We start from the raw sequence: 127,444 nt of genomic DNA on the forward strand, positions 1-127,444 counted from the left end.
TGTGCTGCTTTAGTGTGTGGGTCTGGGTTCACATCAGGGATGCTGAGCTCTGTGCACAGAGCAGGGAGACAAAACAATTCCTGCTCCAGCTGGGCACCAAGCACAAATGATCCAAATCTCAGGCTGGGAAGACTGAGAAGAAGGATGAGACTGCATGGGCTAAAGCTGGAATGGAACAATTAGCTCCAATGTGCAAGTAGACCAGAACTTATAAAAGTGACAGACCCCGTGACCTGCTGTCCATTTTTTGTGACCATTTTGGTTCATGTTGAGTATGGCCCTGGCTGGGCTCTTGTGCTGCCCAAGGTGGCTTCATTGAGGAGATCCTTTTAATAAATCCCTACTTTATTAAGCTCTGTCCAGCCTCTGCTCTAGGTCAGCCTTCCCCAGGCATCACAGACATTTTTTTGTTGTCACCTACTGCTCTGACTGACTTCCCAGTGCAGGGGTTGATCTCCAGGGAAAATCTCGCCTGAATAGCTCAGACTGTAAAAATTTGGTCAACAAGATTCAGCTGAGGTGAAAACATGGTCCACAAACTCAAACAACAGTTTTGTCTGATTGGGTAGGGTTTATTAGTCATAAATATCAAATATCAAAGCTGTGCTAGCTCATAACTGAAAAATCTTCTTGTGATTTATGGTAGATATCTATCCACCAGCTTATCTTTGGAAATGGCTCCTGTGGGAAACACTAAATTACTCTTGTGAAATAAAAAGTGTTAGAAAGTGAGTGCATCCAGAAAAAAAAAAGTTATCTAGCTGTTAAAGGAAATTTACAGCTTGCATTCCTTATTATAAGATTTTGGAAAAACTGAGATGCTGCTATGCACAACAGAGAAAGAAAAAAATTAAGGTATCTCCTATTCCAATACTATTAAGCAGAAATTAGTGAAGCTGATCTCATTCAAATTGGATCCACCTTGAAAAAAATCGTTAAAAAATCTGGATTAAGAATCAATATAATTGAACTTTTGGCCAACTTTGAGTTTTTCCAATTCAGTGTAATGCCCTGAATTCCCAGAATTAGAAAATTAGAAAATTCTAGTAATTTACTAGAATTACCTTCATTTTCCCTTCATGGCCACAAGACACCACTGCAAGCCATGCACTTAAATGGTATGAAAGGACTTGTAATTAAGGACATTTAGCCTTAATTCTCAAGCTGCAAGATATTAAAGTGTTTGTCTTTTTGCAAACAGCCAATTTTAATTTCATGTTATGTCTCTGAACTTCCTGAAAATCCTCCCAGTCACACAATAGCTGGCAGCTCATCCTGAGTGACACCAAGTGCTCTAAGCAGAGCTGTCACGAGTATTTTTGTGCTCCTCCAAAGGCATCTCAGCACTCAGGCACCACCTCCCCACCTCTTCTTCACTCTGTGGCATCCCAACTTGTGTCCCAGTAGCCTTAAAACACAGAAGAGGGGGTAGAAAAATCCTGAGCCTGCTCCCTTTAGTCTGTACAAGGATCACTGCAATGTTCTCCTGCTGAGGAGCAGCTTCTCCACAGAGGGAGATGGTGAGGAGAGGGAAATGCAGCTCCTGGGTGCATGAGGATGTTTTGGGGTGGGGTGGGAGCTGGTCAGACATGTCAGGAGGGGTGAAGCCTCCCACATTCCTGGCCCTTTCAATTCTGACATATGTAAAAGGATCCCTGCATATCATTATCACCACTAATAATGAAGTTTTGGGACTATTTTCAGGCTAAGAATGATTTGTTGCTCAGACAAACATCAGTCTCAGAGGCCCTGAGATTTCAGAGGAGCAAGCATTCGGCCATAGCTCAGAGCAGTCACAAGTTCTTTGTTGCAAGGCAATCTAGAACTTTCTAACCCAATGGACAGCTGCCACAGGGTTTATTTTGCTTTTCTGACCCATCACCTTTACTCACTTCTGCTGCACTGAGGATGCTTTTGTCCAATGGGCTTCTGTCTCACAGGCACACATCTGCTTCTGTTCTAACTTCTGAACTCTCAGCTCGTTCCATACAGCCCCACCCCTGCATTATAAACCTTCACCATCTCATCAGTGCAGTTTCTCACTCACTTCAGGCTTATTCTCACTTACAACTATAGAAATAAGAGTTTATTAATTTTCTGCCTAATTCTGTGTATTGTATTTTAACATCAATCCAAGGCTGCAGATCAAACCCTTCAGTGTCTGTGGGAGTTTCTGGTTTTCCATTCCCACAGCTGCACAGCAGGCTAAGGGAATTCCCTGTTGAGCTCCCTGAGAGCCCTTGCTGGACACCTGCAGGGCTGGATGTTCAGAACACTCATCCCTGCCTTCCATGGGCTGAGCACCCTGACACCAAGGGGATTGGCAGAATTGGAGTTTAATGTGTGAGCAAGTGTGTAATTGTGTGTAATTTCTGGACCACGTCCAGCGCTTTGCATTCTCAGGAGGGACATGATCAATCACAGTTCAATCCATGGACAGAAGTCAGGACAGGGAGTGCCTTGCTCAGCCTCTCCTAACCAGCAATATATTTCAATTAAACATGCTTTTAAGTACTCCCTGAAGTGGGGGCTGACAGCAGCAAATCACAAGGTTTCACTACAACATCTTCCTGTTTCCACACTGAAAATATTCCATGAACAAGTGAAGGAGTTGTGATCATGACCCCAGACAGAGAAATGCTTCAGTGGGCAAACCTGAGATTTTCAGATCACACTGAGGCAAAAATCAGATCAGGCACTTCATTTATCAAGAAAATACACTTCTAATTAGTTCAGTGGATGATCTTAAGTGGTGTATCAGGATCTGATTGCCTTTGACCCAGGGTTTCCACTTCACCAGCATCACAGGTGTAACCCCCCCATTGTATATTTCCAAGCACAGATTGTTTCTTTTTTTGTAAAATAACCTGCTGGTACACATTTCTTCCTCTGCTGTATTTATCATTAGGCAATTAAAGATACTTGTTCCAAACCTCTTTTCTCCAAGGAACTTTTTCATAAGAAAAATGAAGATAAGTCATACAAGTTTCTAAAATTCATTTCCAACTCCAGGCATTTCATACTGAAATACAGAACTTTGCTCATGTAAGTTAATAAATGCTGTCAATGTGTGAGGAAATTGGCCTTAAATTAAAAATCCTGAAGTAATAGCAGGCAGAAGTTCATAATCCCACGCCCTCAGGTTAGAGAGGAGGATGGTGGAACAGGCAGAAGTTGATTAAAATTCTGTTGTATCATCTCTGGGGGATAGGGGGTAAGCAAACCCCAGTTTTAAACTGTTGTTTGCCCTCTGCATATGCAGATCCTGCTTGGGCACACAAAAAGCTCAGAATTCTTCTGCAATTTGTGTTCTTCAGCATCCCAGCTGGGTGGGCACACGTTCAGTAAAATATTTTAGTGTTAGTGGTGAACTGCACATGTAAATAACGGATTTCCAGTGTGCATTATGTGTGTAGAGATCAAGGTCACAGTCTTCCACATGGCATTCTTGTTTGTTTACTGAAGGGGAAATAAAATAATTGGATAGCCATGTGAAATGACACACTCTACAGAGTTGTAAGTTTCTAAAATATCAACAAAATATCACAGAAAAAGAGCTTACAGCTTTGAAATAAAAAGGGTTTGAAGACCAGACAGTGGAAGAGAGGCTTATGAAAGCAAGCCAGTGAATTATCTAGTTGATACTGTAAAATTTAATTTACAGGTAGCACTGAAATATTAATGTACCTTCACTGAAAATGTCTTCTTTTAGGTTGAAATGTTTCGTGAAAATGGAAGCTGTGCATATCATTTCCCTCACAAATGAGAACCAAAACCTTTAAAAGGCAATAAATTCTGTGATGTGCCTTGAAAGGCTGACATTTAATTGTTTGTACATGAAATGGAAATGCATAGCTCAGGGTTTGGCTACATTTCTATGTTTGCTGCTTGATAACAGCAAATGTAATTTACTATAAAAAATAATGCATGAGAATTGAAAAATGTGTAAATGTCAAGGAAGCTTACAGAATGCAAGGAAAATATTTAAGATCTTGTTAATAAAAGTGTAAGCTTTTCATTTGATCAGTCAATGAAGGTAAAATTAGCAAGTCTAGGCTTGCAACCCTGAAGTGTCTGCTTGATGTGCTTTAAATGGAGATGGTTAATGTCTCATAGAACTGACTGACAGAGCCTCAGACACAAATTTGTCATATTTTGGTTATTCAAGGCATCCGCTGAATTTAATTAAACGTAATCAAATTCACATCTGTAAAGCACTCAGTAAAAATAAATCATCCAAATGAGATTCAACGTGGTGAAATTCAAAATGTGAAGTAGGCAGTGAATAAATGAAGTGGAGAACAACAAGGATGGCTCATGGTAGATTACAAAGCAAGTATGACTCAATAGATGATTAATTTCAAAATTGTCAATTCTCATTTTAGAACACGTTAACGTGGATGCCATAAGTTGCATTTTATCAAAGAAGAGAGAATACACCAGATGAGACCACCTGGAAACTTGAGCAGATGAAATTATGTCTCAGTTCTGATCTTTGTGGGAAAGATAACGATCATGAATTACAGGAGAGGTTGAAAGAACTTTGGTTTATTTGAGATGAGAGAGAAATGGGAGAAATGAGGGTTCTTTGGGACCTCAGAGATGCTGAGCCAAGCAGCACCAGTGGAGTGGCACCAACAATTCCCAAGTATTTTCATTCCCTGGTCACCTGAAATGTCCCTCACATTGACTGGACTGTGACATCTGCCAGCATTATTTTAAACAATACACTGTAGTGAAAGGTTATGGAATGGAAATGACTGAGGAAAATAAATCCTCATCTCTAAACTGCCTGAAGTACCAACAATATTGTCATTGCTGCTGCAGGAACCACCTTCCAGAATGCTCCTTGGAGGTGGTGCTTTGTCAGGAGAAAGCATTTCCCAGGCAGATTTAAGAGCACCTGCTGCTGCAGACAGGTCCAGCAAAGCCCTGCCCTGCCATGTGGGCTCTGTAGCAGCACACGTGGCTGTTTGACCTCTATGAAAATCAATAGTTTCTAACAGCTATAGAGGCTTATTGAACAGAGCTGCCCTTTGATGCTGCTCAAAGGCGTGGGGAGTTATCAATATTTCCCTGTCAAAAATGCTCTCAGTACACAGTGAGCTATCTGGGCTAGTGTGGGTATGAGGAGTATATTAAGTTTTTCTCCCTCCCCTAACAATTTTAAATTTTAAAGTTTTTGTCTTGCTCTATTTGTTGCCAATGTGAATCCTTGCCCTTTGAACTGCACAGCTTTTTAATTCAAGGTATGACACGCCATCTCTCAGCAATGAATTTTCCATTTGTGCTTCTACAACTCAAACTGTTCAAAGGCATTGAACTCTCTCTAGGAGCTGGACTGGCCAAAAGAGCTGGGTAGCCCTGGTGAGGTGACTCAGGTCCTCTAGAGGGGATCTAGAACCACAAGTTCTGAGTGATGCTGGGTTTTTAGGTCACTCCTAGTAGAGGAATTTGACTCCCTTGAGACCAAGCAATGGCACTTTGGCAAACAGGCCTCAAGTTTACATTTGCAGCCTTTAAAATTTATAAGAGGAGGACAACATACACATTTTCACAAGTAGGGCTTTTTTTTCTTTAGTTCTGTTGCAATTGCCCAGCAGTAATTTGTGGGTTTGGGGTGGGTTAATGTAATTTTTAACATTCACCCTTTCCCCCTCCCTCTTTCCCCAGACTCGTTGAATTATCCTCCGTGGTCCACATCAACTCCCACTGGGGGATCATCTCCAAGTGCTTGGCTTACAGCAAAGCTGTTTCAGACCCTTTTGTGTACTCTTTGCTGCGGCACCAGTACAAGAAGACGTGGAAGGACATCCTAAACAAGATCCTCAAGAGGAGCTCCATCAACTCCTCGGCGCTGGCGGGCGAGCCGCACGGCCGGAACCTCGCGCAGCTCAACGAATGAGGAGCCCGCCACGGCCCCTGCCAGGGGATATTTGGGAAACCACAGCAGCTGGCCCACCCCTAGTAGCTCCCCTCAGCTGCCCAGGTTTTGGGAGGCAGCTGTGGGCAGGGTGAAGCCCAGAGCGTGTCCCTCCAGCGGCCCGTGGCTGCTCTGGGCCTCCTCCCCGCGACTAGAAGAGCGCTATTGATCCGTGGTCCTGCAGGCTCCACAAATACAAATCTCCCATTGATTTCCATCAGCTGCTGCATTTATAGATAAAAAAAAAATCCAGTCCTCAGCAGAGGGATTCATGAAGGTAATGGGAGCAAAGTGCTGCTGGTGTAAGGTTGTTCTGAAAAGCTGCACAGGGATGTTTGTGCTGTGTTTGTTGCTGGCTGCAGGTGAAGCTCCTTCTGATGTAGCTGCCAATGTGGCTTTACAAAAACCACCCCACCCTAGTGGCTTGTTTGTAGAAACAAAGGTTGTTTGAAGAAAATAGAGAAGATTGTTTGTAAAAAAATATCTTAATGGAAATAGCTTAAAAAAAAAAAAAATCTAAATATTCATCCCGCGCCCAATGCAGTTCAGCCTTTTCTGACATATAATTTAGGAAGAATCCCATAGAATTGAAGGAAGAGAAAAACCACTTTTGGAATGTGCTGGATTCAGTCATGTCTTCTCTAAATTTTAAAAATTTATTTTACATAGAATCTCACTAATATTCTCACCATTAAATTTCAGGAGAATACAAATGGTAGACAGGGTGGAAAGGTCAGGATGCCTCCTGCCTCCCTTCCATATATCTGAGCTCTGAGTAGCTGGATTTTGCCCAAAGCTGCAGATCTGGGCCCTGTGCCCAGGAGGAAAATAACAAATATCTTTTTCTGAGGAGTTATTAATCATGGGGCTTTTTCCTACTTAAAGGAAAGATGAGCCTAAGTCTGAGTTTCAAGTATAATTTCCAAAGCAAGTGGAGCACAAATAATAGGCCTCCCTCTCCACCATGAAAGTGGAGCCAATAATCTGAATCCACTCCTGAATGTGCAAATCTCTGGAGGTGTCAGTACAAATCTTTATAGCTCTGGATTGCAGTTCTGCATAGGAACATTATTAACATTTACCATGCACTCAGATGCCTGCCCAGATTTTAAAATAGGCTTGGTTAATTAGGCTTCCTGGATGCAATGGCAGCTTCAATAACAGCTGGGCAACTGGCTGTTCTGCCATCCATCCCTGCTCATATCCCAACTGTCAATGCCATTCTGAGGAAATAAGGCCTCAAGTTGTAAAAAATGTGGGATGACTTTTTAGTTGCCACCTTCTCTCATGCAAGAGAAGAGCTTGGTGTGTTGCAAAAAATGTTCCCTCTTGAATTTTCTGGCCTCTGATTCAAAGCCCAGACAGGGGACTCAATGAGAGCTTCACCCCAGAGTCAGTGAATGTCATACCTCAGTTATTATCTGAAGATTATCAGCTACCATGTAAATAATTTTAAAAAATCAGCTTAATCCTTAATTTCAGTTATAAAAATACCATAATTACAATAAAATCCACGCATAATTATAGCCACAGAATTTAGGAAGCTTTTAAAACACTGCATTCAAATGAGCCCTTAGCCAGATTAAATAGTCTACCTCATCTTAATCATTTTGCTTCTTAGGCTTAACATAATTTTCTCAGGTGCAATAGATAAAAACACCCAGTTCAATACTTATTTCTTAAGAAATTCAAGACATATTGATGATTAGATTGTATTGGAATACAGGATGTTAGCAAGTTGAATAGTATTGAGTTTAAAAAGATAAAAAAGCTCTATATTGAGCATGTTTGACTTAAATTGCACCAGGAAAGGCCACAGCTGCTGTAAACTTACACATGGAGCTGATGCCAAAGCCAATGGGAGGTTTGTAGGTCAATAAGGGCAGTTCCAGAAACATTTAAACCTGCAAATTCAAAGAAAGTAAGCTAATTTCCCCGGAGAAAAAAAAAAGCATAATCCATTTAGGACGTCTAGTAAAAGATGGAGAATACAGCACTGGACTTGTCTCATTATGCTTGTGTATCTCAGTCAGTCACTGGCTGATTTATATCCCACCATGAGCAATAAATCTCTCCCCTTGTATGTGTTTAAAAATTTGTCTCTCTTTCCTGGTGCCTTTCTCCCCTAATTAATCTTATAACAGAGAATAGATATGATTTCCCCTTCCTTGCATCATCTCTCTGTCATGTTTTGACCATCTGAAGCAAGCAGGAGTTGTAAATGCTGGTGCTTGACAAACTGCCTCAGTACACGAAATAAAAACACCACCCCAGCATTTCCTGATGACATTTTATAGGATACTCAAAATATGATGCTGTGGCTTGTTCAGTGCTAGATTTTCAGCTGAATTATCATAGGCAACTGGCAAAATTTGTCTAAAATGTGTGTCTCAGTGATGAATGTAGATATGAGTAACTATCTGTCTGCTGAGTATTATATGTACTGCACAACACTCTGGCTGGAGTGGGTTAAAATCCCGCTGGTAAATGTAATGCACAGTATTTATTATCTCTGCTCACCAAGCAGAGCTGTTCTCTTGTCTAACACACATGTGTGCAAGTAGAGGGAGGGGGGTGGGGGGAATTTCCATTTGTTACTTCAATATTTTTGAAAAAGTTTTGTCAAGTTTGGCTGCAGCCTGTGCCCAAAATGTGGAGCTGCATGTGCAAAACCTGGGCAGCTGCTTAGGCAATGTGCAGATTTCTGTTTGTTGTATCTGTGACCCATCTGCAATATCTACTCCTCACACGCATGTTCAATTAGCATTTCCTTCAGAGCTTGTGAATTTGGCAGGCAGAGCACTGGCAGATGATTAAGAGAATGTAGTCCACCACCACCACGTTGTTTTGTGGATTCTGAGCTTTTCCCTTTGTTCATTTGAACGGTTTTTACACCATTTCAGGGCCCTCACTGTGAGCTGTCATCCCGGTTTCTGTTGTGTTTGTGAGCCAGTTTGAATGAGAAGATTAATTGCAATTGGCAAAAATTATGAGAAACTGATAAGGATTGTTGAGCAATTATTAAGTACCAGGCCCTCTCTTGACATAAATCAAAATAATGGTGGTTTCACCTGAGGATGGGGTCCATTAGGCGACTTTATCCAGGGTTTATAGATTTATTCTCTATGTTTAGAGCCCTTTTAAAATTGTATTTACAAGTGGAAGGGTGTGAGCAGGATTTAGGGAGTTCCTCTGATGTGCAAGTGCTCACTTCCAAAGTCAGGCAGCCACATAACCAATTAAGTCCTACCCCTGTTCTTACGCTTTGAGTGGATGACCCTAAAAACCTCTTTTCAGTAGCCCCAAATCAGACTTTTTAGAACTTTCCTTATTTCTGAAAAAAACCAAACCTACAAACCTAGAGATTAAAAATGCTTCAGACAAATCCTTGTGGAGCCTGATGGCTGCTGCAGCTGTAGCCACACAAATCACAGCAGCCCAGACCAGCTGAGGTTGGAAGGAACCTCATAAAGCCTCCAAAAGCCCCCAGAATCCACATCCCTGCCTCTGGCAGTGATTTACCCTCTCAGTTTTGCCAAAGCACCTAGAAAATTATCTTGGTCTGCTTCAGGTCAACAGTAAAATCTTCTGGCTAGGATATTTTTTTTTAAAAATAACTCTGAGAAGACATTTTAGACTAAACTTCAAAACTCAGAACATATTTAGGAGGCTCCAAAAGTGAAGTAGGAATGGATGTGAGTGGGAGGCTGGGAAGTACAAACTGGCTTTGCTGCAGTGGTTTGGGATTCCTTGGCTGCACTGAGCTTTTCCCAGTGCCCTGTTTCTACCCTGAGAGCTCTCCAAGCCTCTCAGACATTCACTCATCCCAAAGAAAAAGGTGAAATCCTGTCAAAGGAGTAACCTTTTGGGTTTGGGAGGACTCTCATGGTATTCAGATGGTTATTATGGAAACTACTCACACAATTTGAACAACCAGAGAATATAATTCTTAGAGTCTAGGAGGTTTAGGTCACTAAAATGTGAATTTTTCTGGATCTACATGCCCAAGGTTTCATAGCTCCCTCACCTGTCTTAATCCTAAATGAAGAAGGCTCTGAATATCTTGCCCTGTACGTTTTTATGTGCACAGTGAATATCTCTGGAATAACCCTTTGGAAATTGCTTTTCTCTGCTGTTAGATCTGTCTTCTACCCACACAGTGTTCTCCTGATTAAACAAAGCTTAAAAGCAAAGACAGGGAGTTCACACCTCTGTCAGCTCATTGTTACTGGACTCTAAAAGTCACTGAGCAGCACGGAAAGCTCAGCTGGATCCTGACCCCAGAGCTGCTGGGTGTTTGCTTTGCTGGATTGTGAGGGCTGAGCTTGTGTGTCTGCAGAATCAGGGATTATGTCTTTGTAACCTGCCCAGACCCGAATAAGTGAGAACAATGTCATTGTAGCCTTAAATCTATTTATTTTTAATTTGCTTCTTATGCTTTCAGCATTCAATATAGTGAAAATTTTCGATGGGTGAAGGTTTTCTTTTAGGAAAACCATCCTGCTCCAAAAGGCACCTGTCCCTGTGGGGAGGGTATAAAAGTTTACACAGAGAAAAGAGCTGCTGCAGTCTTTGTAAAATGTCAGCTTCTTACCTGTACTCCTGGTGTGTTTGGTGTAAATATGTATTTAGGATTGTGGGTTTTAAAGAAAATACTGCTGGTTTATGAGCTGAAGTAGTTGCTGTAGTTTACCCTATATGTCTATATTTCTAAGGAGGAGGATTAGCCCCACAGGCTGTAAGTGCCCTTCAGAAACGTGTGTGCCAAGAAGCAGAAGCATCAGGGGTGTGACAGCAGGGGTGGCAATTGAGGAGTAAAATAACTTTTTTGTTGTTGTTGTTGAAGAAATGCTATTTCACATGGTTTCAATATACCCAAGGGCACAAGTCCATATGGCTGATTATTTACACACAAAGTCATGTCAGGGAAGGGGTTTCCATCTGGAATTATTACTGAGTCAGAGAAGGGTTTGGGGTTGGAAGGGAGCTTAAATCCCATCCATTCCAACCCTACTATGGCAGGGACACCTCCCACTGTCCCAGGTGCTCCCAGCCCCAGTGTCCAGCCTGGCCTTGGGCACTGCCAGGGATCCAGGGGCAGCCACAGCTGCTCTGGGCACCCTGTGCCAGGGCCTGCCCACCCTCACAGGGAACAATTCCTGATTCCCAAAATCCCATCTAAATCTCTGGCAGTTTGAATCCATTTCCCTTTGTCCTGTCACCCCCTGCTCTGGTCCAAAGTTCCTCTCCATCTTTCTCTTTTCTAGTCACTGTAGGTCTACAATCAGAGCTTTAAAACAAATGTTTTTTTAAAGGTCATGCAAAGCAAAAAAAAAAAAAAATCAAAAGTCCCCATTCCCTTGGGATTTGGGTCCAATGCCAGAGCATCCCAGTGAGATTTCAGTGGGAGTGCAGCAGGTCCATGGTGCAGAATTGGCTGCAGCCTTCCTGCCCATCCCACTGTCCTGCTCCTTATTGCACTCTGAGCTCTTGAACAACAACTTCAAAAAGCCCTGTCAGATACCAAAGTGTTTTAATTTACCTCCTGACCACCAAACCCTTGTGCACAGACAGGTAAATTCTCCTCCTGTTTTGCTAATGGGATCAACGACCAACAGAGGGGGGAAAAATACAAAGGAAGGAATCTCATTAACTGAGTGACTTTTGTGAGGAAAATGTCAGTGAAATGCTCGGTGCCCTCAGGGTCACACAGCAAACATGTGATAAGGCTGGGGACAAGTTCTCTGTGCTTTGTGCCCAGCCTCATTTAAAAAATAGTAAAATAAAGCTACCTGCATCAGCCAGACTAAAGAATGGGTCTTTTTATATCAGAAACCATAGGGCTTCCCGGACAAGACATTTGAAAACTATTATCACATATTGCCTTGGAAAATAGAAATAGGTAACTAAGAGGTGCCTTGATTACTTTTATTTACACACAGGGCATTTTTCTAATCCTTAGAAGTTTTTTTCACAGCGTTTTTAGTTTTGAAGATTATTTTAGGATTAAAATTTCCATGTATTTGGCAGTCACTAATCGTTCCCTTCTGAATTCTTGCAGGAATGTAACTTATTACCAATCCTTCCAGATACAGTTGGATATAAACTTTAGTCCCTAGATTAGACTATTAGAAGATTATTTGATTTTTTAAAAAGTTTTTAGGAGCTGGTTTTACAACTCCTTGCTGCAAGGACAGTAGGGTTGCTTGGGTGAGTAAGGACCATTCATATCATGAGAGGTATAAAAAGTTCAGTCTGTGTATTTAAAGTATTTATTTTGTTTTGCAAATATTGAAAATAGATGGTTTCCTATTTCTAAAAGCACCTAGAGCCAGTCTGAAGGAAGATAGTTATGAAATAACATTAATAGCTGCTGTAGATAGGGCATGTTTGATTATATTATTATAAATAAACCACTATAATTTATTGCATTTAACTTTTTTTTTTTTTGTATAACAATGGGATGTAATTCAGGGGCTATTTATTTAGGGAGAAAACGGGAATATAAATGAAATCTTTCTAAGTTGCATGGATAAAGGGATGCACATACCTTTTTGTAATGACAACACACTTAAGAGTGCCATGAGTTAACATGGATTTTAGGGTCCCAGGTAAGCTAAACTCTGAGAGTCTCCTAAGAGATATTCCAGAGAAACAAATCCATTAATGGAAAAGGCAAACACATAAAATCCTCTGTGTCTACAGTTTAAAGGAATACAATAAAATAATTATCATTCCTGAGTTCAAATTTTGAGTAATGGGGCCTGTGCTGTCTGTTCTGTTTACAATGGCTTGTGCTTTGTGGGTACATATCAAATGTTGTAATATATTTTTATTACATAGAGTTAATGGTTAATACAAAGTGACATATATACATAAATACATACTAAATCTGTATATTGTGATTTTGTTAACTTTACTGTTAATGAAATGTGATTATGACAAATGACTTGGCATGAGCTATTTTTTCATATAAAATTAATGTTTTAAAAAGCCTGTTTCACTTCATTGTTGCAAAAGTCAAGCCTGTGGTGTCATTGCAATGCTGGGACAGGTCAGTCCTGGTCAGTCTCTCCCATTTTTTTGGAAAACAGCTACAAAGTCCATTGCAATTGAATATTACTTCATTCCAATATGATCAGCACTAGGTATTATTGGAGAATAATGTTTATATCTAATCTTGGATATATGTTTAGCCTTGGTAGATGTGATTCTGCTGAAGTTGAGTTCTTCCATGACATCTTGGGCAGGTTTCAGGGTTGGTGTGAATTCAAGGTTGAGTGGCTTCCTTCTCCTGCTCCCTGAACATCCTTCCTCATTCAGAATTCCCACAGAAAGGCCTGAAGACTTCCTCAGCACCACCTCAGTGGTTTGCACTCTACACAGGGCAAAATTCTGGTCCTCAGAGAGCAGAGTCTTTCATTTTCCATTTAAAGTCCAAATTCTTGGTCCCCAAATTTTTTTTTTTCTGATTTACAGGGATTCATCATTAATACTTTAATAATTAATAATGAATTTTATTAACATAGAATCACAGAATGGTTTGGATTGGGGTGTACCTTAAAGGTTATCTCATTCCACACCACCTTCCACTCCCTGGAATCAGCAACATTTCCAAGCTTCTCCCTGTGATCTCCAGACAGAGATTTGAGTTGAAGATTAAATTCCACTCCAGTGCACAGATTCGGCCTCTTAAGGGCTCCTTTGCTTCCCACCCAGGTGTTAAATCTCCACTGTAGAAAAGCAGAAGAGATCCCAGAAGAGCTGAAAATTCACAGACATCAAATAATTTCTGATTTAACCAACACGATTATTTTGTGCTGTGTCTTTTATTCCCACTTCCCCCCCATTATTTTAAATCACTATTTTCCCCACCTTTCCCTGTGCATGCCCCACCTCCCTGCCAGGCACAAATTAACAGGAATCTCCAGATTAACACCCTGGTCCCACAAAGGCTGGCAGGGCTGGGTGAGGTAAATCATTTATTCACATCCAGCCTGCAGCCACTTTTAATTTGTACTGAGAGCAAGGCACAAATCAGGCTCCAAATGCAAAGATTTCACTTCTTTGAAAGGAGAAGCTGGCTCTGCAAACCTCAGCACAACAATGGTGTTCTCACACAGGGAAAAGGCATTTCCCAGGATCACAGCTCCATCCTGGGCTTCAGGCTCCAGCAAACAGGCAGAGGAAAGCTGCTGACACCATGGGAGAGACTCTGGGATGCTGTTCCTTCTCTGAATCTGTGGGAGGTTTTATTTTGCTCTGGTCTCCATTACAACCTTTTTTTCCCCATCCCTTAGGAAGGACCTAAATATTGTCTTTCACAGCACAAAGGAATATTAATTCCTGGAAAATTTCACCTGGAGATGTAGCAGAGACAGAATAATTACCCTGGAAAATGCAAGGAAGTGCAGTTTCAAAGGACTTACCATCCACATCATTATATAACTTTTTTTTTTCCTTTACCAGCATCGTGCTAGAAACAGGTTAAAAGCCTCATGGCAACTTCTGCTGGCTTGGCTCTGGGAGGAGAGCAGCTGCAATGCCAGCAAGACAGTGGGCACATTCCAGCACCTCCAACAATGCCAATATTTATTTGAATCTTTTGTACTTAATAGCACATGCAGAGTGTAGAAGAAGAGCCCAGCCAGAGCTGCAGGAGTCCCAACACAAAATAAAGACCTCAGGTGTGTCCCTGAGCCATTCTGGTCCCTGACACTGGAGCAAATCTCAGCACAGCACCAGGGACACAAGAGGCCTCTGAAGGGAAAATGTTGGGAGCCATTCAGTGGCCTCTGGGACATCTGGTGACAAGCAGCTGACCTAAACTGGTATTACATCTCTTTGTGGGGTTGCACAGACTGTTTTCCTGTGTTGAGCTGGAATATGCAGTGCAAACTTCACAGAAATATCAATTTTGAACAGAGGGATGGAGCACCCTTGGTATGGGAGAGCTGGAGATGCTCACCTGGAGAGGAGCAGCTCCAGGGAGAGCTCAGAGCCCTGCCAGGGCCTGAAGGGGCTCCAGGAGAGCAGGAGAGGGACTGGGGACAAGGATGGAGGGACAGGACACAGGGAATGGCTCCCAGTGCCAGAGGGCAGACATGGATGGGATACTGGATGGGAATTGTTACCTGGGAAGGTGACACTGTCCTTGTCCTGTCACCAGCTGCCTGCAATGTCCCCCTGTATGCAATGTCCCCCTCCCTCCCTTTTATAACCCCCTTTAAGATACAGAATAACCCAGAGACAAATAGCAAAGCTGGCAGGACTCTGAGGGTCAGAACTGATCCATGCTGAGCTTTTTTTCTGAACTTGGGCAGGGTTGCACTTTCCTCCATTAATATCTACAAAGACCTACTCTTTCTCGAGCTTGCGAATTCTTGTTTTATCACTACGAGAAAAACCCCTGAGGTTTAGAGTTTTTAAAAAAATCATCATTTGTTAGTTTGTACAAGGCTGCTTTTTCCTTCCGTTTTTTCTGATCCAAAGATTGCTTTCAGTGCTTTGTCATCTGTCCTCATTTAATCCATTTCAAAATTTATCCTTGCAGCATGAAACGTTGCTGTTGATCCCATTAAATGTCTTCTAATAATTGCAGGGTTTAAGAAAGCTAAGGACAAAAACTGACTGAAATTAAGCTTGAAATGAATAAGAACATGAAAAAAAACTGAGTAGGAGTATGGTAATTACATGCTTATGACTGTGACATTAGGCAAAAGAAAATAGAGCAGCAGATGGTATCTGAATCTAAAGAAAAATGTAAATGATGATGAACTTACACCATTCCCTAAATAATGGTGTGTTTAGCAGCAGGTAGATGTTCCATGTAAAGAAGTGCTGCCTGATAATTCAAGGACATAGATCCAATCCAGGAGGGACATACCAGCATCCTTTATTAGATGAGAAATCACTTTCTCAGTTTCTGTGTACTGCAGGGCCTGTACCTCACTGTCCTGGCCATTGTGCTTGTCAATACACTCACATTAGTGCTGATATTTGTCACTGGTAATCAAATAAAACATCATCTTCTCCTGGGTAGCTTTAACACAGAAATTGCAGCCTGGGTGGGTTTGTTACAGATATTTTTTCTCATAATTTGTCCCTTCTTTGCAATGCAAAAGAAAGAAGAGGAAAGGAATATATATATCTATGCATTTTTTCATATTTATATACTTCTATATTTGTAGCACCTATAAATATGTATGGCCTTTACATACATATTCCTCCAAAGGAATACTACAAAGGCAATAAAATCTATTATCTGTTAAAAATTGATCAATTAATTTTATGGATGATATTAGTATTTTGTAATTATAATCTCCACTTCTTCCACGTCAAGAGGACTGAAAGAATGTTTCTGCCTAGCAGCAAACAATGAATATACATGGGCAGTGAGATCATCTCAGAAGAACTTGGAGTTACTTTGGATTGTTTTCTCCTCTATTTTTTGGCCAGAGTTCACAGACTCCTTCCAGGGACTGAGGCATGTTCTTGTTATGGTGAAAATGGGCAGAGTAGATGGACTTGATTAGGTCACATAGATATTAGTGATGCCTCAGGTTTAGCTTTACTATGTTTGACATTCTGTGCTGCTTTAGTGTGTGGGTCTGGGTTTCACATCAGGGGATGGTGAGCTCTGTGCACAGAGCAGGGACACAAAACAATTCCTGCTCCAGCTGGGCACCAAGGACAAATGACCCAAATCTCAGCCCAGGAGCACAAACCCCGTGGGCTGGAGAGAGAAAAACAAGCAGGGTGGGACTGCAGGGCTAAAGCTGGAATGGGACAATGAACTGCAAGGTGCAAATGGAGCAGAGCTGATCCCAGGGACAGAGCCCGTGCCCGGCCGTGCATTTTGGGGCCATTTTGGTTCATCTTGGGTGCAGCCGTGGCTGGGCGCTGGTGCTGCCCAAGGTGGATCCATGGAGGAAATCCTTTTAATAAATCCCTGCTTTATTCTTTAGCTCTGTCCGGCCTCTGCTCTAGGGCAGCCTTCACAAGGCATCACTACATGTGCCTTTCTAATTTTACTTTTTCTTCCTCTATAACCCAAATTCCATGAGTGCTACAAAACCTCCATCAGTTTTAGGAGGGAGGCAAATATCCAGTGTGGCCCCATGTAAGCTCCATTACACCATCCCAGGCTGTTTTACAGTGTATTTCCTCTTTTCCCTGTCCACCCCAGTTCCCACCAGCTCTTCAGTCAGATGGGCTGACAAGTTACAGCTCGTTATTCCCTATATTTTGCTCCTTTTAATGGATGCAGGTGCACACACTGCTGCACTGCTTTCCTCAGGAGCCCACAGCTCTTCATCATCCTATTAAAGTGATTCCATACTTGCCATCATTTTCATATTAAGATGATCAGCTTTGACTGCACACACAGAGATGTTCAAATTATTTGTCGTGAACAGCTGATCAGATTTAGGTCTTTTTGCTCACAAATTACTGTTTGAAGGGTTAGAGAGCTGCTGAGTCACTGAAGCTATCCAAGATGTTTCAGGTGTTTTGGGCTAGAGGGGCACCACTGTTGCTTACAGAGAGCTGATGTGACAAATGGTGGCTGAAGCATTGTGGGGAGCACTTTGGCTCTGCCTGATCTTCAGGAGGTTATCAGAGCTCTAATCATCATCAATTCAGGTGTGCACAGAGCAGCAGTGCAACACAAACACCCTCAGTGCTAACCAGTGGCTCTGTCAACAGAGCACTGAGGTATTAAGCAATTAAAAAATATATTATTGTCACTTCTGTGGCCTCAGGATCAGTGCAGGGCCTGTCCCCTGTGCTGGGGTTGCTGAGGGACCTCAAATTCTTGTCCAGTTTTGGGTCCTTCACTGCAAGGAGGACATGGAGGGGCCGGAGGGTGTCCAGGGCAGGGAATGGAGATGGGGAAGGGTCTGGAGGCTCTGAGGGAGCTGGGAAGGGGCTGGAGAATCCCTGAGGAGCTGGGAAGGGGCTGGAGAATCTCTGAGGGAGCTGGGAAGGGACTGGAGAATCCCTGAGGGAACTGGGAAGGAGCTGGAGAATCCCTGAGGGAGCTGGGAAGGAGCTGGAGAATCCCTGAGGAGCTGGGCAGGGCCTGCAGAATCCCTGAGGGAGCTGGAAAGGAGCTGCAGAATCCCTGAGGAGCTGGGAAGGGGCTGCAGAATCCCTGAGGAGCTGGGCAGGGCTCACCTGGAGCAAAGGAGGCTCAGGGGCCCTTGTGGCTCTGCACAGCTCCTGCCAGGAGGGCACAGCCGGGGGGGATTTGGGATCTTATCCCAGGGAACAGGGACAGGAGCAGAGGGAACGGCCTCAGGCTGGGCCAGGGCAGGCCCAGGGTCGATTTTGGACAAATTTCTTCATGGAAAGGTTTGTCCAGCCCTGGCACAGCTGCCCAGGGGAGTGGTGGAGCCCCCATCCCTGGAGGGATTTAAAGCTCTGTAGATGTGGAGGACACAGCCTTGGCATGGTTGGACTCAGAGACCTCAGAGGGATTTTCCAGCCTGAACAATTCTATTACATGAAAGGCTCTATAAATTTAAGAATATACCTCAAATTACATTTGTATTAGTGGTTTTTGTTTCCAGCAGCACCCACAATGTGCTGGACCTTTTATGAACATCCAGGAGAGGATGGGTCATGAACTTTGATGTAGAAATTCCCCTACTTTCCCAGTGGGAATTCGATAAAGAGAGACTCTTGGCAAGCTCTGGGATGCTGATAAGGAAGTCTATCAAATGCAGTGCCAAAAGGGCTGGGCAGTTTTATCTTGATATCAGCAGCCTTTGTATGGTTTCAGCAGAAGAGAATCTGTTGTTTCCTCTCTAAAGTCTCTCTACAACCTGGCATAAACTGTGGCCAAATTATCAAATATTTCCAAGGAAACATTTTCAGATACACAAGTCACGGGAGATTCTGGGGTTTCATCAGCAGGGTGGGGCTTCTGTTTTGTTTGTTTTCTTTTCCCCTCTTTTCTTTTTTTGCATGGTGGGAGGGATGCTATAACCACTATTTTACATCCTGAGCTCTCAGGCTCGCTGAAATTGGAGGAGATGCAATCAGGGAAGCAGATAAACACTGGGGACTCCTACACCCTGCTCTGGCTGTTGCTATATTTAGGCTGCACTTGCACAGTTTGGGGTTTCTAATGTGGAACAATTGGAGCTCTGCAGTGCTGATGCCCCCTGAGGGCTGCCTGCCCTCCCATTTCTTGTGTGCCCACACAAACATACACCCCACTGCTGCTGGGGGTCACAGACATTCATTTCTACTTCATTTTTACCACCCTGATTTGCTCCTTCCTCCCCCTCCAGAGTTTATATTTTTCTTTCTAGTAACAGGCATTCATGTTGTTTAAAATTGGAAATGGGTGATTTCAACATCTTCAACATTTCAATCAACAGCTGATTGTCAAATCACAAACTCATTGAAGGAATGCTGCTCTGACCATCCCATTTCCTACCCTGGGCTTTTATCAGCTTTGGTGTGAAAAAAAATAGCCTCAGCTTTCTGATTTCAGAGTAATTTTCTGATTGATGATAAACTCGTTATCAGCATTTGCTGAAATATAATTTGCCACCATCTGCTTCTGAACTCTCTGGCTTGGGCTGGCAATCCTGAAATGCCACCACTTATCCTTTGTTGTTCACCTCAGTGGCTGCTCAAGGAACATGGACTATTTGAAAATTCAGGAAAAATAAAATTAATTCAGGAAAAATATGGGACTAGAATATTTCAACTGGAATCTTCTTTTCCACCTTTCAGTCTTCTCTCTGTAATAGAAGTTCTGTTTCTCCCACCCCACTCTCACACTTTTTCTGGTCTCATTTCCCAAAAATCTACCAAGCTTCCTGCAGAAGACAGGGAAGAGTTCTAGGGAAGCTCTATTGATTTATATTTATATTAAATCAATCATGCAGCAGTCAAGGTCTTAATAATACATCTGAAGACTGTGATAATCTGAAAAATACCCTCTGGAGACTCTGCTTTAAGAATGATACATTACTCCTGAAGCTGAGATGGAAATCAGCAATTAATTCCTATGGACATTTTCATTAGTGAGAAACAGATTTTAAAATGCTGGCTTTTCTCCAAACCAGGTATGTTCTGCACACAGTGCTGAGGGTGCATTGACTGAGGGTGGACAGGACCTTCGGTACCCAAATTTAGAGTCATCAAACTGGTCCTTGATGACCTTTTTAGGGCAAAAGTCACACAAAATGTGCAAGTAAAAGCAGATAAATACCTCTGAGGAAGGACTCTCAAATTTCTAACAGTCAAGGAATTTGTTTTAGTATTTTTAAAGGACCATACAGCAGCCACCAGGCACCAGGAGCAAAGCCCTTTAGAATGAAACTGAATAAGGAGATTTAACAGCTTATGTCCCTCTGGTGGAGCTGTTGGTTGATTGCCTTGGTCCTTCAGTGCAATCATTGGGGTTGGATGTTCCCAGAAATCATTATGTTCATCACAGTAGCTCCAGCTGCCCTTCATTAGCCAAATACAGAAAAATAAGGCAGATACAGGGTGGATCATAGAAACAGAATCAGTTTTTTCCTCCAGTTCCCATTCCTCTCCCAAGTATTCTGTAAATTCACCTGTTCTGCTTGTGAGGACAGCCTTGGAGCCAGGAGATGATCCCTGAGCTGAGCCAAACCCAAATTAATGATTCTGTTCACATGAGGGTTCCAGGGCTCACAAAACTGTAATGAATAGCAATGTGATTTTACCACTTTATACACTGGAAAACCTGGAACCAGATCCAGATCTCTGTGGTAAGAAGCAGATCTCAGATTTAAACCCTCCCTGGTCTGGTTAAGTGAGATTATGCTGCCATTGCTCCTTATTAACCCAGATATTGAATTTCTGTCACATCTAAACCACAAAAAGTAATTCCATTTCTCATCTTTTTACTTGCTGACAGTAAGGCTGGATGAATATTTAATCTACAAATGACAGTTTACTCTGAATGCTCTTTTTTGTTGTTTTTGGGACAGCAAAGTTAATAAGAATGACTGGGCTGCTGACATAAGTGATGTATTGAATTTTATAAAGCAGCTGCTGCAAATTAGGAGAGAAAGTTAATGACTAGAATAATTAAAATATCAGGTGGTTGAGATTACTCAGTGTAATAATAGGTGAGAATTGTTACTATTTTCTCTAAACACCAGCAGTATTTCAGAATACACAGTGCAATGTTCTTTTGTGGTGTTTTGGTGGAAAAAATCACTTTCAAAAGTGCTGCTGTGATGTGAAAATCCAAACGTTCTTTGCTGACACTCCAATCATGCTCCAGGGACCTTCCCTGGGAGAGGAAAGTGCTTGAAAGGGGTCTGGTCTGAAGCTCAATTTAGTAAAGAGCACAAAACTGTGGGATATTGGTTAATCCAGCCTGTGGAAATCACCAAACACCAGCGAGGGGAAGGTGGATTTAACACCCCCAAGAGTGACACCCAGCAGGTGAACAGAGGCACTCAAACTCCTGAAAAGGCAGATAAAGTATTAAAAACATGCACATGTAAAGCACCTTTGTGTTCACTGCCTGGAGTTTTTTTACAAGCTGTCAAAAATCCAATTATTGTCATTTTTTACTGATGAAAGCACTCATTTACCTATTAAGTTGAAAGGTTCCACCAAAAATTGTTGAGTCTGGAATTTGTGAAATATATGATAGTATCCTTTATGTGCCTAATGAGAAAAACTCATTATGAGTTTTTCTCATCAAACTCATGAGATGATAATTAAACTCAAGCATGAGAGCAATGTTTAAAATTTTAATGGAAGCTGTAATCTCCATCAAAGTCAAATTGCGTCTCTTGTCAAGAGGACAGAGAAGCCACAAAAGTGATCAACAAATTGTTCTGCAAATCTCAGTGTGGCCTTGGTGGATTTGTAAACCTCACCTAGCTATAAAGTGACCATGGATGCTGCAAAATGTTGATTTTACCAATGGAAGATGGCAGAGAATGGTTATTTAGTGACAAGATTGTATTCACTGTTATGGCTTCACTGAATGCAAATTTTTCTGCTAAAAAATCTTACAACCTTACAGTGAAATACAAAAATGTCACCTGAAGTTTAATGACCTTCAAAAAGCAATTAAAGACCAGTAAACACTTCAGATTAAGTGTATAGATGTGATTTAAACTTGGAATATTAAGGAAATATCAGAAGAAAACACTAAAACTTCTAGAAGTTAATCACCTGAAGCCAAGAGGATTCAAAACTGTTTATTAAGGACTGGAAAGAGCCAAAAAATCCTGTTTCTATGACAAAAGTATCCATGAAATCAAAGGTAAAAATCACTGATTCTTTCTCCAGATGTGCAGCTGCTGCAGTAGGAGAGGAAAAAGGCTTTGAAAAGTTGTGTCCTTGGGGAGGGTGAAGCAGCAGAATTTCCCTGGGCTCTGGCTGGAGGGCTGGAAGCTGTGCACAGAGCTGGCTGTCCTGCAGAAGGAGGTGATGCCATCACAATCCACACAAATTATGTCTGCTTTTACACTTCCCCCTCAGGCTTAGGGCTGCTGCCTAAATTCACCCAGAGCCTGGTGACAAAATAAAAGTTAAAAAAAGCTCCAAACCTGGGCTTTTTCAGACCCACGGCAAAGGTGTGTCATGGCAGTTTTTAAAGGTTAATTAGTGGAAGGCATTGGTGTGGATCCATTTGTGTTCTGTTTCAAGTTTGTCTCTGTTTTGGTGTTTCTCAGAAAGGTCAAGCACCTGCCACAGTGTGACAAAAGAGACAAGGAAATCTGGCTGGGTCTCTGTCAGTCACTGCTGAAATCCACACTTTGGGGACATGTCCCAAATTCAGTGAAAATAATGAGCTGAAGTTAGAGGAAAAAACCCACTATGATACATGGATAAGAGAAGGGAAAGTGGATGGTGACAGAAGCTGAAAATATGTGACAGCTTAAAATATCCAATGAAAAAATGTATTTCCTAACTAGCACAGACAATGATTTCATTCATTTTCATTTTCATCAGTGTTTTACCCACACAAAGCTCAACCTCCTGGTAAAAGCCATACTCAGATATTCCTAAAACTCTTCTGCTGCCAGTAAATTAAATTTGGATCAGAGATTACCAAATGGCACCATGTTTCTACCAACATGTGTAAGCAGATATTGTTTCTGTAGATTCCCAACCTGACTCACCCATCCCTGGAAGTGTCCAAGGCCAGGTTGGACAGGACTTGGAGCAACCTGGGATTGTGGAAGGTGTCCCTGCCATGGCAGGGGTGGAATGAGATGGATTCCGAGATCCTCCCAACCCAACCAATCTGGGATTTGCAGAGAGACTGCAAATGAGACCTTCTGATAGCTTCTTTGAGAGGTTACTGCACTTGTGGTTATCAGGCTGCATGAGAAAAACCCAGATGATAATGAAACCAATAAAAATGAGCAGCTGGATAACCTGACAGGGATAGTTAAGGAGAAGCCAGGCAGCTCCCACTGTGTTTTATGATTGTCAGGGCTCTGCATGGGAGCAGATGAATGATGGTTGGCATTATCAAGCAGAATGGAGCATCTCCTGTTTTAACCTTTCATTTGTTTAACCTTTACTGTGTGGGTGAGGTTGTGCAGCTGAATTTCTTACTACTTGAAAAGGATTGTATTTTTCTCTTTTATATCAGGGATGATCAAGATTTAGCAAAGTTCTCACACAAGAGAACTGCTATAAACTGTTCAAATGGATCTGTAATTACAATAGGGCTGAATCCACCCTCAAGTTTTATTTCTTGGCATCTCTGCAGGGCTGTCTGTTTTCCTCTAAGACTAAAAGGAAAAGAGATTTAAAGCACAGACTCTAGAAAAAAATTACCTGTTCTAAAGAGGTAGAAAAGGAGGCTAAATAGAAAACATTGGTATCCAGATTTACTGGCTTGTGGTTTGGATGTGTCTGAAGGCAAAATAATGGTGCTGTGTATTTCGAAGGAAAGGAACATTTTAACTCCCAAGTGCATAACTACAGCAGTAAATAGGGCACACATCAGTTTGCCATCATTATATCCAGGGCAGGTATAAACAGCATGAGACATTCACACATCTGATATTCCTGGTAAAACTCCTTGGAGCCTGAGTGTTTTCCAGTGCTGGACAATCAGAAAATAATTGCACAGACAAGTCCACGTGACAGCTATTAGGCCATTTATTTAGGAATGCCTGGACTAAAATGGAGTAAGGTCACCTGCATTAGTCCCAGTTCTGCTGTGCCCAAACTCGTGTAAGCACTAGTGACAGCCAGGAAAGAGCACCAAAGCCACTGTCCCCAGCACCTGAGGCCTTCCTCAATCAGAGTCCATCCAGTCTCAGCCAACAGATGTCCAAGGACTCCCCATCAAATCCATTTCTTGTTGTCAAATGAAAAATAATTCCTCACAGGAAGAACCTCAGTTCTGAGAACAAAGCGCAGGAACCTCAAGGTTTGTAAAGTTAAACTCTCACACCATTATCTCAAGGTAGAAAGACCTCACCAGGACTAAAGCAGTGGTTTCCCCCTTCAATCCCATTTAAATTTGGCTATTTTGTTCCACTTCTGCCAGTGCATTCCAACCACCCACAAAGTTGCCTTTGGGGGCTCCAGAGAGAATCCACCCAAAAAACTCAGTTCATAACCCAAAAAAACTTGTGTGCTCTTAATCTATCGTGATGGTCATAAAATCTACATATGCCAGTGAACACAACAAATTTAGCTGCAAACAAATTGTCTGCTGTCATTACTCCTTATTCCAAAATTATTTCACTTTGTTACCTGCACAAAGACATCATTAATCCCTTCCCACCTCTTAAGAAAAAAAAATCCCTTCTTGACAAACTGCAATTATATTTGCTATGCAGAAATACATGGCATACAGGATGCTGTAAGGGTGCAAAGAGGGTGAAATTAGTAAAATATAATTCCACAGGATGGAATGATTGGATGAGTTGTTTACTTCTGTTACTTAATTGAAATGATACTGACTTGGAGGCGTTCCATAATATCAGTCACAGGGAATTAAAAGTGCACTCTTCTGTTTCATTGGAGCCTTTGCTGTTAGTTAATGGTATCTGCAGAACCAGGAAGGGCTGAAATTGCCTAAGAAATTTAGGAATATGATTATTTACTACGCAAGGACTCTAGATTATGTTTTTCATTCTGCAGTCTTTTGCCTTTTATGTGTTTCCTTCATTCCTTGACAATAAAAAAATAACTAATGCAGATGGCACATGGCATTTTTACAGTAACTTTTCTGCTCTGCTTTATTTTTTCCTCAGTTTCAATGATATTTTGCTGAACATCTTTTCCAAGAATCCTATCAAACTGGCAAAAACCGTAAATAGCAATCAAAATGTTTAAACCAGAATTGTATTTGGAAGAGTATGCTGCAGTCTGCTACCAAGCATGTTCAGAGATGTTTATTTAGCCACAGACTGGCTAAAATCATGCAGCTGACTCTGGTTTTTTAGGTATAATTTAGGTCATAACATTGAAGCTAATGGAGCAAAGTCGTATTTTCATCAGCTGGTACCTTCTTTCACAGGGAAAGTGTCAGAATCAACATCAGTTGATTCTTTCCTAGATGTGCTCTGCATCTTTCCTGAACCTCAGTCCTGTCCTGCTGTACAATTTTACTACTCAAAAGCCAACACTAAAGCACAACTCTTGCTCCCAAAGAGGCACGAGGCCAGAAAAGCAGCAGCAAGAGGAGCAGAGGAGCCCAGAACCCCTTGTATGTCACAGAAGGCAGTGGCAGGAGATGTGCAGGAGCACAAAAGGCACCTCAAGTCAGGCCAAAAATCAAGAAAAAAGATGGTAGAGAGGATGCACCCCTCAGTGACTAAGCCTCTCCTCTCATACATGACATAAGTGGCTGTATCCTCAGGAAAAGCTTTGTTCAGGTCCTTCTCCCACATCAGGGAAGAACTGCCACACCACAGTTGTCCTGATCCCAAAACCTTTTTGTCAGGTTTAGTTCATGGAGTAAAACTGCAGCCTTGAAAAGCCAGAGGAGAAAACATCTGGAATTTAACTCTGGCAGCACAAAGCATCCTTAAATCTAAACAACCCAAGCAGGAAAGCAAAGGTGGGTTACTCGCTGCAGGCTTTTTTCCTGAAATGTAGTGCTTATCAAAGGGGGAACTTTCAGAGAAAGAGAGAAATTCTGACACAAGTTTCAATCACATTAAACAGAAGTTGTCGCCTCTCAGCTTTTCCTCCCATATGAGAATAAAACATAAAGAGTGTCAAAACTTTTTTGAGTTGCAAAAATATATCAATTTCATACTTTACATACTTTTTTCATTTTTTTCATTCAGAACACTTCTCGTTTGTAAGTATCTCTTTTTTGCTGCTGTTGTTTTTATCCTTTCTCTTCAATTTTAAAAGAAAACAGATTGACAAAGGATTAAACAACTCAACAAGCAAAACATTTCATTCCAGCTCAACTCAAATCACCTTCCTCCATTCTCCCTGTCCCTCCCCTCACCCGGGGGCTCCTTTTGGTTCGACTTCATTCTGATTTTTTTCCCACCAAAAAATGAGAACCCCCCCCCCCCCCCCCCCCCCGAGCATCCATCCAGCTCCACAAACAGCAAGGCCTCACGGTGCAGAGAAAAAGGCATGAAGAGATGGGCTACGTAACTCTCACTACGACTACAGCCAGGCTGGGAGAAGCAGAGCTGGCGCCGCGCTCTACCGCCGCTGCCACCGCCGCGCCCGCTGCCGCAGCCGGCGCGCCGCCAGGCTCAGGGGCTGCTTCCCAAACTTCCTCATGATCTCCTTGATCCTCGCCAGGTTGGTCTTGGAGATGGTGAAGTCGCACTGGGTGGCGCCCATGTCGTAGCCCACCTCGCAGGTCTTGGTGGCGGCGGTGTAGCCCTCGGCCTTGACGCCCACCACGTACTCGCCCGGGTTGAGGAGACGCCAGTAATCCCCGTCAGCTCCTGGTGGGGGCAAAAAATAATGGTTTTCAGGGTTTTGATCCTTTCTCCTTGAGGATAGGGGTGTTTATAAAGTCACAGAATTGCTGAGGTTGGGAAACATCTCTAAGACCATCAAGTCCAACCATCAACCATCACCATCATGTTGACCACTTAACCATGCCCTCACGTGCCATGACCACAGATTTTTTGAATGCTTCCAAAGATGGGGATTCCACCACATCCCTGGGTAGCCTGCTCCAGTTCTTTAAAACCCTTCCCACAAAGAAATTTATCCTAATATCACATCTAAACCTTTCCTGGAGCAACCTGATTCCATTAGATGAGGACACAGAATCACATGGGATAAGCTGATTTGGAAGGGACCCACAAGGACCATCGGGTCCTTTCCCCTTTCTCCTTGAGGAGAGTGGTGTTTATAAAGTCACAGAATTGCTGAGGTTGGGAAACATCTCTAAGACCATCAAGTACAGCCATCAACCATCACCATCATGTTGACCACTCAACCACGTCCTCATGTGCCATGACCACAGAATTTTAGAACACTTGCAAAGATGGAGACTCCACCACATCCCTAGGCAGCCTGCTCCAGTTCTTTAAAACCCTTCCCATGAAGATATTTGCATCCAAACCTTTCCTGGAGTGTCACAGACATATTTTCTGAAAAATCCCTTTGCTAGGACTTTTCTCCTGAGAAGCTGAGAAGCCTCAGAGGAAAAGAAAAACAATAATTATCTGGTACTGTGGAATGCAACAGTTGCATCTTTGATTGGTCTTATGTAGTTGTTTTTAATTAATGGCCAATCACAGTCCAGTTGTCTTGGACTCTCTGGTCAGTCACAAGATTTTGTTATCATTCCTTTCTATTCCTTGCCAGCCTTCTGATGAAATCCTTTCTTCTATTCTTTTAGTACAGTTTTAATATATGATTTTCTTTTAATATAATATATATCATAAAATAATAAATCGGCCTTCTGAAACATGGAGTCAAGATTCTCATCTCTTCTCTCGTCCTGGGACCCCTGTGAACACCACCACACTGGGGCAACCTCAGTCCATTAAATGAGGACACAGAATCACATGGGATAAGCTGATTTGGAGTGGACCCACAAGGATCATGAAGTCCAACTCCCAGCCCTCACCATCCCCAGGAGGAGTCCTTGGCCATGGGTAAGATGACACCACAGGTAGAACCCTCCATCCTCACACCAGGAGGGTGTCCAAGGGGCTGCTCCCACCACAAATACCCCTCCTCATCCTGCCAACCCTATAGAAAAACACATCTCAATCATATTTTCCAAATGGTGCAAAAAGGCTCCAAATCAGCTGTAGGTTTTTGGCAGCTGGAAAGGCCTGAGGCAAAATCTGGTGATTCCCAAGGGGTAGGAAAGACCTTTCCCAAACCAATCCTAACTGAGGGATCCAGAGGAGTCCCAGTGAAATATCCACATCACACATCCCTGATCAGACTGCCAGGACACTGATTTTGGTGCTATTTGTTAGGAAGAGTGTGTGAATACATAATATCAACTCACTTTGAGGAGTTAGGAAATATTCCCTTCTATTAAGCCATACATTGGGGTTTATTACACTAATTTTCCTACAAAGTAAATTCACCAGGACGTTTAACTACCTGGTTAAATGCACAAACCAAGCTCCTGCAATCAACTAACCTACTCAGAAAAATGTATTTAGCACCTCATTGAATCAGGAGATTTTGGTTTCTTCTTTTTCCCCATGAATGATCTCAGATATATCCATTTTATGCACCCATATGTGCATCAGGATTGTTTTAGGCTTCTTTTAGATATGATTTTAACCATCGAATATTCTTAGCTGTGAACTGAAAAAGGGGAATAACTATTACCTAAAATTAGTTTTTCACTCTGTCCTGGAGGAACTCCCTGTGAAGGAAAGTACATATTCAAATATGCAATTCCCTGTAAAAATAGAAATGGAACATCTCTGCATGAGGAGGGGCTGGGGTTTTTTAGCACTGATGAGACCTGACAGCCTTACTAACACCAGCCTGGGCTCACTGGCAGTGCAGAGCGTAGCAAAAACTGAAGATGATTTGAATAAAAATATTTTATTTTGGGGAAGGATCAGGCTGGTCAGCCTCTGTTTAAAGAAACAGTGATTTAATTTAGGATTATATAAAATAAAAAATGTGTTTGCAAACAGCAAGTGTTAACAAATGGCAATATTGACTATACCCTGATAGTGCAGCCTCTGGGTGTGCCAGAATTGTCTCTGATCAGGTCCATCCTTACATCCCATTATGATCAGGGGGGTTTTAAGTCAATATGACCACATTTGGGGTGATAATAAGGCCCACATTTTCTGTTCCTCATGACTCAGGGATTTTTAGGAAAGGCTCTAAGAGAAGCTCTTTATTCAGCTCTCCCTCACCACTGGGACTGTTGGAAGCTGAACAAAAGGCCAAACCACAAATCTGCCCAAATTCCTCCTATTTATCCCCAAGGGCTCATTTTCAGCTGTAAATGCCCTGGCAGTACCACGGGGCAGGCAGAGGGCTCTGCATCCCCTGTGGGATATCACATCCCTGCTCCCAGCCTGGCTTCAGCCCCAGGACTGCAAAGCTGACCCACATTTCCCTGACACATTTAACAGTCAGTTCATCACAACCCCACACAGGGCCAGGAATAAACCTACACATTCACACCCCACTGGGAATTCACTGCAAAGCTGGGTATTAAACCTGCAGCAGGATGCACATTCCCTGTTTCCACTTAGACAGGAGTATTTCTGTCAGCTGTCAGTGCCCAGAATTTAATACCAGGCTAAAAGGTTGGGGTTTTCTGAAAATCAGATTAAAACCAGTAAAAAAAAAAATCAGAACAGATGGCAAAAAGAAACACAATTAAAAACACAGATAAATTTAGTAAATAATAGGTTTGCTGAAATAATAGGTTCCAGTGGGAGCAGGCTGGAGGCAGACTGCATCCATACCCACCTACTGGGGCTGGAAAGGGATTGCCATGTCTGCTTTGATAAAATAACAATGCATTACAGAACAAAGACAGCATTGCTATGAATTCAATATGCCAGACTACTCCATAAATTCCACAATTAAGAGAAATGTCCTTTGAGCCTGATAGGACAGACCTTAGTTACAATTAAGCAATTGTGAAAGTGCAAAAGCAGTTTTTACATTTAAATGTGCCAAACTGCACAGATTTAAATATATTATAAAAATCTTTCTAATGATTTTTTACCAACAAAAGACTCTCCAGGAAACCTGGCCATAGTGCTGCATACTCAAAGCACTATATACAACTTAAACTCAACTTTTCTGTATGGACCAGGCATCCAGGTCCATGGATGCTGGATGAGGCTGGAGAATGGTAATACCAGAATTATGCTTAGCTTGGATTAATTAAATAAATATTTTATAGGTAAATATATTAATTATATTAAACATTACTAGATTCTACTTCAAAATCCTTGGGTTTTGGTACATAAAATGAAAATACGTATATGAAATCACTGCAAACTTACCAAAATATTCATAAAAATTTCTCTGGACACTGTGTGAAATTAAATTAATTACAACTTAGTTCAGAAACCACACAGAAGCATCTGTCTTTGAACTCTGGCTGTGACGAGTGTTTCACCAGGAAGAAACTGCACATTTCTCCATTAATATTTACTTTGTCATTTCCCAAATTACAGGAGGCAACCCCCAAAACTGTCTTGACACCATGGAGGGGGAAAAGGTGCATTTGTCCACCCAACTGAACTCTTTCTGCAGAGGTTTTCTCACAGAATCCAGCCCAAATCTGACTGTAACAATGTGGAATCACTCAGACTTAATCAATAGTTACATCTGCATTGAGGGAAAATGGAATAATTCCCCACAAAGCTCTTGCTCCTGGAATCAATGCCTTCAATTAGCCCATTAATGGTGTTAGCTGAATGTCAGCATCCCTCTCCTTCCATCAGGGATATTGTATCCAGGAGAAAGCCAAACCAATCTGCTTTTATTTCAGTCTACAGGAAGAAGCAAAGGAATTTTCTCAAACCTTTAAATGTTATTACAAGGCTTTTACAGGCAACTTCTGTCTGGCTCCACAGGGCAGCTGACCACGGTAATGCAGCAGTGAAACAGCAGAGCTCTGCTCACTTGAAACAAAACTTTTGTGAATAGAGATCCTGGCCATAATTCTTCCCCTGCTTGGCCTATTTTTACATCAAGGCAACTCAGAGGTTTAAATGGGCACATTTTTCATTTTAAAAGGTATAAATGAAGGGAGACTGCTGACAATTTGCCTTCTTTCTCTGGAGTTATACATGTCATTTTAGCTTCTTGGCTCCAGCACAAATCCTCTAGTTTCAGGGACTGATGAGACATGTATTGTTGTATGGATAATATGAAACAAGATAGAACTTTTATGTTCCCAATTCCACAGTGACTCCAGAGTGTGAGCTTAAATGTCTCATTAAAAAGAAAAATTAAAGGGAATTAAATAAGTATTTTTATTTTTACTAACAATTGCAGATGGCCTTGAGCCATAGAGGCTCAGCAATAAGTCAAGATGTAAATAGCTGCAAGATTCCCTGAGTGTTACAAGGTGGATTTTGAGATCTTGCACATTTATTGCACTTTATTTTTATTTTTTTTCATGACAATCCAGAGTATAGGGAGCTGGAGATTAATCACATATTGCATTAACTCAGAGCAGTACATTAATTTTGTTAACAGAGTAACACAACCCACACTTTATGGCAGACTTTCAGCACTGCCAAGGCTTCCAAGACAGGAAAAACCAGCTGATTACTTTAATTCCCACTGTCATTTCCCAGTGGTCCCATTTTGAAATATTTAAGGTAGAATCATTATTGCCTAATTAAGTATCTGTCATTCAATGCTTTCTTTCACAATCCAGACACAGTAGCACTGAAATTAATCATAAACTAAGTTAGATATTCCATGATTCATTATTGGCTCAGATCACCTCTTGTGGCAAACATGAAAGATTTGGAAGTCACAAAGCTCTATGATATTCCAAGGCCTGAAATCAGTTTATCTGCCTCACTCTGTGCTTCAGTGGCAAAGCACATGGAAGTGGTAGCAAATGAAGAGCACAGAACTCCAGTAAAGAGATAAAAACCTATAAAATTAGCATTCAAAAACATGTGGATATGGTACTTAGGAACATGGTTCAGTGGGTTTGTTTTTAACTACAAATCTGTTCTTTTGCACTGATATTTTGTATTTTTGGTTTTTTTTACCTGTGCGAATGTCATGGTTAACACCTTCCACTGAAATAACAGCATTTGGGATTCCCTTCCCATGCACATCTTTCACAATGCCTTTGATGCCCCGATGGACCTGGGAAGAGAATAAAAAAAACAAGTAAATATTGCACAGCAAAGAACAGTAGTATTCCTAGGAACTTACAATGAATCTTTAATTCCACAAGTGAATTACATTTCTTTATTCCTACTTTATGGCTCACAACATCGTGGAACATCATTATTAACCCTGTAGCAGCCCTGCAGGCATTAACTTGAGAATCGGTTTGTGAATTTTGTTGGGATACCTGAGGCACCAAATTCAAGATAAAAAGAACAGATGAAGCAGCAGACACAATATTGGGGTCTTTTTCCAGCTGCCCTTTCTAGCAAGCTCAGCACCCACATCACATTTTCAGAAGCTTCATTACTTTATTCCCTGAAGTCAAACCAGCCTGGCTGAAGTTCTATGTCTATAAAAATACCAATTACCACATAATTAGTCATGCAAGAAAAATAGTAGGTGTTGGAACCCTAGTTGCTCAGAATTTTAGACATTCTGTACTATCAGGCACTGACCCCCAAAAAACCACTACACTTATCCTAAAACCATAAAAAAACTTCCAAAATGAAATAATAAAACTAAAATTATAAGTGTGTAGTTTAAATAAAAGTGTATAATATCACATAATAGAAAACCTAAAGTTTAAAAATATAATAATATATTAGTTTTAAAACAGAAAATAATCTTTCTTCTTTACCTTCTTATTCGCCTTCTTCTTAATAAATTTAAGTAGTATTATATAATCAAATAAAAAAGTCCACATTGCAAAACACAAGGAATTAATTAAGTTAAAAATCAAAATAATTTAAGTATAATTTCCTAATTAGACAATTTATCCTTAAAAAACCTTGTAAAAACACAACTCCATTTTTTAGGTGATTAATAAAGTACTGTAAAACTCACAACTTATAAAACTAATATAAATAAGTATAAAAATACATCAATATCATAATATATAATATAATAAATATATAATATATAACATGTAATATGTAATATATAATATAATATAATATAATATAATATAATATAATATAATATAATATAATATAATATAATATAATATAATATAATATATATTACATATTATATATTACATATTATATATTATATATTATATATTATATATTATATATTATATATTATATATTATATATTATATATTATATATTATATATTATATATTATGTATTATGTATTATGTATTATATATTATATATATAACATAGTTTAAGGAATATAACATAATATAACATAGCATATAATTATAATAATATTCTATATTATTAATGTATTATTGATAAATATAGAAATAGAAAAACTAATACAAATAAAAACTAATAAACATCTAAATCCAAACCAAAAATTCCAGGTGAATACCTGTTCCATAAAAACAATCAGGGACTCGCGGTTGTTTTCCCACTCCTCTGGCAGCTCGCTCTCGTGGGGATATTTGTCACAGCCAACATAGATGGAGAGCTCAAAGCAGTTTGTGTGCAGGTAGCTGAAGTCATTGATGCCTGCCAATATTGGGGGAAAGGGGAACAACTTCATGGCCTTTTTAATCTATTGATCAGATTGTTTTTACGCAAATTAATGTAACTTCTGTAAACGCAAGTTGGGAATTCATCTAGATGGCTTACCCTGCAGATTTGGAAGGGAAAAAAGATTTTAGAAATGCCAAATGTTCTGTAACAAAGTACCAGAGTGCTTGAGGCCAGGTTGGACAGGTGGCCTGGGTTGCAAGATGTGGCTGGGGGTGCGTATTCCATTGCAACCTGTCAGAGGTGGGGCAGTTATCTCTGTTCATTGGGCAGTTTTCTTTATCTCTCCCGCAGCCAATCTTCCTTCAGGAGATCTCTGCTGTTAATGGGCCATTAATTATTAATTACCTTCTGTCCATGGCCAGTGAGTGTCCCTGCATGGCTGATCCAATCCCAGCATCCCATGGGGAGATGCTCCGCCCAGGGGAGGAGCCAAGCATTCCTGCCTGGATCCAATCTGAGCTTTGGGACACCCCAGCAGCCTTTGCCCCCTGCATTGCCAGAGGAGCAGCTTTCTGCTGCCCTGCATGGCCAGAGGGAGCCCAGGCCCATCTGCAGCAGCCCTGGAGCTGCAGAGGAAAACTCCCCCCTTGTGCAGGATCCCTGCTGCAGCAGAGCCACAGCTGGCACTGCAGGAGGGCTGAGCCCCCCTGGGATGGAGCTGGGACACCACCCTGACACACAGGGGGACAGGGCATGTTCTGATTCTGTCAATGGTTTTTTGTATTTGTGCATTTTTTATTCTATTTTTATTTTCTTCCTTAATAAAATACTCTTTATTAAGGAAGAGTTAAGGGAGGGGGTTTGCATTTTCCATTTCAGGGGAGGCTCCTGCCTTCTTTAGAAGACACCTGTCTTTTCAAAGCAAGACAACAGGCCTTGGAGCAATCTGGGATAGTGAAATTTGCTCCAAGCAAGGGTGGAACTCGATGGGCTTTAAGGTCCCCTCCAACCCAAACCCTTCTGGGATTCTATTGATGGGGAAGATGGGAGCACAACCAGGAGAAAGGTCTCTATAAGAAAAAATTGTTCTTTTTGAAGAAAGCCCTAAGCATTCCTAATCCTGGACATCACCCACAAAGCAGCTCTCCCTTATGAGTGCCCTGGGTGGAAATGGAATCTGTCTGTGTTGGGTGGCAGGAAGGTGCAGCTGTTCACCCAATTCACAGAATTCCCATTTGATAGAACCCTGAATGCCAGGACACAGAGCTATGTGCTCACAGGGGCTGTTATGTAAAAGTGATTTATCAGAGCAGTTGGTGAAAGAGTTCCTCAGTCTGTTTTCCTCCCTGAGTAATCTAACAGATAGAAAAGCCAGAAGAATCAAGGCAGTAATAATTATTTTATGTTACATATGGTGTCTGTAGTTTGTAAGAAGTGAAAGGGTCTCTTTTCTCCCTATCATGGTGCTGCAGAAAACTGGGATTGCACTTTTGCTCTGCAATAGGGATTCCCATCAGAAATATCTCCTAACCAAGCCCCAGGAACCCCAGTGCCTCCAGTCTCTGAGGAGCTGCAGTTTAATTCTGCATTACAGAGCCCACTGTCACCTTTGCAAAGGGCTGGAGCACTAAGGAGAGCTGTCTTTACATACACAGCTCAAATATTTCCATTCTCCAGGTTTCTCTCCTCTTTCTCACCATTATTTTCCCTCCTTATTAGTTCTCCACTCTCACACAGATAACGAGATACAGAACATGAAATTTCTTGTTCCATCTGCACTTCTAATAAGAAAATATTTTAAAATATGTTTTTTAATGATCATTAATTGTTGTGTTTTAAATACAAAGATTAGCAGGAGTTGCATTCACCGGGTGCTTCTGAGCAAGAAGAGTTAAACCAAAATCCCTGTTCCTGTCCAATTAGCAGTAGTCAAGTATTTAATGAGCCCTCAGTGCCTTCTGGAAGCAGAGCAGGAGGATTATATAATACAGATGTTAAACTTTTCACTTTTGTTGATGGGGAAAACCTAAACATCAGCCAGTGGCATATGCTACTCTACATAAATGTGCTTCCCCTCCACTTGAGAAACAGCCACAATTATTTTCCCCTCACATACTGTACAACATTCTGATTAATCTGCTGTGAAATGTTTTGCCATACACACTAATTGCTCAGTTTTAATATGTGTATTTAAGAAAATGGCTTTGTGTTGCCAAGAGCGACTCTTTCCTAGTGCCTGAACATGCAAATCCAGCCTCAAAAACACAGGAAATAAAATTAAATCAATCCCTTTTTTGCCTTTGTGCAGTTTATCCAGTGCAGAAAGTTTATATGTAAAATTGCTGGAGAACTTGCATTCACTGCAGTCAAAATAATGTGCAGGAAAAATCATGGCTGGGTTTTAAAGGCATGAGGAGGTGCTGGGTATCTGTGGTGCACATGCTTCTCTAGGGACTGAAATGAAATCTAATATTTCTAAATGAAATAAATACTGAAAATATTATTTAATATTTATATAAATATTAGATATTTTCTAAATTAAATTTATCTAATGCCATGGCATGAGCAATGAGAGTTTCTGTGCAGGACCACTGCAAGGAAGCAGATGGAAGAGGAGAGAGGCAGTTTCAAGGTGTGGTACAATGAGGAGATGTCACTCACACAAAAGGATGGGTGGGAGAGCTTCTGCAAGCACTTTTTTAGAGGTCTTACCATAATGTAACAGAGAAGGACATAAATCATAATTAAAATATCATCAAGAAATAAAGCAAATCAGATGAAACAAATCCAAAATATAATTGGTCCTAAAAAATCAGGGTAATATTCAGCATCTATATTGTCCATCTTTACTTAATGGAACTCAGTGTGACAGCTGTTAGTGACAAGGCCAATGCCATCTTTTCTGGATTGATTCATAATGATGTTTCCTATTGCACTTAGGAAAATTAAATTCATAAATTGGATAATGAAGTGGTCAAGTTAGTTCTCAGAGAATGCTTTAGAATCTGTAGAAATGTACGGGATTGTACTTTCAGACCTAAGAGTTCAAGGTTTTCCCCAAACTCATCCAACATTTTTTAACCTCCTGAAAAAATATTTGAAAAGCTAATTCTCAACTGTAGCCTTTAAAGGCTGGCCAACACTAACTATGCATGGGCCAACATAAAAGCCATAAAAGCCACGTCCAAAATCCCAAAAATGTTCATGCAGTGGACCTGCAAGTTCCAAACATGAGCCAGGTTCAGCTAAACCTGGGTTTCAGAGACACTGGCCTGCATCTGTTTGCCATTAGTGCTGCTCCTGTTGTCAGCCCACTGGTGGCAGATGCCTGTGTCATTTCCTAATTTCAGGGAATATGCTGCTTGACTGATGCACTTAGAAAAACATGAGGATTTTGAGCAAAGGCAAACGTGCATAATGCTGTTAAAAATGGGTTTCTAATTGGGCTTTCCTGGAAATCAAGGTTTTGGCCACACCACAGGCCATGGCTTCCCCTGTGTGCTCCTTAACAGGGTGACAGGCTTGGGTGTGTGGAGATTGATCCAGGCTGTGATTTATCCTGGCAGCAGGAATGCCTGTGCAGCCCATGCAAAATTTAAGTGTAAGGACATCCAAGTGTTTTAGAAATAGGAGAGTAGCAGGCAAACAGTAGCTTTTTATGGCATTTCATTGCAACTGCCAGTGCATGTGAGTGAGGGCTGATCTGAGGCTGAGTTCAGTCAGCAGGAGGCTGTAATCAGGACTTCCTTATCTGGAATCTCTCCCTGCAGCCCCTGCTTCAGCTCTGACACTGGCTGTAGTGCTTTGCAGCGGTTTTCCTCTTGTCACCTTGTGTGGGGGTTTGGACTGGGTTGGTTTCTTCCTTACAAACAGTCTTGAGTGCACAGAGTTCTTAAAGCTAATGCTTTGAACGTGCATTTGTGGAAAACTTGGCTGCAAAAGTAGCAGTCACCAGGTATTAACGACAGCAATGACATCTGGAAATATTCCTCCTAGAACACACATTTTTGTGTGCTGCAACCCACACCAGGCAGTGCAGGCTTTACCCTAATTAGCAAGGGAACACTAATTGGAGCTTTGCCACTCACTTCCAGCCACGGTGTGCCACGAGGCTCCGTTGACAGTGCCGTCCTCCTTCTGGAAGTCCTCGGTGTGGCAGGCCCTCCTCCTGGCGTCCGTCATCAGGCGGTGTGTGGAGGCGTAGGAGTAGGCCAGCCAGCGGAACACGTGGTCGTCAGGGGTGGGTGTGTAGTCCTGGGTTTTCCACATGGACCTCACCATGTCGTAGGGATAGGCCACCACCAGCTCTCCCCCCTGCAGGTTGCCACCCAGCACAAAAGGGATTTTTTCCATCCAGGCGATGATCGCCCGCGTCTCCACTGCCACCTGGGAGAAAAAGCGACAGCAGATCTGGTTCAGCGTGGAAATCTGATTGTACTGCTTCAAAGGAGAGCAGGATCAGGAGTTGCTGAGAGTGAGAAGCCAGCAGAAGGGATGTGGGAAAGGAGAAGGCCTTCTTTAAATTATGGTACTTGTCAGCCATTTTGGGAGGTCACAGATATGCCTTAAGAGCTAACAGAACCTTCACATCAGTAATTTATGGAACAGGAACATCTATGCAGAGTGAGGCCCAGAGCAGGAACTGACAGAGGTGTCAGATGGTGACATTGCTCCCCCTCTTTGTTTACAAAAGAAAGGATTTTAAACATAGAAATAATGGCCATAAATTAAAACACAGGAAGTTTCAACTCAAACTTTTCCATGAGGGTGGCAGAGCACCCCAGCAGGTGCACAGGGAGGTCATGGAGTCTCCCTCTCTGGACACATCCCAAACCCACCTGGATGTGTTCCTGTGTCACCCACTCCAGGTGACCCTGCCTTGGATTGATCTCCAGAGGCCCCTTTAAACTGTTGCTATTTCATGATTGTGTGATTCTAAAGTACTAAAAACTGCCACAGTGAAGCTGCTATTAAAAGCTGACATTATAATTCAAAGGTCAGGCCAAAATAAGTTAAATTTCTGGCACTACAATCCAATAAATGACGTTAACATAAGCCCACAGCAAGGTTTTGCATGTATCTGATCTGTTGCTGTGTTTTTCAAGATAAGAACATATTTCAAGTAAGAGCAAGTAAGAAAATCCCAGGACAAATCTGTGAGTGAGTTTTCAAAGAGCTCATCTATGCCACAAAACCTGGGAGAAGCCTGATCCACATGGCTGAGCTCATGCTGTGCTTCTCTTTGTCTACCTTGCTGCCTAAAAGTTGGGTTTGGAGTCCTCCAGGCTCTTGCAATAGCTGATGGAAAAGAAAATCCTCTAGGAAACAGTTTCCTCCTTGAGACCTGTCTCTGAATCCTGGGGGAAATGGTGCTTTTGTGGTGCATTTTTATTTCCACTGACATAAAGGGAATCATTGACTTAGATCAGGTGTGGAACTTCACTCCCAGGTTATTCATCTCTTGAGAATGTAAATCTCACTCTCTCAGGACGTCCCAGCTTTTGTGTCCCCTCTCCTGGCCTTACTCACAGTGGCATTTTCGGACAGGTACCAGTCAGGGATCGGGATGTGATGGTTTGGAACTTTTCTTTTACTTTTCTTCTGATCTTCTGACTCCCAGAGCAGAGAGTTTAGGTCAGGGAAGTTATTGTTGATGTCAATGCCATCCTGAGTCCATCGTCCTAGAGACCAGCCCCCCAATTCTGAACCCTTGGATTTAAAAAAAAATAAAAATAAAGAAAAAAATAATTAATGTTCATTTAGATTACAGACACCTATGAGCCCCTGAAGAATGTTTGGGAATGTCCCAGAGATAATTCTATATAGAGAAATGGAAGATTAATTATTTAATTAACTGAATTAACTCATTGGCACTTTAAAATTTTTTGTATGAAATCTTGAATGAGGTGAAGGAAAACCCATGAAAATTTACTTGAGGTTAGCCAAAATATATCTCTCAATGGAGACAGCAGACATTCCCTCCCATGACTATGATTTTGACTTTCCTATTCCAGTCTTCTGCAGACTGCTCTGGAAGATTTTCCAACGCATTTGACCAGCCTCTACAATTTTTCCTGGTGTCTGTCTTCATCCAGACTGAATTATTATGATGCCCAACACATCATGCTCTCCTTAAAGGCACACTATAAAATTTCAGCTGGAGAGGAATGCAAATTTTCACATGCTGAGCTTGGTTTCTAGTGAGAAACAGATTGCACAAATTTTCCATTTTCCATAATGGAGTTCCCATGGCTCTGTACATCTCAGGATGGTTTCCCCTGGCAGTGTTTGTGATCCTTCTTTCATGTACATTTTCCTGTTAGCCAACATCACATCAAACACTGTTTCTTTCAGCTTTTCCCCAAGACAGTTTGTGTTTACTTTGATGTGCCCATCTTTTCATTTTTAAATTTCGATCGCTCGCAAAATGTGATCTTTGAAGAAAATAAAGACAGGAGGAGCATTTTTGATCCATCTACTGGAAAGAAAAGAATTCCTTGATGTGCTCATCATCCCCATTACCGCTTTATAGGCCTTGTCATATCCATCAGGGTTCACTGAGGGCAGCAGGTGGATCCTGGTGTCCTGGATGAGGTGCACAATGCGTGGGTTCCCAGCCAGGTATTCCTGGCACATGAACTGCATGAGCAGAAGGATCAGCTCTCGGCCAAGCACTTCATTCCCATGAGCTCCTGCAATGTAGTGGAATTCTGGCTCTCCTGTGGAAAAAAAAAACACGGAGCAGAGTTGTAGTCAGAGCAGCAAATCAAATCTCTATCAAACAGCTTCAATGTCAATCAGCAACATTTCACTTAAGGAGTGTGGAGAAATGTCTCAGCTGCACAGATGAGAGGTGAAAATGTCAGTTTGGAGAAATAAATTGCTTTCTGTTGCTATTTTAGAACTGGCTTGTGTATTAGCAATATCTAAAGCCACTGAGTAAAAGCTCTAAAACCCATATTTGATTAAACATATCTTTAATTATACTCACAACTTCAGCATGTTAGAGGTGTATTTTAACAGTTTTAAAGGTCTAAAAGTCACATGAAAAATACTGAAAAATAGTTTGCTAGAAGAGAATTTTCCTAATAACCAATCTAAGGATATTATTCATGGATACAGCAAAGCACAAAATTCTTTTATTCCAACAGCTCTCCCAGGCACTGGCACAGTGAGAACAACCAAAGATCGAATGAGTTTCTTCTATGCTGAAGAATTATATCATGGTAGGAAACTGAACCCCAAACCTCATGAGTGAAAAATTATTTGGAGATTTGACCTGTCCCTGCAATGCATTAAGGTAAATTTCTATCCAAAGCTACATCAATGCCATAACTAAAATCCATCCTCCAGTATTAAAGTTCACTTTTATTTTACTACTGTGAAGAACGATCATTAAAGAATTTGATCCCACATTCAAAATGTCCTCTATTTGTGCTCGCCCTCCTCTTCCCAATTTAGAAATACAGCACTGAGGTTCAACCCACATACATTTGAAATCTTTGCTGCCATGAATATAATTCCATCAGTGATAATTAGTGCAGATATGGAGGAAGAGGAGGGGGAAAAAGGCCAAATTCCAACACCCCTTCAACAGATTTAGTGAAGATTAAAATCCTAACCAACTTCGTGTTCTCCTGGGTTGTCAGAAATCTCCACTGCATACAGCTTCAGTCCTTGGTGGCTTTTTCCAATATTGTAAATTCTTGTGATATTTGGGCACATTTTATTCACAGTTTTCATCAGCTGCCAACAAAAAAAAGAGGAAAAAAAGAACATATTAAGACAATGCAGCATCACAACAGATCCATGATGAATTAGTTCATTCTAAATTGAATGTGGCACAAACTCTTAATTTTCTTCTCTGATTACTTCTTAGTTGTAAAAACTTTATGCTTAGTTCATGAATTTATAGCTCTGCTATCTCATTTTTAAAACATTATGCCATAGAGAGTAATTAAAATAATGGAGAGTGAATAAAATAACCACACCCTGTGAGGTACTATAGATAAAGGACTTGAGGTGACCCAGGGTGTCAGTGCACAGAAATGCATTTATTTTGCAGGTTGCCACATTTCAACAGAAATATGAATTTTTCCACTCTGCCAGCAAGCAGAGATCCTGCATTAAAAGCAGTTCTATTTTAGCTAAAGGCTAAAACCCTGCTGTATAAATAATGTTACTGACTCAGACCTGTGTTTATAAATTTCTCTCCTCACACCTTCTTCAAACTGAAGCAAACTGAGCTGGTTGATGGCTCCCTGCATCCATGCAGCTCCATCCATGAGAAATGGGGAATGTGAGCCTGTTGTCTCAGAGCTCCTCTGAAACCCCTGACTCTGAAACTCCCATGTGCAGGAGCTTTCCTGACGTGCCTGGCACTCCAGTGCTCACAGGATACCAGGAACATCAATTTAGAGACGTGGTTGAAAGTATGGAAATGCTCATTAATAGTGAGAAAAATGCCCAGAACCAAGTTCAAAGTCTGTTACATTCAGTGGAAATATTTGTGTTGGCCTCAGCAAACTCCCCATCATGTCTTTAATTGCAAACATGTGATTATTTTCTGAGTCAAAGAACTTTTCCTGCATTAGACCTTTGTAGTGACATTTGCTGTGACTCTTTTGGTAATGTAATGCAGTGGAGTTAATGGAAATACAATGCTGAAAATCAACATATTTCATATTTGATCTTCTCATTCTTATTTCCTACAAATGGCAAAATATTTCAACTATGATCTGGGTTTGTTGTCTCAAAGATAAGGTTGTACTCAAATACCCACATCAAACATGTAACAGCTTCCTGTACCACATGAATAAATACAAATACATATATAGAAATTAAAAAATAAGGAATATTTTGGGCTGTGAAACAATCCTGCACACAAAACACAGTGAGGGTTCCCATTGACTGGAAGAAGAAGACTGAATGCTCTTTTACAAGGAGAAAACTGGAGCTGCAAATTTCATCTTCCTAAGCAGAGAGTTCTACTAAAATTACCTGACACTGAGAAAATCCCTCCCTCTCACAAATACTCGACTTATTGCAATGTAATGTGATGCTTCCAGAACATGGCCCAGGGAACAGCATCTCCTCCTCCCTCAGTGTTGATAATAAATCAAAAACCAGCATTTTTCTAGGATGCTTTGTGGTGAAGTAGCCATGAAAAGTGACAATAATGCAATTTTTGGGGGTTGGGCATGTTTTTGATTGCTGTTGTTTGTTTGTTTTTAATAATAAGTTGATTCTGGCAGTTATTATTCCATTTTGCACTGAGGTTTTGAGAATAGTTTTGGGTATATAAGACTTGCTGCAATGCAACCCATAACATTCTGCCCATCAGCAATGAAAATCCAATGAGCTCTAAAAAAATTAACTATTTTGACACAGAAATTGGGAGGGCACACAGTTCACAATTCTCAACCACAGTCACAGATTTTCCATTTGTAAGAAGAGTGCAAAAACACTCTGGTTTAAAGCTGTGGTTTTTTTCCCCCAAGATATTTCTAACCTGACCAACCTGTCTTTCTGCAATGACAACATAAATGCATTTTATTTTATTGTTCTTGACAGTAATTATGCCAATTGAGTTCCTACTCGTCTACTCTTTGTGCTAAGAAATATAGGCCATGAAATCTCTACCAAAATAAACGTGTGACTCAGTACACAATTGCTCAATAAAACCCAGTGGTGATTCATGCAGTATAAATACACTGAAAACCCAGCACACAGCAAGTGATTCACACACATCAAGTCCAAACATATTATCTTTATATTTGAAGGGAAAGTGGGCAGAAATATTTCTTCAGGACAGCCCACACTTGTGTCTGTGGTGATAATGAAGCAAGATTAAGAACAATAACAAAGCCAAGAACTTGTTTGAAGCTAAAGGAACAAGAATAACAACGCTGGTAAGTTTAAAATTATACTAGCGGAGGTTTTTTTTCTGGTGTTTCTGGTGAATTTTTGCTGATTTTCACAACTGTGAATATGGAATGGGACTCTAGAGTTTATTCTGATTATTCAAACCCACAGAAATAGATGAGAAAACTGATGGCTAAATCAGAGTCAAATCTAGAAGGAGGAACCACCGTGTCATTCACCACTCAAATACATATGGAAGAAAAAGAGGGGCATATTATATGAAAATACTTCCTCTGTCACATAGTGTCACCTCTTTCAGGTTCATTTATGTACAAATTAAGACTTTGGGACTTTATTGGACTGCTTCTTTTAATAGATTTAAGCAGAGAAAATATTTTAAAACCATATTGCAGACAGAGTTTAAAATGAAAATAATAGTTTAATTTTTGTGGAATTCAGATTCCACATGGCTGAAAAGCCTTCACCCATCCACCCTCCATCACACACCATCCTTCTTTGCCTACCTGCCTCATCTCCTTGTAGTTGTGATGCTTAAAGTCCAGATTATCAGTGGTTGTCATTTCATTTCTTCTGTGGTAATAATTGTTTGGGTCTGAGAAAGAAAAAAAGGAGTTTTCTCATGCTTAGGAATTTCAAATATAGAGATGCTTTGGCACAATGCATGTAAGAAACATAGAAATCTGAATTCCACTGTCCTGTGTGTATCTAAAACAGGTTTTCAAAAGCAAAACTCAGAGAAACAACTAATCTGAAATATTTCTAATCACTGCACAAATCAATTCATAGAGATCCAAACAAAAGCAAGGTGGCACCAGCTTTCCAGACAGCTCCTCTGCACAAAAACCTGAATTTCAACAGAAAAGCAGAAGGGCAGCCTTAGGCTGCAGAGGAGGGAAAAAGTCATTGGGAAATGATGAGTCAGATGCAAGATAAAAGAGTGGAAGAAAAATCAAATTAGAGGAAAAAGCCACAGTAAATGCTTTGTGTCCACTTGATTAATTTACTATTGCGAGGAATTTTTGTTTTCCTGATGAGTATTTTCCAAGTTCATGCACTGACTGCAAAACATGGAAAGGAATAATTTGGCACATTAAGCATTCCTAATTATCTTCCAAAGGAGTTCCTGTGGAAGTCAGAGGTGTTTGTTACTAAAAATTTACATATTCACTTGTTTATGGATATTTTTTATAGTTTGTTCATTTTGGAGTATCAAAGGAGGATGTGTGGTTAGAAAAGAATCTTCTGTTTCCTTGACATTCCAGGCCCTTCACCTGGAAAAAAAAACCCAAAAAGAAACAGGACAAGACTGTTATGGCTGAGCTTTGAAGTTCCTGATAAATGTGCTCCTAGCCTAATCTATTATGATTTATTTTCAGAGACAAACAAGTCTATTTGGAAAACATCAGACACATTCCTTAACTTGCCACATCTGGGATGTCTGGAATTCTGAGTAATCATTTGTCAAGCCAGTGGCTGTCAGGCTTCTATGAAAAATTGTTTCCCTTCACACAAAATCATCTTCATTGGTTTAAAATTATTGAGGGAGAAGCAAAATATGAAAAAGTTTAAATGTCATCCTTATTGCAACACAAAAAGACATTGTCTCTAGAGAAAAAAATGGTTTTAAACCATTATATTCCCATAATGTCACCTGTCAGCTGTGACTTTTTTTGTGGGGGGAAAAAAAAGAACAATTCTGAGTAGGAAAAATATGTAGTTATCCCACAGCAACAAATCCTTACTGAAATTATGGAAAACTCACAACAGTGTGAAATACTTTAAAACATTTTTAAGTTTCATATTTCCTGCATCAAAACCACTAAATATTCTCATAAAATTCTGAAGTTTTGGGGTTTTTTTGCTCCATTTAAGTTATTTATGAAATGAAACATGCAAGTCCCATTAAGCTTCACAGTAACATGACCCATCCTTGTCTCCACTTCCATTTCCTAATCTACAGCAGAGATGCTGAAAGGTCAGTTGAAGGCTGCTCTACAAATATGACAGAAAAATGTCCCCAGAAAAATATTGTCTCATCAAAACCCATGTTAATTTGTAGAAATCACTCATTGATATACTGATGAAAAATGGAAATCATAAAGAAAACCACCACTTCTTCTAAAAGGAGACAATGTGTTCAATGCCCCACAGAACGTCTTCATAATTGAAAAAATACCTCCACATTGTAAAAATATAAAAATAAATGTCATAAAACTGCCAGGATGTTGAAAGTTTTCTGTATCCCCATGAGCCAAAATATACAGCAACCGATTTTTTTCCCTGATACTTTAATCCCATGCCTTTCAAAGCCTGGCTCTTTTTCCATACATCAAACACTAATATCATGGGAATGACTGTGAATGCTGTAGAGTTGGTGGAAACTTAAAAAAACTGCAGTGAAAATGATGGTATCTCTGGCCCTTCCTCAACAACAGAGCTCAATTTGACAGTTCCCTGGGGAATTAACACTCATATTTTGCCAGGCTCTGCTGCAGCCTGCTTGGATAGCTGGAGTTCTGCTGCAGCAGGAATACAGATTAGAACATTAAAAGCTAAAAGGTAGAAAGACAAACAAGGCTTGCACACAGCTGGATGGGTCCACTTTGGTAAAAATTATTTTTTGAATAAAACTGAGAATAAAAGACTGAAAAGCTCAAACTACAGAAGATTTATAAGAGAAATATACTGATTTATTCACAGAAATTCTGCAGAAAGTCTCTCTTTCTTCCATGGAGAAAAGATCCTGCAAAACTGTGGCACTCACGTTTATACAGAGGGGTATATTAGCTTTTTTCTACCACTAATTTGCTTATGCATCAAAAGTAGAGGTAATGAAGTTTGCTGGGAGAGGCACCTTGTGCTCTTCATCTTTCTACTCTTGTAAAGATGGACAAGTGACTAAAGCTGTTAAATCACAGATTCACAGGAGCACAGATTGGTATGGGTTGGAAGGAACCTTAAATCCCACCCAGTGCCACCCCAGCCATGGGCAGGGACACCTCCCACTGTCCCAGGGTGCTCCAAGGCCAATGTCCAGCCTGGCCTTGGGCACTGCCAGGGATCCAGGGGCAGCCACAGCTGCTCTGGGCACCTGTGCCAGGGCCTGCCCACCCTCACAGGGAATAATTCCTTCCCAAAATCCCATCTAAACCTGCCCTCTGGCTGTGGGAAGCCATTCCCATTGTCCTGTCACTCCAGGCCATTGTCCAAAGTCTCTCTCTCCATCTTTTTTGTAGTTTCCCTCAGGGATTGGAAGGCCACAATTACATCACCCCAAGGCCTTCCCCTCTCCAGGATGAACAAACCCAATTCTCTCAGCTTTTCCTCACAGCAGAGCTGCTCCATCCCTCTGATCACCTCCGAGGTCTCCAACAGCTCCACGTCTTTCTGATGCCTCAGGTTTAGCTTTTCTATTTCTCAGATTCTGTGCTGCTTTAGTGTGTGGGTCTGGGTTCACATCAGGGGATGCTGAGCTCTGTGCACAGAGCAGGGAGACAAAACAATTCCTGCTCCAGCTGGGCACCAAGGACAAATGACCCAAATCTCATCCCAGGAGCACAAACACCGTGGGCTGGAGAGAGAAAAACAAGCAGGGTGGGACTGCCTGGGCTAAAGCTGGAATGGGACAATGAACTGCAAGGTGCAAATGGAGCAGAAATGATCATAGGGACAGAGCCCGTGCCCGGCCGTGCATTTTGGGGCAATTTTGGTTCATCTTGGGTGCAGCCCTGGCTGGGCTCTTGTGCTGCCCACGGTGGATCCACTGAGGCATTTTAATAAATCCCTGCTTTATTCTGTAACCCTGTCCAGCCTCTGTTCTAGGGCAGCCTTCACAAGGCATCACTACCTGTGCTGGGGATCCCAAAACTCCAAGTGGGTTCATGCCCAACAACTTTACAGCATGAGGGCTCTGAAAACTGCCCAGAAAAAGTACCAAAAGTACCAGAAAGGACCAGTTGCTTGGCAGTTGATGAAAAAAAGGGGCATTTTCACTTATTACAGCTCTACAGCACCTCAGCCAGCGAGGCCCTGATGCTTCCAGTGGGTTTCAGCTTCTCAGAAGTGCTGTTCCAAATGAAGGCAATCCAAAGGTTTCAGAGAAGTTTTTAATAAAAAGAATATTCTGGTTTAAATCCCTTAGACTGCCTTAAAAACCCCAATGTGCTGTTTCACAAATGACTGCGGGTTTTTTTTTAATTTCCATGTAATTTAAGTGAATTTGACTTGTCTTCACTAAATTGAACATCTCACAGACAGCACATGTGTAATCTTGAAATAAATCCGCTGGCAGCCACATCAGGTGATTCTAAGTTTTTTTCCACATGATCTATTTCATGGCAGCCTCATGAGCATTGCTCATGAGCATTAACATCACACATGAAATCAGCAATGAAATAATATTTTTCAACTATAAACTGATTCTTTTCTCCTTTTATTCTCAAAAGTAGATGCTGGATTTAGAGCTGCTGTTGACACGGACATTTATAATGAAAGATACTTGTAAAAAGCCACATTTTTATCAAAAAATGATCAGAACTTTAGACTTGACCAGGTAGCCTGGCACTAAGAGAGAAGCAGTAAAAATAAGACTGAAGCCACTGCAAAACACAGTGCTCCATTACAGAGCTGGTAAAGTTCTTTTTTTATCTTGGCTTCAAAGTAATGGCATGATCATGGTACCAGTGATAGTTTTCTATATAAGAACTATTAAAAATTAAATTCCATCACAAATTTATTCCGTTAAAATAATTGTCTCTTGCCTTGAATACTCTACAATATAAATAAATGCATGAAGAACTCAACTGATTTTCTCTCTCCAATCTCTGGGTGCTTTTGATCACATATAATTTTGTTTTGACCTTCCTTAGATTTGAGGAATAGAAGGCAAGGAAAGCACATCCATCCCTCTGAGGCAATTGCAAAAGATTGTGTGTGTCAGCTTCCCTCTATGTAAATACCAGCATTTTTGGAAAGTGGAGAGGGAATTAAATGTTTTTGGGTTTTGTCCTCTTTTGCCCTCTTTTTTGAGACATGGCAGCACTGATTGTTGTTACAGGTAAGATTTTCTGGCATCTTTCCTCCATGGAAATGTCTTTCTCTTGGTGAAACAGCAAATCCCTTCTGTTGCCCAAAGATAGCATTGACATAGTTGGACAACACAGCTTTTTTTTCCTTTCTTTTTTTTAAAGCTACTGTAACAATCTACAAAAAGTTATTTGTCCACACTAGCCTAAGATACAACAAAAGTGTATGCTATGGATAAGCATTTCACTGATAAAAATTACAATTATCTTATATAATACTGCTTAGATAAGTATGTTCCAGTTGTCCAAATTGTTTTTTATCATGATTTATCCAATTTTCAGCGCATCTAGCACACTCAGCAGCTTTTAAGGACAGACCCTACCCACAGGAATGGGTTCTAGCTGTCTTTAACCATTTCCATCTCATTCAGACAGTGCTGACCTCGAATATCAATCTTATTCAGGTTTTTTCTTTTCCTTTTATCTTTTCTCTTTATTCCTTTATTACCCTCACTTCTGAGCCTGCTTGATGGAAAGCTAATACAGAACACAGACTGAATGCAAATGGTTTAATATATTCAGGGATTAATGAAGGCATAAACCCTAAAATCACAAATCTAGAAGACATGGAAAGAAATTTAGAGTTAGGAAAATGGGTTTCTTTCCTTCCATCATCCTTTAGTTGTTGGGCTATTTCCCTATGCCCTGAGCTTTGGACAGGCTAGAGGTGTGTCAACTAACAGAGCTCCACCTCCTGATTTTGGTGAATTTAGGAAAATTGGTCATTTTGATGGGAAAAAAACCTGTCAGAAAAGAAGAGCCCTTGATTTCCAGTCCCACAGTCAATACAGAGTGTCAGAGCAGCACCGCCAAATTTACTGCTCCCACTGCCAAACCACCCAGACGTTTAACTTGGAATGAGCAAAATGGCACCAATAAAAGGTGAGGAATCCACTTAGAGGGAGCTGCAAAAACATGTCCCATCCCAGAGGAAGAAAACGTGCTTGGAAAGGCCTCTGGAACCTGGGGAACAGCTTTGTCCCGGGCACCTCGCGTGCGACGCGCAAAATGAGCACGGAGAAAGAAATGCCAGCTCTTTCTGAGCTAAAAAGATGGGTCAGCACTTATCAAAACCTATTAGTTCTTCAGTCCAATTACATTTTGAATGAACACACCCCATTCCCATTGTGTTTCTCAATGAATGATTCTGGTATTTTCTTTCAGGAATATACTGAATCAGCCACTGCGGGCAATTAACTCAATAAATGACTACCAGGGGGATGCTCTGATGCTGTTTCCGTGTGAATCCAAGATCTGTGAAAAGCTGGAAGAGCACTCAGCAGGACAGTGCTGAAAGTGGGGATGTGTTCCCAGCTTCACCCACTGACACAGACCCGTGAAGCTAAAGGGTAACAAATGCCAGCACTGCCGAGCAGAATCTGGCCCTGGATGGGTGTAAAGCCAGTAAGAATCCAGGGTGAAAAACTGCTGCACTCAATAAAAATCACCTTTCCAAATACTGACATTTTTGCTTTTTTTCCTGTTTAGATGCAGTTTTAGGAAAGAGAAAGGGATCACGAGAATTTACATACAAATTGCCCTAGGAAACAGTCAGATCACCCATGCAATCTTGTTTTTTTAATAAAGGCACTTACAGGTACTATGGCTTGCATATCAAAAGTTATCCTGATACTCTCTGTGGGCTTGGGCAGATATTTCTATTTCTTTCTGCATAACCCCACTCACTAAAGATAAATATTATACCAAAAGCAAAGCTGTCCAAAGGAAATGCACTTTTTGAGTCTAGTCACATGCAGCCATGCCAACATGAACCAGCAAAGGCTCTCACCTGGCAAGGGGCAGCCCAGGATCTCCAGCCTCATGCAGATGCTGCCCTCCTGGAACCAGGAGCGCGGGTTGATGCGGATGTAACGCGCCACCAGCGGCACCGGCAGCATGTTCAGCACTGGGATCTCCTTCTCGCTGTTCCCTTCAAAAATCTGGGGGAAAGAAAGGGCAACATCAGTGCTTCAGACTGACTCAGAGTGCTTTTGGTAAGAGAAATGTAAATGTAAAATGTAAAATCACCTTTCAGCTCCAGGCTGATGGTGGCTCGGGCCAGATCTGCTTTTTGAGGATGGCAATCCCCCCATTCCCCCATGGCAATTCTTATTTTGTACCTTGGGATTTGCTCTTGAAATCAATGAGAGATGCTGCCACTGACTAATCTGTGGCCAGCCCCTGCTTTCCCACCTCTGCTCTTCCCCATAAAACATGTTTTGTTCTACTCACCACATCTCCAGACTCGTTCCTCACAGCAGTCCATGCATGGCTGTCATTGCTCACCAACACTCGGTAAGAGGTCACCCAGTTACTCCTTGAAAAAGAGAATAAATAAGTTACTTTTCAGAACTTAGAATGGCTGCACATTATTTAATATAATCAAACTTATAAGGCTGCTAGCAGTGGAAATCCCATTTGGCAAAGTCATGCCAATCTGGATTCAACACACTTTTCAAAAAGCCTGGCACAAAGAGGCAAAATCCTGGTGAGATAATATTCTGGGATTCCAGGGGGTGAGAGACTTGCTGCTCTCCTCTCCTTTTATATGCAGAGTTTGGGATAAATGGCTTATCTAGGATAGATTTATGCAGTGTTCAAAGATCATCTTTTCAGCTGCAGAGCATTTATTAGTTCTGCTGTTATTATCAGAGAGGATGGGAAAAAAGTAATAAATCCTCAAGGATGAAACATCTGTGAATTTCAACCAGCAAAATTTCCATTTCTTTCAATAGAAGAATAACTGGTGCCTGCAGTTATTCTTGTATTTATTAGCAAGAGACAGGGACAGAGAGACAATTGATCACAGGACTACTGCACTCCTACAATATCCTGATCAATCCCCAATAGGCTGATTTTTCTAATGTCATCTGATTTACAGCAAAATCCCCTTTCATCTAAAAAAGTCAAATACTTCAGTTATGTCTCATCTGGATCCAGCTAAAGAAGAGTATGAGCAAATGTAAAATGCTGCTTCCTATATTCTGGATTAAAGCTGTGGAGTTTCACACTGCTCAGGCATTACCTGTGGACAGGTAACAATGTGTGTACAGGGCTGGAGAAGGCTGGAGAAGGCAATGCCCAACTCTCCTCCCACATTTGTTACTCAGAAAGGGCAGCAGTGATTTGTTTTTTCCCCTAACACCTGGTTTCAGTAGGCAGGGACTTGGAGGAGACTTGTGGCTTGGAGGAACATTTGTACCATGAAGTCAGTCCAGGATGATTAAATTCCATATTTATGTGCAACCAGCAGGGCTCTGAGCTGCTCTTCTTCAGCACAGCTAAGCTACAGTCCCATGGCTGGGAGTGAAACCAGGGCTAGGAAAGCTCTTGGCACTGCAGAGAAGAAAAGGGCACTTGGGCAGGTATTAGAGAAGCAGCAGAGCATAAAAATTGAAGATCAGGAGTGCCTGGAAGGACAGAAACACCTAAGGACTTCCTCTTGTACTGCTCCTGTACAAATACAATTCTGATTTGTTTTGTTTTTTCTTTTAAAATCAGCTAATAATGGCAAACTACCTATGAACACACACTCCACATTGAACCCACTGTGCCTGTGTTTAGGGACAAACCAGCCTTTTTGTGCTCACTAAAGAGTCAGGCTTCTAATGAAGACCAAAAAGGGACAAGGATGGAACAAGGGAAAAACCATCAGCTCCAGTTCACCAAACCTTGTACAAAACAGACAACTGAGGTTTTTTACACATCTGAAAACAAAGATGAGGTAAATATTTAGTAGGATTTGGAAAATCACGTCTGGAAATTCTATACTAATGCCCACAAAAGTAAAAAAATGAGATTTTGACAAAAACCCAACAAAATAACAACTGAACAAACCCAGCTCTGTTTTAGACACTAAACCAGTCCTTTGCAACTCTTTCACCAGCCTCCTTCAGTGAATAGACTTTGCCATTCATGTTAGATTAAATGGAAAAATCTTGACTATTGCCAAGCAGGCAACTTTTTGTTATGGCAATGAAAAGAAGGGTACATCTATCACTTGTAATGCACACAACTTTAGTATTTGGTAAACAACTGTAACAAGTTAGCAGCACTCTGAAAATCCTAATTGCCTGCCTTTCAGTGGAAGGGCTCCTGGGGTAGGAGATTTACTGCAGAGCTGAGAAGTGCCGTGCTGGCGTCTCTAAAATTTGGCTGTAAAATGATAAATGACACACAACAAAATAAACAGTGACTTCAGCATGCTGGATAAGTTTCTCCTGACTCTTGCAAAGAACTTTCTTCCCTCAGCTTCTCTGTATTCTCAAGTTGAAGAAAGGCTGATTTACTTCTGTCAAATAAAGGAGTTGACAAGAGGGAAGGAGAGGGAGTTGTGACAAGGACATAGAGTGCCAGGACAGGGGTGATGAAAAAAAGTAGGTTTGGATCAGATATTGGGAAAAAATTCTTGGTTGTGATGGTGCTGAGGCCCTGGCACAGGGTGCCCAGATCCCTGGCAGTGACCAAGGCCAGGTTGGACAGGGCTTGGAGCAGCCTGGGACAGTGGAAGGTGTCCCTGCCCATGGCAGGGGTGGAATGGGATGAGCTTTAAGGTCCCTTCCAGCCCAAAGCATTCTATAAAATGGCCAACAGCAAAACTCTAAAAAGAGGAAAATAGCTTTTTCTGAATTACTAGGAAAATACAAGCTTGAGAGCAAAACTCCTGGGTTTGAAGGAGGGTGCTGGTGGCACTGTAAATATTCAGTGCACATACAATTATATTGAGCTTTTTGCTGTTTTTTTTCTTAATTTTTATTTTTATTTTTATTTTATTTCCTTGCTCATTTTGTTGGGAGTTTGCATGAGCTTTGCATAATTGTTTCTTTTACTATTCTTGGTCATCTCTCAAAATCAGGCTAAAGGACCAAGAGAGGCAACGGCACAACCCAAATTACATCATTGCTCCTGAAGTATTACAGAACTTTTTTCACTTCAACTGCACAGATCAGATAAGGAAGGCAAACACAACACATCCATATTCATTGCTCAACATTTGCAGAAGCAATTCAAACAGAGTACTAAAGTCACATGAAACCATGACAAACATGGACAGACTTTTGTAAGAAAATCATGGCACATACAGGGTTTTAAAAGAACAAGCTTGATTTACTGGCATGAGAAAATGCTGCTGTCACAGTAACATTTCTAAGCTGGGACTTTCATTTAACATATTTTGATTTTCTCACTCCCTACCACTACAAAAGTTCAAACCTCTCCCAAAGGAAAACACATACAAGTAGTCCTGCACATTTTCCATCTTGAGTGGCAACAAGCAGCGTGCTGTGGAGGGACAGAATGCAATTAAAACCCTAATGGACTGCATCCAGTCTTGGACACTGGCAGGATAGAAGGACCTCAGAGGGTCATGGAGGAGGTAAATCAGTGCAATGTAAGAAGGTACACACCATATACTATTCATTGTGTTTGCCTGTGAGGAAAAAGCTGAATAAAAACATCACAGGGATCAGATCCTTCTCTCACTTAAAGCCTCCAGGGGCTTAAATCCTTCCCACTTTTCCCCCAATGCCACCATAAAAACAGTTTCTGACAATGTTAAGGAGGCTCCTGTAAATTCAGACTGCCCTGGGAAATGGCACCTTCTCCCTAAAAGCCACATCCCCACGCTGGGGCAGGGGAGCTGTGTGTGGGTTCTTGGGTCAGAGGATCTGGAAAAAAAACCAGCAAAGCCCTAACTGACTGAGTGTCATCAAACCCCAGACGCTTCCACAGCTCCAGACAGACAAGAACTCACTAAATCCTCCCAAGAGCTGCAGCTTTCCCTCCCGTGTGTGGCACAGGAGGGCTGCTGACCCCAGGGAGCAGCTGGATGTGGAACAGCATTTCCTGGGATCCAGGAGTTCCAGAAACACCTGGTTTATTCATGCAGGCACAGAAATTTAAAGCTTTTTTTGTGGCAATCCATCAGAGGAACATGGCAGCTAAAGCCAAGCCTTGTGCTAGGAGAAATATTGGGGAATTTTGTGTGTGTGATCACCTGGTGACACCAAGATCCATCTCCTCAGGTTTGGGATTTGCAGACAGGGATTTCTGTCACATCCAATCTCCTTGGAGCCCATCAGCACTGGACAATAAAGCTGTCTAAGGAAGGCTGAAATAAAGCTGTAATGTTTTCCAAGACTCAGGATGTCCCTGCTGTTGTTTCACAGAAGCTTTTCTGGTTTCACTCTATAAAATCTCTCAGGACCTACCACAACACTCCTAAGAGAAAAATACAGATATTTGCTGGGGTTATAGAGCTGAGGAGACTGAATTCCAGGGAAGTCCTAGGCTAGCATTCTCAAAAGAGAGCATTAATTATGGAGCTCTTTCTTGGCACAGAAGCCATTGTGTGACAATCCAGGAGTGTTTGAGGTTACCCCCAGCCCATCACCCTCTGCCACAAAGTGACACTTCTGCCTCACAAATTTCCTCCATGCTGGAAAAAGATCCAAGGTACAGATTTGACAGGGAGCCTTTGGATTCAGGTGCATCCCTTTTAAATAATCCCTTTTAAAATTTATGGCAGCCTTATCTCTTCAGACGCAGCCAATCTGAAAAATCTGAGTATCCACTGACAATATTAATCAATTCTTTTCAGAGACAGTAAATGCAAAAATCAAAATATTATTCAAATTAACTTAATAGAGGGTGGATTTTTGAATTATTACTAATTATTTGATTTTTATCTGTAATGCACTGGCCTTAGACAAAGCTTATTTGAACACCTTCAGTTTCAAATTCAGTCTTTTGTGATGCATGGAAATGTCCTGCTTTTCCAATTTTATCCAAAAAGAAAAGCTGAGGGAATAAATAACTTGCCCAGGGACAGAGACAGTAAACCTGAATCAAAGCAGAGAATTAAAAGCAGATCTCCTACAGCTTTGGCAGGTTCCAGTCCCAATAATCAGCTTTTCCTTATCTACCCACAGCATCAGCTACTGAGCAAAAAGATCATGGGCAGCACCAGAACAGCAAAACACCTTCCAGCTGAGCCTGCCCTGATACAATTTCCTGACTTTTCTCTCTGTGTGTTGGACAAAGGCTGAATCCCAGCTCAGGAGAATGGGAAGCAGAGGAAGGATGCCAGGTTTTTCCTGCCCAGGCTCCAGCAGGCAGAGGATCAGCTGGGAATTGGGATTGTTTGGGTTTTTTCCCTTTGAGAAGCTCCTGCTGCATGCCATGTTTAAATGCCAAGCTTCTTAGTCATGGAAAGCTGACCTGCAACAAGTGAAATAAATCTAAAATAAATATTGATCCTCATCTCTGAGGGTGCTTTTCCACATCAAGGAAAGCCCAGGGGATTTGAGGTGCTGGTGAGCAGAAGCTCAAGCCCAGAGTGGCAGAGATGGGCCACAAAGAAGACTGAAGGGATGGAGCATCTTCCTGTCTGGAAAGGAGAGAACTGGGGGTGTTGAGCCTGCAGAAGGCTCTGGATTGGACCTTAGAGCAACTTCCAGGGCCTGAAGGGGCTCCAGGAGAGCTGGATAGGGACTGGGGACAAGGGATGGAGGGACAGGACACAGGGAATGGCTCCCACTGCCAGAAGGCAGGGATGGATGGGAGATTGGGAACTGGGAATTGTTCCTGTGAGAATGGATTGCCCAGAGCAGCTGTGGCTGCTCCTGGATCCCTGGAAGTGTCCAAGACCAGGCTTGGGATCATGGAAGGTGTCCTATGGCAGGGGGATTGGAGCAGGATGACTTTTGATATCCATCCTAACCCAAAATATTCCATGATTCTCTGACATTCGTGGAATTAGACCAGCAAACACCAGCAGAGCTCCCATGAACAACAGACCTGGCTCCAACTGAGCATTTTATTCTTCTGCTGTCAGGCCAACCTGATTTATCTGCAATAGAACCCCTAAAATTAATATAAAATAGACCCATTCAGGCAAATAAATGTGTACCCAGCAATAATAAATAAAGTGTAACACCAAAATACTTGATATAGCAAAATCTCTGTACCAAAAAAATGCTGGACAAGCTTTATACTAAATGATACTCATGCAACAGAATCAGCATGCTGGCAATTAAATGGGTTTCTACTTGAAAAATTAATTTGTACTCTCATGCAATTAAATGTAAAACCATTAATATTAGTATTCTATAATAATAATTATGCTGATAAAATTTTAAATCACCCACTGCCAAACAGCTTCCAAATCAGCCAAGTCAGAAAATGCCCAGGCAAACCACAGGTAGCCCAGCAAGTTTTGCAAACTAATTAAAATAAATATGATTTAGGAGATGGAGATTGACTAGCCAGCAAGGGTATTTTTTTAATAATTGAAATCTTTGAATGTTTAATTTTTAAAATTGCTTCTAGCTGACTGAAATGAATGTACTGCTGTGAAATCCATCTCTTTGGAGGCCCAACGAAGAAAAGCTCAGACCCAGAATTTCACTTGCTTGAAATGAATTCAGCACAGATTTTTCAAAGCTTTACTCAATAAACAGGAGTTGGGGTTGCCAATACCTTTCCAACCCAACATTTGCAACTTACAGCTGGGTTTTTACAAGAATTTTATTAATTCTATAAAATCTGGTGCCACTGTGGATGTTTCTTTTTTTGCTGTGGTACATTCAGCCAGAAATGCCTGAAGGTGCCAGGCTCAGAGACATCCTCTGCCCCAAACATTTTGGTCTTAAACCATTTTGGGCCACTCTACAATGAGACCTGCATGAGTTTGAAATTCTTTCAGAATTCTCTGTATCTGCTGAACACAACCAAGCTGTGATGCCTTTTCTTCTGAACCTCTTTTTGTGGCATTCTTAATTTTCCATTCTTTTTTTGTGCATACCTCACCTTTGTAAATCATTCATGTATTTTGAGGAGAGCTATCCAGACTTTCCAGGCAATTCCTTACTTCATGAATGTTAAAATACAGGAAAATGAAAAGCCCTGAGAGTCACCAGCAGACAAACACTGCCATTTGTGCCCACAGCTGAGAGAATATTTACAGCAATGCTGGAGGCTCTCAAGCCCACAGAGAGGTGGCCAAGTGCCACCCAGTGCATGTGGAAGGGACATTGGTTTGGGAAGGGCACAAGTGGAGGGACAAGGAGCTTGATGAACATGACCCCCACCCAACCATTCTTGTTGTACCAAGTCATCGTTCACGTGCCAAAGACACAAACCCAGGCTGTGATGAGTAAGGGTGAGCAATCAGCTGCAGCAGATGCCCAAATTCACTGGAAGTCTCCTTCCCCAAAAGGATTCGCCTCATTTGATTTCAAGTCCCTTCCACAGAGGTTGCAAAGCTTTCCTTCCTCTTCTGAGCATCCCCACTGTGCAGGGCAGGTTCTGTCCCCTCCTCAGCCCCCTCTGGGAGTGCAGAGTGACCACAGCCCCGGGGTGGCACTGTCCTGTTCCCTGCAGTGAGTGACAAAGACTGGGCACAGGATCCCCGTGACAAATCAGAGCCACAACAGAACAGCATCAGCTCTGACATTTCTGTCAGACAGACTTGGGAAAGCATCAATCTGTGCCTGGGTGTGCTGTCAGCACCCCACCCACACAGGATCACCCCAGCTGGTCACAGAGGCAGCTCCCCAGAGGTGGGGAGGGCTCATCAGTGACAAAATCCTGGGCAGGGGGCAAGAACTGAGCTGGAAAATCAACAGGGCACAGGGAGTGAAATTAAACAAATAGATGGACAGCCCTGGAGGTGCAGCTGTCAAAGGCTGGCTCATGAAAACCCATGAGAGGGATTCACCAAGCCACACCCAGAGAAAATCAAACTTATTAGGTAAACCCATCATAATCATTAGTGTAAGATGGAACTGCTGACGCTATTATCTCAAGGGAGCTTTTCCTGCCATGAGTTCGGGTTGTTTTATAACTCCCATCAATACACTTGATATGATTTATATGGATTTGGAACAATTCACCCCATGAGGCTGACTTTGGGAAAGCTGTAATCATCTCTGCAGTCCTGTCACCCAGTCAGGACAAATAACAGTTTGCACTGATTTAATGCACCAGAATTACCCAAGTCTGCACACAGCAGCTGCTTGTTTTGTTACATGATCCGGATAAAACATGGAGACAAATCCCCTGGACTTGTTGAAGTTTCACCAGGGTGTGTTTTCACAGCCTCTGCGAGGGGACAGGAGGAGCTGCTCTGAAAGGCAGAGCCAGCTTTGTCTGTTGTGCTTGTGAGCTGGGCAGGGTTTGGGGTTTATCCTTCTCTGCTCTCGCAAGCAGAATTGCACTGCAGAATTCTGGCCCTTCATGTGTACAGTGCAAAATTCTGTTTTAGATTGTAGTAGCAGCTCAAAGGGGTTTATTCTTCTCTGCTCTCACAAGCAGAGAAGCACAGCACTGCACTGCTGAATTCTGGCCCTTCATGCGTAAAATGCAAAATTCTCTTCTCTTAGCTTGTAGTAGCAGCTCAAAATACCTGTGAATATCCACACCACTTTCCTGAATGCCACCCCAGTGCCACTGGAAGGATTATCACTGCTCTTCTGGTATTGTTGGAATGCTAAGATGCTCATGTGATCACCTCTTCAGGAAGCCAGTGTTACTACTGAGACCATGACCTTAGCACCAGGAACAGCTGAAAAGACCCTGGCAGTGTTGGACTTGATGATGTAGAGGCATTTTCCAACCTTAATGACTCTGTGACTCTGATTATTACTGCCTTGCAAGCAAGGAAATGACCCCCTTGCCACAGACACTGCCTAAACACCAAATCTGAGCTTCTGAGAATCTGCCAGTGAGTGCAGCAATGAGTTGGAATGTGGGGCAGCACATTCATTTTGTGACTGAAGAGCAGAATGCTGTAGCACCGAAATTAGAAGCAAGCAGGCAAATTGCACTGACCTAAATTTATCCTCAGCTGCATCTCTGGAAGGCACCCAGCTTGTTACAGACCTTCAGTTCCCTCAGGGCACTTGGTCAAAAGGGACGCTGGGGCACCATGAAGAGCTGCACTGCACACAGGGAAGGCTGAGGTCGAGGGTGCACCACCAAAAATACTGCAAAATCATTCTCCTGTTCAATCACAAGGATCTTGTCTGTAGCAAAAGCATGATCAGAAACAAAATCCAATCTGCTGGGTATTTATTGTTTGCTATTCCTACAGAGCAGCACAGGGAAAGCGAAGGAGTGCCACAGTAGGGAGTGTGCCATGGTGTCTACACCAGCTTCTGGCTAAAATGTTTCTTCAGCACTAATGAAAATAGGGGACCAGCTTAAAAAGGTGTCAGTTTAGAACCATGCAATACATCAAAGTCATTCCTTCCAGCCAGCAGCACCACTGATTTGGTGTCTCCTCAAACCTTTAAAGAGCTATTGCAATTTTGGGAGACAAAGGAAATAACCTCTACCCAAATCAGACTTGAAAAATTAAGATGTTCCCCCAAAATTTTTTTTCCTAAAGACAAATACTTTGCATAAAAGTAAAAAATCTCCAATATTTTTATGAAGCTGAAAGGTCTTAAAGAGAGCATGCTTGAAAGTAAGTCTATTTTGATTTTTCTCTAAAAATTTCATAATTTTGCTGCAGAACTCCAACTTTCTGCACAGATCATTTCATCCATGCTTTTCCTTATTGTTGTCATTTTGTCATTCCATGGCGTGGGGTGATAGTTCACAATTCACCATGACTGAAAGGTTAATTTTTAGAACACACATCTCACTCACTGCAACATTACATCCTCTCCTGAAAACCACAACATCCTCTGCATTCACACAGCCTGAAGCTTTATATTACTGTCAGCACACACTGACTCTATTTTGACATGTGGGTTTTCTCTTGATACAAAAGATGATGCTGAATTAACCGAAGAGAGTTTGGTTTGTGGGAAACAAGTTTACTCTGTTTTTCAAATTCCTGCCAAGCTGCTAAGAGTGATTAATAGTTTCTTTCCCTCTGTCAAGAGAGTGCATATTTTAAATTACAACATCATTGCTTTAAATCCCTGGCACAATTCCACAGTGATGCTTGCAGTGTCCCACTCTACAGCCTTGAACAGTTCTTTAATGATATTTGGTTCCTAAAACTGGCAGATGTAGTGGCAGCAATATGAAGAATTACATATATTATTATTTCATTTATTAATATATATATTTTTATTATTATTCATTATTATTGCTTAAGAATTACTTATTATTAAGAATTACATATTATTATTACATATATTATTTCTCCCCCAAAGCAACAGATATCCTGCTCACTTTCAAGGCATTGGATTTTATCCCTATTAGCCAGCATTTGTGGCAATCCTGATTTTTGGATATCTTCAGTGTAAAAATCAAAAAAGAAGTCCTGGTTCTCGCAGCTGGGCTCAATTTTTTTCTGTGGAATTCATAATCTGCAGATATTCTGGATGATCTAAGCAGATTTGCCCATTTATGGTGGCAAAAGAACACTTTTCCATGATTTCAGGTTTCCCAGGAATGACTGAGGTGCCTGAACAGCAGCAGCCCTCAAGCTCACGTGCTTCCTTTGACTGGTAAAAGGAAGGACTCCTCAAATCCAGGATTTTTTGTTCAAAGCCTGTTTTTGCTTGTTTCAGGCTTTAAAAAGAGAGGAGAAAAATCTGATTCACAGAATCCACAGCCGAGCAAAAAATTCAACTCAGAAGTGCTTTTCCTCAAAAAGGAAATGATGAAACAACCCAAGTATTCACTATAAACCAATCTGAGTTTTCTTCTCTCCCATCAGGTCATCTGTGTTTCCCAGAGCTGCTTCTGCAAGGCCCTCCTGTCTCGAGCCTGGCATGGCCAAGGGGAGCCACAACCCCCAGAGAACACAGGGAACAGCAGGAGAGGAAGGGCTGAGCAGCAGCAGCTCCTGCCAGTGCACAGGCCATGGGAACCCCAAGCATTTTGGTGTTTTTTGCATTGTGTGCAGTGCAACCTTCAGTTCATCATTGCCCAGAAAGCCCAAAAAAGCCCCCACTGAGCAAAGCTGCATGTGAGCAGCCTTAAGCTACCCTTAAACTTCTATTTTATGCCATATTTAATGACTTTGCCTTCAATATATATAAAAAACCATATATATTATTATTATTAATTTCTTATATATTTATTTATATATGTAATGATTTTGCCTTTTATATATTTTATATTATGTAGAATATTATATAGTCGATTATATATATAATTCGAAAGAAAGAAATTATAATATAGAAATATATAGAATATATTTTAGAATATATTTGTATATATATTTTATATATTTAAATATATATATTTATATATTTATAATATAATTCTTTCTATATTTATATATATAGAAATATAGAAAGAAATTATAATATATATCATATATATCATATATATCATATATATCATATATATAATATATAATATATAATACACATGTAATATATAATATATAATATATAATATATGATATATAATATATAATATATAATATATAATATATTATATATAATATATTATATATTATATATATTATATATTATATATTATATATTATATATTATATATTATATATTATATATTATATATTATATATTATATATTATATATTATATATTATATATTATATATTATATATTATATATTATATATTATATATTATAGTTTCTTTCTGGGGGACAGAAATTTATATATATATAAATATATATTATCGTGTCTGATCAGAGTGGTCACCAGACTCCAGGTGCCAGAGCTGTCCCAAAGGAGGAAAAGGATGAGTCCAGCACCAGAAAAAGAGCTCTGGCTGCAGCATCACACACAGGAGAGCACAGGCCACACTGCTGGGAGCTCAAGTGTTGCAGCTTTGCAGTGAAGGGCAAAGGTGTTTGAGGGAGGATCCTGCAGGGTGTCCTTGCCTGCCCTCCCCTGGCATTTTAAATGTCCCCATCAGGTCAGCAGCAGGAAACTGCAGGGACCAGGACAGGTACACATCTGATCTAGGCACAACTTCCAGTGAAGTACAGTTTTTTCATTTTGTTAAACTCTTTTTCAATACAGAGATTGGTTTAGTGGTTCCTTATCCCAGTGTCATGGAATCACAGAATGCTTTAGGTTGGAAGGGACCTTAAAGATCATCCTGTTCCATCCCTGCCATGGGCAGGGACACCTTCCACTGTCCCACTCCAAGCCCCAGCGTCCACCCTGGCCTTGGATCTCCAGGGATGCAGCCCCAGCTCTCTGGGCACCCTGTGCCAGGGCCTGCCACCCTCACAGGAAAGAATTTCTTCCTAGTATCTGATATAAGCCTGCCCTCCTTCAGTGCCTTGATTTTTTATTTTTAAAATATAAAGCTGGGAAAGTCTCCAAGGCTTTGGACTAAATAAAAATCTTCTATCAGCTCCCCTGCTTGGCAGGTTTTCACTTCTAATACAACACAGATCAGAGAGGTGTTTTCTTGGCTCTCATACCTACAATAAGATTATCCCTCAGCATATGTTTCCATCACTCATGAAAGCACTCTTTTCTTGTCACACGGCCTCATAGAGCTGGGAAGGCGCCTCAGGTGACAGAAGGGCATCTTTTGGTACAAACTTTCCCATCACAAACAATCCCTTTTGGTACCATCCCTGTCAGCAGCTGAGGGTCAGGGAAGGAAGCTGATGAGTCTCCTTTGATTTCTGAGCAAAACAGGCACAAAGGAACCTGCCCATCCCAAAATAAGTCCCACTCCTCTCTTTCTGTCCCTTTCTGGGACTGTTTCTCCCCACTGCCCTGCTCCTTCCATGGGGCACAGCTCAGTTCTCCAGGAGGTGTTTTCAGGAGACATTAACCTGCCCATCTCTGCTCCTGGCAGGCAGAAATGTGACTGTTTCTCCTCAAATCTCAGCAGTAACCCAGGAGGAGCCTGGTCCTGCTCTCCCAACACCAATCCTGCTCTTCCTGCAGACCCTCAGGGCTCTGCACACCAATTTTTTATGGGAAAGAGTCAAACACAAAATTTGACCCGTGGCAGGGGAACTGAAACTCAACAATCTTGAAGGTCCATTCCAACCTTCTGTAATCTGGTGTTCCTATGGTTTAAAAAACCCCCAAAACCCCAAGATGACTGTGAATACCAGCCATAAATAGAGTGTCAAGATCTGCTGTAAACTCCTAACAGAGCTGAACTAAAAAGAGAAGCATGACAGGGTGAAGCAGTGCAGCTCTGGCGTTAAGAGGAACAGCAATGTCAAGAGGATGAGTAAAGAAAAGAGTAAGGCTTTGCTTCATAATTACCTACCTAGCACAGAACAATGTGGAATAAATATAGAAACCTTATTGCCAAATAAGCACCTACTCCCACAAGCACATTAAAAGAAATTAAACAAAAAAAAAATCCCCACAAAAAATTCAGCTGTTGAAAGGAAAATATGATTTTTCTAAGATACGAGTGACATTTTTTCTGGTTTACCCTCAATTATGTGTCACATTCATTTTCTAAGGAGAGTTCTGACTGAATGGATCTCTCAGAGTGACTGTGCATCTCTTGCACACTTGTGCAAAAGGTCCAGCAGCACAAGTGCCATTATCTGCTCACACAAAGCTGTGAGACTTGGTGACAAATTAAAAGGCCAAACAAACACACGAAGAGCAGGAAAAAACCCCAAATCCTCACCTCCAGCTCCTGTATCCCTCTCATACATTCCACAACAGTCACAGAGGAGTAAATGCAGACAAATCCTGGCAAAACACTTATTTCTCTGTGCCATGAGAATTCTCTAGCACAAGCAGTGGCCAGAAAGCTCAAAAATAGTATATTTTTCATATACACTATATATATATATGCATAATTATATGCATATATGTAATTAAGTAATATTTTAAAATTAATTCTAAATATATATAAATTTATAAATAATATGTTCACATATATAATACCTATGTAAATATACATAGTACTATAAAGTTTGTTTTATCTGCTCTCAAAAATCGCGTTGTTTAGGAATTACAGCAATTACTTGGTGATCACATAGGGATTAAGACATCTCATAGAAGCATGGTTATTTAAAACTAAATTAAAAAGGTCCCTAAAACTACAACCTAAGCTAATCCAGTTAAATATTGGGAAAGAATGAGGAAGTTTAACACAAGCAAATATGACAAGGTGAGTGTAAAGGCCCAGATGTAGACCATTACTAGAGAAGTTTGCTACCCTTAAACTTTTATTTTATGCCATATGTAATGACTTTGCCTTATATATAGATGCAAATATAAATATATATATATGTATTTTTATATATAATGACTTTGCCTTTTTATATATAAAAATAAGTATTTTATATATATTATATTATATTATATTATACTATATTGTATTATATTAGTAATTATATATATTTATATATATATATATATATATATATATATATATATATATATATATATATGACTTTTTCTTATATATAATGACTTTTTCTTATATATAATGACTGCTGCCCCATTCAATGACTTGATGTCTCACAGCATTTCCAATCTGTTTTTTTTGGGGGTTTTCCTAAAGAACCAAAGCACATCAGGACATGAATTCCTTGTTCTGAGAGCTCAGAGTGCCATGGAGAAAAGTCAGGGTGTACTTACGACCAGAGGGAGTTTCTTCCCTGGGTGATGACTCCAGTGAATTTTGTCAGCCTTCGAGCATCGACTTCAATCCACTGGTAGGGGTCATTTCTTCCTGCACACCAAGCACCATCATAAAAATCATTTTCGTTAACACCTGCCTGAAAAGAAGGCAAAGCTGACCATAAATCAGAGCTAAGAAATTGCAGGTTTTTCATGGGAGAAAGAAAGGAACACATCATTCATCCCCCTCACTTTAAGACCCTTGAGGCCCTCACCAAAATATTTCCTTACTCAAGGCAGGGCAGGAAATTCTGGGAAGTCCCTTTGAAAACTCAGAATGTTTACACATAAATTTCAGTCAGAAAAGATAAACAAAGCTTCAGTCTGTTCTTGTGGCCTGATAGAGCCACAGATCCAGAGCAACAGCCTTTATCCAGAACAAATTATTCACATGGTCTGCAGAGTTTGGAAAGTCCTAAAAAGCCAGCTCTAGCCCATGTAAATAATGGTGATTAGAAAATCAGTGATTAGAAAATCTTGTTTTCCCTGGAAGCAGCAAAGCAGAGTGCAGGGCATGAGGAAACAGCAGCACCACACCAGAACCAGATTTATTAATTTTCATAGCCAGGGTGGCAAAGGTTAAAAATTCAGGAATGTCTGGCTGCTCCCCAACTGGAGCACCAACCTGTATCCCAGTTTCTGCTGGAAACCCACCACAAACAGCTTTCCCAGCATTTCAAACAAATAGTTGAAGGTATTTTGGGTAAGCTGTTTTCCAAATAAATCTGAACTAGAATTTAATGAAACATAGCATCTGAAGCTTTCAGAGATTTATTTTCCTTCTAAAGCCCAGGAAATGTTTGGCACCAAGCTGGATGCTGGCATAAAGAGCAGAGAAGCTTTGCCATGTGGTCCTCTGAGGCTACTTGTATTTTTGTGGTATTTCATCTGTGGTTTATGTGGATTTATCATTGCCATCCATGTAATTCCAGGAATGGAGATCATTAAATAGTTCCCAAATCAAAATGAAGAGGTTTACAGACTTTTCTACCCAAAAGGGTGGCTCTAACTCAGAGAGGATGCAGTGGTTAATCCCTTTCCCCAGTGTGGCATCTGGAAGACGTGCTCCAAAACACAAGACACTGATTCAATTCCTAAAACACCTCATTTTCTCATTTTCAGGACTGAAATAAGGCAACTTAAAAATCACTTGTTTTCCTACATCTACCAAAATTAAATTAAGCCCCCTATTTTATGCATTAGCTCTGATATTTTAAGGCGAAGTTTGTATAAAAGTCAAATAAGACAACACAGAGAAAAAAGCCTGTTAACAATGGGAGATAAATTCTTCAGGGAGAGCAGAACAACGGGAAAACATGAGAACACAAACATGGTCACTGACCTGAGTTATAACCCTTGGCAAGAAAAGGTTTCAATGCATTTTAAAGTAAGATGGAATTTGAAGTAGCCTGAGGCTTTAAAACCTTGCCAGGGAGTGTTAAGATCTGCAGAGCACCTTGAACCAGCATCCTGCTAATCCCTTCACACTGGAAATTCCAGCAGCTCCTGCAGAACAAGTGCCCCTGTCTCCCAATCCCTGCTCCTTTTTAAGCTGAGGATATTTCCCTTGGTGTGATGCTCATCAGGGAATAAACCTCTCCTCCATATTGCAATGAGAAGTGGAAAGTAGAGGAAAAATATGGGAAAAGTGCTTATTAAAATGAAAAACCCTCCCACCTAAATTACATTTATGAGTATCCATGGTTTCAACTGGGTTTAAATAAATTTCAGCTGAAATTGCTTATAAAATACGAGGAGTTTCAGTTATCCACAGCTTAAAATACTCTGGCCTTAAATAGGGGCAAAGATCCCATTAAAATAAAGTAAAAAGAAGAAGAAGAAGAGGAAAAAGAGGAGGAAGAAGATGAAACCCCATGCTGCTACTTCTTCCTGCTCTCTTATTTTCTGATAGCAGCTTCTCTAAAGCTAAAAACAAAAAAGGTTTTTACTGGGTAAAAAGAAGGAGGTGTCTGTGTCTAATCACCACAAAATACTATGTGAAAAACAGGAGTTTAATCAATGAGAAGTTATTTTTAGAAATGTATCTGAAGGGAAAAAATTGAAGAAATTTATGCTACAATTTCTCAAGCTTCAAGTCTATATTTTTTTCTGAAGGTGCTTTCTCTCCCTATGGCCACTTCAAAAACTGTTTCTATAAAATAAAAACTTATAGATTCAATCAAGTATTTAGTAATTAGAATTCCTATTAAATTTCTTTGGGAAAATGCTCATTCCTGAAAGATCTTGTACAGTTTTCACCAAGTACTCTATCAAATAATACAGATCAAGATCTTTCCTCCACAAAGTGTTTACTTGAATTTGAAAAATCCATATTGAATTACTGGAAAAAGCAGATTCAAGTTATGCCATGGGTACTTAAATTATCTTCATAAGCAGGAGACTGAAAGACTGAAACAGCTGATGAAAACTGGAAGCCAGGGCTAAGTCTTTTTCCTTTCACAGAATATTCAAGAATAACTCCAAGTCTAACCCAGTTTGTGCTTCACTTGCAGCCAAATGCAAAAAATATTTCTCAATATACAGTGTCTTATTAAAAAAAACCAAACCCTTTTGGACAGAGGAAAAGAGATTTTTTTTCTGTCCCTCACAAATCAGTTATTCCCAAGTGTGAAAGCTGAAAAATGTAATTCAGCTAAACCAAATGAGCTGCTTATTAGGTATCCAGAAAATAATATGAAGGTTATAAATTCCTTTACAAATAATATGACTTTGCATTTTAATTCATGTTTGTCTTCCAAATTAGATGTGTGCAAGAATAAAAAGTTGCTCACAATATCAATGTTGTCCTCATTATTCTATAATGAGGAGAAAGATGACACTACCAAAATGTACTCAAATAAAGAAACTCCAGTCTTCTGCCTCAAATCAGCTGGAGTAGCAGTAAAAATACACCAAATATCAAACCACCTCTGCTTCAACTCTTTTCCATTCCCAGCAGGATGATCAAAAAAATTATTTTACCATAGGAAGTTTGGGAGGGGAAAAAAAAGCGAGCATTACTCATCACAGGTATTTATAGCAACCACTGCCAGTAGGGAAGAACTGAAACACACAGGCTGCAAGGAAACCTTCAACAATTTTGCCTTTTCCTTGTGATTTGATGATGCAGCTTTTCAAAGGGAGCAAAGACCTGGAATGACAATCATGGAACCATGGAATGGGTTGGGTTGGGAGGGAGATTAAATCCTATTGAGTTTCAACCCATGCCATGGCAGGGACACCTTCCACTGTCCCAGGCTGCTCCAAGCCCTGTCCAGCCTGGCCTTGGGCACTGCCAGGGATCCAGGGGCAGCCACAGTTGGAAATCCATTCCAGTCCTCCCCACCTTCACAGGGAACAATTCCCAATTCCCAATATCCCATCCATGCCTGCCCTCTGGCACTGGGAGCCATTCCCTGTGTCCTGTCCCTCCATCCCTTGTCCCCAGTCCCTCTCCAGCTCTCCTGGAGCCCCTCTGGGCACAGGGAGGTCTCCTTTAGACACAAATGCCTGAGTTTGCAGACATGATGTTGCTTTACTTGGGTTATCTTCAGTGTTTGGGTTTCTCCAACCAGGAAAATGAGGAAGGGAAAGAAACATAGTTTGACAAATTATCCACTCTTAATTATCATGTAAGTGACAAATACTAATGAATTTCATCCCTGAAGGCAGAGAGCCTCAATTAATATTATTTTATGCCATGATTTCCCTTGATGATGTTAAATTACTCCTGGTTTATCACTAGTGCGGTTAGATCTCCAAAAAATGGCACTCTACTAACATGGCTCATGCCCTTGAGAAATCCCACCTTAATCCCCACACTCAGGCAGGACTGGGAGGAAAATCAGGGCCCACACAATTCAAGGGCACAAGAGAAGCAGATCCTGCAAAGTCTTACCTAGTTTTAAGCCTGTCCTTCCCTGGAATAAAGCACACACCAACTGGTTCATTTCATGTGCTTCAGATAATCTAAACAGGAAAAGTGAAATAACCAAAACAAACCCTGACAAGCTTCGGAAAAACTTAATTATTCTGCAAATTGTCTGAGAACTGAGGCAGTGCCAGTTACCTGGGGAGAGCCCTGAGCTTCTCAGCTGACTTTGCATCAGAGGGTGAGGTTGGCCAGAGAGAGGATTTTGTATTATTCTGGGGGGGGAGCACCACAGTCCCAAGAACATTGTCACAACTCCGTGGTGAAATGCAGATCACTGGACAGGGGCAGCAGCCCATAAAGCTGCTTGTCACCATCCCCACAGCATAACATGTTCACAGAATTCCAGTGGCACAGCGGTGGCTCTGAGCTGGCCAAGTGTTTTCCTTCAAGTACAGCTCTGAACAGCAGGAAAACACAGCAGCTTTTTGCCTTTCCCAGCTCACTGCAACCTCCTGTGCTGAGCAGCAAAGAGAAAGCACCAGGGAGCTCATCACCCACCTGGCACATCAGCCACCTGCAGCACCTGTCCCTGGATAAAGCAAATTCCCTCTAAATACGAGTGAAATTCAGAAATCTTCATGCACTGAAACCCCAGTGACAGGGACATGCAGATTCCAGGTTTAGAAAAGTTTTAGTGCTATTCATTTTTAACTAAGCACAAAGAAAACTGTTTTTAAAGAAAAATAAAGGCAAGCCCAATTTTTTTAACAGTAATTTTATGTGCTGAGGGGGTTCAGGGAATTACTCCATCTATAGTTTCAGTAGGGGTAAAAAAAAATGGTCTAATCCAAGATTTGGGAAATTTCAGGAAGAGCTGAGTGGCATTTTTCTTCTGCTTTGCTTCCCAGTAAAACACTGTGCCCTTGACTTCTCTGGAGATGATATTTAGAGGAAACATCAGTCATTGGTAACACTCTATTTATTATATATATATATACATTATATATTTATTTATCACCTCTCTGTTTATTTTAACACACTACTGGTGATGAGAGGACTGGATGGACTCCTGCCCTAAACCAGTGTGGTCATGTGTTTAAATAAATTGAACTTCAACAGCAGCATGAGAAACAAGTAGCCAGAACCAACAGAGAACTCAGAGGTGTGCATCACAGTCCCTGGTTTTATGCCATTATATAAACAAGACTGCAATAAAATAACTAAGAACCCCCCTGAATATCACCTGCATTCCATTTTTTTGATCATGAGGGTTTTTTTCCTAGCAGAAAATATCAAAGTCAATGAATATGAAGGCTGCAGGTGAGAGCTCACCTTGCACACAACCCCATGGACCTGGGTTAGAAAGGAAGGGCCTGGATGGACCTGGATTGGGCCCATTCCCACTCTGGCCTGGCTGCCTGCCATCCCCCTTTTCCAGCTGCCTTTTCCAAACTGGTTTCCTCAGCTTTCTGACCAACTTTAATACATTAAAACAAACACTGAAAAAAAATTAGGAGGCCTATGCAGGCATTTTCCTCAGAGAGATGTTTGTGCAGAGGCAGAGTGGTTTAAAAATTGGTTGAAAAATCAAAACTTGATTGGTTGAAATCAGTCCCTCTACCAGAGTGAACCACATGGAATGTGGCAATGGTGATGAGAGCTCATCCCTCCTAGTCCCAGCCTAAGCATCAAATTCCTTCAGCTGGGGAGAAACACAAATGGAGGGGTCTGAAATGAAAGATAAATTAAACAAACTCCAGAGATCTTTCACGGTTGGCTCAGTGCTGATATCCTGTTTATGACTTTAAGTGTTCTGCTTTATCATGCAAAGTAACATTTTTAGTCTGGACAGACTGTAATTCAGAGAACAGCCCTAATAATAAAGTGGGAAATAGAAACATGAGAAATGGGACAATGGCATTTGGTCCTGCAAAGCACCTAAACACATTTTTAATCTGAAACAAAAGATGCTAAACAGGGTTCTGTGTTAGAGAGTTCGGAAGTGAAGCATTTTTTGGATGGTATAATCACTGCTTCTGAAAACAACTGCCTTAGGGAAAGGGTTTCACTTGAAACCACACTTTCAATTGACCACTGTCATTAACTACAGACAGACAACAAAGGAAAAAGCAACTTGCTGTGAGAGCTTCCTTGCAGGCTGGTGAAGGGAACAGGGTGTTGGGATCTTTAGCTGGTCTCAGTGACCCTAAGAAAAGTTAGAAAGTCTCTTTTCCCAGCCCAGTGCTTGAAGAAGGAGCCAGGACTCTCCATTTCTCGGTCTCAAGGTTGTTTATTGTTCCTTATCTATAAAAATTTTTTTCCTGCCCTGCCGAGGTCCTCTTAGCAAGACAGTCCAGGCACTCTGCCTGCCCCCAGGGCAGTGTTATGTCTTTATACTAAAAACTACGTGTGCAATATTTACAATAACTTCCCAATACCTATTACCTGTGTTAGACAGTGAGCTTCTACTCTAAATCAATCTAAAAGTGCCAACATCAGAGCAGAAGATGGAGGCCAAGAAGAAGAAGGAGAAAGGCTGGATGTACCCAGATTCCTCCATTTTGCCCCCTGAACCCCCATACCAACCAGAAACCCCAAAATCTACTTTTTCACCCCGTGATAAACTCACTATTATTCTACTTAAACTGTTGTGGCTTGCAGATCTTCATATCAGGTTGGTTATTTGCTCCATGGGTCATAATCACAGGCATCCTGGGCTCTGTGCCAGGGTCTCTGAGCCCCCTGGCAGGGGTCCTGGCCATCCTGGCCAGCCAGAGGGGTGTTCTGGGTTCCCACAGCAGGGAAAGGAGCTGCCTCCACCTTTGCCTGCTCAGAGTCAGGATCTGCACACCAAGCCTGGAGATTTCCCCAACTATCCCACGAACCCAAAGGTTATCCACCAAACGCCCTCCCTTGCACAGCCCCAGTGCTTCCCCTCCATTTGAATTACATGAGCTGACAAAGCAGTCAGAACCAATAAGTATCCACTGGTTCTCTTTATTCAGCAGCACAACCTGGAGCCATTCTGGCACTCGGGAGGAGGAATTGCTGTTACCTGGATGTTGAGCCTCCCTCGGTGGGCCCCGAGGCCGTAGCGCTTGGCCGTGGAGGCATGGAGCTGGAAGTCAGTAATTTTCAATGTCTCCAGACCGAGTGGAGGGCAATCTACAAAACAAAACATTGATTAAGTTTTAATTGAACAGGAAAACGACAAAAAACAAACCAACAAAACAACACCAAACAAACAAGCATTCACAGTTCCTGGATTTCGGCAGTGCCAAGCTGGCTGGGCCCTCGCTGGGACGGAGGAGCAGAGCAGTGCTGAGGGCAATGAGGAATGGCAGCTCTCAGAAAATCAATGAGGCAATGCAGATTTACACCCTTTGCAGGGGCTCAGAGAGTTATTGCTGCTTGCTCTGTGCTTCAGTTTCTCACAGATATGCACAGTATTTCCTGTCAAGTGCTTTTCACCAGCAAAACGCCCTTTTTATTTTTACTTTTTGTATTTTCTTTTTCATCTCTTGCTTGGATTTTTTTCTACCTCCCTGTACTCATTCCAAGCTACTGTATGAAATTATGTTTCTAATTAAAATCTCTTCTGGAAGCTTCACTCATAGTTCCTCCCATTGCACAACAGCATCTGTTCCAGAGGTCTGGGAGCCCAGAGAGAGCTGAGCTCTGCAGAGGTGGTGATTAAACACAAACAGAACAATTTTGACCCAAGGACCATCTCTCTAAGCCCCAAATTCTGCACATCCTTGAGGACAGAAAAGGAAATGCAAGCACTTCAGCAAAGCAGTTCTTGGAGCTCTGGCTTTGGAAGATAAGAGGTTGGGAAAAATCTGCTCTGTGATTATCAGACAAATATTTGGCTTTTTAATCACTCACTGAAATGTCATGAGGTTATCAAAGTATGAAAGTATCATTTATGGTGGGAAAGCCCTCAAAAATAATCAGGTTCAACCATTCCCTCATCACTGAAATGTTCACCACTACTGTCCCCAAATGCCACATGCACATCTCTGTTAAATCCCTGCAGGGATGGGGACTCTGCCCTGGACAGGGAATGTACCTGGTTGTATTTAACTTTCAGGTTGTCTTTAACTTTCAGGTGCAATTTTGCATTATTAGGCACAAACTGGCAATGTGTGAGATTTCCCAGATTCCTCCTTAGTTCCCAACAAATTAAAAACCCTCAGGAAAAACGTGACAATCAATTGACACAAAATGTGGCTGTCAATTCATGCTGCTGTTTCTTTGGTCATCCTTAGGAAGTTCCCCCACAAATCCAGGGCCAAATGTCTCCTTCAGAAGTAGTAAAGACACAAAGTAAAAATGAATATATTTTCTGAAGTACCAACAGTGATCTTAGTGTTACATAAGAGCTGAAATGTAGACAGCTCCTCATTTCAAAGAGCTTTCAATTAAATTATCCAAAACAGAGAAGAAACAGGATGTGCAATGAAAGGCAGAGGAAGGAATAGCTGGGAGGATTTTGGGATGATTGTCTGATTGTTTTAATTTCATTTCCTTATAGAGTGTTGCATCTTTCATCATACTCCAAGTGGAAGTGTCAGGCTCTGACAGATCTCCTCTGGGAGTAAATTACATTGTTGGGAACTGCCTGCCTCTTTTAACAAGTTTGGTCCTCAAGACAGGTTTGGAAATCACCCTCATGGTGCATGGTGCATTCAATACTTGAATGAAAATAAATGAAAATACTTTCTTCCACTGTTGGCTCTTCTTTGTCCAGTGGACATCCCAAACTGGGAGCAGAGCAGCAGGATTTGCATTCAAAGACCTTTAGATATTTATTTATTTTCAATGTTGGGATTCATGCAGTTTTCCACAAGAGAAAATTTTTGATTTTTATTTAAAATAAAATTATGTTTTCTCTTAATAGTCATATTGTTTGAATATTAGCACTTTAGGAATATAAATGTTTTTCATATGCATACAAATTCCAAAATCAATAAAGGGATGAAAAGAGAAGCATGTAGACTAAAACAACAACATGTAATGTACAGAGATGGTGGGGACAAATTTTTCAATATAGCTTCTTCTGATTACCTCAAATTTACTCATTTTAATACAACAAAATCGACCTGAAGTTGCCATATCACTACTGAAAAAAAATAATTCTGGGTCATACTGAGAATTTAATTTTGGATAAATTATTTTGTTGGGGTGTGTGTCCCCTGCTTCTTGGAGCTACTGGAGATAATCAGGACAGCCTAGTTTTGAAAAACATACAGGAAAAGAAACTGATTTATGGCATTCATAAAAATTTACTTTTTAAAGGATTGCTTTAATACATTTTATTTAACTTGAAGAAATATTTCACAAACCAATGAAAATTGCCACCCAATCAGCAGGGCTGTCTTAATGATTTTGTACTCTCTGTGCCAGTTTGAAAAAACCTTGGGGAAGCCACAGAAATTGGACAGCAGGAATGACCAGAGATTGTGTGAATCTATTGCATAATGGATTCAGCTGGAAATGACCCAATTATTTGGTTATTTCTTTAACCAGCTGAAAATTTAATCATTATAAAACACAGGGAATTCAACTGTGGCTTTGAGATATTGAAATACACGTGTTGTGTACATAAGAACTTAATAAATAAATGCAGCTACAGCATTTCTGGTTTAGAGGGACAAAAAGCAAACATTAAGGTTGAAGATGCAGTGAAGGGGCTGCTGTGGACATTTCTTCCCTCCTGGTCCATATCCAAACATGATTTTGTGTGTGATTTGCAGCCATGGATAGGTGTTCACTTTAGAAATGAGCATTAATAAGGTGTCTGGATCAAATGAATTAATTCCAGTAAACAGAGACAGGGCTTGGATTCAGAGTTAATAACATTTGTCTGTGGGAGTGTGTTCTTGTGAGGTTTCCTGCAGCAATGCTGAATGGCCACATCTCAGTGTCCTTTACTGCCAATTATTCTTCCCCCAGGAGTCCCAGCAGGGCACCAAGGCAGTTCTGGTACCTGGGGGAAATCCCTGTCCCCTAAAATCAGCAGGAGAAACAGCCAGGAACCAGTTCAGTCTCCATTTCATCTCCTGAAATGTGAATTTGCCTCTTATTCCAGGTTTGCCTACAGCAGGAACAGCACCTGGGTGTGCAGCTGAGCTCCCTGCCCAAGCCAGCAGGGGCTCACTTTGCAATCTCACTGTGGGGGGATATTTGAAAGCAGTTTCATCCTCACGATGGCTTTGTCCTGTGGCTGCAGCATCTTCCATTGGAGCCCTGGTCAAACCCCGCCTTCTGCAGAGCCAGCCTGGCTTCCTTCACTCCTGCAGGGCAATTACAGCTGCTGTGCTGCAATTTCAGCTGCTCTGCATCACACAGCTGCAGGAGCAGGCCAGGAAAACACTTGTGCTCATCTCTGTTACTTAAGTTACTCATTTATTTTATTTCCTTCTGGTCTAAATAAAGAATGCCAGATAAGTCCAGACTGCCTTCGTGGCTCTTGTATCCAATAAAGATGCATTTAGGAAATCGTTCTGTCCTCCTCTTTCAGAGGCAAAGCAGGCAAACAATTCTTTTACTTAAAGAGAATTTCCCATCAATTTTGGAATAAGTTCCAAAATGGAACATATTCCAGCTTTTCAAATAAATAAATAAATAAATAAATAAATAAATAAATAAATATGTATATTCCAGCTTTTCAAATGGAAGGGCAGAGAGAAGCACCATGTTTCCTCTTCAGCCCATATCACAAAAGCCATACCTGTAACCCTCTTCAATTCCTGCAAGTCTGTGCTGGTCTAACTCCTCGTGAGCACAGATACTGGGATCTGGAAATGGAGAAATATCAGCTCTGTGCAGCCTGACAATCTCCTGTCCCAGGGGAGATACAGGGTTTAAATCTTGTTTAAAGAGAGCACTTCAACATGCCATTAAGAGGCAAAACTGTGAATTTACCTACAGATACAGGTAAATTAAGCACACAAATAAATGTCTATTTTGTGGGAATTAGGACTTTAATGTTCGTTGTACCATTCATACTATTCTTAGGTCTTGATGGTCTCACACAAAAATTTCTTAATGAGGCCAATATCATAAATTTTGCCGTAGCAGCTAAATTTAGAGGTTTTCCTATGAAAAGTGTGGTTGATAATTCATCTTCAAACAGCAGAAACTTTTAATGGGAGCTCTGGCAGTCGAATTTCCGTGGCTAAAGTTCTGCTTAGGTCGCAGGTAGGCAAAGGACTTTAATACTGCAATGCACCTGCAAGGTGAAATAACAGCAAAAGACCATTTCTGACAACCTTCACCTTGCTGAAAATATCTTTTGATTATGTTTCTGTGATTGACAGCCTTTGTAAGGGCTGAGTTCAACAGAATAAAGTTTTCAATTTTTGAAATAATTTTATATATATATATATATATTACATAAATAATTTATATTTACTTATGAGGGCACGGAGGGGTGCAAATCTGGTCTCAATGTTGCTGTTTTGATGATGTGATCATGGAAGTGTGAAATTCCCACAGATGTTCATGACTCACACTCCACAGTTGCTTTTCCCTGGAAAAATGTCCATGGGTTTCAGTCTGGGTGCTTTTCTGACTCTGCTCATATATCAAGTGCTGCTAAGAACAATAACAAGTTTCTCTTCTGACCTGAATTCAGGCCACAGCCACCCTACACCCCAGATCATTTCAAGCAGCATCTTGAGGCAGCTTAAAGTTCCTCAAAGACCTTTTGCTTTTATTTGCTTTTTCTGAAAAACCCATGAGCACTGTGAGAGCAAAGCAAGCAAAGTGCACTTACAACAAATCCCCTGCACAGAAGGTGAAACGCTGAATTACAGTCCCAGGCCAAAGATCAAATAAAGAATTAAGGAGATGCCAACATTTCCTGTCCTAAGACCACATTAATTATTGGCTAATGTTGCACTAAAGCTGTATATTTTTCCAGGACAAGCACCAAATGCTGCATTGAGGTCTTCAATATCAGGAGGAAATATTTACCACAGCAGTGCAACCTACACTTGTGATTGCTCCTGAAGATTTAAAAAGAAATAAAGAATAAATGAAGGATTCTCTGGGTTCTTTAGGTCAGGTCTGACATGCAACCAAATGAGATTCTGAAAGTGCACTTTTTTTTCATTTTCTCTTATTAACTTTTCACATTTTTTGCTCTCTCACAAGCCCAGGTTGTGGCTGGCTGCAGATGCAATGAAACATTTAGCAGGAAAACTTCTATTATTGCTGGCACAGCTGGAGGCAGCAGTTCCAGAGTGCCTGGGGGTTTTGTGGCCAAGCCTTCAGACTCAAGAGGTTCATCTAAACTCCAGACATCACATTCACTCCCTGAGCTGCCTTCTGCTGCCACCAGCCTGGCACAGGATGGGATTTGTGATGTGGCACAAGGTGCCCTCCAATTTGTGCCCAGATCTGCAAAGATCTCCCCTCTCTCTCCAAAGTATTTAATTTAATCACTCTCAAAAAAACATATTTTTTTTAATGGCCAAAGGAACCCAGCCTGAAAAATATCATATCAGCTCTTAACTTCTATTATGAGCTTTGATGAGGCTGAGTTCTGTGCTATTAATTTTAAAATGCCTCCTCTGATGTTTTTTTTTTTTTTCTGAAGCACAGGGTGAAGAGTTTCTGTAATTCCAGCTAAAGCCACAAAACTGAGTACAGCCATCAAAAATGAGAACCATTCTTTTTTTCCCAGAGCCAAACAAACAGGCAGCCAAAAAAATGGAGAACAAACCCGAGACAGACCACTTGCACAATGGCTGGGTACAGGACAAAAATTACCATTAAAAACACATCTTCATGCCAGAAATAGCTCAAAATACCAGGTCACTGAGGTGTAATGCAAGAGCAGAGATTCTACACTCAGAGCATTAATTGCAGCCATCAAAAATAAACATTAAAACTTGGAATACCATGAACAAGTATAAAACCAAGACAGAAATAACTCTGATCTTAAGATACAACCCTGGCTCAATAAATGAGACATCTTAGAAGTGCTCAAGTTTAACCATATAAGCAATCCAATTTGAGTGCATTTTACCAAAAATAGGATAAATATATAAGAAGTATGAGCATAAAACTGGCTTGTGGTGCAATTTTTCCACTCTCCCTCCAGGAATTTTATACAGCAGTAAATATATCCAATATATCCATAGTTGGTATAGAAAATTCACTGGGCAGAGCGACAGCACAGTCATGAAATTCCTTGAACATAAATAAACTGGAAAGTATCTACAACTCCTGGTCCTAGAAATATACATTTACTGAACATTCTGGCTGTTTTTTGAGGATTTTGCAACACAGCCATTCTCAAAGTATGGATTTGAGGTGGTCCAAAGGAATTATACAAGTGGGAAGACACAGGAAAGGGGCTGTAAATGCTCCACCCTGAGAATCAGAACTGCTCACCTGGGGCTGAGACCCACAAGAACAGCTTCAGAAATCCTTTGGGAACACCGAATTCCACTGGAATAAATGGCACTACTCTGATATCACCCAGCTTTCACCTTCCCACCCTCCCCACACACATGGAGCAGGAAAAACCTGAGAAACTGTAAAGTTCTCATTAGCAGTGAGGAGCCATTAAATTTCATCCCCACTGCTACAGTCACCTCCACTCCCAAGTGCTAAATTTACACTTGAGAAGGACTGAAATCAGCAGCTTCCCAGACAGTTCCACTTAATGTTATTCAAATTTTAATCCAGTTCAACTCCAGCACAGACAAAACTACATTATTTTAGTTCTCAACAAGGCAGAAAATGAGCTGAAAATGACACTGAAACATACACGTGAACTTCCTTTGATGATGTAGTTTAAACATGAGTGAATCATGGATGTGGATAGAATCACTTGGCTCCTCAGTTTTGGGTTTTATAGGGTGTTTTTTACCCTTTTAGCTGCCTGATTTGGCTCCTGATGCAAACCAGGAACCTCCAGAGCCACGTTGATGAAGCAGCACGAGCTGTGCTTTAGGCAGCTGAGACTCATTAGTCAGCTGAGAGTTGAGATGTCACCTTCCATATTTTTATTATTAAAGTTAAAAATACTCAAACGCCAACAGAGAGCAAACTAGCAGCAGTCCGTATCTGCAGTGAGAGCTGGGTGAGGATCATCCCTCTGATCCTTCTGAGGATCATCAGCCCTGCTCTGCTGCTGCTGGAATGTTGGGGGACACAACACAGATGATGCACTTTGGACCTGGTTAACATTAGAGATTTTATAACAGGATGCTTTGGCAAAAGCAAACAGAACTTTGAAAATTAGACCTGGATTGCATTAAATCACATGGGTCTACTGAATAAAGAAAATCCCATTGAACTCTGCAAGCAAGAAATGTGGTTAATGCATAAGTTTGTGTATGTGATTTCAACCGAATCATTGCAGTACTTACATTCTATTTCAGGGAGATTGGTACATTACTGGTCTCCCTGAAATAGTATATAAGTGCTTGTATCCCATAATAAAATGGGATTCTGATCACCAAGTCAGTCTCTCTGTCTCTCTCCATCACCGACATGCTGCCTTGGGAAAAACTCATCCTTTGGATGGACGAGGAAAACTCATCCTGTGGATGGATGGAATCCTTCCATCCTTTGGATCTGAAATCTTCCCAACAACGCGCTGCTGCTCAGTGCTGACATGAAAGTTTGAACACAGGGCTGCAAACACAGCTCCATGCACAAGCAACACCCCCAAGGATGGGCTGGGATTGCCAAGCCAAAACTCACCCTTGGCACTGCCACCCCTTCTCCTCTCTCCATCACCGACATGCTGCCTTGGGAAAAACTCAGCCTTTGGATGGATGGAATCCATCCATCCTTTGGATCTGAAATCTTCCCAACAACGTGCAGCTGCTCAGTGCTGACATGAAAGTTTGAACACACAAGCAACACCGCCAAGGATGGGCTGGGGTTGCCAAGCCAAGGCTCACCCTTGGCACTGCCACCCCTCCTGCCCCAGCAGCACCAGGAGCATCACTGGGACGCTCTGCCCCAGCCCCAGGCTCCCTCAGAGCTGCCACCCTGCCCTCCCTCCCTGCCCAGCCTCTGCCAGGCTGCACATCTGGGATAAATATAAGGAGCCTGTGACAGGAAATACCTCAAACCAATCCAGCTTGCTTTTAAAATCTTTTATAAAGTGTAAGGTCTGAGTTTTATGAAGACCTGGTGTGGCTGCTCTAGCAAGTTTACACATTTAGACACTTTTTTTTTTCCTTCTAGCATCACATCTGTTGTTATTAATTCATAGGAAATAATAAGAGAAATTAATAAACCGAAACACTTCTCATAAGGCATAGAAGTTTTCATAGTGCCTGGAGCTGTTGCTCAGGCAGTGATTCCAGAGGAAAGTTGTATGGTTACAATAAACCTGAACTCAAGCTTTGTACTCCTTCCCAACCCTTAAAAATGAATCAGTTTGTAAGTTCTAGGGCAGGGTAAAAAGCAAAAATAAGTTTGGTTGGATTGTGTGCTTCTCACTTAATTATTCTTTTTTATTTAACTGATTATTCATTTGATGGACTGTATGTTCTTTGAATCCACAGAATTCTCTGAATTCTTGAGTATTCTTTGATACACAGCACTAAGACAGCACTAAAATGTCAGAAAGAACTTATACATTTAAATCCCAAACAGTGGGAAACTGCTTCAGTGGAGGGATAAAAACTTGGCCAGGTGCACATAGAAAATAACCAGAGGTTCTTTAGATATATCCAGAAGTGCAGAAAAGCAGAAGATTTAGGAACTCATATAACAGAGCTTTCTTGTTTCCTTTAAAGCCCACCATGTCCAAGCTGTTGCACCCTTGAGAAACACCCTGAGAGCAGAGGATTTAAGAGTTCAAAGCATCAAGAAGCAACATTTCAAAAGATATCTAAATCTCTGAGATCTGAGAAAATCAAATCCAGGCCTGGACTGAAGAGTGACTACCCTCTTTTAGTAAAAAAAAAAAAAAAAAAAAAAAACCAAAACAAAAAAAGACCCCAACAACCAAAACCGCCATACCCCAAACCAAACCCCAGAAATAAATAAAGAAGAAAAGAGGAGTGGAATTGTAGGGGTGCATGAGAGAGGATTTCCTTGGGAAGAGGAGATCTGAAATTGGCGTTTGGGCTCACTCAGGGGACACAAACCCCAGGGCAGCACAGGAATCCCATGGGGAACGGGGAAAACCCAAGGACAGAGCCCAGCTTGCAAAGGGAATCAGTTCCTCCCCAATGTAATTTTAAAGGAATGATTCCTAAGGAGCTCAGAAAACCCTCTGTGCAGCCAGGCTCTCCCTTTCCCACATTTCAGCAGGTGATTCCCTGAGTTTTTGCTCGTCTTCCCAAGGATTTCAGCTCTCAGGTGAATTTTTAGCTTTCATGTGTCCATTGTGAAGATGACATTTGGACACACCAGAGTTTCTCTGTTCAACTTCCCCCTCTCTACCTGCCTTCAAACCAATCATGGAAAAGTCAGCTAACAGAAATAACCCAATAAATAAGTTTTAAAATGCCTCAAGCCCAAGCAAGCACCAGGTATCTGTGGATTTAAAATCTTGGTTATTACCTTTTAAATTCTGAACACTCAGCATTCTCTCAAGGCTCTGAGTTTCCTGTCTGCAGGAAGAGAAATGCTAAAATTGAGTCAGACATTGCTTTTGGGGACCTCTGGGAGGATTGCAGGGGAGGTTTGAAGCTTGGGAAGTTGGTGTGAAGCTGCAGCTCCAAGCTATGGAGCAAAGGAGATAAAGCAGTTCAAGCAAGGTTCAGACAAATATCTCCAAGGGTGGGCACCTCTCCAGCACAAATGTTCAGAGCTCCTTTCTCCCTATTCCAGCTTCCTACAGTTCCCAAATTCATTCTGTCCAAACATCTTTTCTGCTTTGTTTAACAATTCAGCTGCGGTCCAGCAAAAGCTCAGAATCACAGGCTCCACATTTAGCACGTTGGAGGCCTCACTGGTTCAAAGCAAAGTGTGTCAGGAGCTCCAAATGAATTGGAATATGAGTTATAAGTGAGTATAAAACGGGCTGCATTCACCTCTGCCTGCTCCAGGATGAAAGCCCAAAAGTCCAAAAATAAAATTTATAAAAAGGCCCAAAAATGCAAGCTGGAGGCAATGCATTTCCCAGCCTGTGGACACAAGGAGGAATGCTCAGGAGTGCATTCAGATAAAATCTAATTTTTATCAGTTGCTCAGTGAGGTTTGACATCCTTCCCCTGAAGAAAAGTGCCCACATTGTCACCCAGAGATTCATCTGCACTGCAAAACATCAAGGTGTTAATGTGAAAAGTTCAGGTCATGATTTGGGACTTGTTAATTCCAGTGCTGCCTTGGAGAGTTCAGCCTCCTTCCCATCCACAGGAGCCAAAAGTATTTGTTAAGTACAGGTATTCTGCACTTGAAAAGCCGTGGAATAGGGAAAGCTTCAAGGCAAGCTTCCCTGAGCACACTACTCCTCATTTTCCCACTTCCTAATTGGAAAGGAAAAAAATCTGATTCAGGTTTAATGAGCAGAAATACGGAAAGAGTTGCAGAGGAAAAGTTCTGTCCTATTTTCTGTCCCCTTTTTCAGAGAGTTCTGTGGCATTTTATCTGCACTAACTCCACACTAGCACTTTTTAAAAATATTTTTTAAGGTTTCCCATTTTATTCCTCTTGTCAGACAGCAGGGGGGTCTCCATGTCTGATTGCCATTTGACATGCATTCAAGCACCAAAAAAAAGCCAAGTACATATTTGGGGTATGGAACAAACCAGATGTGTCTGCAGGATTTTGGATTCCATGTGGTACCAGCCTCAGACCCCTCATTCCTGCCAGCTTGGGATTTATCCATTTTCTTCTCTGGGGCTCGTGCCTTTCATCCATCTCTTGGCTTCTGCAGCACCTGGACCCTGTCAGCATTTCCAAAGGTCTTTGGAAGAACACTCAGAGATCACTCACGTTTCTGACTCTGCGAATGATTCCCCAATCCTTTGTTCCACCACCAGATGGAATCAAGGTTTTTGGGGTCCCTTTTTGTCACTTCCATGTATCTGATGAAAGGCAGAGGAACTGGTCTAGGTCTGAGCCACTCATCTGGGGAGCCTGCAGGAGTTCTGGACTGCAGTCCTCTGCTGGGATCCAGAATTATCCAGAGGAGTCTGAGGAACAAAATATCCCCCAGGAGAGCTGTCAGACACTTTTCTCTTTGTTTTAGCTCGCGTGCTGGGCCTGGCTACTCCTCTCCTCATCACTCTGTTCCCCAGCAGCATAAGAGCTCTGGCCTCGCCTGGGGAAGCCTCCTGCTCCAGGGACATCACTGAAGGCTGGGACACATCCCCATCTTCTTGGGTCAGCCCCATCCTCTAACAAATCCAAATCCACTCCACTTTTACCATGGGAAATCCCAGCCTCCCCAGCAGCCATCCATACAGACCAGATTTACTTTTGGCAGAGCTCTCACTGGAATTTTTAATTGGAATTTAAAGATAGTGCAGTCTGCCCACTCTGGGATAAAGCTGGGTCTGTCCCCTGGGATAGGGTACTGCCCATCCAGCCTGTGATGGCAAACACAATTCTAACTCGTTCTGAAATGCCTTCTGTAACTCAGAATCACAGAATCATTCAGGTTAGAAAAGATCTCCAAGATCATCCAGTCCAACCTTTAACAGTATTTTTCAGTGCCTGAGCAATTAAGGGGGAAAAAGAGAAAAATCACATTGTCAAGTTCTACTTTTGGGCAATCACATAGGAAAGGCTGTTTTGCTGAAATTGCAGTTTCTGTTATCAGTCGGTGAAGCATTTTTGGGAAGGTTGAGATCTGGCCCCTTGTTTTCAGACATCCTCTGTCTTGTACATGAGGAAAATTCATTACACTATTGAAAATAATCTTGGGGAAGGAAAAAAGGGGTGTGCTTGAGCCAATCTGGCCTAAGGGGTGGTTGTACCAGTGCTGCAGGGTGTGCTGACAGCCAGGTCTGAGACCAGCTCTTCCAAAATACTCTGAACTGTTCCCTTCCTTTGACAGATGTTTCAGGTGCACCCTGAAAGTCGTGAGGAGCCATAAACCTGTCACCAAAAACTGCTGTATCCCTGAAGGGGAGAACATAGAAATACCCTGCTTTCTGGGAAAGAGGGACAGAGACGGGTTTCAGTTTGCAAGGTGCAAGCAACACCTTGTCCTAGCATGCCAGGATGGTTGGTGGGCTTGGCATTTCCCCTCAGTTCTGGATGTGGAGAAGGAAGGGGATGCTCAGCCTGGCTCTGTGCTCCCCCTCTCAAACACAACCCCCTTAAAATGGGAAGCTGCTTTGCTTTCTAAAGTTCAAATGAGAAAACAGCTAAAAAGCAAATCTGGGGAGAGTGGGGACTGTCCTGGAAGACAAGCAGGGACATTTGGGGTTCACCCTCAGGATCTCTTCGAGGTCCCAGTCAGAAGGATTGATCCCATAGAGCCAAAATGAGGGGAAGCAACAAGAAAACCACCAAATTTGTGATACATGGGAGAGTAAGGAAGAAATCATCTACAGGAAGCACTCAAGCCCCATAAGCTAAGCAAGAAAATCAGATTTAGGAAAGTCTACCAGGTCACCCAGGTCTACCAGGTCATCCACTTTCTGGATGAGCTGCTGAGGTCCAAAAGAAAAAATCAACCGGAACAGAGGACTCTGGTGCTTTATCCAACTGAGTTCCACTGTAGAACTTTCAAAATTCCCATATTTTTAAAGTTTTAAACTATAGATATACACATAATTCTTTGCCATCAACTTCATGGAAGATCTCAGTTGGATTTAAATGGTCTTTGGGAATCACGTTGATTGTAGGAGAAGAGTTTTGCCAGGTACATACCTTAAATAATTCACCAGCAGCCCCAGGCTGATGTACAGTCACACCAGAAGTCTGTCTGGCAATTCATTAATAAAAAAAGCAAACCACAAAATAAATCTGTAAGTAATTAACCCCCCGTATAAAAAAACCTCAATTAATCACTTCCACTATCCACTTTGAAAGTCATATTTTCTATGTCAGTATCTACAGAGCAGATGCACTGTGTAGCAGAGTAAAAAGACATGTAACTGTGATCTTTGTTTAACTTATGTACACAACTTTTACTGTGCGTTTTGCTGGGCAGGTTGGATGCAGCAGCACTTTTGCAAGTACAGCATCCTGCTAATTCCTCTGTGAAAGCATGAACAAAAGTCTTTTATTTTACTCTTATTTATAGATCTGTAAGTTACAGGTAATTAATCGCAAAGAAACAGAAGATAAATCCCATATCTGGGTACTTTCACTCCTAAATCAGCTCAGCTCCAGCCGTGAGTCACAGCTACTGGAAGTCACCGTGGCCCTCTGGAGCTTCCCAGCTTTTTTTCACTTTTCTGCAATGTCAAATCCCAGCAAGGCAGCCCCACAGAGCCCAGACAGGGAAGGTTTGGGGGGATTCATGTGTCAGAACAGAAAATGATTCACTCTTCCTAAGCCAAGAGTAAAATGAGTTTCTCCCCTCCTTACAAAGTGGTGTTATCCCATGTATTCTTTGAAATGGATTGTTATAAAATATACTTCACTGTGTATTGGGGCTGATTCCCATTTATAAGAGAGCTGCTTTAAATACCCCTCCAGAATCAGAAAATCACTTTAAGGCCTTTTCTTATTTGCAAAAATGATGTAAATCACTGAGCAAACAAGGAATGAACCCCTTGTCTTTCCTTGTCTCCATTTAAGCCATAATGAGATGGATGTCCACAACACCAGGATGTTCCCCACCAGGAGGGAAGCATTTTTTGTCCAAAAGAGGAGTTCAGATATCTATCAGCGGACTCACCAGAACATCCTTTGTAATTTAATTAGAGCAGGGCTGGAGGGATTAGCAGCTAAGCCCAAGTGCTCTGAAGATGCCTTAAGTGACCCACACACTCTCCCTCTGATGCCTTCACAGGCACTCTGACTCCCTGAGTCACCAGCTGGCATCTCTTCATTATTCTTGTTTTTCTCACCTATTTTTTCGTTGCCATTTTTAGCCACGGGTAGGAAAGAGGAACAGTTTTCCCTTTACACCTGTCAAGTTGATTTAGCACTGCCTGGCACGTGCAGGAGGAATAAAAAGCCTTGCTCCAATCTGATAGTGCTCCACCCCTTGCAGCACACAGCAGACATCCAGAATAGCCTGTTCTTGCTCACACTGGGATGCTGAAACCACAGGGGATGGAATCAGAAATAGTCCTTTTGCTGTGCCACAAGGAAATTACAAATGTGTCTAGATCAGGAATAATGAATTAGCACTGCGGTGTGTTTTACTAATGGTTTGATGTCAGTGTTTCTCATGGCTTGATTGGATATGCAAACACCCCACCAAACACCTTTTGAAGTTGAAATAGCCACAAGAAGGCTCCTCTGGAGCAAGGCTTGACCCTGAACGATGCAGGAATTTGTGGATCAGGAATCCTCATCAGGAAAATAATCAGACAGCAGCAGTGGTGGAGACCTGTCTTTGGGCTCGACAGTTTCCTCTAAACATCCTCATTTAATTCCCCAGGCACTGAATTTAAAAGTGCATCTTAAAAGGCAAGAAATTTTGACTGCATCAGAGCTTTACTTGTTTCCTGGAGCTCCCAGCATTAAAGGCACAGATTTGTATTTCCATAGAGCAAATAATCCCACAAGACATCACCTCACCAGAGGTCCAACAAGAAGATCAAATCTAGAGCATCCTTTGCAAAGCAACAGGTCACAAGCAACCACTGTGTGAATATGACATTTAAATCTCAACTCTGACCACCAGTCTTTTGGTAGTTTGCTTTTTACACAGTGAATTGGGCAAGACTTTAAAATCCCAGGTCAGATATAGAAAATTCAGGAAATTACTTCTTCTGCACCACAGCTTCTACTTCCACCACTTCATTTTTCTGACAGATTTGAAGCTCACATAGCTGACAGAAAGCTTCATTCCAAACCCAAAAGAAATAAGTGAACTTTGGTTGTGAGCCATGGGATTGACCTGTCTAGCCAGCTCACTGAACAGATAATAACATTAAACCCCAAGACTGAATTCAGCTAATGAGTGTCTCATAATTGCTGGCATTTCAGGAACAGCTCTAGGCTCAGGTTGAGATATTAAAATCTATTCAGTGAAACCATCCCCCTTTTAAAGATGTGTTTTTAAGGAGACATTTTTCTCACCTTAAACATGAGGTTGAATTCAGAGAAGGCTGCTGGAAGAATTATCTTTGAAAGTGGTTTTCTCTGGCATAATCAAATGTGTTTATTCCCATTTTTTTTTCTTTCTCATGTTACATTATTCATTGAAGCCATGGGTAAGGAAAGATGCTAATCAAAAAGATTTGGCCAATTTTGAGGGTATTGCTCATTATTCATTCTTAGTAATCCCTTGTCCTCTTTTGTTGTGACACTCTTTAAAGGATGGGCTCTTAAATGGAATGGTGCACATTACATTATTCTGCATATTTTAGAAATGCTGAGGAGAAAATAGAGGCTGGTAGATGAAAGAAAACTCATTAAAAGCCACATTGCTTGTCACATATGGCAATTAGGATGCAATACAGGTCATATTAAAATTCATGGGATACCCACCTAGGGCCAGGAAGTCCATTCTTAGGAGTTCCCATTATGAGAAGCGTAAACAAAAGCTTTAAAATTAAAGTCTGTGTTCTAGGTCACAGGAGAGCTCTACTTTGGGCTGCTCAGAGAAGGAAAGTTTAAGAGAGGGGACACCAAAGGACTGGAAAAGATCAGCACTGGGGGTTCCCCAGCTCATGAGGAATTCTGTGCTGCTGTGTCTTCGTGACCAGGTCTCAAGTGCTTTCAGCTGTCAGTTCAATGCCTTCTGTATCATTCTGTCATTTCTTCTTTCTAGTGAGCAAAACCACCACACAGATGCCAGTAACACCCCAAACCTGTCATGTTTTTAACTTCACACACTCCTCAGAACTTCGCCCCCATTTCACACCAAAATATCTCCAGTTTTTCCTGAATAACATCCCTGTGATTCAGCTTTCCCTCCTCATTCACTCACTGATCTCTCTCCATGTTTTCATTATCTTGATAAACATCTCACTTAAAGTACTATTGGTCTATTTTTATAAATTCACATTCTCTCTGTTGGATTATTTCCATGTTTGCCTGCACTGTCCATTTTATCCTCTCCTTGCCTTCCCTTACTGACTCCTCCTCCTCCTCACAGGAAAGACCTGGCCCATCCTGTGCACTACAGAATTAAAAAGAAATAAACCAAACCCTTAAGAATTGCATTATTGAACAGGTGGCAAGATTGCAGAAAAATAAACAAATATGGGGCAAGTAAACACTGATGCATCCGAGGAGTTTCATCAAGCCTGGGGAAAGCACCAAATGAGATGAGGCAAAGGAAATCCTGATTTCAGCTAAACACAGACAAATGTTGGCTTGTGCAGAGATCAAACACTGGGAGATCTGTGAAATACAGAACAAATGTGCTCTAAGCCCCACTCTGAGCACTGCCATACAAATAAACACCACTCCTCTAGTTTCTAAATACATTCAGAATTGAAGTATGGCTCTACAAGAACTACAAGTTTAAATTTTGCAGATCAAATCAAAATAATTACAAACTTTGCTGTGGCAGACTTGGGCTACACTGACGAGTTTATTGAGCACCTCAGCCCTATAAAATCTCTTGATGATGAATTTTTGCCTGTAGTCAGACCCCCAGACTCTGAAGGGATCTGCCCCACAGATGGTAGCTGAGGCACCATCCATCAGACTCTATTAAAAGCCTCATAAAAGCAAAACATTGATGTTAACAAGACTCTTTCCACTGATTTGATTGGGCTTTGGACAGAGGCCTATACAAACAAGGACAGAATTAGAAAATGGAAATCTGTTTATATGCACAAAACCTGTCAATCCAAATGTTTGCCTCCCAAAGATGACCTAGCACCACTTAATTTATGAGGCATTTAAAGGGCAAAGAGGCAGATTGATACTTTCAACTTTTACCTGAGTTGACTATTTGCAAATATTGATTCTAATATTTTAAACCAAAAATTGCAAACCCATTGGCGTCAACTGGATTTCTTTCTACATTAACATTTCACAGACTGAAAACATCGCTATTCTGGCCACCTTCAGTAATTAGCTGAAATAAATGGAGTGTGTGTCATCTGTTTAGTGCCATGTCCTTGAGACTGCTCCATTTGATTTCCATTTTGATCCAAAGCTGGGGTTGATCAGGACCAGCCGCTCAGCCAAAGGGCACATCACACATTCCCATTGCTCCTCCTTCCCCATCTCAGCTCCCAGCCAGGCCATTGTTTGTTGCAGCTAATTAATCCCACATGTCCTGGCTGCCAGTGAGCCTCACAAACCCCAAATTTCGGTATTTACTGCATGTCCAATAAATTAATTCCACCTCTGGAGAGATGCATAAACACAGTTGTGTACATGTAAGCAGAAGACACATTCTTACCCAGCCAGATTTATGGTTATTATTATTGATACTTGTTTGACAGCTGCTATTATTATTTCTAGCTGGCCTCTTAACATGCAGATGTGAGTTAATATAGGTATGTATTAGTATTTCAACATCTCTGTGAGGGCCAGATTGTCAGATCTTCATTCCAAACTGATCCCTGGTGACATGGGGACATGGCACTGAGCATCACAGTTACTGCCCTGGCAGGACCTTGCCCTTGCCTGCCTCTGAGTGAGGAGAAAAGAGAAAATTTAAATATTACAGCCAGGACTTTTAACACTGCAGCTGAAACTGCCTGACACTTCCTGCTGGAACCCTCCTGTTTTCACTCCCATCTGTAGCAAGTGGTGACCCTTCTCCTCACTGGTGTTCACCTCAGGGATTATGATGCCTCTTGCAGTTAAAATTGTTCAGCTGCTCCCAGGGAAATCTACTGAATTTTCCCAGATAAATAAGTCCAGTTTGCTGAGTTGACATCAATCACCCAGGTCCTGGATCAAGGAGCAGGAGTTTGGTGGAGGAGATCGGGTGCTTGTTGTACCTCTGGCTGATTTTTAAAAGCTCAGAGGCTTTGAAACCTCTTATTGCACATGGCTGGTGAAAGCTTGGAAGCTCAGCTGCGTCCAAAGAGCCCAAACTTGCTGCAGAAGGGGAAATTGAGCCATTCCCAGCTGCTTTTGGTGGTGCACCACGAGCCTCTCCCCCTGTGCTCAGTGCAGCAGGTGGGGAATGAGGAAGATGCCAGTCTGTAAAGAAAAATAAACTTTGCCCTCATGGATTGGATTCTCTTCCCATCAGTGTCATGTTTGGAGCAAGTGTGAATCCCCAAGTGCTGGGAAAATTGGGAAAAAGCCAACAGGGAAGGTGAAAGCAGAGATGAACCACAGAACATCCCACCACAAGATGGAAATCTCGATTGTCTCCACCACAATGAGGAATCAAAAACCTAATTACAGAGCTTTAATATCCAAGTGTTTCCCATGGTCATGAATTTATGGAATGGTTTGGGTTGGAAAGGATCTAAAAACATCATCCAGTCCATTCCACTGTCCCAGGTGCTCCCTGCCCCAGTGTCCAGCCTGGCCTTGGGCACTGCCAGGGATCCAGGGGCAGCCACAGCTGCTCTGGGCACCCTGTGCCAGGGCTCAGCACCCTCACAGGGAACAATTCCATCCCAATATCCCATCCAACCCTGCCCTCTGGCACTGGGAAGTGTTGCCCCTTGTCCTGTCAATGCAGCTGTTCAGACTGTGGAGGTGGAAAGTTCTTAAGTTAAGAACCTTTTCCCTTAACTTAAAAACCCAAACAAATGACACATTGCAACAAGAACATTCTCAGATCTCCCGTAGACTGCAGTGACCCTACTGAGATAATGAACTTGAGGTGGTCCAGGCAGTGTCATTTCCTTGGGAAGCTGCTGGCCCCTGAGGGGACAGGGACACAGATGTTTTGTGTCTCTTCTCTCCAGACAAGGTACATCTGCCACCACCCTTGACTTCTGCCTGGAGTTACCCTGACAAGCCACGCTGCCTGTCCCACAAATGGTTTTAGAAATGTCAGATGTTAGAAATTACACTTTCTTATCACTATTTATTAGTATAAAGGCCCAGATGTTTGCTGCATGAATGCTAATTAATTTTTATTACTGCTAACATGAAATTTCAAATATTTTGTTTGTTACCTGCTGGATGTCACTGGACAAAGTTAAAGCCACCCTACAACCCCGATGCCCTGTTTTGCTGTACTGATGATTCTGAACCACAGATTTTGTGCCATATGCCCCAGTCATTAACATGAAATTTCCTCCTGAAGGAAAGTTCAGCTGTAGAGAAATGAGATTTGGCCCCAAATTTTACAACTCTACACTTCATGGACCAAACTCACTCCTAAGTATCCCAAACCAGTAAAATACCTATCAGACAGTCAGGGAACACAGGAAGGGATTACTCTTTTGGGGTGCAATCAGGTGTTAATGGGAACAAGTGGGTGGTAGAAGCTGATCGAGTTTCTGCAAACTTTCAAAAATGCAATTAAGGGTGACCTTTTTATTTTGAGGCATTTTTGTTGCTGTTTGATTTCTTTACTTAACTGGTCCATAATAAATGGAGCTTGTTAGGGCTTAGTCTTTTCCAGGAAGATCTCTGTTTACATATCTTCCTCTGGAGGGCTTAAAAGTGAAATCTCAGAGAAATTCACAGGTTTAGAAGTGAAATTAATTCAGAAACCTTTCTTAGATTAAAGTGACAAGGGATAAGGTGAGATGTCACTATACATAATCACCTTTTACTATGAGATCTGTCTCTGTTCTTTTGCTTACAGAACAGCAGCTTTCACAGCAAGCCAGTTGCCAAGTGTAATTAAGAATAATTAAGAAGGAAAAGTCCACAGACTAGCCAGAGTACAGCAGAATTACTACATTCCGACTCTTTAACTCTTTCCCTTTCAAGTAGAGATTGTTTCAAAGTATGTAAAAGTTCTGTTCTGTGGGATATTAAAATTTAATGTGTTGTCATCATCATCACCACCACCACATTTATTGTTATTATTACCAAGACTGCCATTAAATGGAAATTCATTAATGCTAAAAGTCACAGCCAGCGTGAGATTCAGCAGGCTCCAAACTCTGGAGGAGAAGGTGGAAAGTTACCTGGTGGCGGTTCAAGAATGGGTTTTCCTTTTTTGTTGTTTTTCTTCTGTTTTAACTCCTTCCTGCTCGGTTTGAACCCTGGCTGCTCCTCTCTCTCAGCAGCACGGATAGGTCCTTCCTCTCCGGGTTGCTCCGTGAAAGGAAAGAACTCTTCCCCGGGATACGGAAAGGAGTAATAATGATCCCTGTTGGTGATTTCCTGCAGGTAATAATCCTGATCGTCCATGGGGACAGCCCGGGACACATCCCCCAGCAGTGCCAGCCCCAAGGTGCAGAGAGCGAGGCAGAGTGCGGAGCGGCCACGGGCGATCATCGCTGCCGTGCGCGGGAGTCCCGAACTTTACTGGGAGAGCGGGCAGAGAGAGTCCGGGCAGCGGGAACAGCGCTCCGGGAGCGGCGGCGATGGAGCCGAACCGCGACGGGGATGCGGGGAGGAGGCAGAGCCGGACACACGGACAGTCGGACACACGGACAGCTGGGCACACGGACACACGGACAGTCGGGCACACGGACACGGCACACTCGGACAGTCGGACAGTCGGGCACACGGACAGTCAGACACTCGGACACTCGGACACACGCACACTCGGACAGTCGGACAATCGGGCACTCGGACAGTCGGGCACTCGGACACACAGACACTCGGACACACGGACACTCGCCCGCAGGTGGGATGCTGCCCAGCCCCGCCGCTCTCGGTGCCGCTGTGTCCCAGCGCCGGTTCCCGCTCCGTGCCCGGACTCCTCGCTCCTCCTGCGCGCCGCTCATCCAAGAGAGCGCTGATTCCAAGGCAAGGCGGCTTGGCAGGCAGCCCTCTCCTCCCAGCCCGCGGCCGAAGCGCTTCCCTCCCCCGGGACATGGGGGTGGGCACGCAGAGCCCCAGCCTGGCAGGGGGCATCCGCTGGCACTGCCACCCTGGGCACGCCGGGGACACGGGGCATGCGGGACTGGGGCAAATCATCCTCATTCCGCAAAAGTTATTCCCTTTCCCCCTCCTTCAACTTTTAACTTTCCCCCTCCTTTTAACTTTTACAGAGTAGGATCCGTCTCCAGTAAGCATCAATCTCAGCCCCCCTTCTTTTTATTAGTCTGCATCCATATGACAACAAAATTTCTATATAACTTAGTTTATAGATCTAAAACTATATTTCAATTTATATATAAATATATATAACTTTATATATATATAATTATATATATAATTTTAATATGAATTTAATATATTAAAATTATCTATAATGATATAAAAACTATATACATAATTATATATATAATTATATATATAATTATATATATAGTTTATATATATAATTGTATATATAATTTTTATATATATAATTTATATATATATAGTTTGTATACTTTACGTATATATGGCTATATTCATTTATAGTAACTTATAGTAACAATAGTTTATTGTTCAAATAATATACTTTAAATCATATAGCTTTAGATACACTTATAGGCTGCATTTTTCCACTTCCTAATTGGAAAGGAAAAAAATCTGAAGAGGATCAATAAGCAGAAATATGGAAAGAGTCACAGGAAAAGTTCTGTGCTGTTTTCTGTTCACTTTTCCAAAGAAATAATAAGCTTATTATTTAATTTTAAAATAAGCTTATTATTTTATAGCAACTTACAGCAAATTATCTATAACTAATACAACTATATCTATAACTAATATCTATATTAACTAACTATCTATATCTTATACAAATCAACACACATCATGTGCCAAGTTATAAGAGGCTTCTTCTGGAGTACTTGGCAGCTCCCTGGATTCAGCCCAGCTGAAAACCAGGAAAACCATGGCTCATCTGTGGCCCTTTTTCTCACTGTTTTGGGATAATCCTGATATTTCCTCCCCCCTGAAACATCTTCCCAGCAGAGCAGGATGTTTTGTGCTACACACACGCGAGCCAGTGTCGTTAATGAAATCAATTTGTCTGAGAGCAAAATCTTATCTTTCATCTTTTTCATACCTCTAAAATAACCTTCAGTGCTGAAGGAAATGTGCAACAGTTGGCTCACATGAAATATGAATTCTTACTCCTGTGTTGAAAATACCAGCTTATATTTTCATCATGTATATTGTATTTCTTGCCACGGTCCAGTCAGCTGGGAGAAAGCATTACATCTGTTACCCCAGTCTTTATTCTGGCTTTGTGCTCGCATTTTTGGTGGGTTTCTCATCATTTTAATACCATAATAAGCATCATTTCATGTCTTGGTACCTGTATATTGTGATATATTTGGTTTCCAGGCTGTGGGTGATCCTGTCCCATGAATGCAATGATCATCCTTACTTTCTTAGTTGCTATCCCAAAAGGAATGTAGTGATGCTGTTGTGTCTGTTGTCCTGCCTTTTATAAAAACGCAGCTGTACTTTTGTACTGAACTTTTACACTGAACTTTTACTTTTTTTTTTCCTTTAAATCTGACAACTATGCATCTTTTTATTTCAAATATAGGAATTTTTGGTTTTTAAAACTGGAATAAAATGTACTTTTCTTTTTCAATGCTTTGTTGAATTTTATACATATACATAAATAGACTTTATTTGAGGAAAAGCTGCTTTCCATCAAACTTTCAGGCCCTTTTATCTGTAATAGATGGCTTTGTCACCTCTGCCTCTGGGAGCAGGCTGAATATCCTGGAAATCCCCTCTTAGTGATTTCACAAATATTCTGACTTCATTTTCCCTTTCCAGAGTCCTCTCCCTTCTTGGTCCTAATTTCTGAGGGCGGAGCACAAGCTCCAGAAAATGTGTTCAATTTTGCTGCCATTTGCAGCACAGCCAGTCTTCTGAAAACATTATGAATATTCACATACCTAAAGAAGTAGTAGAAAAATAAACTTTTCCATGACGTCAATAAGGAATTGGCTGTTTGGTAACTAAAGCTTTAGCTGCAGATCATTATTTAACTTACTGTAGTGTTTAAAGATGGACAGAGAGACAAGCATTTACATTTTCAAGGATAACAAGAAGCATTTTCATAAAATACAAAGTTGAGTGTACTTTAATTAAAGGCCTGAGGAATGTGATTTGGGGAAATCTTGCATTCCACTGGGAAGAACTTTGCAGGACATCAGGCAGCACTAAACCCATTGCTGCTCCTCATGGAATCACAACAAATAATTCCCTCTTTTCTCTCTAATTACCCTCCAGAAAGATTAATTCATCAATACCTATTCCTGGGTATCAACCTGTGCAAATAACCAGCTCCCCTGTATTTCTGCTTTAGGGTTTTAATACTTTCTGTGGGTGTGGGGTTGGATTCACTGCTTCCCCTTCCATGCCCACCTCTCTTTTTGTGATGTGCATGAATTCAGCCAGCTGAGACCACACAAAGTCTGTCTCTAGGCATAATTTTGATCCACTTCACCATAAAATGTTTTTTATCTGTCAGCATCCTAGAAACAACTTACAGGAAAGGAGGTTTTTCTTCTTCTAAGAGTGGCCCCAAAGTATTGAGATCACTGAGGGCTCAGATGTTTTGGGCCTGAGGGCTTTTTTCTTTTCTTTTGCCTGGGAAACATCACAATAGCTTATAAAAACCTGCGTTGATGTGGAAGGAGATAAAGCAAACTGAGATTTTTGTAGAAAACAACTCTGACTGTAACCCTGAAATGATGCCAGTGAGAGTGTAGAAGTCATTCCACACTTTGCTTGAAATGTCTGTTCTGCTGCAGGGACACACAACATGCTGTGGTCTGTGAATGAGTTTCGCTTCCCCCTCTATTTCCAAGAAGGATTTATTTGGAAGATGATGGTTTGCTCCCTAATTTCAACAACACCTCTGGAAAAAGAGGCACTCCCAGCTCTTCCTTGGCCCTGCCAGGGGAGGTTTAGAGTGGATATTAGGGGAGATTTCTTCATGGAAAAGGTGATCAAACTTTGGAGCTGCCCACGGCAGTGGTGGAGTCCCCATCCCTGGAATGATTTAAAAGCTTTGTGGATGTGGCATTTGAGGACATGTGTGGGATTAGCAGGTTAATGGATAGACTTAATGATCTCAGATATCTTTTTCCAACATAAATGACTCTGGAAAGTGCAGATTCAGGAATGCTTTTCACTGAGGAGAAAGTAAAGTTGTACCTGTAAGCACAGTCCTTGCTGAGGATCTTGATTTGTATTTATACCCCACAATCAGTGACCACACATTTAGGTTTAACTCAAACAGCTCAGTGACTCCTGCAACTTCTCATTTGGAAAAATCAGTTTTTAGTTGGAGCAAAGCTTCGTGGTTGGAAAAAAAGAAAAGACAAAAAACCAGGCATCTCTGTTTTCCTTGCCATTCCAGGGTAACTTTCTGAGGTAGCACATAAGGTTTCTATATGCTTTGGCAACAAAATGACTCTAAAAATAACTTTCCTCCTGAACACCAGTGAAGTTTCTGTTCTTTTGTACTTCAGCTCTGTAGTAAATCATGAAGCACAGAATGGAGCATGAGAAGAGAATTACACTTTCTAAAGTAATTTTCTTTGCTGCATAAAGCATTTACCCCTGCTGTCAACAAGGTCAAACCATCTCAAAGGAAATGGAAACCTAAAAATGACACTGGGAAATACAAAGGAAACTGCATTGAACATTTATGTGGCTTTTTGATGCCTGTTTCTTACACACTTATCAGAGACAGGTACTGATGTCCTGCTCACCTGCTCACCCTGAATATCCTGGCATTTAAAGCCCTGCTTGCACTTGTTGACAAGGCAGATCCTTAAAAAAGTGGTTCTTACCACAGATTAAAATGACTGGAAACACAAACAAGCTCTTACATAGAGACATTCTACTCAGTTTTAAGATACATTTAACTTTAAAGGCAATATAATTATTTTACCAGGTGAGGGATGCCAAATATACCCAGCCTCTCAACATTTGTCTCTGAATATATCAAATAATGGTACAAAATATCCTTCTGATCAGGCTGCTCTTCCCTTTGGGCAAACAGATTTTAAAATAAACAGTTGCCATTAATGAAGGCAATTATTTCCTTCAGCAGCCGTTTATTTGAACTGGTTTGAAATGCAGTGTGCATCCTGGCTGGGGAATTTATCCCAGTACATTCTCCCTAACTTTTTCTCCTAAAAACAACATGACCTTCAGATAATCATTCAGCATATTGCCTTTGTGCTGGTGTCTGGAGAAGGATCTCAGATTGCCATGGAAACAAAAGTTCCTTGTTCTCTTATACTTCCCCGTGCTGTGGTATCATTTTCACTATATGAACACTTTTCCCAGCCAGAAATGGAATTGTGGGATTTTCCTGTTTTGAGCACCTCAAAGTGATGGATCAGTTCATGGTACAAATGCTGTGAATGCCAAACAGAGGCTGCACCCACCATCATCATTATTTGGGGATATTTACATCAGATCCATCTGCATCAGCCCCATTCTGCTGGAGAAATGAAAATTCTCTACCTACACTTTCCCAGAGTTTTCTTTACTTTTTCCTTCTGTGCTGAACACATGAGAAAAAACGGAATTTTAAGAAAGTCAAAGTTAACCAGTGACATAAACAAAGCCAGAAAAGGAATTTCTGGCATTTTTTGCAAATAATGTAATAGTATTTTGGGTTTTTTTATTATTATGGTAACTACATTTCTTCATGCCCCAGAATGTCTGTAGATTTTGTGTTAACAACCCATTGCCCTGGCATTTGGCAGCCACTGCTGGACCAAAGCCAGCAGAATTATCACTAGGAAAGGGACTGGAGGGGCAGCCTTGGGATTAAAAATTCTCAAATGCTAACACTACAAAAAGGAGAACTAACATTTTATTTTTTTCTAATACTATTAGTATTTATTGATTCATCAGCATTGGAAAGATTGTAGTTCTGCCCTGGTCAATGGTTTAGAGTTGTCTGCATTTTCCAAAAATGGGCAAGTTGAATGTGTAAATTTTATTTTAACTGTAAAACCGAGACAGCACTGAGACAACAGAGATGAGTGGATGACAGTGGTTATGTGGAACAGTTGGAGAAAATGGGATGAAATTCCCCTGCTGTGCTCCCAGCCTGTCTGGAACGTCCCTTTTTTGGTTCACTTGGATGAAAACAGCCACTTCCAGCAAGTCCCCATGGACATCATCTACCTGCCAACAGCTGAATCCCAAAAAGTAACGACTCTCACATTTCAGTCTGGTATTTCCTGGACTGAAATTGCTGCACATGTGCCATGTGGAGTGTGAGCAGCATGTTTAACACATCCCAGGCAGCAGCAGGGAAATGCAGTGTGCAGTTTGTCTAAAAGGTCATTTTTTCCTGGGATTCCTTCAATATCCACAGCCTAAGTGTAGCCTGAGAGGTCGTGGATGAAGGTCCAGTGGGAAGTGAAGATGGCACATAAATGTAGAAATATTTGTTGTGCTCAATGTGATGGAGCTGGCAAACACATCACTGGAAAGTAATCCATAAAATTCTGTATTTAAAGATGGTGCTTTAAAGAGAGAAGAGCCAGGAATTGTTCTTTCAGGTACAAGCAGTATTCATGGCTGGGATTACTTTGGGTGAAGAAATATTTAATGTAATGCAACATTTTCACATTATAACAATGGATAACAATGTCTCTGCATAGCTTAATTCCAACCCCAGACTGATTAATTTAGTGATGTTTAAAGCCAATATTTGACGATATAATTTTATGTTCATAATCACATATTTTTGACAATATACTGAAGGTACCTTCCACAGTTCATTCACTTATGAAAATAGTGAAAATGCAAGAATTAATGTGAAAGGAAAGCAATGAAATGAGTTTTCACTTGTCACACAGAGATTCATGTCAGACTTACATTATCAGATATGCCAATATAATTTCACAGCTGTGTAATAAACTTGTTTGAACTGAACTTGTAGCCAATAAAAAAGGGCTTGTGCCAGCATGCTGGACAAGGCTATTTGAGAGGTGAAATGATAGGATATAAAGGCACACGTGAAGTTTTGATGCTATGCAGATTCTTGCTAATAGGTGGCATAACATAAATTATAAAGTTTCACTGTTTGAAAAGCACTAATCTATTTTTCCACACAGGACTTTACACTAATTTTGCCAAAAAAAGCAGGATATAAAAACTAGCTTGCATTTTAAAATTTATCCAAAGTAATTTTGTTTCCAAAAATCATAGAACAGCTTAGGTTGAAAGAGGTTTTTGTGATATCAGCATCTCCTTTTTAAAACCTTCTTTGTATGTTTAAAGTATAAGATCTCTAAGACAGAGTATATTTCTCAGAGTGTGGTTGTATATCCCATTCATTAATGGGAACAAGAGTGCTAGGGATACCATTGAGTCCAACAGTTTTACCCTAAGGAGTGTCATTATCATTTAGGTTACTGAATTTGGTTTTGGAAATACTGAAATTTAGCCAAATGCACCCCATAGTGCAGTTCAGATATGGTTTTGTGTGCTTCCTACTGGTTATGGCAAACTCAGTCCAAGCAAAACACCTCGGCCTCACTTGAGACCAGATAAGCTTGTCAGCAGAGTGAGGACTAATTTCCAGAACCATCCATCAGTACTTAAATGGTTTTATCTCAGAAATAATGATAATATTTTTGGAAGGAAACCACTTGTGACTGAAAGGAAGAAGATCTGGTGGTTCCTTTGATCAGCACCTAGACAAGGGAGTTTCTTATTCCTTATTTATTGCCAAAACTGGATCGATAACAAAACTGGCAGGAAGCAATTTCAGCATTTTCCTGACATTTTAGGGATGCTGTTATGTGCTTTTATTGCTTATGATCTCCTCTTTCTCTCCTTCCCATGGTCCCTACAGGTTTGCCCTGGGAAGGATCTCCTCTTATTGATATTTTCTGATATTCAGCATAGTGTGTCAGGGGAGAGGCTGAGCCCAAAGGCTGAGCAAGGGCCAAGGATCTCCTCCACATGGTGAGGGGTGATGGAGGCAATGAGGCTCCCAGTGCCACTTTCCCAGATTTCCACACAAATCTTGCTAACCACTGCCCCACGCTCAGCATTGTGTCCTGCTTTATGACTCCTCTTTGTTTCTGAGGGACCACAGGCTCAGGGCTCCACATGATGGGAGATTTCAGATCTGCAGTGCTTTGGGAATGAGATCAGCAGAACTCCTGCAAGGCTGGCAGCCTGGGGAATGGGACATCTGTGGGAAATGCAAGCACTGAGAGCTCCCAAGGCCTCGAGCATACCAGCTCAGAGATAGAGATGTTTGACCTAAGGCCTTGGAGAAGGCTCGGAGCTTTAGAATAGAATAGTGAAACAGACACAAAATAAGAATAAAGATTTGTAGTTTAAGCAGAAATATGCTTTAAGCAATTAGATATAGGCCTCATATAAGTGAATAAATATGTTAAGCAAGATAGAAGACTTTAGGGTTTAACAATAGAACTTGTTGAAGAATTGATAAAAAATAGATGAAGCAATAAGTTCCTATAGAGTTATGTGATTGGATGGAAAAAGACACACTGTGGTAAATATGTAAAACATAGTAATTAGCAATTGGGTATGAAGATGCTAGCAAGATTTGTGGAAGTAGCTGATTGGATAAGAAATTTATAAAAGACATTGTAACTAGAATCATAATGGCTTCTGATTCAAGGCTTCTAATGTGATGGCTTTGGATGTAACAACCTTACAGTCTCACCCTTCCATGAGACTGATTTTGCAATAAACCATCTTTTAAACACCTCTTCAGTCAACTCTGTCCTTCTGTATCCCAAACAGACATCTGCAGAGCTGAGCCTGAGGTTGGCCTGGTGTTTGTTCAGGCCAACACCATCCCATAATTATCTTCCCCATCTCCTTTCACAGGTGGCTTGGAGCTGTAACAAATAGGATGTGTTTTCTAAATATAACCAAGCATTTTCAAATACATTCATCATCTGTGTTTTATTCACTTCAGACAAAATCCCAGCAGAAACTCACAAGATCTGGAACCTCACAAGAGGCATTTTCAGGGAGTGTTACCAAAGGCGTCTGCTGGCAAATAAGAAAAAATGAAAACGTGGCTCCTCTTTCTCCAGAGAACTCCATCATGGGCTCACAAATTTTGGTTATTTAATGCTCAGTGACAGCTTTAGGTTTTAAGGGTACTTTTCATGTATTTTAGATGAGATTACAGTCACATGAGGTCAAAATGTTTTATACATTTTAGAAGTCGCTTGTGAACTGTCCCTTGAAAACTGGTCTTAACAAAAATGCCACACCCTTCCTATACATCTGGATCAAATCCAAACTGTAACAGAAGCATAATATTTTCATTTTTTCTCCCTCAAGCCCCATGGAAGATAATTGATTTAGTAGTTTCTTTGGAAATGCCTGTCCCATTGTGTTGCCCTGTCACCAAGCTGTCTGTCTGCTCATTTTCCCAGAAGTCTGTCCATCTGCAGTGCCCTCATCTCTAGTGATGCTGCAATTCCTGATGGATTTCATTTGAATTGAATGGAAAAAATCAAGATGGCAAATAAATTCCCTTCACATGTTAAGAAAATTGGCTGAATAGTAAAAACACAGCCAAGTTAATAACCCCAGGGATGGAAAACTGTGTTGGTGAATTTAACAATTTTCTGTTTTCTTTAGCTAGCTGATTTCTCAACATACAGACAGCTGCAGACCAAGCCAAGCACAGGAATTCTCTTGCAAAAATGACAATTTGAGGGTGTGGAAGGGAGCCAAAGGCACTCAATTAGGACAGGGGAACTGGAGATGTGAAGAAAAACTGAACTCAGAACGATGAGTGGCTCTAGGCATTGAGTCTCTAGAGAAGAATCATAGAATCTGTGGAATGGTTTGGGTTGGAAGGGACCTCAAAAATCATCCCATTCCACCCCTGCCATGGGCAGGGACTCCTTCCACATTCTCAGACTGCTCCAAGCCCTGTCCAGCCTGGCCTTGGGCACTGCCAGGGATCCACAGGGGCAGCTACAGCTGCTCTGGGCACCCTGTGCCAGGGCCTTACATCCTCACAGGGAACAATTCCTTCCTAACATCTCATCTAAATCTTCCCTCTGTCAGTTTGAAACTGTTCCCCCTTGTCCTTTCCTTGTAAAAAGTCACTTTTTGTCATTTTTATAAGCCTCCTTTAAGTACTGCACCAACATCTCTGGTGTGTGATTTGCACAGCCCTCCAAGGCTGACAGGCTGGGCAGGAGGGCAGAATGCCAAAAACTCTTCCTGAGTGAATGCCAAAATCTCTTCCTTCTCTTCCAGACATGAAGGCAGCACATCACCACTTGGAATGGAACCTTAGAGGCACGTTTGGTTTAAATCACATATATTCACCCCAAGTGCCAAGGGAGAAGGAAACTTCCCTCCCAATAACACAGCGGGGAGGAAAGGATGTTATGTTTTCTTCTGCTAGAAGAAAGTTTTCTTCTGCTCTACCAGAAGTATCCACACCTTGGTAGTGGAAAATAAGCTCCAAAAGTCCAGCTGGAGGATCACTTACAGCTATTTTCTACGTGGTTTGCTTCTGACTGTGATCCATCACACATACCAGACTAATGGATTACACTGCAGCAACCTTAGCTTCATCTTCCTTTATCTTGGAAAATCTGGGTAATGGCATTAAGTGTATTTTTCCATAAATTATTTACAGGAGGAGACCAACCTTGTAATTGCAATGGAAAATATTTATTTCTTGTTATTTCACCCAATCATGTGCAAATTCCTCCTGCCTATTTGTCTAAGACTGCCACAAAAGAAAAAAAATACTTAAAAGGCAATGTTTAAAATACCCTGGAAAGGACCAGAAGCTTAAAACAAACCAGTAGGGTAGCAAAAGGCAAAGCAAGACACAGTAAATTCCAGACAGACAGCCAATTCCACAGATAAACATTAAACTGGGGGGGGGGGGGGGGAATATCCTTGCAATTTCTATGATTTCAACTTCCTGTATTTCAATTTTTTTAGCATTTCTGCCCTTCCAGCTGCAGGAATTGCCCGGCCTTCACTCACCTGCCTCAGCCACAGCAGACTGATGCCTTAAGCAGCTGGAACAGAGGCTAGATGGAGTTAAGGGGAATAAAGTGAATATTTATTAAAGAGCCTTCATAGGCCACAGTCATGGCTCTGCCTGGATGGCTCCAAGATGGAAGCCAAAGAGGGCTTGGTCACAAGATCTCACATTTTTACAAGTTTTGGTCCATTTGTATATTGTAATTGTCCCATTCCAGCTTTAGCCCCTGCAGTCCCACCCTGCTTGTTTTTCTCTCTCCAGCCCACGGTGTTTGTGCACTTGGGCCTGAGATTTGGGTCATTTGTTCTTGGTGCCCAGCTGGAGCAGGAATTGTTTTGTCTCCCTGCTCTGTGCACAGAGCTCACCATACCCTCATATGAAACACATATAAAGCAGCACAGAATGTGAAAAAAATAAAAAGTGAAAACTCGAGGTATCAAGAGACAGCACCAGGAGCCAGGCCAAACCCAACCCCAACCTCATCCCTCCCGCACCCCGCCTGAAACGTGCAATCTGCTGGCTGCAAACACTGCTCCCAGCTCTAAAACATCGCTCCAGCTCTAAAACACCGCTCCCAGCTCTGATTCCCAGGGATTTTCCTTTCAGGGAGCTCTAATGAGGCGCTGTTTACAGAGTGCTGCTCTTCCCGGTGGCAGCAGCGGCCCTGCCCCGCGGTGCTGGGGCCTGCAGCCAGCTCCGGCCTCCAGCAGCCACAAAAAGCTTTCTTCAGGCCACCCCAGTTAGTGATTCCCTTTGGAATTCTGGATTGGATTGGATTTCTGGAAGGGAATGGATTTCTGTCTCCATTCCCTTCCAGACAACCCAGTTATTTTGTAGCTTGGGCCTCCATGCCTGTGACGTCGTTTCGTATGGCTCCTGGTTCTATTGGTGTTCTCAGTGCCAGCTTTTCCAAAAGCTGCTTTTCTACAAAAATAGGAGGTTTTCTACAAGCCCAGGAGGTTTCATTACCAGCCCAAACATCCATCTATTGAGAAAACACTGCCTTCACAGACAGATGTTTCTTCTTGCTCTGTCAGTCTCGTTCAGTTTCTGTTCAGAAAATAAATATCTGTGCTACAAAGAAGGGTTTAAAATGCCACAGTTGTGATCATGGTCTCTTCAGAGTGGACAGTGTTGTGCTTCTGTAAAATATTAGAAACTGTTCATTCTGTGTTGTAGTGTGTTCGTTAAGTTCATTTAATTCCTCCCCCATTTTATGTATCTGCTCCCCCCCATTTTGTGTAAAATGGTTCTGCCCTCCTCAGTTTTCCCGCCACAGCTCTCCTGACAGTTATGTTACTATGGTTACCCCGCCCCCTTCAGTTGTCAATCGCTCAAGTTATGTAACTTCCCCTCCCTTATTTTACCATATAAGTAAGCTTTTCCTCCTCCCTGGGCTCAGTCAATCACCCCCCACTCCTCCCAGCTTTCGAGAACCTTCTTCTCTTTGGGGGATGTAATTGGCTGGGGTCCTGGGGCTCCTCTCTAACCTTGTGTTTATTGGATATGTTTGCATGTCAGTTATATTGTGCATCTTCCTATATGTTTTCCTATTTGCTAGCGGGGTTTCCCTCCTTTCTCCGCCCCCTTGCCTTTAAAACCTCGCCTCTCCCCTTGCTCGAGGCCATTTTACTGGTCGGTGCCTTCCCTCCGTTGGTAGCTGCCATCCTTCAATAAACCGACGTTAACCCCAGCAAGTGGTCGCTCCCTTTCCTCGTCTCGTCCAGCGCGTATAATCCAGTCCGCGATTCGGCCCAGCCCGAGGCCACGACGCCAAGGGGGGCTGATCTCAGATGCAGCGGAGGCGTCGGCCGTTTCCCCTTTAGCTAGCCGGACTTTGAGCCGCATACGCGTTCGCGCAATTCTGGAGAACCAAAATGCGAGTTCATCTTTCAACAGATAAGCAGCAATACTGCACGCCTTAAACATCAGATTTAGGACTCAAGAGAGAGAAAAACTTTCCTTTTTCCATAAGTTACTCCCTTTCCCCCAGGCACGGGACAGTTCCTTGCATATTTTCCTTTCTTTGCACTACAGCAACACAAGTTCCAACCACAAGCACAGAAAGCTGAGGAATAGCAGAGCTCTGAGTGTTGCTCTGAACTCTACCCATGTTGCTTAAACTTTCTGTATTTATTCTTCATTTATTCACTTTCTCCATTTATTCTCTATTTTTATGCAGCTGAGGAGACCTGTCAGCATTATTCACTTGTTCTTTCGTGTGCACTTGTATGTTGAACACAGATAATTGTGGTTTTGTTGGGGTTTTTAAAATTTATATTTAGAGTAACCATTAATAAGTTGATTATAAATGGTGCTCCACCATCGTAATGAGAAGACAGATAGGAAAATTCTTGGTATCTTTCCAATAGTGTCACCTGCACTCACTCTGTTTTGTAATTTCTTGAAGAACCTGGAAACTCTCTATAAGTTTACAGGCATGTTTACAAAAGGGATTGTAAGAGCCTCCCTCCTGCTAAGGCAGCTTTTGAGGTCTCATCTCTGCAAATTTCCTGGTTAAACTGGTGATAGAGCATAATCATGGCTTTCCTTGCAACAAAAGGAAAAAAAAAAAAAGAACACCTAAAACGCCAGTTATATTTATAGTTGATTCAAATAAAAAGGTACTTTCCAAATAAAGTGAGACAAAATGTTTATACTTTTCACTGAAATTATGACATTTCCCTAATGGAGAAATCTGGAATGCAAAAATTTGAGTTTTACTCTAAATACCAATTTCTGCATATAGCAAATGTGATAGGTGGCTATGTTTTTAAAGCAAGGTAGAAGATTAGTTACTTTTCAAAAAAGCTCCACAGTTCCTGAATTTAGGGCTGGCACCCAAGAGGATTTGTGGATTTCTTGCAGCTGGCTGTGTCAGTGCTGGTTTTTTGGTGGTGCTGGCCATGATCTCCTGTGTCCTTTGGGATGTCAGAGGGATTGCCCAGGAAGCACCAGGAAAAGATGCAGCAGGAGCTGTGCTGGCGGATGTGGAGTAGCCTCAACTCCTCTGCTAATGCTGCTAATGAGGGTTTAAAACTGAGGTGGGGGATTTGGGTTTGTCCAGAAAAACATGCAGCTGGTAATGATGTGTAACTTCTCCTTTCTCCACACTTTTCATTAATTCAGGCTAATTCTGAAGAATAGGCTCATGATCTGGATGGTAAAAATTGTTATAATTGGATATTTAACTCCCTTTCCAGAAGATCTGGGGAGCTGAATGCTCTTGGACAAAAGCAGCAGAAACTTTTTAAAATGTCTGTTGACATTCTCAAAAGGCTGACGTTATCATGCAGCTTTTTAAAATAACAGGTTAATACATGTGTGTGCCTACAATTAATTAACTCTCCTCTCTGTGTGGCTCTGGGTAGTTTATGATTACCACTTCTATTTGCATGATAGTGGTCAGAACAGATTAGCTCGAATTGCTCCTGTTTCATCTCTAAATAAATGCAGGTCATAATAGCAAATAAACAGCAGCAGCAGCCAAACTGACCTTTAAGTATAACATGCAAATGAGCTCAGTACAAATAATGACCCTAAATGAGGAGGAGGGTGTGAGTGTCCCTCTCTCTATCCGTAGATGCTTTCTCAGGGAGTTTCTTGCTTCTGGCTTGTATTGATATTAATTCTACAAGCCATCCGTCCTGCCCAGACCTGTTTGAGTCCCCAGATCTCCCCAGCACATATCCTGTGACAAGCCCAGGGAGAATGGGTTGATTTAAGCTGTAAATGGAATTTTCAGGAGCCCAGACAAATGTTCCTGTATCCCCCAGACAGGCAGTGAGGGAGCCCAGGGAGCATCTTCCTGGGAGAGGAGCTGTAGAAGGATGATTGCCTGTTTGCTTTGAGGGCCTCTGGGTTTCCATCATTTCCTTCATTTTGTGATCTACTTTTTTCTTTTATTAACTCTTCTTTCTTCTCTTTGCATGTTATTGTGGGTTCACCATGTGGGCAAGAGTGATTGGGAGATTCTTAGGGGCATTTGCCTCACTGATCCTGATTTTCCCTAAAATCCATGGGCATCATTGGGCAGACACCAAGAATAGCTGTGTTCAAATATGGAGCCAAAATCTGTCTCAAAATCAGAGCAAAAACTATAATATACACTACATAATAACCCCTTGCAGTAAAATTTAAAATTAATAATATTTTATGGTGATCGAGCTGCTTATGATGTGTCTGCCCACATAAATTCTGTATTGGCTGTTAACAAATCAGTTCAAGCTATGGACTGTCCTTCACCCAGAGCATCAATAATCTGTATTTCATAAAATTCAGAATATGTGAGAGGAAATCTGTAGCAGTAATTTAAAATCTCTGTAGCCTCCATATTCTCTGTCAAAATCCAAGGAGCCAGGCCATTTGAAACAAAAGTTTATTAAAGAAAACACCCTCACAGTATGGATATAAAAACCTAATTAATTTAAAAAACAGGATAATTAGGGAATCAAAATGGGATTTGGTAACCACATCCAGAGCACTAATAAAATTAATTACATGGCCGCAATCAACATGCTGTGATGATTTGGGCCAAGAGATTATGACTCTGGAATCTCCTTTGAACATCAGGAAAAGGTGAGAGGGGTCTGGTGATCAGGTTCAGATCAATTGGGCATCAATTAGTACAGGAGGCCCTCCAAAGCAGAGTCCACTTTTAGAATTTTTTTAGAGGTTTAGAAATCTCTTTAAAAATCTAGAGATTTTTAGAGATCTCTAAAGAGATTTCTGCAGTGCCACTGGTGACAGTGGCAGAGCCAAGGTCAGTCTCTGTCTCAGGGAAGCCTATTTACTTTCAGCTTCTTGACGATGTCTTGAAGATGTCTCCATTTCCATTTACAAGAGGTTGCACAGAATTGTTCATTATAATTAATTTAAACAGCAGCTGCCAGGATCATCCCTGCTCATTTCTCCAGCCCTCAAGGTGGCTCATGCTGAGCCCCATCCCTGCTGCCACAGCTGAGTGCTCTGGGCCTGCTGGTTTGAGCTGATCCTGCCAGGCTGGAGCACGTGCAGCTGTAAATTGCTGCAAATCTGGTGCAGACAAAATCAGCATTTCATTTTGACTGGAATAAATTACCCAGTCCTGGCTTCCACAAAGTGAATTTACTCTCCAAGGACTGTCTTTAATGCTGGGCCTGGAGCCAGCTTGCCCTGTCCTCTCCTTCCTTTTCTTTCTTGAAGTGCCCCAGAATGCCTATGCTAGTGAAGGGACACTCCCTTGCCCACCCAGAAGGATCCTTGTTTCTTCACCAGGGATTGCTCTGCAGGATTCAGCAGCCCCAGGAAAGCCCAAGGGGATCCAGGTCCATCAGGGTGAGGGGAGCAGCAACCAGAACAGAAAAAACCCTCACAGTTAATTTTCACAGAACAGATGATGCCTCAGGTTTGGGGTTTCTATTTTTGATATTCTGTGCTGCTTTATTGTGTGGGTCTGGGTTCACATCAGGGGATGGTGAGCTCTGTGCACAGAGCAGGGACACAAAACAATTCCTGCTCCAGCTGGGCACCAAGGACAAATGACCCAAATCTCAGCCCAGGAGCACAAACCCCGTGGGCTGCAGAGAGAAAAACAAGCAGGGTGGGACTGCAGGGGCTAAAGCTGGAATGGGACAATGAACTGCAAGGTGCAAATGGAGCAGAGCTGATCCCAGGGACAGAGCCCGTGCCCGGCCGTGCATTTTGGGGCCATTTTGGTTCATCCTGGGTGCAGCTCTGGCTCTAGTGCTGCCCAGGGTGGATCTGTGGAGGAGATCCTTTTAATAAATCCCTCCTTTATTCTTTAGCTTTGTCCAGCCTCTGCTCTAGGTCAGCCTGCACAAGGCATCACAGAAACCTGGAGTTTCAACCAACACATTGCTTCCACTTTGCAGTAGCAGAGCTTTTGTTAAAGGTCTGTTCACACACTTTTAATAAGAGCTGTGAAAATCAATCAGAAAGCTTCAGCCTTTGCACTGGTTCTAGCTTTGGTGGCATTTTCAGGCACTGTAATTGCAATTTTTAGAACTTCATGTCCTTCTCCTGCTCTGAATGGTGATGCTGTGCCACACAGTCCAAAACAGAACCTACACAGCACAGAATTGACCTTCTCTCCGAGTGTCAAATCCACACCTTGTGGCTGCCTGGTTCTCACCAAACACAACATCTCAACTTGAGCCATTTTTCTCGATATTGGTTTGAAGAACAACGAGTTCCAGGTGAAATCTGAGACTTCAAAAAGTTTGAGGAAGAGAAATAGGGGAGAAGGTATTTTTGAATCCCACCGCAGCTGAAATGCCAGTGTTTGCAATGCCAACCCACACACCTCTTGGCAGCTTTTAGAAATGTTTCAGAACACAGCTACGAGAAGGCTGCCAGCATAAGAAATTCTGCCTTCCAAAAGCTTAAAAGCTTGTTTTTCTGCACTATGCAATTGGACTCTTGGCTGTGGGTTAGAAGTCCCCTGGGTGGAAGTAGGTCTCCAACAGCAGAGGGCTCTTTTGGCTCAGCAAATGATGGAATTGTCAGCCCTAGTAGCTGAGACCAGTTGATAAAACAAATTAAAAGCAGAACAGAAATGAGCTGTGAATTTAAACTTTATTGGAACAGCTCAACTGCTGACAGATGTGATAGAGAAGTGAGAGTGTCTTTAAAAGTGAATTTTGCTGTAGAAATAACCTAATAAAACACTCCTTCTAGCCAGTATTATGTAGTAGATCAAAATGGATTATCTTAACAATCCATTCCAAATTTACAGCTTCTTATTGCCCTGTGAGAAATGTTAAAAGTTGAGGATTGGGTGGTCAATATGATTTTAATTCTTGCATTTTTTATGTTGGCATTCTAGAAATTTGTTTTGATGCAAATGCTGTCCACAGAATTTTCACATTTTATCAAGTGATTTTTTTTTTCCTCAGTTCTGAATTTGTTGCTGTTATTTATTGTAGAAAACATTGCTGTATCCATCTATTCTATGGGGAAAATTGTGATTCATGTCTGTATAATCTGAGTCTGCCAATTAGAGGTTACTTAGCTCAGCATCATGAGTGAATACAGTGAAATTATTTCAGCCCACACGTGGGGTCTCTTTGTGGGACATAGGGAATATTTGAATGTAAACTGAATACAGGCAGCTCTTTGAATTTCATAAATAAATACCATATGTCAAACCTTTTCATATGCCCCTGTGTAAATTGTTGGTTTGTTTGCACTCTGTAACCAGATGTTGTTCTATAAAATATCTCCCATGCTAGGGGCTGTTACTACAGGCTGCAGACAGCAAAAGAAACAGAATTCTTGCCTTTTTTCCCTCCAGGTACAGCACTTTATACCATTTTATCTCTTACTAAGAATGAATCCTGTCTTGATTTACACACCCAGAAAGCAGCAGGTGATATTTATGCAATGCCCAGTGCTGGCATTTCCATCAGCCTTAAAAACAATTCTTTCTCCTCTTCCTTGGAGGTGATGCCACCCTTTAGCCCCCAGGCACTGAAGGGCTGAGCCTCATGCAGAAACCTGTTCCTTTTCATGGAAAAAAGCCCAGGGAACAGCGTCCAGCTGCACATCCCTGAAAATGAACAGGTTATGGAGTCACAGAGTGGTTTGCACTGGAAGGAACCTGAATGATTGTCTTGTTTTCACCCTCCTTCCACCAGACCAGGCTCTTCAGAGCCCCAGCCAACCCAAATGTTTCCAGGGATGAGGGAAGCTGCTCCAGAGCCTCACCACCTTCACTGTAATTAAACTTCATCCTTATCTAATTTTAATCATTTTATCTCATCTCAATTAACCCTCCTTTTGTTTCCAGGGCCTCCTTCATGAGCAATAAAAGGCTGGGCAGGGAAAAAAAAAAGAAAAAAGGGCATTTGTGAGTATTTATCTCTCATAACAACTGTGGGCATTTCAGTGCCAGCAACTTCTCAGACCTAACTGCTCCTTTTGAAGATAAAAAGAAGGTGCAGGTCTTCACACACAAAGGGATCTGAGGTAGGATCTTCTTGAAATTGTGAATTCTGCAAAGCTTGAATCCCGCTGAGAAAACCTTACCGATTAAAGGAGAAGGTAGGGGGGAGCTCACAGACTTTGCTGAGTGCTCAGAGGGGTGAGAAGGACCCATTGTCCCTCTGGGAGCTGAAGGCAGATCCAGCCCCGTTTATGAGTCTGGTGACAAAGGAAAGACTCCTTTAGATGATGAATACAGCACCTCATAACAATCTTCTGCTTTGATCTGCTCAGCAGCAGAAAACCTGTGTGCATTGTCACTGCTCAGAAGCTGTGGGCATCCTTGGCATTTGGAGAGGTCTGCAGCAATTAGAGGGAAGTGAGAAGAGCTCTTCTGCCATATGAGCTTGGAGTTCACTGCAGTGGCCCTTGCACAATGAACAACTGCTGGGAAGCTCCATCAGAAATCAGCATCACAGTGAAAAATTAGCCTGCTAAGGAGCAAGTGCAGTTGGGTTTGACTGAGCAATGTACTGAGAATGTCTCTGAGCATATGGCTCCCCTAAGATCCCCATTTAAAAACAATCTGAGCTGATCGATGGAGGAAATTAAAGGGCACATCTAAGCATTTTCTACAGCTGTCACAACAGAAAAATATCTAATTTTCCCCTATACAAGAACATAGAACTAAAATTCTGTGAGGCCCCCAGCCCTGCCAGTATGTTTGCCACATGATCAGCAGTAGGGGCAGAAGGCCTGGGTGATGTTTATCCCATAAATGCTGCTTTTAACCACCTCCTGCCTTCACTCATGGCTGTTGTCATCTGATAGCAGAGTCTGTCTCTGGAAATAAAACCATCATGCATTTCACATCAGCAGTGTGCTGCTATTTTTGATTCCTACTGTAGATTTCCCTAAGCCCATCACAGCAATTTCTGGTTTCAGGTTTGGATGCAGAAGCTGATCAAATCAAAGTTGCTGGTTCAGTAAGGGGAAATGCTCATCTCCTGAAATCTGAACAGGTTTGGTGCTCTGTACCAGGGAATATCCCACCCAATTTTTTGTCACTTGAGTCAGGAACAGATGAATGAGTGACACTCCACATCCCTTTAGGTGGCTAATAATAATTTTATTGGGAACCCATTCCTCTTTATACACTGTTCTGACACAGGTGGACCTGATTATTCCTTTAATCCACACACCTCACATGGTTGGCTAATTAAGGAAACACCCTTTGCTAAAACATCTTATGAGAAAACAACTGTTCAAAACACCAGCTGCAAGATTGTTTTAATTCTTTCTCTCAGAACAATTCCTGGGAAAGTTTATCTGACTTTTGCTCTCTCTGACCAGGCTGTCAGTATCCACTATTTTTGCTGCTGGTGTCTCCATATTTATGCAGATACCTGGAACCAGGTATTCCCAGAGACTTCCACCCCACAGACTCCACAGGGGCCAAGATGCTCAGGCTCCACGGCCATTGCAGGTCACCAACATCATAGCAGAGCTGGAAAAAGCTTTGTAAAGTGCCATGGAAAGTTCTTACAGCAAAGGGGATGGTGACCAGGTGAAGAAATGATCTTTTAGATCACCTCCACATGAATTTTCAGGGATCATCTGTAGGTATCTGTGTCCTGCCTCTCATGTTCTCAGCAGAAAAGCAGAAAACAGAGAAATCATGGAGAGGTAGAGGTTCCTTGGCAGGCTCTGGGTCAGTTTGTCCAAAATGTGATGAAATATCTTAAAATGGATTTGCAATTAAGGAAATGGTTTTGTTTAGCTTCAGACACTGGGGTGAAAACCAAGCCTTGAAATAAAATCTCCCAGTTGTTTTCCTAATATTTTTTTCCCATGGCTGAACTAATAATATTTAAGAAAATAACAAAGGACCTCTGGCAAAAACCAGCTGGTAATATGCATATATGAAAAACCTTCTACTAAAAGCTCAAGGATGAGCTCTTGGTTTGATTCATGACCTGTGGTCCAAGAGGAATCATGGAATACATTCCCCTTGCTCTGGGATTCCTCTGGGAAGCAAAGACACCACATGAGCCCAAGTTTAAGGATCTACCCCAAAGGTGAGATAACTCTCATTTCTGAGCTGAGCTCAATTCCAAATTGCAATATTCATTTCATTCAGTCTGGAGATAAAGACCTGCCTTGTGCTCCCTAAAACTGATATTTATCATTAGTGCAATAGCAAGGCAAGAGTTTCTATGTTTGAATCTCCCAACAATGCCAACAGTTTGATTCGTCCTTTTGCAATGTTTTCTTATCTGTGAGTCAGTACTGAGTCAGTATTTGCTTCTCTGATAATGAGCAGTGAAATCTATTCATCTTTATAAATACAAGGAGGCTGAGTTAGTATTTTAGGGAAAATTACTGAACTGTTCCAGAACTAAATAATGCACCTTCTTTGCATTTCGGTGCTGTAAAAGGATCTTTGCCTTCTACACATCCTCACTTGCAGTGTTTTAATAAGAAACAACTTTACTGACAGAGCAGTGGCACAAAACCCCCACAGAAACCTTTATTGAGCAGCAGCCATAGCAGTGATATATTTTAATAAGTTTAACATTAAAATTCAGTGAATCTCAGCCCACATGGCTGAGGCAGCTGGATATTATCAAATGTGAGGTGTCAGGAGATAAAGATGATTGACAAGAACTGTGACAATCACTGGTGAAACCTGTAAACTCTTCAGCCAAGATCTTCAGTGGTAGTTTGATGCCCTAACTTTAATGAGAATTGGCAGTAAAATGTGATGTTCCATAGCAAAATGTAAGTTTTGCAAAGAAAAGGAAATTAAGCAGAACTTTTAAGAAGCAATACATAATTTAAAGCCTAGAAGAGATGCCTTCTAATGAGAAACTTCACATTTGTTCTGCCTAACAAAGTGAAGATTGAGAGCCTCTTGTTTGCACTGAAAACATCTTTGCAAGTTGCAGAGATAATCAAGTTATCTCTGATCTAATTTGCATTTTGAAAGGGGAGAGGTGATCTTACTGGGCTCTTCAGCTGTCAAGTTCATGGAAAAACATGCAGAGCTCTTCTCCAGAGCCTGATGGCAGTTAATGACTGTGAGAAATGCACATATAAAACCTCCCCAGAGCTGAGGAAGCACGAGCATTTCAGAACACTTGCACTGATGTCTTCCATTGCTTTTCTATTGCCATCCCAAGGCACTTTCTCCACTCAGTGCCTCTCTTTTATGCATCCCATCTCCTTCCCTGCCTTTCCCACCTGGCTGTGTTTCTCTGTCCAAAGGCACAGTAATCCTGAGGATGCACCAGGATGATTTTACTGAGCATGTCTGGGAGTTTCATGGCTCTGGACTGCTGTGTAAAACAGCACAGTGCTTCATATCCCACCAAATGTTGGTTTGTTTGTTTGTTTTCAAAAGTCCATAGAAGCCTTTCTTCTTGATCTAGAAAATGTATTGCACTGCTTCTCAATCCAGCTTGTCCAAACATTGTCCCTGCTACTACATATTGATGAGAGCTGGCATCCTGATCTCCTGATTGCAATCTGGCACCCTGATCTCCTGATTGCAATCAGGGAAAAGATGAATCTGAAGTGAATTACAGTATGAATGTAAACAGCATTTTTTCCATCAAGGTGCCTCTTTTCTGGCTTGTGCAAATGATAAACTTGCTTATGTGCTGTAATTGATTGTAAGTAGAGCTGACTTGAACCATTCATGCTGTCTGAGTGATTAAAATTCTCCAGATGGATCCTCAAAATGCAAAGGTCATATAATTAGTCTCCCTTTAAGTGAGAAATTCTTTCTTCAGGGTCTATCTGCAAAATAGAGTGGAGTGCATAACACGGGTGTCTCTGCAGAGTTCAGTTCAGTATCCTCATGCTGCAGCACTTCCCAGGTGAGGAGAAAGGCCCCAGTTTAAAACACATTTTATACTTAACAGTGAGTGTCATATGAGCAGCAAGAACGTTTATTATGAACTTGTTAAATAACAAGCTTAACTTTTTATTCTGTGTTTTTAAGCTCAATTTTGTCTCCTCCTTTAGTCTGCATGATTAAAATAAGAATCTGCCAGATTTTTATTTTCCATATTGTAAGTAGTAGAAATAAATAGCTGCTAAATTATTGAGATAATCTCGATTGTATTATTAATTGTTAATGAAATTATTTTGAAAATATATAAAAGTAATTGTCCTTTCTGCTCTGTTTTTCCAAAAGCTAATTTAGATTAAATCACCAGATGCTGCATCTCAGTCTAAATCTAAACCATGAGTTTTATCTTATATTTTCTGCCACATTTTGCCTCTGATGTATCCATAGATAGTTGAAGTTTTTCTCATACATAAGACAGGTACATACACTCTGAAGCAGAACTTGAGTGCAGCTTTTCTAATAAAGTGCTTTATTTCCCTTTAGTTTAGCCAGTGTTTTCTGAGTTGCAGAAATATTTAACTGACAAAATTTCCATTTATAAGAGGAAGAATAAGTTTAGTCAATGTTTTCTGAGTTGCAGAAATATTTAACTGACAAAATTTCCATTTTAAAATAGAAATAAGTCTGTGCCAGTCAATGAATAGTAAAATCCAAAGGAGTGTTCCTGCAAGCTGGAGGTTTTCCCTCAACCTAATTTCTTGTTTCATTGACCTGTGGGACAGTTTAAACACAGCTAAAGGAAAAGTGTGAGCCTGCCAAAGGGGATGCCAGGAGATAATCCATGATGGAAATACAGAATTGTGTGTCCTCAGGAAGAGTTCCTGGCCCCAGCAGGCCAATCCAGGGAAATGGGGACATTTACAGCAAATCTTGGATCCTCTCTCATCATTCTCTTTAGCTGTCCCTTCTTCAGGAGTGCCAGGACAGGAACAGGATGCTCCTCCCTCAGTAATGAGCAAGAAGGTGCTTTTAGAAGATCCTGGAAGCTCCTCCAGGTGCCCCAGGGATCAGCAGCTCCTCTCCCCCAGGTGCAGAACTGCAGAGATTCCCAGACTCCAGCTGTCCCATGGCTGATTTCCCAATTCCACATTCCCAGTGCCACAAATCACATCCCCTGTGCCAGAGCTGCTCCTTCAGGCTCAGGAGTGATCTGTGACTTGGAAAGAAGGATTTGGTTTTTTCCCCATGCACAATTTTGCCCACACACCTCTCTGCTCAGCCCTGGGAAGCAGCTAAATATTGTTTTCAGCCAGTTGTCTGCACTAAATAAAGCCTGTGAAACATGCTGATAAATTTCAATCAATACTGAGCCTGGAGTGTGCACTCCTCAGTGGGAGCACATTTTTCATGTGGCAGGCGCATTGCTGCAGCTCCAGAGGCCGGATCCATCTGGGGCATCATTTTTTAAAGGCAAACATTCTGGGTCATTATAAACTGCACTAATCCCCCTTGTTGAAATTTGCATTTCTAAACCATGATGCATTTGTCCTGTCACATGTTGTGGCATTCAACCAGGGGGTTAATTCATTGATTGACTTACCCCCTCTCCTCAGCACGCTTTGCTACTAATCTTCCATACAAATGGGGTTAGGGAATATAATTTAGATTTACCAGCAGAAACAAAGCATCCAACAGCCCTGCTAGGATGAAAAGCTTAGGGAGTTCAGGGGATAAGAAGAAAACAGCGAGGCTGAAGCAAAAATCAAATTAACACTAAAACCCTCATGCTGAAAATGGTGGCAATTAGAAGGAGGAAACTCGGGAAAGGAAATTCTCTGGGCACAAAGGCAGAGGGGATGGAGAAAACAGCAGTGTCCCTTGTGGAGTCTAACTTATTATTTGACAGGGTCAGGATTAAATGTGTGAGATGGAATTTCTTGTTGGGGCTGAGATGTTTATTAGTTCTTATCTATGTTACAGTCTCACAAACCCTGAGTTCTACAGCACTTCAACAAAGTAAAAATGGAGCCCTATTTCTTTCTCTACAAGGCATTTTAAGGATAAACTGTCCAATTAAGAAATGACACCTAAATTATTTTTACTTTTAACCCAAGAACCAACCACTCATGCCCACAATGGGGACGTTTTTATCCAATTACAAAAAAACACCCAAACCCATGGAGAAGAAGGTGGAGAAGGAGAAGGACCAGCCACTGCCCTAAAACCTCCATCTTGCTTTGTGTATATTACTATATTCTAAACCCTTAAACTCTAAGTTTTCCACCCTGTGATATCACACACTTCTATTCAAACTCCCACAATCCCAGTTCCATCATTCCATTTTGGAAGCTTCTCCACGGCCTCAGGTCAGTGCAGTGTTCTCCTGGGGGTCAGTGCTGCCAGCACAGAAAGTCTGAAATTCTCAGCACCCAGTCTGAAATTCCAACAGTCCCTGATCCCCCAGAAGGTTGTGGTTGCTTGAAGACCCCCAAAGGATGCTGGCATTACCCCAAAGTGGCTGTCACTGCTGAGCCACCTCATGGCAGCTGCACTGCCATGGCTGTGATGGGCAGAAATCTGGTACAGTTGATTTAAAGCATCCAAAATACAAAAACTAAAAGAAATATATTAAATAATCCCATTTGTTGTTCTGGTCACCTTCCAGCAAAACCCTCCAGCTAAAAGATCTTACCTCCTGGGAAAAAAAAAAAAAAAAAAAAAAAAAAAAAAAAACAACAAAACAAAACATAAAAACCCAAAAAATAGGAACATTGGGTTTGTTTCTAGCTCAGATTCTCAGCCCACCTCTCATCCTGCCCTGGCACTGAGCAGTGCTGCCCCTGCAGACAGAACCAGTACCTCTGCACAGCAATCCCTCATGCTGCTGTTACAGTTTCAGAGCAATTTCTGCCCTGCAGGTGAAGCCTGTCAGTCTGTCTGTCAGCCAAGCCCCGTGGAAATAAATGCTGATTATTAAAAGTATCATGAGCTCACCAGCTTGGGGAGCCAGCAGGCTCCAGGGCCTCTCTGGAATCAGGGTGAAAGAAAATAACAATTTTTGTCTAAGTGGCACAGGTTTTGAAATGTGCAGGGAACAGTTCTTTATATCCATTGTCAACCTTGTGCTGTTCTGGTCATCACTATCAGCCAGCTGTGCCTTGGGATGCCAGGAAATTCCAGGGAATGCCAGGGAATGCTATGGAATGCTACGGAATGCTATGGAATGCTATGGAATGCCAGGAAATGCCATGGAATGCCATGGAATGCCACACAATGCCAGGAAATGCCAGGGAATGCCATGGAATGCCATGGAATGCCACACAGTGCCAGGAAATGCCAGGGAATGCCATGGAATGCCACGCCATGCCAGGAAATGCCATGGAATGCCAGGGAATGCCATGAAATGCCAAGAAGTGCCTCTCCCATGCTGAGGGATTGAGGTGCTGATCTGAGATCTGATGATTTCACCACGTGCACTCAGAGGAATTCCCAGACTTTTGGCTTGTTCATTTTTGTCCCCCCGAGTGTCACAAAAGTGCAGAATAAAAGCAAGCAGGTTTTCCCACAACTTGTCCCAGCACAGGAGCTTTGTGGAGGTGGCACTGATGGAGGAGAGGGCTCTGCTGTGTGCTGACATTGTTGGGTTGAAAGATGCTTTGATGTGGTTTGGGAGAAATGCTGGGATCTTGCTGAAACTTGTGGTGGGAAGGTGGGAATTATATAGATTATATAATCTATTTTATTATATAGAGTTATATAATCTATATTATTATATAGAATTACATAATCACAGAGGGGTTTGGGTTGGAAGGGACCTTAAAGCTCATTTCATTTTAACACCTGCTATGGCAGGGACACCTCCCACTGTCCCAGGCTGCTCCAAGCCCTGTCCAGCCTGGCCTTGGGCACTGCCAGGGATCCAGGGGCAGCCACAGCTGCTCTGGGCACCCTGTGCCAGGGCCTGCCCACCCTCACAGGGAACAATTCCTTTCCAATATCCCATACATCGCTGCCCTCTGGCAGTGGGAAGCCATTCCCTGTGTCCTGCCACTCCTGCCCCTGTCCAAAATCCCTCTCCAGCTCTTTTGCAGCCCCTTTTGGTGCTGGAAGGGGCTCTGAGGTCTCAGGATCTCCATCTGAATTTAGGAATAAAGGTTAGGCAAATTATTTTACCCTGACTGCTTCTGTTTTCTTCTCTCTCCCATCCTCTGGTTAAAATGCTTTAATTACAGAAGTTAGGAGATTTTCCCACAAATGAGGGGAAAATGGATCAATCTCAGGTTCAGAAATGAGGGGAGGAATGGCAGCTGCCTTTGCAGAGAGCTCTGTTTGAACTGCAATCTCCTGCTTTCCCTGGCAGTGAAAATCCCCCTCAGTAGATGGTGGCAAAGATCTCTGCTGAAAAAGGCTCAGTGAGATGCTGACTTCAATCTCTCTGCAGAACATTCAGACTTTTATGCAAAAAAGAAAAAAAACCCAACCAAAATGAGCATGCTTTGAAACTGATGAATGCAAATCCTCACCAACTTGGGCTTTTACCCAGGGGAGAAACTTTTCCTTTCAGTCTGGTCATTGTTCTTTAGCCTGAATGATTTGTCATCTGAATTACTTTTTTCTTCAGAAACATGAAAATCAAGTTATTTTTGCTTGTCTGTACCTTATATTACAATATAAATTCTTTAGTGGAATGATAAACTGGCAGAATTCTGTCTTGGGACAAAGCCCATGAAGCCCACAAGCAGAGTTGCCTTTACAGACTTTGAGCCAATTGCAAAAAGAGAGGAAAAACTAAAAAATGTAATGGCAACACCCATTTTTAATAAAAAAAAATTTAATAAGAGATTATTCAATTATATTCCACATTCAGAGTGGATCAAAAGCATATTTAAAAATTACAGAATTTGGATAAAATTGTCAAAGGCTAATGTTCACTGGCTTTATAGATCACTTTTAGAAAAATCTGTAGAAAATTACTATGGAACAAAATTTTCCTCTGAGTTTAAGATGACTGTAATTCAGGAAGTTACCATGGATGGACTCTCAAAGTCGCCTTCCCTGAAAAATGTTTATTCCATATTTGGCTGCTTTTCACTCTTTGTCTGATTTCAGTCTCACAAAACCAAGAACACAAAGTTGAGGGATGTTGTCTGGGACTTGGACAAGAAAAATAGATGTGAGAGTGTTTTTTTGATCTGCTCCAGTTAGAAAGAAATGGATTGTTCTCTATTTTTTTAATTAATGCGTCTGAACAATTTTGACTTTTTGGGACAACACCAAGCCAGAAGTATTCAAAATGTTCCCAGGATCCAGCAGGGTTATTCAAGTTGGGGTGTCCTATTTAGTGTTCTCTTGGAGGAGCTGGAACTTTCTGGCTGCTTTGACTTTTCCTTATCCTCCCCACTGAGCAGCAAAGGAGGAGTCTGAAACGAGTCTGGCAGATCCCAGCCAGGATGGGGACACAAATATGTGGAGTGGGGAGCACTTAAAGGCAAAGATATCACAATTCACCAGGAAAATGTCACCAGTACAATAATGGCAGAGGGTTTTCAATGGAATGGGGGGCTCAGAGCAGCTGTGGCTGCCCCTGGATCCCTGGCAGTGCCCAAGGCCAGGCTGGACACTGGGGTTGGAGCAGCCTGGGACAGTGGGAGGTGTCCCTGCCATGGTAGGAGTGGCACTGGATGGGATTTAAGGTCCCTTCCAACCCAAACTATTGCATAATTCCCACGTTTTGCCTTCAGTCAGCTGCTGACTGTGATGAACAAGTCCCTCCTCATGGGTCTTGGAGCAGCCTGGCCATGGGTCATGGAGCTTGGAGCACCCTGGGACAGTGGAAGGTGTCCCTGCCATGGCTGGGGTGGCACTGGATGAGCTTAAAGGTCCCTTCCAACTCAAACAATTCCATAATTCCCATGTTTTGCCTTCAATCAGCTGCTGACTCTGATGAACAAGTCCCTCCTCATGTATCTTCAAGGAGCACCACGATGCTTCTCCTTGTGTGGGAATATCCCTGAATTCAGCCACTCTTGGTGTGGATACAAAAACACAGAGAATCAATAACACCCCCAGAACATACTCAAGGGGATAAACAGTAATTAAACTTTCTTTTCTTGAAGATCCCTGTTCATGTTTTAGAAGGCAAATCCATGGTGGCTTCATCACACAATATGTCCAAGGAAGGCAGAGATTTTTTATGTTGGAAAATGTATTTTGCTTACCCTGGTATTCTCAGGGTAAGGATTACCCTGGATCTGTTTGTTGCACTTTCTGCTCGACAGGCTGGTCTCTGGTGGCTTCCTGAGGAGTATGTTTTGTGAAATAAAAAGCTTTTTCTTTAAACAAACTGTGGCATGGCTTTTCATCCAGCTGACAAAACAAAACACAGAACATTTTCAGCAGTGTGTGGGAGTGGGTTTGGGGGGCTTCTGTTTACATGCAAGAATTACTTGAAGCAATGAATCAAATTGCTGACAACTTGTGTTGTCAGGACCCTACCATTTCTTTTTCTTTGTGAAATAATATTTACTCTCAAAGGACCTCCAACTACAGCCTCAAAATGTCAGTATAACAGATAAATTTCACTTACAAGAAACAACAGACACTTCCTTTTTTCCCTTACCATGAGGCTGTGGTTTCTGCTTCAGATTACTTTCCTTAGTTCTCCCACTACGGTAATTTTTCTCCAGCAACTTCCATAAGGTTATTCCTCATATCTATCAGCATGAAAAAATGCATGTTCTGAGACAGAAATATTATTAAAAAGCTTTTGCAAATCTCAAACCCAGCTCGTTTATTTTATTTAAATAAGAACAGATTTTTCTGAATTTGCTACCATTGCTTGGTAATAACCCATGGTACATTAATAAAATATGGTTTGTTGCTTGCAGTCAGTCTAGGCTTTCCAGAGGTTATCCCAGGAACAAAAAGCACATGCAGATATGTTCTTTAATGAAGTAAAGAAAAACAAAGAATTTCAGCCCAGCTGAGAGGTTTCAGTGGCATTCCTCAATCTGTACAGGTTTGAATCCTGGTCCTGGTTGGTTCCCCTAAAAAAGGAACCAAAATTTTCCCCAGGTTGACCCCTGCAGTCTCTGAGGTGCCCAGCAGAAGATGCTGCTCTCTGTGGAGAACAACCCATGGTGTGACCCAGCATCCTGTGCTGTTACAGTGCTGCAGTCAGTGACATATGTGCCACTGAGTTCACCTGGGTTTTCATCAAAAAGAACTAAAATTAGTCCAATTTTCTAATTGGAAAAAAAAAATCAGGATAATTAACCTTAAACACTAATAAAAAAAACTCATTATAAGGTGCCATGTTGAGCCCAGGCAATCCAAGCAAAGTCATTATGATGCAACCAAGGAAACATTTTCAGTCTTAAAAATGGTAGAACTTATGTTGTTGTTATTGCTGTTATTGTTGTCCCTGAAGGAAAAAGGGAACAAAAAGTAGAAAAGCTCCTACTGTATTTTTTAATGTTCTCATGAGTCCTGAGTCACAGGTTTTTTCTTCTCATGTCAGAGCTTTAATAAGAGGATAATTTCCAAGTTGGCTGCATGTCAGGAGTATAACCTTTATCCTGCTTTTTAGAGCAATTAACACTTGGAAGGCTGTGATTATTTTATGTGCTATTCCACAGTAACTACTGCAGGAATTCCCAAAGAAAATATCCTCAAAACCCCACTGTTCTGTTTAACCAACTCATATTCTATTTAACTAACTTGGAGTGAAACCATGGACTCAAAACTCATCAGGCTGTGGTTGTGGTTCTGGTCCTGGACAGTTGGAAACTTCAAGTACTTTATTTGCAGTTATTTGTGATTTTGTGGTGATTTAGATAAACAATTTCTCAGTTATGAAGTCTTGGTCTGTAGCACGGTCAGGCCTTGAAAGTGCTTTTCATTAAAATAGAGATTTCAGCTCAGATTTTCATTTTAATTTTCTTTTATTTCTTAAATAAAAATTATATCAAAAATTCACATATTGCTCGGGTAACACCTTGGAAATCAGTGAAACTGGTCCTATATTCAACAGCAACACAAACTGCTGTTTCTGTGCTTGTTTCCAGCTCTAAAATGTCAGCTCTGCAAAGAGAGTAGATCCACAGATCATTTTGTAGAGGGTTTTGACAGTTCAACCATGAAGCAGAGTAAGCAGACAGGAGATTTCAGGAAGATGTGTTCAAATGCTGATTTCTTCCTTTTTTTTTTTTTTTTTAATATGTATACTCTTCCTTTAATTTTCAAAACTTCAAAATTTCTAATGATCTGACTTTATTCCTTTTATTCTTCATGTAAGCCAAAGTTTACAGAAGTATTTGGCATTTTGTATAGAAAATATATGGAAATGTATATTCTGAGATTGTATCTACAGTACAAACTCTAAAATAAGTATGATATAGCTGATTATGGGAATTGGTGTTAAAGGGGGAGGAGAAGTGGCAAGAAATTTTCCCCAGTATTTGGGAAAAATATTTGGGGAAAAGAAGAGTTGGAGGAAATAAGAAGAGAAGGGCAGGAACACAATGAGCTCTATAATATTCTTAGGATATGGGAACATCCCCAAGGCTGGATCTCCCGCTGGCACAAATCTGTGGGATTTGGTACATTGGTATCAGCTCCTCAGTGCCAAGGGAGATAACTCAGGATTCACATGATTCCACTTTCAGAGTGGATCAAAAGCATATTTAAAAAATTACAAAATTTGGATAAAATTGTCAATGGCTGATGTTCACTGGCTTTGTATATCACTATTTTAAAAAATCTGTGGAAAATTACTATGTAACAAAATTTTCCTCTGAGTTTAAGACTGTAGTTGGTAAATAGGTTGAGAAATCAGGATTTCCCTCTCAGAATCTCGGCATATCCTTCACCAGCTCCACCACCCTCCAAGAGGTTGCCTTGAGGGACTGGGAAGGAGCAGGGATAAAAATTAAAGTTTGGGGTTTAATGGATTGTGTAACTAATGGATTAATAAATTAACTTGATTTGTGTCCCTGTCCCATTTTCTCCATGGATGGTGTCCAACTGAACACGATGGCACCTGGGATTGTGACAGTGCCTCTCTGTACATTTCATTCACCCATACAATAACTGCTTTACAAAATTCATGCCTGTTTTCTTCCAAACTGTGTCAGCCTCTTTCTGCTTCCTTGAGCTTAGCAAAAGTAAAGAGTAACATTTCTTGGAATAATGAACCAAAATAATATCAGATTTTGTAGAGACAGTTCCAGTCCTGCCATCCAGAAAATGATAGCTTTATGTAACTGGGCAAGGGCTGGCTTTTGAGTAGAAACCATAATAAATGCATTAAATAAAACCATGTGGTGTTAATTGATTCAAGGCCTGCTCCATTTTCCTGTGCTGGCACTTCCTCCTCCTTTGGCTCAGCACAGATTTGGTATTTCCTGAGAGTCTCAGGTGCTAGAACAGAAAGGGCATTTTTTATTTAAATGGTGTTTGTCATGGTAAAAGCACAGAAATGTGTTGGTTTAGGGTCAAAGCCTGAGCAGAATCTTGTGAAAACAGAGGAATGCAAATGCTTGGCTTTGAGGAACTCTACCTGAGGAAATTAATCACCTGCAGCAGTAATGGGGTAAATAATGAGGCAGTAATGAATAAACAAATAAATAATGAGGCAGTAATGAATAAACAAATTTTTAAAAAGTAATGAATAAACAAAACCATGGGGTTTCTTCACTGCCTTGGCTTCCAGTGTTTGCCTTGACCTGGCAGAGGGCTGGAGATCAGCCAGGCACCAGGAGATATCACCCAGCACTCCCATGGCAGGTTTTATTACAGCTCACCTGGGAAGGAATATTTTCTTTAGGGCTCCTTCAGCTGAACTTATTTAATGTGCAAGAGTCTCAACTTTCTTTTAAAAAGAGGTTCATTTCTAGCCTATGTGGCTGGGAAGGCAAGCGTGAAAATGAAGTAGGAAACAGGGAAATGCAAGTTTCAGAAAAAGCACTAATGTGTTATTTTAATTAATCTCATATTTTGTGGGTTTGGACTTTGCCTCTTTCAATACATGGCATTAGCAGCAGCTCACATGTTTTATACAATATTTTTTCATTTAATTAATCTGTAATGGTCTGAAAATATAGAACTTCTTATGTGACCAAATGGTTTTTAGAGATCTTTTGCCTTGTAGAACACCATGGTCCAAGAACCTTGTGTAGGAGTGCTGAGTAAAACTGACATTTATCAGTACCTGTACAGAATGAATGTTCTGTGGATGCTTTGGCTGAATCCCATCCTCTGTAGAACGATACAGAGGATGTCAGACTTTGTAGACTATATGTCAGCCCATGTCAGACTAGAGATGGTGATGGACAAGATAAGGAAAGAGGAGAACCCTGGCAGGCAGGAACTGATTCTTTGTCCTCAGCTGTGGTAAACCCACAGATGGCCTGGAGGTGTTGCCCTCTCTGATGGGCCACAGCTGACCCAGCTGCACTGATGTGGCACCAGCTGAATCCCCTTGGAAGGTGTCGAAGGCTCCTGAGGTGTCTGACCCACAGCATTCCATCATCCCGTGGAATCTCCCTGCCCCAGGGGAGGTACCTGGGCATTCCCATTAAACCTGAGTGATAGAAATGGTCCTGGGGCTTTCTGCCCCCTGCATCTTTGGGATTTCTCCCACCACCCCATGGATCCAGACTGCAAATGTGGCTTTGACCAACACTCATTAAAATTTCAATACGTCTCATCACAAGGCTTACAGGTGGTGAGATCTTTCTGTTACCATCCCTCTCTTCTTCTACATTTTCTCAGGTGATGTTTTTATGCTTTTATATTGCCATAAACCTATGGATAACAACAACCCAACCAGCTCCATGCCTGTTTTCCTGCACAACCCAATTTTTCTACAATTAACTCTCTTTATGTGTATATTTACAATATCTACAATATATCTACAATACTCTCCATGTGTATATCTACAAACACTGATTGTTCAGTGTCATCTCACTCTAATCTACCCCAAGGACTCTATTAACAGCAGCCTGGGTTATTCTTGTCCCCTGGGGTGGGGTAACCACCCTGCAGTTGATAATTCCCCTCTACCAGTCTGCGTTAGCCCAACAAGCAGCACTGCAGGGCCATGAGAAACAGAGGATTCTGAATAATTTCAAGGATATTTGGGAAGGATGGAAAATAATGCATAGGAATAAATGCAGTGTTTGAGGCACCCTAGAGTACTTTAACAGCCCAAATCTCTATTTTCTTAAAAGCTTGTAATTTTCTTTAAAGTTTGTAATTTTGGAAAATTACATTTTTTAATGGAATCACAGAATGGTTTGGGCTGTGAGGGACAGCAAAGCTCATGTTTTTCCAACCCCCTGCCATGGGTAGGCAAACCACCCACTAGATCAGGTGCTCAGGACCCCATCCAGCCTGGCCTGGGACAGTTCCAGGGATGGGGCATTGTATAACTGGATTTTCTGTATGGATAGACTGAAAAAAACCTCACTGCCAGCAGTAATTTTTGTCTATTACTCTTGTAAAGAAAAAAAATGTTATTTTCACTAGGGAGGTGGATGATGAGTACAAAGAGATCAGACCCTCTTTTACATTATTATGGCCAATTAAAATCTTCTCTTTATTATATAAGAGCTTCATCCTGGCAATTAAAAAGAGCCCCAGAACAGCTAGCATTTCTTTCACTAATTTTGTTAAATAAGAAGTTAGAAAAGACCATTTGGGTCATCAACTCCCATCCCATGAAATGCAAGGTTGCCTTATAAATGGATGCTCAGTTTAGGAGGGTCCTTAAAACCCCATCTGAGGTGACCTATGCCTCACATTCTCCACCACTTATCCCAGAAGCACATTCAGGAGCTCAGCTCAAAGGTGAAATACACCAGGGAGAAAGGAGGAATGATGTGGGAAATTCCCAGTTACTTTTATTTCCTGCAAGAGCAGCTGTATTGCTGTTGGATGAACTCCCAAATGTGTATATAAATGTTCATAAATTTTGAGTAAATGCTTGATTTTTTTTATTTTTTAATCTACTTTTCAGTTTTCCTCTGGACCATCAATTTATGATATTCCAGTCTTTACTTATTTATGCATCTGGAAAGGCCTTGTTGATGAAACACCAAGATCCCAAGGCTGTGTAAAATTTTGATGAGACGTTTTCTTCCAGGGATGAGAAGATTGAACATTTCACCCCAAAGTGCCTCTTTTACTAGAACTAGGCCACTCCAGCCCTCTGACTCACACAGCCAAGACAGCAGCCCACACATGGAGCTTGGATGTGCTGGTCAGAGCAAACTCCTGCTGTGAGGAATGCTCCTCCAGCTGGGTCCCAGCAGGTGTGTTGGATGCACTCCTGTTTGCCTGGGACCTGCTGAGCTGTGATCTGCCCTGGGTGGAGCAAACACTGGAGAAAACAGCTGGGACTGGCTAAAGCAGGATTAGTGGACAAGAAAAGAAGTGTTTTTTCACCAAAAGAAGCACCCAGAGGAGGCCCAGGGTGTGATGGTGTTCACAGGGGTCTTACGTTGAGGGAAGAGACGAGGACCTGACTCCATGTTTCAGAAGGCTGATTTATTATTTTATGATGTATATTACATTAAAACTATACTAAAAGAATAGAAGAAAGGATTTCA

At 41.5% G+C, this 127,444-nt stretch overlaps 2 protein-coding genes across 2 annotated transcripts in view; one reads left to right on the forward strand and one right to left on the reverse strand.

Annotated features, from left to right (window-relative positions):
• Positions 1-5,905, forward strand: part of GPR26 (G protein-coupled receptor 26) — a 12,453-nt gene extending 6,548 nt beyond the window's left edge. The window contains exon 3 of the mRNA XM_058810832.1: positions 5,674-5,905. Coding sequence (XP_058666815.1) covers positions 5,674-5,905 — 232 coding nt within the window. The remainder of the gene's footprint in view (positions 1-5,673) is intronic.
• Positions 5,906-26,478: 20,573 nt separating this feature from the next.
• CPXM2 (carboxypeptidase X, M14 family member 2) lies at positions 26,479-92,563 on the reverse strand. The gene is made up of 13 exons (XM_058810356.1): positions 92,121-92,563; positions 72,095-72,204; positions 65,124-65,263; positions 50,841-50,925; positions 50,398-50,548; positions 44,028-44,116; positions 41,262-41,385; positions 40,162-40,358; positions 39,169-39,348; positions 37,728-38,025; positions 33,533-33,672; positions 32,086-32,185; positions 26,479-26,832 (listed from the first exon to the last, which is right to left on the reverse strand). Exons 1-13 carry the CDS (start codon positions 92,431-92,433, stop codon positions 26,582-26,584), a joined length of 2,178 nt encoding a protein of 725 aa, XP_058666339.1. The 5' UTR covers positions 92,434-92,563; the 3' UTR covers positions 26,479-26,581.
• Between the last annotated feature and the right edge of the window lie 34,881 nt (positions 92,564-127,444).

The sequence above is a fragment of the Ammospiza caudacuta genome, chromosome 9 (genome assembly GCF_027887145.1).
Source record: "Ammospiza caudacuta isolate bAmmCau1 chromosome 9, bAmmCau1.pri, whole genome shotgun sequence".
Lineage (NCBI taxonomy): Eukaryota > Metazoa > Chordata > Aves > Passeriformes > Passerellidae > Ammospiza > Ammospiza caudacuta.

Coding starts and splice junctions, on each gene's coding strand:
- CPXM2 (XM_058810356.1), bottom strand. CDS start 92,433: ATGATCGCCCGTGGCCGCTCCGCACTCTGCCTCGCTCTCTGCACCTTG. Junction 41,386..44,027: donor ACTACAAGGAGATGAGGCAG/GTAGGCAAAGAA, acceptor TTTTGTTGGCAG/CTGATGAAAACTGTGAATAA. Junction 26,833..32,085: donor TAACCATGACATTCGCACAG/GTAAAAAAAACC, acceptor TGCCCCCACCAG/GAGCTGACGGGGATTACTGG.